At 38.1% G+C, this 143,292-nt stretch overlaps 10 protein-coding genes across 15 annotated transcripts; 6 read left to right on the top strand and 4 right to left on the bottom strand.

The window, feature by feature from the left end:
• The first annotated feature begins 7,455 nt into the window (after positions 1-7,455).
• LOC103447921 (heavy metal-associated isoprenylated plant protein 3) lies at positions 7,456-9,597 on the top strand. Its single transcript, XM_008387148.4, has 5 exons — positions 7,456-7,753; positions 7,849-8,035; positions 8,386-8,597; positions 8,717-8,804; positions 8,902-9,597. The coding sequence occupies exons 1-5, from the start codon at positions 7,745-7,747 to the stop codon at positions 9,309-9,311; spliced, it is 906 nt and encodes a 301-aa protein (XP_008385370.1). The 5' UTR covers positions 7,456-7,744; the 3' UTR covers positions 9,312-9,597.
• Positions 9,598-33,089: 23,492 nt separating this feature from the next.
• Positions 33,090-34,239, bottom strand: LOC139189437 (uncharacterized). The gene is made up of 3 exons (XM_070808391.1): positions 33,875-34,239; positions 33,540-33,786; positions 33,090-33,383 (listed from the first exon to the last, which is right to left on the bottom strand). The coding sequence occupies exons 1-3, from the start codon at positions 34,237-34,239 to the stop codon at positions 33,090-33,092; spliced, it is 906 nt and encodes a 301-aa protein (XP_070664492.1).
• Positions 34,240-37,823: 3,584 nt separating this feature from the next.
• LOC103447919 (uncharacterized) lies at positions 37,824-40,643 on the bottom strand. Of its 4 annotated transcripts, XM_070808278.1 has the most exons (5): positions 40,493-40,630; positions 40,026-40,104; positions 39,403-39,818; positions 38,110-38,486; positions 37,824-37,962 (listed from the first exon to the last, which is right to left on the bottom strand). In XM_070808278.1, the coding sequence occupies exons 4-5, from the start codon at positions 38,483-38,485 to the stop codon at positions 37,943-37,945; spliced, it is 396 nt and encodes a 131-aa protein (XP_070664379.1). In that variant the 5' UTR covers position 38,486; positions 39,403-39,818; positions 40,026-40,104; positions 40,493-40,630; the 3' UTR covers positions 37,824-37,942. The 4 variants fall into 4 exon arrangements, 3 of the variants coding, with proteins under 3 accessions (XP_070664379.1, XP_070664378.1, XP_070664380.1); XM_070808277.1 differs by lacking the exon at positions 39,403-39,818 and having other exon boundaries at positions 38,110-38,500; XM_070808279.1 differs by lacking the exon at positions 39,403-39,818 and having other exon boundaries at positions 38,110-38,497.
• A 9,138-nt stretch (positions 40,644-49,781) lies between these two features.
• LOC139189436 (uncharacterized mitochondrial protein AtMg00810-like) lies at positions 49,782-50,771 on the top strand. The gene has a single exon (XM_070808390.1). It carries the CDS (start codon positions 49,782-49,784, stop codon positions 50,769-50,771), a length of 990 nt encoding a protein of 329 aa, XP_070664491.1.
• Positions 50,772-74,330: 23,559 nt separating this feature from the next.
• On the top strand, positions 74,331-79,572 carry LOC103447918 (ABC transporter F family member 1). The gene is made up of 6 exons (XM_008387142.4): positions 74,331-74,575; positions 74,737-74,969; positions 75,647-75,720; positions 75,825-76,035; positions 76,846-77,080; positions 78,094-79,572. Exons 2-6 carry the CDS (start codon positions 74,754-74,756, stop codon positions 79,149-79,151), a joined length of 1,794 nt encoding a protein of 597 aa, XP_008385364.1. The 5' UTR covers positions 74,331-74,575; positions 74,737-74,753; the 3' UTR covers positions 79,152-79,572.
• Positions 79,573-87,426: 7,854 nt separating this feature from the next.
• LOC139189435 (uncharacterized) lies at positions 87,427-89,249 on the top strand. The gene is made up of 4 exons (XM_070808389.1): positions 87,427-87,765; positions 88,084-88,443; positions 88,500-88,712; positions 88,839-89,249. Exons 1-4 carry the CDS (start codon positions 87,427-87,429, stop codon positions 89,247-89,249), a joined length of 1,323 nt encoding a protein of 440 aa, XP_070664490.1.
• Positions 89,250-101,082: 11,833 nt separating this feature from the next.
• Positions 101,083-101,660, bottom strand: LOC103447917 (auxin-responsive protein SAUR50-like). The gene is made up of 2 exons (XM_070808388.1): positions 101,247-101,660; positions 101,083-101,142 (listed from the first exon to the last, which is right to left on the bottom strand). The coding sequence occupies exons 1-2, from the start codon at positions 101,658-101,660 to the stop codon at positions 101,083-101,085; spliced, it is 474 nt and encodes a 157-aa protein (XP_070664489.1).
• Positions 101,661-109,256: 7,596 nt separating this feature from the next.
• LOC103447915 (dolichol kinase EVAN) lies at positions 109,257-115,889 on the bottom strand. Of its 3 annotated transcripts, none has more exons than XM_070807826.1 (14): positions 115,381-115,889; positions 115,174-115,286; positions 113,933-114,118; positions 113,681-113,785; positions 113,145-113,215; positions 112,980-113,054; positions 112,691-112,905; positions 111,398-111,587; positions 111,229-111,294; positions 110,915-111,003; positions 110,698-110,812; positions 110,564-110,615; positions 110,382-110,482; positions 109,257-109,811 (listed from the first exon to the last, which is right to left on the bottom strand). In XM_070807826.1, the coding sequence occupies exons 1-14, from the start codon at positions 115,578-115,580 to the stop codon at positions 109,698-109,700; spliced, it is 1,692 nt and encodes a 563-aa protein (XP_070663927.1). In that variant the 5' UTR covers positions 115,581-115,889; the 3' UTR covers positions 109,257-109,697. The 3 variants fall into 3 exon arrangements, with proteins under 3 accessions (XP_070663927.1, XP_070663926.1, XP_070663928.1); XM_070807825.1 differs by having other exon boundaries at positions 113,915-114,118; positions 115,381-115,872; XM_070807827.1 differs by lacking the exon at positions 113,933-114,118 and having other exon boundaries at positions 115,381-115,776.
• Positions 115,890-117,936: 2,047 nt separating this feature from the next.
• On the top strand, positions 117,937-132,357 carry LOC103447913 (ABC transporter G family member 3-like). Its single transcript, XM_029098688.2, has 12 exons — positions 117,937-118,060; positions 118,734-119,332; positions 119,442-119,521; positions 120,887-121,173; positions 121,593-121,764; positions 129,646-129,759; positions 130,002-130,130; positions 130,285-130,476; positions 130,728-130,814; positions 131,104-131,376; positions 131,671-131,778; positions 131,985-132,357. Exons 2-12 carry the CDS (start codon positions 118,861-118,863, stop codon positions 132,240-132,242), a joined length of 2,172 nt encoding a protein of 723 aa, XP_028954521.1. The 5' UTR covers positions 117,937-118,060; positions 118,734-118,860; the 3' UTR covers positions 132,243-132,357.
• Positions 132,358-133,417: 1,060 nt separating this feature from the next.
• LOC103447912 (cell division cycle protein 48 homolog) lies at positions 133,418-139,282 on the top strand. The gene is made up of 9 exons (XM_070808825.1): positions 133,418-133,752; positions 133,879-134,038; positions 134,498-134,726; positions 135,140-135,906; positions 136,250-136,471; positions 136,625-136,696; positions 136,802-137,083; positions 137,309-137,668; positions 138,777-139,282. The coding sequence occupies exons 1-9, from the start codon at positions 133,724-133,726 to the stop codon at positions 139,068-139,070; spliced, it is 2,415 nt and encodes an 804-aa protein (XP_070664926.1). The 5' UTR covers positions 133,418-133,723; the 3' UTR covers positions 139,071-139,282.
• Positions 139,283-143,292: the final 4,010 nt, after the last annotated feature.

Raw genomic sequence — 143,292 nt, 5'->3', positions numbered from 1 at the left:
ACGAATGGCTTGATCCCTGTTTAGGGTACGTAGTCAGTCTAACGAGACGTTAGATGCAGCCATACCATAAATGAGACCAAATAATTAAGACAATAGCCTTGTTTGGGAAATTGTGAAATGTGAGGGACATTGGTGGAAAATGTGAGATTTAAGCTTATGATTTAGTGATGGGATGTTGGTCATAAATCATTGTGTGAAGGATCGAGAAATTGAAGTAAAGAATCGTAAGTATTGATAGTTAAATTAGTGTTTAGTTGAGCTTGTCACCGATAATTATTTCCGAAAATAAATAGTTCGGGAGTAGGGCGTTACAGCTTATGCATTTTATGCCATATTATATATATATATATATGTATGTATGTATGTATATAATTGAAAATGCTATGACATGGTTGAGTATTAGATTGCATCATGGTTATGTATATTACATGCTCGTAATTTTTTTGAACGCTTTGAAGTCCAAAGGTGAACACAGGACACCCAGGTAAGTTCAGGTGAGTTTATGGCATTAGTTGAAATGATGGAGTTATGGCATGACTACATGTACGTTTTAGGCAAATCTGACCTTGTTGTACAGGTTGCAATGATAGGCCACTCCGACACTGTCGTACAGGTTGCCCATAAGTCGTACATGTTATAATAGATGCAATTAGAGCTCATAAACCTGCACCCCGATATTAGTGCTCCCGCCCATGGCCAGGGCCTAGCCTTCACATGATCATTCACCTCCCGCACCACAGGCTCACCTTGGATTCAAGGTAGGTGCTAGCATATCGTACATACCACATTAGGTGGTTCCGACTCATAGGTGACTTGCGATACTTTGCACAGCCTTCACATGATTGTAGCACTTGAACGTAATTATTTATACCCAGCCTATCGTACACACCACTAAAGGTGGTTCTGACTCGTGTGCAGGGATATATGATGAGCTATGGGTTCAGTCGTACAGGTCATTATAGGTGACTCCGACTTATGAGTTAGCATTGTTTGATGAGATATGGATAAGTCGTACAAGTCATTACAGGTGACTTCGACTTATGAGCTAGCATTGTTTGATGAGATATGGATAAGTCGTACAGGTCACTATAGGTGACTTCGACTTATAAGCTAGTGACTCCGACTTATGAGCTAGCATTGATTGATGAGATATGGATAAGTCGTACAGGTCACTATAGGTGACTCCAACTTATGAGCTAGCATTGATTGATGAGATATGGATAAGTCGTACAGGTCACTATAGGTGACTCTGATTTACGTGCTAATATAGATTATTGAGCACATGATTATTTATATTATTGATGAGTTGTTATGTCTTGGTATATTTATGGAATTACTGTTGATATATTTTTTATTTCACATTGATACGTGATATGATTTTCTGTAAACTATACAGGTGATGCATCGAGGGGTTATATCGTTTTAGAAGGCTTCTATTAAAAAATTTATTTCTAGGGCTACTCCCTTGTCTTGTTTTCAACCTCCAGGTTTTATTAGCTGAGCTTTCTTATCGTCAAGGATTCGTGGCAAATCTTAGTATTTGAGATTTTTTGCGAGGGTATGATTCTTAATCCACTCTACTGCACTTACTTATGCTCTAACGTCACGTGTGAAGTGGGTTCATTCCGCTCACCAGCACACTCTGGTTTTTAGGCACTCCTAGGTTTAAATTTATTCACATTTTTCCGCATCATCATACTTTATAGCTTCGTCACCTTCCAAGTGTCAGCCAGCACAGCTCGATTCGAAGTCCTAGTGGACATCCCGGGTCGGGGTGTGTCACAAAGACCCAATGTTTCTTGAAGAAAAGCTCCTTGTGTGGGCTGTGAGAATGAATTAAGCTCCTTTGTGTGGGCTGCGTGAACGGAGGAATAGAAGAAGAAAAAAAGGTGTATTGGCCAGGTATATTACAATCTTTTCCAGACTCCTAGTCACTGATTGGGGTAAAAAGAAATGGTGGTGGAATCATTGTTTTGACAATGATAAGTATGGTTAGGAATTTTAAAATCTTATGGCCAACAATAATTATGGTTGGAAATTTTAAATATTTATGGATGATGTGGTAATTTACCGAATGGGAATGAAATTATAAACAGTGGTTGTGGTTTGCCCATTATATTTAGAATGGTGGGTAGACATGAATGAAATTATGAAATGAAATTTTGAGTTCGTTTAATAGATATGATTTCCCAGCTGAGTGTTTTTTTTCGTTGGATGAAAAGAATTGACTAGAAAAGTTTTTAATATAAATTGTTGGTTTAGTTTGCCATTAACGAATTATGGGTGAAATTCTGATATTTTGTTAGCTACGATAGTCATGACTTGGAATTTGACATTGGATTTTGTCAATGTGAGAGAAAACAATTGGACCACTATTAGTTTAAAAGAAGAATATTGGCTATAATCAATATGATTGTGCCTATATGTGCATTGTTTGAATTTTGTTAGAGAAATATTTCGTATTATCTGCACATATGGTTAATAATAAAACGCATGCCATGTGTGTGTGATTATGGATGCCTTAAGTTCAAATACAATAGATGAACATATTCTCAAGTTCAACCAATATCATTGATTGATCGATGCATGTTTAATTTCAAGCCTTGGTTTCTTTATAATTAGGGCGTTTAGTTGTCCTTGAATAGCTTTTGGAGCTCTCTGTCTAGTTCATGCTCTCGTGTGGGTGGCCCTCCTAGAAAGAGTTCAAGAACAAATATATATTTGGTTCCCATGCCATTTATAAAACAACGGGAAGGAAAAGAAAGAAAAGAAAAGATAAGGTTTTAAATTTTGCCTTGAGTAATTAAGTAAATTGCGGAAACAAAGGAAATCAAGAAATGAGATTTTGATTTCATTCCATGGTAACAAAAAATTTCGGATCTTTATTCTAATATAGTGACAATGATTTTTGTTGGAATTTTTGCTAATGTCACATTTAGTGGTTTGGTTTGACATTGTGATAATTCCTTAGCCACTGATGATTATAGCTAGAATTGATGGGGAAGTTTGTAATTATAATTTCGATTGGTTTGGTTACCACAGTTATAAATTTTCATTGTTGAATTGGTTGTTGCGAACCAAATTGATGACGAGCACTTATTCTCGTGGCCATGCAATAAATAAGGTTTAGTTTTGTGGCCAATAAAGTTTAGCATATTTAAATTTTCTCTTTTAATTGATGAAATATGAATGGTATTCTAAAAGTGCGAGTCACACATTTATTATATTTGTGGCTGCACTTTGAAGTAAAATTAAGAAGAAAAACAATTGAAAGAAAGATTTAAAAGGCTTCAAATTTTTACTATGGCCAATTTAGTTAATTGCGGAAATGAAAGGAACCATAGAAGGAGAATTTATGTGAGTGGTGTTGCAAATTTGGTTTTAATCTTCCTTCCATTAACCAGTGAGTGTGATTGAAAATTTCCAATGAATTTGGTTGAAATTTTTTATATTCGGTTTGTCAATTATAAAGTTTTGGCTTGAAATTTTGAGATTCTACTAGGTACTAATGGATGACTTAGAATTTTGATATTTAATTGACCGAAGATGGTTATGGCTGGAATTTATAATAATCATGGTTATTATGCTATTATATAACTAGCCAATGGTTGATGTGGTTTGATGTTTTGGTATATTTAGCCAACGAGAATTATGGTTTAAGGTTGATATTTATTTTGCCAATGAATGTGGCTAGGAATCTAAGAGTGTGGGTGAGAATCTCAATTATTATTCGTTGGATGCTTATTTTGGAGCCTAAATAAAATCGTAGACTGAGATTATGATATCATTCACCATTAAAGGAATGGTGGAAATAATTCTAATTCCTTTTCATTATTCGATGGTTAAAATCTCGGGGACAAGACTTATTTTAACGGGGGTGAATGTAACACCCTAAAATTTTTAAATACATGAATTACATATTCATCATCAGGAATATGTGGAAAGAATCGAGAATTTATATTAATTTATTGAGTTTAGTCTTAAATTAAACTAGTTATGAAGTTTGGAATTTGGGAATTAATTATTTAAAATCTGTAGACCTTTTGAGGTCACAATTTATATCTTTGAATAGAGCCCGATCTTACGAACGCGTAGGCGAAAACCATTCATGAAACAGAGTTATAACGAAAGAGTTATTAACGTTTAAAATCAAGGCTATTTTGGTAATTTTATTTCTATTTAGAAGGCTCCAGAAATCTAGAGCCATAAGTTGTGCCATGTGTGTGGCTGTGATTGAAGAGAAAAATAAATGATGGATGGTTGTGATTAAAAGAAAAGAATAGAAATGAGGAAAAGGAGGAAGGAATTGGAGGAGGGTGACCAATGGGGAGAGAGAACAGGGAGGAGAAATGAGAGAAAAGAGAAACGGAGGATCGGGACCCGGGTCTTGGTGACCCGACCCGATCGGCGCCCATACATAATTTCCGACAGGTTTTCACCCATTTTTTCCAGTGAATTACATCAAACAACCACATGGAAACCCCTCCATGACCTTCCCTCTTCCTATCACATCCCAAAAATATAGGGATTTGGACTTTAAATCGGGAGAAACCACACGGTGGGGTACAAGCGAGTGTGTGTTCGAATCAACTAAATCTGAAGCAAACTACATTCATCTCCACCACCATTAGACTCCCCTTGAGGTTTGGAACAAAGCCCAAACAATGGTAAGGGCGGCGGAGCACCGGAGGTGACGTTTGAGGCCACCCATTTATAAGGTTTCCGGCGGGTTCGAGGCAAATTGGAGTCTTTCCAGACCAAATTGGATTTGACCACAGGTATAAAGTTTGCTCTACTATTTGAGAACTTCATTTCTGTAATTTTTGAAAATTTTTAGGAATAGTTGAATTTCCGGCGAGCCGGGGCGGCCGACTGCCACCCGCGGCGGCGGGTGCGGCGACGCACGACCAGGGAGCCGACATTGAGTTTTTTTGCAAATTTCGTTATTCTAATTATGCTTTTGAGACCTAACTGTTGTGGTTTGAATATTAATACGATTGTGGTTTGGAAATGTGAACTAGGAATGGCTTGATCCCTGTTTAGGGTACATAGGCAGTCTAACGAGACGTTAGATGCAGCCATACAACAAGTGAGATTAAATAATCGAGAATTAATATTTAGATGGAATTTTGATCTAAGAGAAGGAAATGGTTCTAAATTGGAAGTGAAATTGTATGTTTTGGTAAATGATTAATGGTTCTGGATTATGTGGGATGAAGGAAATTATTTGGAGAATGATGACTAATGATAGTGAATTCAAATGTTAATTTAAAGATATGTTTTGACATTTAAGAAAATATGGATAGATTGTAAGAATTCTAATTATCGACTTAGAGGAATGTGATTAATGGAAATAAATTAACTATGTTGGTAAGTTGGGCCTACTATAATTAACTCCTGAAAACATATATTTCAGGGGCGGGGTGTTACACTTTATCTCCCCCTTTCTTCCACCCTTTATTACCTCTATATCTCCCCTTCTCTCCCTCCGTTTTCCCCTACCTTCCCAGCTCCCCCTTTTCCCCCAACTCCACCCCAGTTTTCACTTCTCCAAACCACCATAGTTGGTTATTTGGATTTTCTTTTTATGCATTTAATTTTCAACTTTTTCCTTTTTTAAGCATTTTATGTCTCAGGTTGCTCTGAGCTTGGCCTTAGATGTCCATGATTTTATCTCAGATCTGGCTTTTATGTCTTGTTCCTCTCCAAATATCACTCCTCACTGTGAATTTACAACCATCTACCCTTGTTGCTCGTTTCATTGGGTGTCTCTTCCTAAGATCTCCTCCAGAGGTGCACTTTGGTGGCTCGTAGCATTTAAAGTGCATTTTGCACTAATTGGTAGGATTATAGGAGTGCTCTCAGCGTAGGTAGCTTGCCTACCCTCATTTTTCGTGCATCTATTTAGTTCTTCGACCCTTCTTTCGGGTGATGGCAACGAATTTGCGGTGGCGGTAGTGCTGTTTGGTGGATGTGGCTGCTTTACAGTTTAAGGTCTAGGCTTTTCTGGTTGTTAGTTGCTTTGGGCTGCTCACTTTGGGCTCATTTCATTGTAATTTTCTTTTATAGAGTTGGACTTTTGCTTGGCTATTATGGACTCTCGTTTTGAGTTGTCTTTACTTTGTACTAGCTTTCTCTTTTAATGAAATTTACTTTGATTGACCAAAAAAAGATGTTTGGTAAAAAAAACTAAATTTTAAAATTTTACGGTTAAAATGCCCCTAGAAAATTTGTAGTGTACTAATATCATGAAATGGAATGGGCCTTTTCCTATGTCCCTTGAAACCATACTTATTGGGCTGATATACATAAGTCTAACATAATTGGGTCAAGGGTAGTGTTGTACATTTCACGTCCTTCATAAGAAAAATATCTGTGCATTTCACTACATGCAAAGACATTCCTATGGAGAGTTTTCTTTACATATTTATACGGTCTTTTTCACAGAGAAATTTTTGCTAACATTCACTTTACTCAAACTCCAAGGAAAAAAACGATAATTTCTTACTTTATAACGGAAGAAGAGCACCAATTGATCTTTTGACTGGATGCATGAAGATTTTTATTTTTCAATTAGCCTCTTAAGGAGATTTTATAAAATAATTGATAGTTGTTGGAGTGTTTTATCTAATTTACTCGAACCTTGTGATAAGTCGAATATTTCTAATTCGGCCAAGTTACGGTATATGGCGCGGAACAGATGCATACTTTATGATGTCACACTAGTAAAGGAGAATTGTTAAATTGCGAAAAAAATTGAGGGTGACGGTCACATCGCATCACACGATTTCCGGATTACTAACCGACGTGGTATCCTTAGAGAAGTCATCAGGGTCCACTTTAGAGCAACTCCAGCGGAGGCTGGTTGCTCGGGCGACAGGCGAGGACAAAGGGCCCGAGGGCCGGTGGAGAGAGCTCCAGCCGTGTGGAGGTCGAGCGACGGTGGGAGCCCGAGCGAAGGTGGGGTGGGGAGTCGACGGGCCTGTGGCCCGAGTGCTTTGCAATTTTTTTTTTTTTTTGTGTCAAAGAGAGAGAGAGAGAGAGCTTTTTAATTTTTTATTATTTAAACAAACAAAAAAAACTATTATTTTAATTGTTTATTGCCTGGGGGGGAGGGCTCCAAGGGTGGAGATGCAAATGGCAATTACTATTTATTAATGGCAGTTACTATTCATTTAAGGCAGTTACTGTTCAAAAGGGTGGATTCAATAGTGGATTGCCAGGGGAGAAGGCTCCATGGGTGGAGTTGCTCATATAGACCCAGAGAGAAAAAGCAGCCAAATTTTAAAACCCCACATAAGACCAAGACCAAAATGTATGGGCCTATGGGCATTTTCCACACAATCCTTCGAGGACGACCACCAAACCCCACCTCACGTTCCTCCAAAAATACAAGGAAGTTTCGCTCCTTGTTCGCCACGCGTAAATACGAAGCCCCATTTCACACGCCCACACACGTCCGACGCACAAGACATGTATGTGAAAATGCCTCAATGACATTGACCCATACATACATACATACATACATACACAATCATATCATAGGCAACCGCCATCGTCTCCATCATAAAATTCTACATCCTGCGTTACACTACAACAGTAACTGACCCGCAACTCTCTCGGCCTTTAAATGCCCACTACCCTCCCACCTTCTCACACTACAACGTCTCTCCCACTCTCCAATTTCTGAAAAACCAGAGGGAAGAGAAACCCGACTAATTTCTCAGAGAAAAACCAACCCTCCATGGCCAAGGTCACACTCCATTCCTCTCTCTCCCTCTCCCTCTCTATGCTTTTGGGTTTTGTGTTTCGATTAATGGGTTGGTGTTTGTTTTTGGTTTAATGCAGAAGAAGAAGGGCGGCGGCGGCGGCGACAATAACGCCGGCAACACCGCCAGCAACGACGGGGGTGAGAAGAAGAAGGGCGACGGAGGTGAGAAGAAGGAGGAAACCCCCATCACTGTAATCCTGAAGATTGACATGCACTGTGAGGGCTGCGCTACCAAGATTGTCAAACGCGTCAAAGGTTTTGCAGGTACGATAATAAATCCTTCAAAACTCATCACATTTACTTCACGAATTCTAAATTTCCCTTCATTTTCCACACGATTTTCCTCAAAATTTTCACAGCAATGTTCATTTACTGCTTTCTGCATCTGGGTTTTTACCCAAAAATATTCATTTACTTATTTTTGCATCTGGGTTTTTACTTTTTATTTCCCACAGACGTCAGACTCACTCGTCAAACCCCAGATTTTTTTTTTTTTCAAAACAAATTCAAAGAAATTTGATTCCGAATATGCTATGTTTCCTACATTAAGGTTCGTCCAAAATTTAGATTCGAACAATTTTTTGATTTTTTGCGGCGGCGTCGTTTGGTTACAGGGGTGGAGACAGTGAAGTCAGAGAGCCAGGCGAACAAGCTGACGGTGGTCGGGAAAGTGGACCCCACCACGCTCCGGGACAAGCTCGCCGCCAAGACCAATAAGAAGGTCGACCTCGTCTCCCCCCAGCCCAAAAAGGACAACAAAGACGACGGCGGCGACGCCAAGAAAAAGCCGCCGGAGAAATCCAACGACGACAAAAAAACCAAAGAGGTGCGTACTTCCAACGGCGCACTGGTGCACTGGTTCCCCCTTTCGCTAACGTGCGCCAGCCTCAATATTTTCAATTATTTAATTTTTAATTAAATGGGTTTGTATATTTGTGTGTGCAGCCTCCGGTGACGACCGCGGTTCTGAAGCTGAACCTCCACTGCCAGGGATGCATCCAGAAGATCCACAAGACCGTCACCAAGACGAAAGGTGGGCTTATCATCTCCCACTAATTGGCAACTTTTCGCGGTAAAACGCCGCCGTTTTTGTGATTTTGGTTTGGTTTTTAACGTGGGTGACGTGGCAGGGTTCACCGAGATGAGCATCGACAAGGAGAAGGAGCTGCTGACGGTGAAGGGCTCGATGGACATGAAGGTTCTGGCCGAGAGCTTGAAGGAGAAGCTGAAGAGGTCCGTCGACATTGTCCCGCCGAAGAAAGAGAAGGAGAAGGGCGAAAATAACGGCGGAGGCGGAGGTGGCGGCGGGGATAAGAAGAAAAAGGAAGGGGAGGAGGGAAAGGAGGGTGGGAAACTTGAGGGGAACAGGATGGATTTTCCTCCGGGTCCGACCGGGTACGGGCAGCAGATTCCATACGTGATGCCATACGGGCCTGGATACGGAGCACCCGGATACCCGATTCCGCCCCCACCGATGTACATTGGCAACCCGCCGGAGATGTTCAGCGATGAGAACCCTAATGCCTGCTCAATTATGTGAAGAAATTGCTGAATTAAGAAGGGATTAGAGTTAATAAGAAGTTGATATGAAGAAGACCAAGAGAAGAAAAAACAAGAACTGTAAATAAGAGAATAGACAGGGGTAGATGTGAGATAAATTTTGGTGGGGCGGGTTCGTCTCTGAACCGGTTTGGTTAGTAGAAATTAGAATATGCTGTTTTTGGATTCCCTTCTGATGTTAGTTTTGGAACACTACGATTTGTTTTTGTTGTTAATCCTACGGTTGTGATCTGGTTTAATGATGCTATTGTTGGTTACAATTTCAAGTTTCTACTCTTCGGAAATGTTACTTTTGCTCCTTTGAATTATCAAATGGAAGACTATTTAGATATAATTCTAAAAATCTTTAAACTGCCCACAAAAAATACTCCGCCTTTCAAAAAAGAAAGACACAAAGAACGGGAATTTCCAAAAGACGTTTGACAAAGTTACGAAATATCTACTCAACCCAGCCATCCTAGTGCCGCCAACGGCATAACGGGACTAAAAGTCTTGCTTACCAATTGTATACTTCTAAAAAAAAATTGCATATTTTGGGGGCAATTTTATTCCAACTACACTTTCAGATAATCGTAAGTAAATCGTAGATAGCGAAAACTTGTATAATATTAACATGGGATACAATCTTTCAGATTATAAATACAGCTGTATTTTGGCTGCTTTTTTTTTATGTGGCCAACGGCGCGTGGCTAGACTTGTAAACCGGTCAGGTTTATTGGGTTTGAATCGGGTTGAATCCGACCGGTTAAGTTAACGGGTCATCCGAACTCGACCCGTTAACTTTTTTTTTTTTCATAAAGTTTATATTTTGTTGTTAAGACTTTATTGAAATTACTAAAACATCCTCAACTAACGGGTGTTAACGGGTTGTTAATGGGTTCATCCGTTAGGAACCTGACCCGTTAAGCATTCATCCAAATACTAAAATTAACGGGTCGAGTTGGATCAGGTTAACGGGTCAGATCCAAAATGACAGGTCTGGCTAGGTGCAAATGCGATCAGGTGCCGTTCAGTTATAATTAAGGTGGTATTAGCAGTTAATCACTCTGCATCTGGTGAGAGCGAAGGAAGCACTAAAAACAGAAGAAAATTGTTGTTAAGTGTGCGGTTTGGCTTTAGTGGTATACAAATACAACCACTTGGACAATGACATGTCATTAATGTCATTCTCAACACTTACCCTACATTTGAATTTGATTACAAATATATAAATAAAATAAACAAATATAATCATCAAGAGGATTCTTAATTTCGAAATCTTAATATAAAATTAGTTTAATCTTGTCACTTAGTACGGTCTAGTAGTATTCTTCTTCATTTATAAGTGACTAGTTTTAAGTTCGATTATCGTCAAAATCGAATTTAAACCACATTATTAATAGCCATTTATCAGGTTTAACCCACTCATATACCCCTTTGATAGAGATAATATTATTTGTTCGATAAAATTAGTTTAATCTTAATTATAATATTTAGTATTTTTGGGTTGTTGAATATTCTAGTCTATAGTTGGAGGTCACAGATGGGAACACATTGGCTTAGCATTATTTATCAATTTAATAAGTTATTCTATGGTTACGATTCTTTTGATTATAATTAACAATCAATTTGGTCCTATGTGACATCCCCAGCACAATTTTAGGAGAGGGCAAAGCTTGAGGAGTACAAGTGTACAACTTTCTTTTGTTTATATATCCACGTGTACCTAACTCACTCGTTCTAATTATTTTTAAGCGCCATGTGTTACGTGTTTTGAATCAAAACTAAACAAATGCAGGTCAATCTTAAGCTAATTTTCCGAGAATTTATAAAATTTCTCTTAAACTACATACTCAATAGATGAGAATAACCCCTTAATGAAGTTTTCATCTTATTATAAAATTTAAATGATTGATGTTACTACACAAATTGGCTCAAATGATGAATTTTATAAATTTCAATTGATGAATTGATTAACTTAAAAAAAGAGTGACCATTGTTCTAAAAATGCCCGCTTAGGCCCAACCTAGATGCTTAGCAGCTGGTCACCGCCCCGATTAGTTCCTAGGAATAAGAAAATTAAGAAAGTACATCTAGAACCGCTTAGAAGTCAGCCTAGGCCCCGCCTAGGTCGCGACTCTCACTTGGATAAAAAATTGATAACTTTCATTTTGCACTTTAATTTTTCAATAAAATGTCAAAAACTTGTTGAATACTTGGATGAACGGTCATTATATGCTTGTTTTCATGTTTTAAATATGTTCTAATACTTTATAACCCATATTTCATTTTATTTTGCAATTTATATATTCTAATACAATTATGTGTGCGTTTAAGTATAAACATACACTTATTTATACAATATATAATAAATTTACTTAAATTCACCTAAGCTCCCGTCTAGCTGCTAGGCCTCAGCTCTCCGCCTAACTAGCGTTTAGAGTCTTTTAGAACCTTGATAGTGACATATAAATCAAACGTTAACAAAATATCTATGAAACCAAGTGCAATATCAATCAAACGTTAACGAAACATTTATCAAACATAGTGACACATCAATTAAAAATCGACGGACCAGCTAAAAGTCTCTTTAAATTGCCACTTTAATAGTACGTAGATATTATAAACAAATGTCTTAACAAGAAGACAAATAATATCTCCAATGCGAATGCTATAAAAACTTAAGGGAATTTTAACGAAAAGCTCTTGGTATTGTTCACTTTAACGAAAAATCACATTTTTACATTAAAAAGTCAATCCAGGTACTATTCACTTTACCCTTTAATTTGTCCTTATCGTTAAAACTCAAAGTTTTCAAGCCATTTTCATTAGTTTTTCTTAATCTAATCCCTGAGATTGTAACCGTGGAGCACAAGCAGTCCATTTTCCTTGAGGACACTTTTGAATGGATAGGCCATTGGCTGAGGTGTTGTCGTGCACGTTTCAGTGAGCGTACGACGCGACCGTCTAAACGTTCCTGCGTCCAATTCATGTCGACCAATTTTGCCTATTTTCAAAGCAGTAGTGCGACTGTTTGAGTGGGACTGACTCTTCGATACCATGGACAGTCAATACTGTGGGAGGGAGGCCGCACGACACAATAATTGTTCGTCGATTTCCTATTTGAAATTTGAGAGGGTGACGACTCAATTATTCCTTTCCTCTATGAAAGTCTTTATTTTTTTTGCTCAAGAAGAAATAGTTTATATTGATCAGGTTAGAGTTTGGTTTTGTTCGGTTTGGTCTCAAATCGCAACCAAACTAATGTTAACGTTACAGTCCGATTTGGTTTGATTTTAAGCAAATCAACTCAATTAATTAGTGACCGATTTAGTTTGGTGATTTCTCTATAACAAATCAAATTTTATATTGCAAATTGATGATTAGTGGAGGAAACTTATTTTTCTTGAAAATTGAGATATTTTCAAAGAGGAATTTGATGTCAAATTAGAATTGTTATGAGATTTTGTACTTGGCAACAACTAGTGAGTATCTACGTATAAGATGGAACATACTAGTACAAAAGTGACGACCAATAAGAAGATATCAAGTATTACAAAATATATGCGATTTAGTTGTTTAGCCCGCTTTTAAATAATTTAAGCCAAACCAAACTAATTATAATTATGCTAAATTCATTTGAATACTATATTGTTATATCGTGACAACTAAATCAACGCATTTTACGAAAATCAAAGAGCTCGTTTGGATGTGCTTTTAAAATGACTGAAAGCGCTTTTGATGAAAATGATTTTAGAACCAATATTTAGAAAAGATACAAGTAATCCAAAAACATTTTCTCTAAAAACATTTTTAGTTATTTTAAAAGCACATCCAAACGATTACAAAATCGCATCTGATTGCGTCTATTAAAAATGTCAAATAAGCGATTTTTAAAACATATTCAAAAAGCATTTGAGGTAAGTTTTTGATAAACCGTTAAACTTGTGTATTGAATAGTAAAAACGCTTTTAACGTAAACATGTATGAGCATTAAAATGAGACCTACAAAATCAATGCATGATCATCGTCATAAATGACCATGAGAGTCAATTTCTTGACCTTGATTTTCCAACAATGAATCTGGCCGGAAACGAATTAAAACATACCTTAGTGCAAATTCAATTGATGTCCACATCAATAGTAACAATAACAAGACAATTTGGGTATTTTTCAACCGAAATGTCAATTCTTACTTGACATATAAGCCTTTAAGTTTAATTTTTATGTTTAAAATTTGACATCTTATTAGAGACGTCAATGGGTGTTGTTTACGTGTCCCATTAGGTGTCCTTTGCCTACGGCTGAGCTGGCCTGGGCTTTTTTTTTTTTTGGAGGCAGATTGTTCGTCCTCCGGTTATCGTGCCCTTCCCATCCCTTCTTATTTGTACGGTCACGGTTAAGCCATGTCAATATTTTATATTCCTATTACTTTTTATCTTATTATCTTTATTAAAAAATCAATATAAAATATTGACGTGATTTAACCGTAACCATACGAATAGGAAAGGATGAGAAAGGCACGGTAACAGGAGGGCAGACAATCTTCCACTTTTTTTTTTCTCTGCTGGCTGGATTTTTGTGCGGAAATAACAAAAGTCTGAGGAAATTCCCTTCACCCTCCCTCCTCTCCTGCTATGCTGTCCTATATAGTACCGCCGTATAGGACCAGGCCATACGCCATACGCCATACGCCATGAGCCATGGGACAAACGACATTTCCTGGAAGGTACCTACGACATTAGCGCGTAGGGTACCCTTTAAATCCAGTGGGGTACTACAAACACAATCAGACGGCCACATACAGAACAAAATCAAATTGGTTTTGTTTTTTACTGATTTAGTTACTATTACAAACCGAAGTTACCCACAAAGCATCCCCTCTTTTTGCCCAAAAGAGGTAGGCCACTAGCCACGCTTTTTCTTTTTCCTTTTTTTTTTCACTCCTTTCCCTCTCGCTTCAAAGTTATAAAGTTCCAACTTACAACTACGGTTGAAGCTAGGCTTGGCATTTTGGACCTAACCCGTTAATCCGACCCGACTCAACCCGTTAATATTTGTATTTGGGTGGATGCTTAACGGGTCGGGTCGCTAATGGGTGAACCCGTTAACAACCCGTTAAATAACGGGTTACTTTGGGTCAACCCGTTAGACCCGTTAGCACCCGTTAGTTGAGGATATTTTAGTAATTTTAGTAAAGTCTTGATAACAAAAAATAAACTTTATGCAAAAAAAAATAATAATAATTGTTAACGGGTGATAACGGATGAAACGGGTGACCCGTTAGCTTAATGGGTCGGATTCGGGTGACCCGTTAGCTTAACGGGTTGGGTTCGGGTGACCCGTTAACTTAACGGGTCGGATTCAACCCGACCCAAACCCAATAAACCCGACCCGTTTACAGGTCTAGTTGAAGCTATACACCAAGCACTTATCCAATAGGAAAAAGGTTGAGTTCTCTAGTACATGCACCAATAAAAATAATACTTCTTTTTAAAGAAAATTGTTTGAATTTTAGCCAAAATTGATTACGTAACCGAGTGATCATCTGATAACTGATGATTAAGGTGATTATACTACTCAACTAAGAATGGTGTAGTATCAAGTTTTGGTCAGAATTCTCAACTCTTTGTACGAAGCCTTTTTTTTTTCTGTTTTTTTAGGACACAACAATTTTTGCTTTTAGTTTCCTACATCTTGTTTTGGATTGAGTTTCCTACATCTACATGCTTGACTCCCGTGAATGAAAAACACGATACAAAATATTATGGCCGAGCCTAACCTATTTATAAATTAAATCAAATCTCTCACCCCTTTGTCAAATATATTAATTCCGTATTCAAAATATAAATTACATACTACTTTAAATAGGATTTCTTGATTAAATTATACTCAGAAGAAATAAAATCATAAATTGAGTTCAAGGCACACTCTAAAAAAATCAAGTAAAGAAACTTTAAAAAAAAATATTATTACTAAAGAAAGAGGAGGATCAGAAACTATTACAATAATTTGACCAGAGATTCAAATCAAAGAACATGAATAAAAATTCAACACTTTCAACAACAACAACAACAACAAAGCCTTTTCCCACTAAGTGGGGTCGGCTATATGAATCCTAGAACGCCATTGCGCTCGGTTTTGTGTCATGTCCTCCGTTAGATCCAAGTACTCTAAGTCTTTTCTTAGAGTCTCTTCCAAAGTTTTCCTAGGTCTTCCTCTACCCCTTTGGCCCTGAACCTCTGTCCCGTAGTCACATCTTCGAACCGGAGCGTCAGTCGGCCTTCTTTGCACATGTCCAAATCATCGGAGCCGATTTTCTCTCATCTTTCCTACAATTTCGGCTACTCCTACTTTACCTCGGATATCCTCATTCCCAATCTTATCATTTCTCGTGTGCCCACACATCCCACGAAGCATCCTCATCTCCGCTACACCCATTTTGTGTACGTGTTGATGCTTCACCGCCCAACATTCTGTGCCATACAACATCGCTGGCCTTATTGCCGTCCTATAAAATTTTCCCTTGAGCTTCAGTGGCCTACGACGGTCACACAACACGCCGGATGCACTCTTACACTTCATCCATCCAGCTCGTATTCTATGGTTGAGATCTCCATCTAATTCTCCGTTCTCTTGCAAGATAGATCCTAGGTAGCGAAAACGGTCGCTTTTTGTGATCTTCGCTAGATTGCTCCGGTCATTAGTGTGGATAAGTATATAAATGGATAGAGATAGGAAAGCAAACACAAGATGTACGTGGTTCACCCAGATTGGCTACGTCCACGGAATAGAAGAGTTCTCATTAATTGTGAAGGGTTTACACAAGTACATAGGTTCAAGCTCTCCTTTAGTGAGTACAAGTGAATGATTTAGTACAAATGACATTAGGAAATATTGTGGGAGAATGATCTCGTAATCACGAAACTTCTAAGTATCGGAGTGTGGTGTCGTCTTGACTTGCCTTATCTGTCTCATAGGTAGATGTGGCATCTTCTCTGGAAGTACTCTTCCTCCATCCAGGGGTGGTATCTTTAACTGGTGGAGATGCACAAGGTAATGTATCAATTTCACTTGAAGCTTACTTGTAGTCTCAGGCTTGGTCAAGCGCGATACAAACCATGTAGTAGGAGTCCCCCAAGTCGCCGAGCTAGGGGGTCTGCTGAAAGAGGTGACAGACAAGGTAAGCAATCAGAGCTCCGACTGATTGTTCACCTTCTCCCCATCTTGCAGCAGCATGAAGGATAAAGAGAAGAAAAATGAGAAGAGATGATATGAGATACTTTTGCTTTTGAAGAAGTAACTTTCCACAGGCTTATTCTTGAACTGAGCTGGAGGGTTTTCTGGTTTCCTCCAGAGTATAAGGCCGACTGAAGAATTTGAAGGTCAAAACAAGTCCATCAAATCTAGAGTACGTTCCACCCTGCTGATATGGGATACTTTTGCTTTTGACAGAGTAATGGGTGTATCGGCACGTGTGCTGTTACGCTTGTCTCCACATGCTTCCTTGTATCCTTCGCACTTGCCCTATCTGTTCCTCAAGCAGATGCGGAATCTTCCCTGGAAACATAAGATGTTGAAGATGAGTACTCGAGAGCAATGCCAGGTAAGTAATCAGGTAAGGGGTTCCAGGCAGTCAGTTCCTGGCTGGAAGCTTGATCCAAGTGCTGACTGATTGCTCTCTTTCTCCTTGTCTTGCAGGTAAAAACAAGGCCAAAGGAAAAGACAGGGAAAAAGCATGATATGGGATACTCTTGCTTTTAACCCTGATGATATGAGATATTCTTGCTCTAGTATAGCTTGTTTGCAGAGGTATTATCGGGGGGAAAGAAAGCTGAATATTTCGAAAGGCTTCGTTGGGAGTGCCCTCTCAGATATGATGAAAGGTTGAGCATTTTTGCAGGTCTGCCTGTCCGTTGGGGATGGAGGTCGACATATATAGGAGTCTCCCTAACAACAAGTAGTAATGCTATTCCTTTACCCTGCTTGGTCATAGCACGGTAGTGGGAGCTGCCAGTTTCACATGTTTTAACTCTGTCAGAGCACTTTGAAAAAGTGGTCTGTGGTATCTGGCTCTCGAGATTCGGAGAACGATGCCTTTTCGATTTTTGAGAAAGCAATCATGCTGGGGGTCTGGCTCTCGAGATTCGTAGAGCAGTGTCTCTTCGATTTTTGAGGAAGTAATCATGTTGGGAGTCTGGCTCTCGAGATTCGGAGGGCGGTGCCTCTTCGATTTTGGAGCAAGCAATCCTGTTGGGAGTGTTGTCTCGAATGTGAGTAAAGGTTGGGCATGTTTGCTAGTCTACCTTGCCACGAAGCACAAAGGTTGACACACAGAGACTTTCCAATTATCCAGCAATGGTACTGTTCCTTTACCCTCTCTTCGCTTTTGAGAAAGTAGTCATGTTGGGAGTCTGGCTCTCGAGATTCGGAGGACGGTGCCTCTTCGATTTTGGAGCAAGCAATCTTGTTGGGAGTGTTTTCTCGAAAGTGAGTAAAGGTTGGGCATGTTTGCTAGTCTACCTTGCCACGAAGCACAGAGGTTGACACACAGGGACTTTCCAATTATCCAGCAGTGGTACTGTTCCTTTACCCTTGTGGGTAATAATATGGTAGCTAGACCTTCAAAATTTATGTGTCTAAACTTTGTTAGTGCTGTTTCTTTGCTATTCTTTTACCTTTCTTGGTCAGAGCGATGTAGTGGGAGCTGCAAGCTTCACGTGCTCAACTTTGGCAGAGAACTTTGGCAAAGTTATCTGTGGTACCCATGAGCTATTGTTGCGTGTGGGAAGTGGGTGATTGAACAGTAAGATTCATGTGCTTTCTACTTCACCAGAAGTCTTCGACAGAATGCCCATAATTTCTGCAAAGCTGAGTGTGCGTGTGACAGGTGCTGACAAGGCTAGAAAAGTAGGTGCCTCTTCGATTTCTGAGATCGGCCCTCGTGGTCTCTGAGCAGCCCAGCTTTTGAGAAAGCGAGCGCCTCTTCGATTGATTCGGAGAACGATGCCTCATCGATTTTTGAGAAAGCAATCATGCTGGGGGTCTGGCTCTCGAGGATTCGGGGAGCAGTGTCTCTTCGATTTTTGAGAAAGTAATCACGTTGGGAGTCTGGCTCTCGAGATTCGGAGGGCGGTGCCTCTTCGATTTTGGAGCAAGCAATCTTGTTGGAAGTGTTTTCTCGAATGTGAGTAAAGGTTGGGCATGTTTGCTAGTCTACCTTGCCACGAAGCACAGAGGTTGACACACAGGGACTTTCCAATTATCCAGCAATGGTACTGTTCCTTTACCCTCTCTTCGATTTTTAAGAAAGTAGTCATGTTGGGAGTCTGGCTCTCGAGATTCGGAGGACGGTGCCTCTTCGATTTTGGAGCAAGCAATCTTATTGGGAGTGTTTTCTCGAATGTGAGTAAAGGTTGGGCATGTTTGCTAGTCTACCTTGCCACGAAGCACAGAGGTTGACACACAGGGACTTTCCAATTATCCAGCAATAGTACTGTTCCTTTACCCTTGTGGGTAATAATATGGTAGCTAGACCTTCAAAATTTATGGGTCTAAACTTTGTTAGTGCTGTTTCTTTGCTATTCTTTTACCCTTCTTGGTCAGAGCGATGTAGTGGGAGCTGCAAGCTTCACGTGCTCAACTTTGGCAGAGAACTTTGGCAAAGTTATCTGTGGTACCCATGAGCTATTGTTGCGTGTGGGAAGTGGGTGATTGAACAGTAAGATTCATGTGTTTTCTACTTCCCCAGAAGTCTTCGACAGAATGCCCATAATTTCTGCAAAGCTGAGTGTGCGTGTGACGGGTGCTGACAAGGCTGGAAAAGTAGGTGCCTCTTCGATTTCTGAGATCGGCCCTCGTGGTCTCTGGGGAGCCCAGCTTTTGAGAAAGCGAGCGCCTCTTCGATTTCTGAGATCGGCCTTCGTGGTCTTTGAGAAGCCCAACTTTTGAGAAAGCAAACGCCTCTTCGATTTCTGAGATCAACCCTCGTGATCTCTAAGCAGCCCAGCTTTTGAGAAAGCAAACGCCTCTTCGATTTCTGAGCAGGCGCCTCTTCGATTTCCGAAGCTCCGTCGAGTGCAGATTTTTATAGAGGCTGACATTAAGTTCCAAAGCACACTTGAATCTCCACCAGTAGAAGCTTCATTCTTGCACTTCTAAGATCTTGATTTGTCCGACCTCTTCTCTCTTCAACACCTTTGAAAATGTCTGGCCCCTCCGACCGTCGTTTTGACTTGAACCTTGTTGAAGAGGCAGCCCCGCCTTCTCCAGACAACATATGGCGCCCATCCTTCGTCTCCCCTACTGGTCCTCTTACCGTTGGGGATTCCGTGATGAAGAATGATATGACCGCTGCGGTGGTGGCCAGGAACCTTCTCACTCCCAAAGATAACAGACTACTTTCCAAACGGTCTGATGAGTTAGCTGTTAAGGATTCGTTGGCTCTCAGTGTTCAGTGTGCAGGTTCTGTGTCTAATATGGCCCAACGCCTATTTGCTCGAACCCGCCAAGTTGAATCCTTGGCGGCTGAAGTGATGAGTCTCAAACAGGAGATTAGAGGGCTCAAGCATGAGAATAAACAGTTGCACCGGCTCGCACATGACTATGCTACAAACATGAAGAGGAAGCTTGACCAGATGAAGGAAACTGATGGTCAGGTTTTACTTGATCATCAGAGATTTGTGGGTTTGTTCCAAAGGCATTTATTGCCTTCGTCTTCTGGGGCTGTACCGCGTAATGAAGCTCCGAATGATCAACCTCTGATGCCTCCTCCTTCTAGGGTTCTGTCCAGTACTGAGGCTCCAAATGATCCCCCTCCGGTGCCTTCTCTTTCTGGGGCTCTACCGACTGCTGAGACTTCTCCTAAGCAACCTTTGTGAAGGCTCCGTCTTGTGTGTTTATTTTGACTCATGTATATGTACATATTTGTAGCTGATCGGGGATATCAATAAATAAGCTTTCCTTCATTTCAACGTATTGTGTTAAATACACCAAAGCCTTCTTCGCTAAGTTCTTTGAATTTTCTTTTGTTGAAGCTTGTATGTTGAAGCTTTCTGAGTGGAGCATGTAGGTTGGGGTAGTGTTCCCTTAATTTCCCGAGTGAGGAAAACTTCTCGATTGGAGACTTGGAAAATCCAAGTCACTGAGTGGGATCGGCTATATGAATCTTAGAACGCCATTGTGCTCGATCCTGTGTCATGTCCTCCGTTAGATCCAAGTACTCTAAGTCTTTTCTTAGAGTCTCTTCCAAAGTTTTCCTAGGTCTTCCTCTACCCCTTCGGCCCTGAACCTCTGTCCCATAGTCGCATCTTCTAATCGGAGCGTCAGTAGGCCTTCTTTGCACATGTCCAAACCACCGTAACCGATTTTCTCTCATCTTTCCTTCAATTTCGGCTACTCCTACTTTACCCCGGATATCCTCATTCCTAATCTTATCCTTTCTCGTGTGCCCACACATCCAACGAAGCATCCTCATCTCCGCTACACCCATTTTGTGTACGTGTTGATGTTTCACCGCCCAACATTCTGTGCCATACAGCATCGCCGGCCTTATTGCCGTCCTATAAAATTTTCCCTTGAGCTTCAATGGCATACGGCGGTCACACAACACACCGGATGCACTCTTCCACTTCATCCATCCAGCTTGTATTCTATGGTTGAGATCTCCATCTAATTCTCCGTTCTTTTGCAAGATAGATCCTAGGTAACGAAAACGGTCGCTTTTTGGTATTTCTTGATCTCCGATCCTCACCCCTAACTCGTTTTGGCCTCCATTTGCACTGAACTTGCACTCCATATATTCTGTCTTTGATCGGCTTAGGCGAAGACCTTTAGATTCCAACACTTCTCTCCAAAGGTTAAGCTTTGCATTTACCCCTTCCTGAGTTTCATCTATCAACACTATATCGTCTGCGAAAAGCATACACCAAGGAATATCATCTTGAATATGTCCTGTTAACTCATCCATTACCAACGCAAAAAGGTAAGGACTTAAGGATGAGCCTTGATGTAATCCTACAGTTATGGGGAAGCTTTCGGTTTGTCCTTCATGAGTTCTTACGGCAGTCTTTGCTCCTTCATACATATCCTTTATAGCTTGGATATATGCTACTCGTACTCCTTTCTTCTCTAAAATCCTCCAAAGAATGTCTCTTGGGACCCTATCATACGCTTTTTCCAAATCTATAAAGACCATGTGTAAATCCTTTTTCCCATCTCTATATCTTTCCATCAATCTTCGTAAAAGATAGATTGCCTCCATGGTTGAGCGCCCTGGCATGAACCCGAATTGGTTGTCCGAAACCCGTGTCTCTTGCCTCAATCTATGCTCAATGACTCTCTCCCAGAGCTTCATTGTATGACTCATTAGCTTAATACCCCTATAGTTCATGCAATTTTGTACGTCGCCCTTGTTCTTGTAGATAGGCACCAAAGTGCTCGTTCGCCACTCATTTGGCATCTTCTTCGTTTTCAAAATCCTATTGAAAAGGTCAGTGAGCCATGTTATACCTGTCTCTCCCAAAAGTTTCCACACTTCGATTGGTATATTGTCTGGGCCTATTGCTTTTTTATGCTTCATCTTCTTCAAAGCTACAACCACTTCTTCCTTCCGGATTCGACGATAAAAAGAGTAGTTTCTACACTCTTCTGAGTTACTCAACTCCCCTAAAGAATCGCTCATTTCATGTCCTTCATTGAAAAGATTATGAAAATAACCTCTCCATCTGTCTTTAACCGCGTTCTCTGTAGCAAGAACCTTTCCATCCTCATCCTTGATGCACCTCACTTGGTTTAGATCCCTTGTCTTCTTTTCCCTTGCTCTAGATAGTTTATAGATATCCAACTCTCCTTCTTTGGTATCTAGTCGTTTATACATATCGTCGTAGGCCGCTAACTTAGCTTCTCTGACAGCTTTTTTCGCCTCTTGCTTCGCTTTTCTATACTTTTCACCATTTTCATCGGTCCTCTCCTTGTATAAGGCTTTACAACATTCCTTCTTAGCCTTCACCTTTGTTTGTACCTCCTCATTCCACCACCAAGATTCCTTTTGGTGTGGGGCAAAGCCCTTGGACTCTCCTAATACCTCTTTTGCTACTTTTCGGATACAACTAGCCATGGAATCCCACATTTGGCTAGCTTCCCCCTCTCTATCCCACACACATTGGGTGATTACCTTCTCTTTGAAAATGACTTGTTTTTCTTCTTTTAGATTCCACCATCTAGTCCTTGGGCACTTCCAAGTCTTGTTCTTTTGTCTTACTCTTTTGATATGTACATCCATCACCAACAAGCGATGTTGATTAGCCACGCTCTCTCCTGGTATAACTTTGCAATCCTTACAAGTTATACGATCCCCTTTCCTCATTAGAAGAAAATCTATTTGTGTTTTTGACGACCCACTCTTGTAGGTGATCACATGTTCTTCTCTCTTCTTAAAGAAGGTGTTGGCTAAGAAGAGATCATATGCCATTGCAAAATCCAAGATAGCTTCCCCATCCTCGTTTCTCTCCCCAAAACCATGGCCACCATGAAAACCTCCATAGTTGCCTGTCTCCCTGCCCACGTGTCCATTTAAATCTCCTCCTATAAATAACTTCTCCGTCTGAGCAATTCCTTGCACCAAGTCTCCAAGATCTTCCCAAAATTTCTCCTTCGAACTCGTATCCAACCCTACTTGAGGTGCGTACGCACTAATCACATTGATAAGTTCTTGTCCTATTACAATCTTGATTGCCATGATTCTATCTCCTACCCTCTTGACATCTACAACATCTTGTACCAAGGTCTTGTCCACGATGATGCCAACACCGTTTCTCGTTCTATTTGTGCCCGAATACCAAAGTTTAAACCCTGAGTTTTCTAGATCCTTTGCCTTACTACCAACCCACTTAGTTTCTTGTAGGCACATAATATTTATCCTTCTCCTCACCATAACTTCCACTATTTCCATAGATTTTCCCGTTAAGGTTCCTATATTCCACGTTCCTAAACGCATTTTGCTCTCTTGAACTCTACCCTTCTGTCCTAGCTTCTTCACCCTCCCCCGTCTAATAGGATCAAAGTACTTCTTTTGTGTGTCCCGGGTAAAATTGATAGGAGCATATGCTCCCAAACAACTTTGAGTGGAGTCGTTCGAAAAGAAGTTTCTATGGCCCCCTTGCTCATTTAACACTGCATCCGGGTGCCGATGGAGATGCAGCGACCCTTGCTCACTTATCACTGTGCTCAGGCCACACAGCGCGCCACTTACGGGTGACGCCCTAGCTTTAGCGCGATTTTGTTCTGGATTCATTTTCATAAGGATTCGACGTGATCATGGAGTGCCGGCTGTCGACTACCTGACGCCCTCCCCCTCCTCCTTTATCCGGGCTTGGGACCGGCCATGTAAGACATAGGCGGAGTTAAAAATTCAACACTTTATCTACTAAAATATTAAATTACATGCAAGTGAAGAAACTGCTCTTTGCCACTAATAAATTTGCTTTCGGTAATTAAATAAAATAGAAAGCAACAGTAGGAAGTAATACTTTTAGGGCATAAAAAAAAACACTTTTAATTGCATACCACTCTTTGCAGGTGTACATTGAGGAGACACGAGCTTGCATTAGAAGGTCGTGTAAGGTGCGTGTGTGGTCCATCATGAGTCATGACCCTGTAAATATTTTGATAAGGACAATGTCATGTCATGCTACATATACATCTTGAATGGATGGTGATGCCACATACCATGCCATGTCAAGTGACAACGATGCCCTCGGTTTAGTCTGCCTATGAGAAAAAGACATCAACTTTCCCGAAAGCGTGGGTGGGCAAAAGGGGAAACCAGGACAAAAAGAACCCAAAACGCTTATTGGCATCGAAATTAATTTTGTCAACAATGTGATTGCAACCAAATTCCAAAATTTCTTTCATGTATTAACTATACAAAATTATCCAAACTCCTAGTGTCACATCCCGGCCCGGACCTGGGCCCTCATCATATCCCGGGTTCGACTCCGCCGTAACACGATATTGTCCGTTTTGAGCTCCGACCAGGCCCTCACGGTTTTGTTTCTGGAAACTCACACGATAACTTCCTAGTAGGTCACCTATCATGGGATTGCTCTCGCGCAAACTCGCTTACACCTAGGTTACATTTGTAGGTTAATTACTCAAAACCCACACATATTTTCTTCCCTACTAATTTTTATTTTTGAAATTAAAATTTTTATTGGTAACTATTTTAAAATTTTCAATTTATAAAGAATTAAAACTTCAACCGGAATCTAAAACGTATAACAGTAAAATTTAAAAGTAGTTACCTAACTATTTTTCAGTTTTCAAAAAAAAAATGAAAAAAAAAACTAAAATTTAAAGACAAGCCTCATGTATGAGTTAACGGACTAAAGTAACAAAGTCGTTTATGTATTGTACATTTTATGCGAAGTATTATACGATTTTAAAAGTTTTAGGCTAAAAATGACCCAAGATTTTGAGTAAATTCATGTAGTTTATCATTTGACATCAAAGAGTAGTATCGGCTAGGGAGCCAAATATATAGTTGAAGGAATTAAATACAAGAAAAGAGTATGAATATTCTACCTACGCAACAACCTCACAATTAAGTAGTCAACTTCTTGAGAAAATATTTTCTTGTATGTACGCTCAATAGTATTTGAAAAATAAAAATAAAGTTAAAGAAATGCATGTGATCAAAGGGTTTGCTTGGAATCTTCTTTTCTTAGACGTGATCATTGCATGGCATGACCTCAAACCCATGTGAGAGTGAGTATTTTGTAGGCTGTGTCAAAAGGTTAAAGGTCGACGAAATAAAAGATGAACAATTGCGATACTTTCGTCGTCGTGGGTGTGTGTTTGGACATATGGCTCGTAATAATCTGTCTTTCAGTGGCTTCGTTGTCTCTTTTGTTGCCTGAGGTGTTAATTTGCCAAGTCAAAATTTTCGCTTTTGGAGAAATCCTATGGTTTGCAGACCGATATATATATATATAGTTTGGTAAAATTTGATCAATGTAAATTCGATGCATTGCGAGATACATGATCGATATGTGAAGCACATAGTTTATTGGTTTCATCAATTTGTGATCGAGAATACCTAAAAACAAGTTGAAATTATGCACACGTTTGGTCATGATGAAGGGTAGAGGGCAAAGAACAAACTCCTTGGCCTGTCAAAACCATTGAGCATGGAGATATATGATGAGAGTGTTTTAAGAGTTTAAACTCTCTAAAAGTTAGCCACATGCTTGCAAAAAGCAAAGCAAAATGACCTTCATCATTTCATCACTATCAAAACTTTATTAATGTGGTTAATTTGTAGTTACATAATTAGTGCTCAAATCTTGACCTCCTTTTTTTCTCAAAAATACCAACAACTAAAAATAAAAATCTTGACCTCCTTTCTTTTTCCAAAAGAACACACTATCCTCAAATTTTGTACGTGTTCCCTTAATCAATGAATATCATACCGTTTCTTTTTAAAAAAAAAATTAATTGTTTTTTAGATTATAAATTTTTTCAATACAATGACATTAAAAGTGGAATAAGTTAAGTCACTCTATAAATTAGTTATGGACTTATAATAATTTGATATTAAACTCGTTATCTATATGAGTCTTTTTATGTAAAGTCGACCCACCATAAAAGAGTTAACTTTTCTCTCTTGAAGGGGTTTTATTAGTTCTTCTCCAAAGGTGTCATCCGCTGAGAATTGGCGAGGTGTGACGTCTTCAACCGAAGCTGAATGGTTTGAGTGAGACAGAACAATATATCTCTCATCCATCAAGAATCGAACCTAAACTTATCGCTTAAGAGTAATGAAATATACTACTAAATTCTTGAAAATATGGCCTTGACTTTTGATTCAAAAATTCTAAGAGCTTAATAAAACAAGAAAAGAAAAATAAAAACAAAGATGAAGAAAGAATGAAGTCATTTAAGTCAAGAAGATAAAGTCTTCTTTATGATGAAAAACCATTTCAAAAGCGTATGCAAAGGTCTTAAAAGGTGGATAAAGAAAGAAAAAGTTTATCCCTTTGCCATATTTTTGTCTTAATAATTAAAATCTTTTAGGAACTAAAGAGTTATTCGTAATGAGAATATTCACCTCTCTTAACACGAATATACTAAGTTAGTGTTCAAGGATCAAACATGGGTTAACTTTTTTTGGGAGAATATAATCAACAACATTATGCCTCTTCGACTTTCCTTCTCATTCTACAATGTTACACAATGACTTGAACGATCTATTTTGTACGCAACCTTATGAACATAATGTCGTCTTGGTGAAGAATTAATTAATTCTGAAATCGTTTAGTTATTTAACAATTATCTAATAAACAGATAAATTGTGTTTCTCACTCCAACCTTAAAATTTTGACAACATTGCTCGCGCACTACAATTTTTCATATACGTATTTTTTAGAATTGATTTTTAAAAAATGACATAAAAAGTAAAGAGTTCCTATCATCAAATAACATTGCAGGAAAATCAGAAAAGCAAGAAAGCTCGAGTAAGAATGTTGCTTAGCATCCCTTTTTGTAAGCTGGATCATCACATCATTTTAATGACAGAATGTAGGCTTAAAGAAATCCGAGCTCTTTGTACATAATCTCTGGTATATGGATATACGCATAATATAACTTCTTGTGGGGGCTGTGAACGAAATGCTTTGAAATAGTAAAGACCATGAAAAAGAAAGCCTTTTGTTGTCAAATTCCAAAGTTCTCATTCACCTTTATTTTTCCTTTTCCATAGCTGCATGGGCAGAAAAAGTGGAGCCCTAATTGATAATGTTAATTAGATTGGTTTTTTTTTTTTGAACAACAATATTATTTACACTAAAGAAAATTGGGTGAGCTTAACCTCAGTAATAATGTGGTTCAACTTCGCATTTGACAAGAATCAAATCTAAAACCTTCTACTTACAAGTGAAGAGAACTACCACTACACCGATATTAATTAGATTGATTTGAAGTTTTTCTTATATTTTATTTTGCTATACTAGTGATTTTGAGAGATGCAATCTTTAATACTGAGAAGCGGGAATGTTTATACTAATCACGGTGCAAGTGTAAATGCTTTTAAACACTAGAGGTACAAATATATTGTCAAAAGTTCTTTATTTCATAGAGCCTCAAATTAAACCAAAATAATGTGGACTTTATGTAATGTATGATCTTCATAAATAGGAGGTAATTACTAGAATTAGCGATCTTTTAAAGAAATTCCTCGTGTTGCATCCAAATTTATTTCCTTTATATATATATATAACATGATCTTGATTAACATGTAACGGAGGAATATTACCGAACAGAACAAATGAGCAATGTTCTTCAACATGTGAAAATTTGACTCACAAATGATTAACTAATCAAGTGTTGAATTTTGTCGATGATTAATTTAATAAAATTTAACGCTTCGATAAAAAAAAAAAAAAAAGTTTTGATATCCATCAGAATTCAGGATTGAGAGAGCCGACAGTCAAAACTTTTTAAATTTGGCAGTTTGGTGAAAGTCCTCCCACGAACCCCCACCGACTCACTATCAATACAACTTCATGAGAAGGAATGCATGACACCAACTCCCTGACAAAGCATAACATTCAATTCTGAGCCAATTTATCCCATTTGAAGATGCTGCAAGATTTGCTGGTAAAGGTTGTTGCAAATAAAACCTCAAACATCACCCTGAGTCACTTTGTTCCTGTTATTAAGAATAAACTTTTAGATCTAGCACGGTCCACCGCCAACATAACCAATGTTGACAAATATCAAACACCACCACCGAAGACTCAAGTACCGCTGAGCATCTAAACATGAATGGTAGAAAAGTTTATATTTTTATTTTGACAAACGATAGTATTAATAAGTTAAATTGTTAGTTGTTGGTAAAATTTGATCAATGTAAATTCGATGCATTGCGAGATACATGATCGATCTGTGAAGCACATAGTTTATTGGTTTCATCAATTTGTGATCAAGAATACCTAAAAACAAGTTGAAATTATGCACACGTTTGGTCATGATGAAGGGTTGAGGGCAAAGAACAAACTCCTTGGCCTGTCAAAACCATTGAGCATGGAGATATATGATGAGAGTGTTTTAAGAGTTTAAACTCTCTAAAAGTTAGCCACATGCTTGCAAAAAGCAAAGCAAAATGACCTTCATCATATCATCACTATCAAAACTTTATTACTGTGGTTAATTTATAGTTACATAATTAGTGCTCAAATCTTGACCTCCTTTTTTTCTCAAAAATACCAACAACAAAAAATAAAAATCTTGACCTCCTTTCTTTTTCCAAAAGAACACACTATCCTCAAATTTTGTACGTGTTCCCTTAATCAATGAATATCATACCGTTTCTTTTATAAAAAAAATTAATTGTTTTTTAGATTATAAATTTTTTCAATACAATGACATTAAAAGTGGAATAAGTTAAGTCACTCTATAAATTAGTTATGGACTTATAATAATTTGATATTAAACTCGTTATCTATAGGAGTCTTTTTATGTAAAGTCGACCCACCATAAATGAGTTAACTTTTCTCTCTTGAAGGGGTTTTATTAGTTCTTCTCCAAAGGTGTCATCCACTGAGAATTGGCGAGGTGTGACGTCTTCAACCGGAGCTGAATGGTTTGAGTGAGACAGAACAATCTATCTCTCATCCATCAAGAATTGAACCTAAACTTATCGCTTAAGAGTAATGAAATATACTACTAAATTGCTTGCAAATATGGCCTTGACTTTTGATTCAAAAATTCTAAGAGCTTAATAAACCAAGAAAAGAAAAATAAAAACAAAGATGAAGAAAGAATGAAGTCATTTAAGTCAAGAAGATAAGGTCTTCTTTATGATGAAAAACCATTTCAAAAGCGTATGCAAAGGTCTTAAAAGGTGGATAAAGAAAGAAAAAGTTTATCCCTTTGCCATATTTTTGTCTTAATAATTAAAATCTTTTAGGAACTAAAGAGTTATTCGTAATGAGAATATTCACCTCTCTTAACACGAATATACTAAGTTAGTGTTCAAGGATCAAACATGGGTTAACTTTTGTTGGGAGAATATAATCAACAACATTATGCCTCTTCGACTTTCCTTCTCATTCTACAATGTTACACAATGCATTGAACGATCTATTTTGTACGCAATCTTATGAACATCATGTCGTCTTGGTGAAGAATTAATTAATTCTGAAATCGTTTAGTCATTTAACAATTATCTAATAAATAGATAAATTGTGTTTCACACTCCAACCTTAAAATTTTGACAACATTACTCGCACACTACAATTTCTAGTATACATATTTTTTAGAATTGATTTTTAAAAAATGACATAAAAAGTAAAGAGTTCCTATCATCAAATAACATTGCAGGAAAATCAGAAAAGCGAGAAAGCTCGAGTAAGAAGGTTGCTTAGCATCCCTTTTTGTAAGCTAGATCATCACATCATTTTAATGACAGAATGTAGGCTTAAAGAAATCCGAGCTCTTTGTACATAATCTACGGTATATGGATATACGCATAATATAACTTCTTGTGGGGGCTGTGAACGAAATGCTTTGAGATAGTAAAGACCATGAAAAAGAAAGCCTTTTGTTGTCAAATTCCAAAGTTCTCATTGACCTTTATTTTTCCCTTTCCATAGCTGCTTGGGCAGAAAAAGCGGAGCCCTAATTGATATTGTTAATTAGATTGGTTTTTTTTTTTTTGAACAACAATATTATTATTATTATTATTTTTTGAACAACCCAAGGCTAAGAAGCCAACCAGAAGCAAGAGAGCCTACGACGAGGCAAACACAAAGAAGCTAACCACAGAGCAAAGCAGTGAGCGGGGATACAAACCACAGACACTTGCACTAAGTAAAAGTGTCACCCCAAACCCACCACAAACGGCTAATGAGGACATGGAAGACCATCACTACATAAAACATGAACTAACGAAGATGGGGGTCTGTCAACCCAAACAAAATCACACATCTCCGTAAGACCAGCAGATGCAAGAACATCCACTGCCATATTGGCTGATCTTGGCACCCAAGACCAGCGACAGTTCTAGAAAGCCGAACCCAACCTTTGAGCCCTAGCCAAAATGGGGAAAGCCTCCCAGCTGCCATTTTCAAGAGAACCGTTTAAACAGGAAATAGCCTGAAGAGAGTCAGATTCAATGATAACAGAGCTGAAACCCATCGAGGCACCCAATTCACATCCTCGAAGAATCGCAATAAACTCAACCACTAAAGAAGAAGGAGCCAATAAAGAGGACCTTACCGCAGCCTGAAAAAGCCCACCTTCTTGTCTAGCCACCACCCCCGCAAAACCCATCCGAGAGTATTTAGACCAGCTAGCGTCCACATTGATCTTAACAAAAGGAGAAGAAGGAGGACACCACCTGACACAAGCAGCCTCCCGAGAACCCAACACCGGCCGAGCATCACCCACATTAGGCACATCAAGCAAAAAATTCCCGAAAGCAGTCAACAACGAAAAAAGAACCTTAGAATGGTTGATAGAAACCTGATTAAACAGAGAATCACAGCGAGTTTTCCAAATGAACCAGCAAGTAAACGCAACGTAAACCTGGAACCACTTCCTATCAGCCAATGATCCCATATTAGAAGACAACACAGCCTGCAACCACGTAGCCCACGAATCGATACCGGCAGCGTCAACTTTATAATTCAAAGCACCACCAAACCAAACAACCGCCACCCAAGGACATCGAAGAAAGACATGCTCCACAGTTTCATCCGCACTCCGACATAGAGGACAGGAGGGAGAGGGGGATAACCTCTTTTTAAAAAGAGCCATACAAGTAGGTAGGCCAAGCTGCAACGAAACCCATAAGAAGTGCCGAATTTTGGGAGGCACGTCCAGCTTCCAAATACAAGTCCACAAATTTTTAGAAATCGAACGAACTACAGGCAGGCGGTGATCCCTGACATCTAAAGATCGAAGTTGAAGCCACCTGTAACCCGATTTCACAGAATATTTACCATTCCGGTTAGCAGCCCAAACAAGCCGGTCCTTCCTCCCCGAGTCTCCAATAAACGTTTCCTGAATAGCCCTTTGATCTGCCATAGAGAGAAACGGTCTTAGAAATTCAAAATCCCATTGCCGGGAAGAGGAGTCAATGAGGGAGCTAACCCGTAAATTTTTCGTAACTTCAACCTCACCAAGCGGCATAGGGTGCCCCGAAGGAAGTGAGGGTAGCCACCTATCCACCCAAACCCTCACATCTTCCCCACCCATAATTTGCCAATGAGATCCGCTGGCAAGAAGCTCCCTGCCCGAGAGAAGACTGGACCAAGCCCACGACGCCCTAGCCCCTTTTTTAGCCTCCCAAAAAGAGCAATGTGGGAAGTACCGGGCCTTAATAACCCGAGCCCACAACGAATTCGGCTCCGTAATTAACCTCCAGCACTGTTTAGCAAGTAACACCTCATTAAATTCTTGAAAGTTTCTGAAACCCAGACCACCCTTTTCCTTAGAAAGGCCTAAAACCTCCTTAGACACCCAGTGAATCTTTCGTCTTCCCCATAGCTTCCCCACCAAAACCTCGCCACCAAGGCATCCAATTCCAGACAAACAACAGCAGGAAATTTAAAAAGGCTCATAGGATAAGCAGGGATAGCCTGGACCACAGCCTTAATCAAGACTTCTCTTCCCGCCCGCGACAAAGCACACTGCTTCCATCCTTGGAGCTTCCCCAAAATTCTGCCCTTCACATAAGCAAGGCCATGCTTTTTGGAACGACCCCAGATGGCAGGGACACCCAAATAAGTGCCAGGTTGATCCACCACTGTCATACCAAGAATGCCACCCAAATTAGCAGTCACCCCCTTCGGAACATTCGCCCCAAAATAAATACTAGATTTCTGCAGATTAACTTTTTGCCCCGAAGCTTCACAATACCTTTCGAGAATAGAGAGTAAATTCCAGCAATAATTTACCTCCGCTTTCAGAAAAAGAAGAGTATCGTCCACAAAAAACATGTGAGAAATGATTGGCCCCGAGACACCAATCCTCACTCCATCCAGCCTTTTCTCGTCAACTGCCTCTTGAATCATGCACGATAGAACCTCCCCCAGTAAAATAAACAGGTATGGAGATAACGAGTCTCCTTGCCTGAGACCCCTAGAAGGAGCAAACTTGTCACCTGGTTGCCCATTAAGAATGACTGCAAAGTTAACAGAAGAAACACATCCCATGACCAGCTTTCTCCACAAACGATAGAACCCCATTCTCTCCATAACCGCATCAAGGAAGTCCCATTCAACTCGATCATAAGCTTTCTGCAGATCCAGTTTAATACCCATTTCAAACTTCCGTTTCGCTGTCCTCCCTTTCAAAAAGTGGAACATTTCATAAGCAATCCCAATATTATCTTGAATTGGCGCCCCGCCACAAAGGCATTTTGGGAGGGAGATATGATATGTGGTAGAATAACCTTTAACCGGTTCGCCCAAACCTTGGACAACACTTTGTAGGAATAATTACAAAGACTAATAGGCCGGAACTGCAAGACCGACTCTGGGTGTGGAACCTTTGGGATCAGAACAATATGAGTAGCATTAAGAGTAGACGGACTGTTCGATCCCTGCATCAACTCCCTCACCAAAGCACAAACATCCGCATAAACATGATCCCAAAAAGATTGATAGAATATACCTTGAAAGCCATCCGGTCCCGGAGCTTTTAGACCACCCATTTTAAAAACCGCTGCCTTAATTTCATCCTCGGAAACCGGCTTTAATAGCGCCTGATTCATATCCTAAGTCACCATCGAACTAATACAGTCCAACAAAGATCCCCAATTCCGGGCTCCCCCAGATGTAAATGTCTGCATAAAATGATCCTCCACCAACTTCCTAACACGACAAGGTTGCTTCACCCAATTCCCAAGCTCATCCTTAATTTTGATAATCTGGTTTCGTCGTCTTCGTTGCAAAGTAGAATGATGAAAGAATCTGGTATTTGCATCCCCATCACGAAGCCATTTAACTCTTGATTGCTGCATCCAATAACTTTCCTCATGAGCCCTCAATTCATCAACAAGCTGAGTTTTCTGCTTAATGACGCCAATATTAGATCACCAATCCCGTTGAAGCTCCTGCAACTGATTAAAAAGTTCCTGAATCAAATGACCCCTCTTCTTGAATTTATTATGGCTCCACCGTAAGAGACTGGATTTGCAATCATTTATTTTCTTCACCCACCTCACCAAGATCTCACCAGAATCCGGCCTATTCCAGCAAGAGCTCACCAACTGATTACATTCATCCTCCTTAGCCCAGAACGCCTCAAACTTAAATGCATTGCGCCCCTGCACACTCTCCGAATCAGATTGAATAATGAGAGGACAATGATCAGACCCCAAGACCGTCCCATGCGTAACCAAAGAATTAGGCCACCGATCCTGCCATAGCCCGTTGATCAAAGCCCTATCAATCCTTTCCTCCACCAGATTACTATAGCGCAATACCACGCCAGGTGAAAGCATGACCATTAAAATCTAAATCCCACAAATTCGTAGCCTGCATGAAAACCTCCAGATACCTAGGTCTATTGTAGAGGACTTCCACACCCCCAGACTTCTCATGATCCCAAAGAAATTCATTAAAGTCCCTGGCACACATCCACAGAATATCATATAGTGTAAAGTAATTCGACATCCAATCCCAAAACGCAGCCTTTTCCTCCCTGTAAGAAGTTCCATAAACTCCAGTAATCCGGACCCAATTACTGTCTTCAACCTTCCGTAAGATAGCATCAATAATATGCTGAGAAGAAAACAGAATTTGCACCTCCACAGAATCATCCCACCACAAACTTAGCCCACCTGCCCTTCCAATCGAAGAAACATTAAAACCATTCAAAAAACCCATACGTCGCCTAACACCATCTAATCTATGATCTTTCATTTTAGTTTTCGATAAAAAGATCATAGAGGGTCGTTTGTTTCTAATAAGGCCATGAAGGGCCCGCACTGCCGTGTCCGACCCTAACCACGGCAGTTCCAAAACACCAGAATCATGGTGATCGTGCGGCTGTTGAGGGCCAGCCGCCACCACCCCGAGCCAGATTGCCCGCACACTCAGCCAAGACACTGCTCTCGTTCTCTACGGAGACTGCCTCCACATGATCCCACAAATCATGGACTTCCATATTGTCTTCACGTAACTCTACTTCATCATAGATAACCCTATCAACCAAGAGACAACTTTCCTTAAAGCTCCTGCCCCACACCAATTCCACCATCTTACCTTTTCTATCAGCTTCCGTGTTAGGCCCTCGAGTTTTCTTTTGCAGGGATGGTATGAAATCCATACTCGAAGACTCTACTCCTTTCTTGATACCACCAACCTCATGACGCAGAAGGCTCGAACTCGTCTTAGAATTACAAACCTCTTTCCCCATGAACCCCTCTAAAACAACATCTGGTAGAGTAGCAGGTATTCCTCGCTGATATCACGAATCCGAACTGAATGTCCTCATTCTCCACCCTGAAAAACCACTTGGTTAAAAACTGGCGGGAAACTCCCACCTGAGCTGACGACTGAGCTGAGGCACAACCACCTGAATCTGACGAGAAGAAGATTGTTGTCGCTGTAATCTACGCCATTTCTTCTTGTCACGGGTTTGAGAACTGTGCGCCCCTGCATTAGCCTCAGTTTTTTCTTTCCCACTTGGAGCCTCACTGTGGATCGGACTCTGTAACCTCGACTCGGGACGATCACTATCCCTTACCATTCCAACTTTCCTCTGTTCACCTACTCCCAAACGCGTCAGATGCACGGGCTCCACAAAATCACGCACTGGGGGAGCCTTCAACCAATCTCCATAGCCCTCCACCCCTCCCAAGTTCGCCGCATAGGAACACTCCGTATTAACATGATCAATACGTTCACAGCGATAGCAAAAGTCTTGGAGCCTCTCGTACCTGAACTCAACCCAAGTCTCACGGTCTACCTCTCTTTTCAACCAACATCTAAGAACAAGCGGGTTCTCCGAATTAACTAAAACTTTAACCCTTAAGAAACCACGAGCTTTGGCAGGATCCTCCACCTCCAAAACAGCGCCAGCATTCCTAGTGAGTCGAGTAACATTCTCCTTGGTAACCAAACTTAAAGGGACACCACGGATTTGAACCCAAAACAGAACTGTCTTCATGTCTACTTCCTCTAGAGCGAGGTCCGGGGGCCAAATCTTCACCATAAAATTCTTCTTCATGACTGCCCACAGCACATGCGCCAGGATTTTATTAGCCATACTCTGATCCTGAACCGAAATAATGAACAAGTTCTCTCGGACCCATTTAATTCCCACTTCACCCAGTTCCTTCCAAGCCGAGTTGAGAGTGTTTCTAATACCCCACCTATTCAACGTTCTCTGCGCCAAATCCATACCAACCAGTTTGACACCAATCTCCATTGTTGACAGATCTAGCGAACGATCCAGATGAACAACAAGCTCATCCACACCTTGATTCTCCATAGATATCAGACTCCTCGCCTTCGAAAGCCTCGGTGATGCCGCAGAGTACTTGAAATACTTAGAAAAAACCTTAGGAACACCCGCAGGTAACAGTCGCATATCTTTAATCTGTCGCAAATCACCTTTAAAAACCAATGGAAGCACAATAAAATCGGCATTAAAAGCATAAACCTGAACATACCTACCATTTGGGGGCAAAAAGGACTGAACTCCTTTAAAGCAGCCAACCAAAGTCTCAATAGACCCATAAATGCAAATCCAACATTCAATTCTATGAGATCTAATTAAACCCATATTTACTCCATCCTCATAGAGCCCACGATTTTTCCGGACTACCATTCCCCTATCGATAACTGGAGTACAGAGGAATAAAACCCAAACCCTTAATCTGAACGACCAGTACAACCCTAACCCCCAAATAAAAGAATGGAAGGGATAAATGCCCTGCCCACTCTCCTCCATACTAACCCCACCACAACCAAAAGAAAAACGAACCCCAAGCGAGGAAAATCGAAGAATAAATTAAAGCTCCACCTACCCCACTCAGACACACCCCCAACTGGAGATCCGGAACCACAGGAGGCGAATATAGACACGGACAGTAAAGCCCCACCACAAAGGAGGAAGCACAAACCCCAACGAAGAAAATCAGAGAAGGAGAAATAGCTCCACCTACCCCTCTCAGAAATCGCCCAAAATGGAGATCCACAACCACCGAAGACGAACACAGAAACGAAAAGAAGAGCACAAATCCACGCCCACACAAAGACACGCACAACGGCGGATTCTCACTGAGGAGAAAAGACTCTCACTACGGAGAGAATTTCAGAGATCCCTCCAACAATATTATTTACACTAAAGAAAATTGGGTGGGCTTAACCTCAGTAATAATGTGGTTCAACTTCGCATTTGACAAAAATCAAATCTAAAACCTTCTACTTACAAGTGAAGAGAACTACCACTACACCGATATTAATTAGATTGATTTGAAGTTTTTCTTATATTTTATTTTGCTATACTAGTGATTTTGAGAGATGCAATCTTTAATACTGAGAAGCGGGAATGTTTATACTAATCACGGTGCAAGTGTAAATGCATTTAAACACTAGAGGTACAAATGTATTGTCAAAAGTTCTTTATTTCATAGAGCCTCAAATTAAACCAAAATAATGTGGACTTTATGTAATGTATGATCTTCATAAATAGGAGGTAATTACTAGAATTAGCGATCTTTTAAAGAAATTCCTCGTGTTGCATCCAAATTTATTTGCTTTATATATATATATATATATATATATATATAACATGATCTTGATTAACATGTAACGGAGGAATATTACTGAACAGAACAAATGAGCAATGTTCTTCAACATGTGAAAATTTGACTCACAAATGATTAACTAATCAAGTGTTGAATTTTGTCGATGATTAATTTAACAAAATTTAACGCTTCGATAAAAAAAAATAAAAAAAAGTTTTGATATCCATCAGAATTCAGGATTGAGAGAGCCGACGGTCAAAACTTTTTAAATTTGGCAGTTTGGTGAAAGTCCTCCCACGAACCCCCACCGACTCACTATCAATACAACTTCATGAGAAGGAATGCATGACACCAACTCCCTGACAAAGCATAACATTCAATTCTGAGCCAATTTATCCCATTTGAAGATGCTGCAAGATTTGCTGGTAAAGGTTGTTGCAAATAAAACCTCAAACATCACCCTGAGTCACTTTGTTCCTGTTATTAAGAATAAACTTTTAGATCTAGCACAGTCCACCGCCAACATAACCAATGTTGACAAATATCAAACACCACCACCGAAGACTCAAGTACCGCTGAGCATCTAAACATGAATGGTAGAAAAGTTTATATTTTTATTTTGACAAACGATAGTATTAATAAGTTAAATTGTTAGTTGTTGGAGGGAAATTGATAGGAATCGAACCCGCACCAGATTGCATAATCATGATTGTTTTTCGCCATGTACTAAAGCAACATCGGCACAAGTGGTGGAAAAGTTCAAACGAACAAAGATTCAATAATTGTAATGAAAAATCAGTTCGCAAACATGAAAAGTGACAGCAATTTGTGACATTAGTCTTTCAAGGAGCTCCGTCACTCCCCTTGTCCTAATCATAGCTACTCTGCACTGTAGAAAACCAAACATACATATTCCGGTAATTGCGGATTCTGTAAAATCAGCGTAAATCCGTCCATTTCGCTACTAACAATCACACATATATTCAGCATATGGACACATAGAAGGAATGAAACAAAGAGAGCTCTTAATACTAACCCGACCGAGAAGTATTTTCATCGTTATCATCAAGAATGAGTTTGACTCCGTTGTTCTTAAGAGCATTGACGATAGCCCAAATCTTGGTGCGGTTCCTAAAACCCTTCTTCTCGACTTCGTTATTTACATTGACGTGAATCCCTCGTCCCTGTCCCTCATCAAGACCTTCCACCTTGAGTCTCCTAGCCAACACCTCTCCAACAACTGCCCCTGCCTTTGCGTTGCAAGACCTTCCACATTCAAGTGAGCCCTTGATTGAATGTTCAACTGTAGATGCTGATACAACAATCCTGCCATTATTTCTGTCCACTACGTTTGCTGTTATGTACTTCAATGATATGAACATTCGTAGCACATACCGCTTCACAACCGTCATTCTGAGGCAGTCCTGCTGTTTTTCGTTTAATAAAAGCATATTGGATATGAAAACATTTATCAACCAAACAAAGATACTAAACTCTGGTAGTTAATTCTCCTCAAGGGGTGTACAGGGACACTTTTAGTTATCGTAACCCACTGCCACAGGGTAAGTTCTAACCCAATTCATTTAAGCACTAACAGAACGGTGATAACACACACTTGAATCAAACTGGTTGCACCTTCCACCCAACTTTTATCAAACACGTAGAACCAAATACTAATTGCTTCGACATGGTAAATAAAGATTTAATTAAAAAAAATTCCTTCAAATACAACATGCTAACTAATGCATTATTGTAGGCCTGATTGCCAAGATATACAGGACTGAATAAATCCAGGGTCCCAAAATTGTAAGTTCAAATACATCTTAATAGACATTCCGAAACAATTTGAGTCCAACTTTGGTACACAAATTTAATCTGACTCCCACTCCCACCTAGAAAACCATCTGATAAACTGAAATCCTGAAAGTGAAAGGAACGTGCATTCTTTGTTGCTCCGCTACCTCAAAAGTTTCACACAGACACTGATTTGTTAGTCCTTAGTGGTTGTAAGACTAGTTGTAGGGCTGATGATTGAAGACAGGGAAATCCAACAATATCAATTTACCTTAGAGTTCCCTTTCTCCGCAGAGGGAAGGAGAAAAAATAAACATGCTCGTCAAAACAAATTTCCATGTTACTAGCAAAGAAGTTGCATATTTGGAAGTTCCACAAAGTAGAAAGGTTATCCAAGTGCCAGAGGTATATTATAATGCTTAACCTTAATTTTCACCCAAGTACATGCTATTAACAGCAATGCCACCATATATCGGTCTTAGAGATAAATACCAAAACATATTTGATTCTACTCAAAAGCAACTGACAGAAATACCTCTGATTACCCTAGCCGTAAGTAGAACCAGAAGCAAGTAACACATAACATAAGATTTAGCTTCTGTAACTCTACTTGTCACATCCCGGCCCGGGCCCCCACCACATTCTGGGCTCGACTCCACCGTAGCATGATATTGTCCACTTTGAGCCCTAACCACACCCTCACGGTTTTGTTTCTGGGAACTCACACGAGAACTTTCCAGTGGGTCACCCATCCTAGGAATGCTCTTGCCTGAACTCGCTTAACTTCGGAGTTCCGATGGAACCCGAAGCCAGTGAGCTTCCAAAAAGCCTCGTGCTAGGTAGAGATGGGAATATACGCTTACAGGATCCACTCCCTGGGCGATGTGGGATGTTACACTACTACTAAGGGTAAGAAACACCAAACCCAGACTAGCGCACGGTACAAGTTTTCTGTACAAGTTATAGCATTATGAAGTCAGTGCAACGCTTTGTAAATTCACTAAATTCATATACTGAGACAATCGTATTTTGATTTACTAGATCAAAGGGCAAACTACAACCTCAAAGCATGAACAAATAACATGAAGTAAACAATGATAGTCAATCAACCTTCAATGAACTCGATACGAAAGAACACAAAAAGTAGTAAGATTGTACCTCAAACGAAACAAATACGAAACTCCTCGACCAAGTTCAACCTTTTTAGCTCTCTTGCAGGATCTCAAACTACATTAAGCTGTTAGAATAAGAAGAAAACTAAACCATCAGAAATCTTTATCCAAAAGTAGAGGGAAACACAAACACTGAGGAAAAAATGGAAGAAACCAGGAAAATAAAAAGTAAAGGACTGTGATGCTCAAATCCAAAACAAAAAAGCAAACCAGGACACCTCAAAAATTCAAATAACGCAAACCCTTTCGTATGCTTAAAAAAAAAACCCATAATTTCCTAATCCTGGATTATTACTTGCTTGTGAAGTGGAGGGGGCAATCGACCAAAAATTCACAGCATAAAATAATTAATCATAAAAATACATTTTTGAAAAATGATTAAACACGTCTATTTATTCTGAAGGAAGAAAACATGAACGGACGAGAGAGAGAGAGAGAGAGCAATTGACGTACCTGTCGGGAACAAGGCTGAAAGCTTGGTGGGGTGGAACCGTGGAAGCGTGGGAGTGTGACTGAGTGCCGAACGGGGAAAGGGGGAGAAGGAGAAGGAAAGCTAACGGGTGGGCTGGCTTGGGTAACGGGCTGTTGGAGGGTTGTGGTGGCTATTGGGCTACTGGGTTCAATTTTGACAAGTTAATGGACACCCAAATATTGTCTTTAGACCCCAAGTTCTCCTTGGTCTAAATTTCAAAATTGCACAAGACGATATTTTATAAACTCTCTAATCAGCAAGGTATAAAATATCGATGATATCAGAAATATTGGTAGTCCAAAAACACAAAAATATCAGGATATTATCGATATCGATAAAAATAATATGAAAACCACAGAAATTGTAAGAAAAACTTGGAAATTTTTATTGAAACTTTACATGATGTTTATTTAGTCAATTATCTATTAGTTTATTACAAAAAATTGGAAGGAAATGCATTGCATGATAGATTTAACTGATTTAAGTTGATTATATAGCGAGCTGGCAAACATTGTGAGTATAGAAAATATGTAGTAATTAATGAAAGAAGTTTAAACACACCATAATCATTTATATATAATGAATTAGTAAAAAAAGAATTCAAAACAAAACCATATATATATATATATATTTGAGCATATTTTCACAAAAACATAAGTGATATTTTAGCATATTTTCATAATAAAAGAATGATAAAATGCAAAAAAAGTATCCAACAAACAAGTCCAAAATTTAAAAACACATATTTTTGAGATAATTGATTTTACATCATACTTTAATAAAAACGAACGACTAAGACAAAGAAACTAAAAGAAAGGAAAAACATAAAAGAAACAAATAAATTAAAATAAACAAATAATAAAACAAAAAGAAAAAAAAAAGGAAAAGGAAAGGGCTCACCTGGATTCGAAATCAAGACCTAGAGCCATGGGAAAAGCGCATCAAAAAGAAAGAAAAATTTGATGGGCGCAAGGGTTCAAACTGGAGAACTTGGGGATTGTGAGGACATGTTGACCAACACGTCCAAGTCCATACTGGTGTCAATCTTTAGCAACAACTATAATATATGCGAATTTAGCAGCTTATGTTCATTTCAGAAGAAAAAAAAACCCTAGCACTTTCTGTCTTGCCTCGAGCCCAGAGCCCCAAACGGCTATTTGTCTTTCCATGTCAGACTTTTCCCATTCAATAGACATGGCATGCACACATGTCATGCATCCATGTGGTGAACTTCTTAGGATTCCAAAATAAAGGCTAAGATGTGCCCTATTTTTCCCAGTTCTGATTATCTTTTAGAAATCCTAGGCCTCTCTCAGAGATATCTCTCAATAATTCAAGGACCTCCTTTCATTTTACTCGGCCTTCTCTTCCCCTTTCTCTCAGACCTCTCTTTAAGATAAAAAAACAAAAAAAAAGCTCTCGTTGGCGTCGTATCTCTCTCGAAACTCTCATCTCTCTCATTTCTCTCTGCACCGAGACCCACATACACACACGCACACCATCGCACCTGCTTGAGGAAGACACCCATCGTCATCAGCAACCTTGTCTTTCTCCCTCTCCTTCTCGTCTCTGCAACTCGGCGACGCATGAACCCTCCGACGCAGAAATAACAGACAGGGCGCGAGCGAGCGGAGGGGAGACACACCACACCCACCCCACCGTGACCTCCACCACAGTGGCGCACACTCCGGCGAGCACCATCACCACCTGTGAGAGGCGCAGATCTTGGCAGATAGAGGCGCAGATCTTGGCAGAGAGAGGCGCAGATCTTGGCAGCTGCGACGACGGAGCTCGGCTGCCGTTCCGACAACGGAGAGAGAACGATATTTTAACGAAAACTAATTGGATACCTATTAAAATATCGGTAACGCGAAAAACCGATAATATCGGCGATATTCCGCCGATATTATCGGCATTTAAGACCTTGCTAATCAGAGAGATGATTAAATAAATAAATAAATCTTCACATATGGCAAACTAAGAGGGTGTTTTCAATTCGGATTTTGAGGGATTTTAATTATTTTAATGAATTTAGGGGTATTCAATCAGGATTTTAAGTGATTATCTGAAATTCAATATGTATTTAATCAGAATTTTAAGATAGTATATTAAATCCGTATAAACTGGATGTATTCAATTAGGATTTTAAAGAAGTTTATAACATTCCATGTGTATTCAATTAGAATTTGATTTTAAAGAATTTCAAAAAGTTGAGGAATTAGAGGGAATTAGAGAGATTTTGTAGTGTATTTTAAGCATCCACAAATCTCACCTCTTCCTATGAGATTTCAAGGGAATTGAATCAAAATTTTACATGGAATCTCTACAAACCAATTAAACTCCATAAGAATCAATGTATTTATAAATCCATTAAAATCTCTCTAATTCTCAATTGAATACACCCCTCCTAAATGTGAGCACAAATGGCGGGCACACAATCACCCTAATAAACTAACTTGATCCACACATATCACAAATTGGCAAGGGTGGGGCTATCTCTAGAACAACATGTAGTGTGGTTTGAAGAACCCCCGATATTACTGATCTCTTACTTGAGGATAGTACTATTACGTAGTTTGATGCATGACACTCTTTTTCACTTCGATTGGGTTGAAATCCCCGATAAGGTTTTTATTGAAACCCAATGTGACACCCTATCTTCTAGTTTTGTACGTATTTGCTAAATCTTATCAATGAATATCGTACTTTTCTCAACAAAAAAAAAAACCTTTAAACACGTTACTAAGACTATCTAAAATTCTGTATATACTAAAACCTAGTTTAGTAGCTTCGCTGTTCCTAAGCACAGTGAAAGGACGAAATTGCTCATCTTCAAGTGTTTTTTTCTTCCTTCTTTTCTCATCTTCACAGTAAAATTACGAATTTGCCCATACAGATGCATTTGTTGTGTTGGGGCGCTGTCATTGGCTATACGTGACATCATTCTCCTCTTCTCGACAACAGTGAGTTGTTTCTCCAAATAGTTTACCCAAACCACCACCACCACCACCACCGATTCATCCAAATCAACAGAATTGCGCCGCATAACCAGTCAACAACGCAGAGCTCTCTTCGTCCACAGCAACTCATCAGTCCACCTCAACACCACGTGCGCAACAACTAGCACAATCCCAACCAGCAACGGCACCCAAACATTCACCGTTGCCTAGGAAGAACATCAATAGAACCCATTTTGCTAAAGGTAAGCAATTTATCCTAATTTAGAATTCAAAAGTTCTTTACAAAAGCAGTTTATTTTCTCAAACACAAAGGAAATTGGCAAGTTATATGGTATAAAAAAATTCTGATAAAATTCAAACAAGAAAGTTAGGTCTGGGTATTAAGGATTGTTTTTTGTTGTGAAAATGTTTGATTGAAAGAGTTCCATCAAAAAGAGATGAAACGTTGCTCAATACCCGGTATGTCTATCTATAAGTGATTTTGGGGGTTTTGTGAGAGACTAGGAATTATGGGAGCATTTTGTTTTTATTTATGAGATTTCTGAACAAAATTATAAATGCTTTTGAGATTGGGAGACAAAACCCACAAATTCAAATCAGACCAAAAATAAATAATAAATTTAAAGACTTAAAGATCAAACTAAAGGGTATTAAATACAAGGCTTATTTGATCCATTGAGTGTGAAAGTTTTGAGCTTTGAAGAAGCAGAGGATGAGAGTTTTTAACTATTGGAAGTAGGGTTAAAGCAACTACTCAAGTGTGTCTCCTAAGTGGTTAATCATTTGTTCTCTTTAAGTAGGGTTAAAGCAACTACTCAAGTGTGTAGGGTTAGGGTTAAAGCAACCACTCAAGTGTGTCTCCTAAGTGGTTAATCATTTGTTCTCTTTTCTTAGGAGTCCACCAGTTGTGGCATAACTCAAAATAATACACAATCCTTGAAAAGTCAATATGGTATCAGAGCAGGAAAAATAACCTGCTTCTGCTTTACTACCATCTGAACGTGTCCAATATTCAAAATGGCTGAAGACAATCCTCTTAGGTCTGATGCTGAAAGGTCACTAGTTTTTTCCTCCGTGAATATGCCTGAGGTGGATGTTAACCCAAATCAAAGATTAAGCTCAGTCTTGTTGAATGAGTTTAATTATTTGCCTTGGTCGAGGGCTGTATCGCTTGCCCTAGGTGGAAGGTCCAAGTTAGGATTTATAAATGGAAGCATCGAAGTTCCTGATGCTTGCTCACCAGCTTAAGAATCTTGGCTTAGCAATGATCAGTTGATTATGTCATGGCTCCTGAATTCCATGTAATGTAAACTAGCTAAAATATTCAGTTACTCTGAATCTTCACACCAGCTATGGGCGACTGTCAAGGAAATGTATGGCAGTCAGAACAATGCTGCACGGGATTTCCAATTAAAGAAGGACATCTCCAACCTGCAACAAGAAGGTAAGCCCTTTGTACAACTTTTAGGTAGCATGAAAAGCATGTGGAATGAGTTGGAAATATATCGCCCTCATACCACTGATGCGACTTTGCCACAGAAGAGAGCAGAAGAAGACAAGATATTTCAACTTCTGTCTAGTCTTGACTCAGAATATGAAGACCTACGAAGCCACATACTCATGAACACTGAACTTCATTCCTTCACTAGTATTTGTGTAACAATTCAACGTGAAGAAGTAAGGAGGAATGTCATGAACATTGGTACAAAAGCCAATGTATCTGAAGCAAGGGCCTACCTAATCAACGAGAAGAAGTACAAAGTGAAGCATCCAAACTTGAAGTGCCAACACTGCAACTATACGGGCCATGCTAAGGAGACATGTTGGATTTAACATCTAGAATTAAAACCTGATTTCATGAAGGACAACAAGGTTTCACAAAGAGTGAACCGTAATGTACATCGAGCAAATCATGCATCTACCTCCTCTTCCAATGTGTTTGACACAGTCAAGAACTTCACAGCTAATCCAGCTGCACTCATGAATGAGTTTGCATTGTATCTTCAAAGAAAGAAATGAGGGATTGGAAGTGACCACGTTGAAGATGGAAACCCAACAGCTTTGCTAGGCAAGTTTGCTGGTTTCTTGGTCGACACGAAACACGTACCTCAAGAAGACATGCAAGGTATCATGAAAGCTTTCAAAACTACTCTTAATATAAATATGTTGCATGATTTTTGGGTTGTGGATTCGGGTGCCACAGACCATATGACCAACCATGTGTTTAAGTTTCATAAGTTTGAAAAATTATTAAATCCTTCCCAAGTTTCAATTGCAATGGTGAAAATGCAAAGGTTTTAGGAAAGGGAAAAATCAACTTAATATCTGATGAAATTGAGTCGGTGGCATTATATGTTCATTCCTTTCCATTTCAACTCCTATCTGTGGGAAAATCACAAATACCTTAAATTGCTTAGCCATATTCTCCCCTCATAATGTTGTTTTTCAGGAATGTGCCACCAAGAAGACGATTGGTGAAGGGTTTTATCTAGATGGTCTCTATTACATATCAAAGAGTAATCCTAGAGGGTTTCAAGCCAAGTCCTACTCTATCCAAGAAAACCAATTATGGCATCAACGTTTAGCTCATCCTTCTCCACCCATTTTGTCAACTTTATTTCCAAACTTAGGGAAGGATGTAATTTCATGTGAAACCTGTCACTTGTCTAAGGCCACTAGATTACCTTTTAACTCTTCCTTATCCAGGGCTAGTAAGTGTTTTGAACTTGTCCATTCGGATGTATAGGGACCAACTTTAGAATCTTTTGATGGTTATAAGTATTTTGTGATATTTGTTGATGATTTCTCTAGAGCCACATGGTTGTATCTAGGGCTGGAAAAAATTCCCGAAATTCCCAAACCAAACAGAAAAAATCCCGAACCCAAAACGAAAAATTCCAAACCAAAATCATCCCAAAGTTCGGTATTCCCATCCCGAAAAATACCAAAGTATTCGGTATGGGATTGGTTTCCAAATCCCATACGTTTGGTATTCCCAAAATCCCGAAACGTTTTGTTTCTTTAGCTTTCAATTCACACTTCCCACCTCAAAAGCAAGAGCCTTTTGGCTCCGACTAATAGAAGTCAATTCACATTTCCCAACTCAAAAGCAGGTTAGCTCCCATTAACAGCAGGCACACAAATAATATTAAAAAAAAAGGGAAGGCAGAAAAATAATATTAAAAAAGAAAAGGCACAAAATTGGCTTTTGGCTTTCGGTTCTCCCACTTCCCAACTCAAAAGCAGAGGCTTTTGGCTCCCACTAACAGAAGGCGCAGAGAGCAGCTCTCTTGAGGTTGAGAAGCAGAGAAGGGAAGAGAGAGGAAGGAGCTAGTAGCTACTACTGAAAGCTCTTAAGTTTGGTTTTGACTCCTGAGACAGAGAGCAGCGCTCTTCGTGTTGAGAAGCAGAGAGAGGAAGGAGCTACTGTCGAAAGCTCTCTCAAATCTTCGAAGCTCGACCCATCTTCTCTATCCTCTCTGAAGCTTTTTCTGAATTAGGGTTTGAATTAGGATTTATAAATTAGGGATTTACTATTTAGAGCTTTTAATTGGTTTGATTTGGATTTGGATTTCTTGATTAATTTTATGGGGATTTCTGGATTAATTTTATGTGGATTTGGTAGATTTGGATTTCTGGATTTCCATGGTCGATTTCTGCTTTGCATGTTCGATTTCTTTTCTGCTTTGCATGCTCGATCTGCAGGTTTAAAATGAATTTATCAGCTTCTTCTATTAACAAGAAGCCAAATTTCTATTGAATTGGAATCCTGAAACCATACCAAAATCCCGAAAATATTTCGGGAATATCGAAATTTTGGTTTGGGATCGGGATTCGGATTTTCATCCCAAAAAGGATCGGTTTGAGATTCGGGATCCTATTTTCGGATCGGGATCCCATACCGATCCAGCCCTAGTTGTATCTCCTAAAGTCTAAGAATGAAGTTATGGAAGTTTTTAAGGATTTTCATAATCTTGTTAAAAACCATTTCACTTCTCAAATTCAAACTTTAAGGTCTGACAATGGAACCGAATACACATCTCATATCATGACACAATATTTGAGCACTCATGGCATCATGCATCAAACAAGTTGTGTTAGCGCACCTCAACAAAATGGCATAGCCGAAAGGAAAAATCGTGACTTAATTGAAAAAACTAGAGCACTAATGCTACAAATGAATGTACCAAAGAAATTTTGGTCCCAATGAGTCATGGCAGCTACCTATATCATAAATAGGTTACCTAGCAGAGTCTTGGAGTTTAAATCACCCCTTGAGGTCATGAAAGGTAGGAAAATCGATTTTTCACACCTTAGAGTCTTTGGCTGTATTTGCTTTGTACATATTCAACCTCATCATCGAGGTAAATTGGACCCTCGAGCTATTAAATGCACCTTCCTTGGCTATTCTTCTACACAAAAGGGATATAAGTGTTATAATACCCAATTGAGGAAATTGATTGTGTCTAAAGATGTTCGATTCCATGAGATTGACCTTTTTACAGCAAGTCACTTGAAACTACAAGTCAAGGAGAGTGTATGTTGGAGGTGTTTCCTCTACCAAGAATCGACCTTGATGCTTCAACAAATAGAGTTCTCAGTCATGTTAACACTGAGGCATCCCTCACTGAAAGTGGCAATGAAGGCCCTCACTCTGATGGTACAACGCATGAAGATGGTGACAATCAAGATGATCCTCACAGTATGGCTCAAGATGTGAACAAGTGTGAGACAACTCACACAACAGCCCCACAACGCAATCCAATGGGTGAAAGATAACCTCCCCCAAGGTTTCAAGACCTCGTCACCTACAAACCCAAACATCCAATCTCCAATTATGTGTCTACCAAAAGGTGACTCACTCCCATGCTGCATTCCTAACTAACATTGCAAGTTGTAGTGAGCCTCAGAATTTCCATGAGGCTAACAACAAAGAAGTGTGGAAAGAAGCAATGCAAGAAGAACTTAAAGCTCTAGATCAACACAAAACATGGAGTATAACCATACTTCCAAAAGGAAAAAGGGTTGTGGGTTGTAAATGGATTTATAAGATCAAATTCAATTCAGATGGCTCAATTGAGAGACATAAAGCAAGGTTGGTGGCTAGGGGATTCACTCAAACTTTCGTTGTAGATTACAAAGAAACGTTTGCCCCTGTTGCGAAAATGAACTCAGTTAGGGTTCTATTGTCTGTGGCTATCAATAAGGTACCGTTTGGTACGCAGACGGGACGGAACGGGACGGGACGGGACGGGACGGGACGGGACGGGACGGGACGGAACGGGACGGAACAAAGATTTCGTGTCATGTTTGGTACTAGCAAGATGGAACAAAACGGAACGGGGTTAAATGACTAACTTACCCTTTTTATTTGACTCTCCCTCTCTCTCCCGTTTCTCTGCTTTCTCTTCTTCCATCCGTTTCGTGTTCTTCGCATGCCCAGATTGATCCCAGTAAAAATCAATCTTAGTAAATCAAACCCATACTTTCTCTTCATTTCATTTTCTTTCTCTTCAATTCAAACCCATATTTCTCTTTTTTTTAATTTCTTTCTCTTCAAACCAGACACAGAAAAATCCCAAATTATTATTTTAGGGAAAAACTAATGAAATCTTGAAAGTTCGTATTCAAACAACCATTTTTACTGTAAAACTTACAAAATTAAACTAAAAAAGGTGAAATTGAACAAAATGCCCCGTTCTTAGCCTCCACCGGATGCTCCTCGTCGATGTGGCAGCAAAGCCCAATGACATCAAAATCCTCGGCGCAGAAAGGGTACAAAAACTCGGCCTTTAACTCATCGTCTCCGTCAGTCTCTTCGTGCGAAAACAGATCTGCACGACACCGGAGAAGAAGGTGGAGCGTCAGAGAAGAAGGTGGAGCGTGGAGGTGATGACGCCAGAGAAGAAGGTTGAGCGCGGAGGTGACGGCACCGGAGAAGAAGGTAGAGCGCGAAGGGAGTGAACCGGAAGCCATGGTTTGGGTTCAGATGGATTTGCTGGGATCGAATTCAAAGAGAGGGAGGCTACGGGAGAGAGGAACAAATTCGAAGAGATGAAGGCTACAGGAGAGAGACAGTGGAATTAATGAAAAAGATGAGGGGTATTGTTGTCCAAAAAATTATAAATTTGTGTTCCACGGGATGGAACAACCCGTTCCAGGGGGGGTATGTGGAACCAAAATTTAACCCATTTTTGTTCCGTGGGACAGGCGTTCCACACAATTTAAGCGCACCAAACGTGGGACGGAACGCGTCCGTCCCACTCTGTTCCGTCCCGTCCCACACCCTAAGGGATGGTCCATGTACCAAATGGACGTGAAGAATGCATTCTTACATGGTGATCTCGAAGAAGAAGTCTATATGAAATTGCCACCAGGGCACCCTCAAAGCAATGAGCATGATTTAGTGTGCAAATTGCATAAATTAATTTATGGACAGAAACAATCCCCCCGAGCTTGGAATGGCAAGCTAAGCTCAGTTCTTACAAGTGTTGGTTTCAAAAGAAGCAATGTCGATTCCTCATTATTTGTTCGCACTGGAGCTGTGGGCAAATTGGTTGTGTTGATCTATGTCGATGACTTAATAATTGCAAGAGACAATGCTGAAGAGATCTTCAAACTCAAACAGTCACTCAGACAAAGGTTTGCAATTAAAGACCTTGGGGTATTGAAGTATTTCCTTGGCATAGAGATGGCAACTTCTCACAATGGACTATTTCTAAATCAAAGAAAGTATATCCTGGATTTGCTCAAGGAAGTTAACATGAGAGATGCCAAACCTGTAATTACTCATCTGGATAGCAAGCTCAAACCAAGCTTGGAAGGCACACCACTCACTGATATACGCTATTATCAAAGGCTTGTTGGTAAGTTGATCTACCTAACAATCACCAGACCTGACATCACATATTCTGTAAGTGTCGTAAGCCAATTCATGCACTCTCCCACAATTGAGCATTTGAACCTTGTTAAGAAGATATTACGCTACTTAAAAGGGTTTGTGGGTCGTGGCATCATATTGAAGAAGAATGAAAACACACAACTCATGGGATATTACGACGCTGATTGGGCGGGAAACCCAATCGATCGTAAGTTCACAACAGGTTACTATACATTTGTTGGTGGAAATTTAGTCACATGGAAGAGCAAAAAACAAAATGTCATCACACGCTCAAGTGCTGAAGCCGAGTATCGTGCAATGGCCTCCACTGAGTGTGAGCTGATATGGCTAAAGGGTTTTCTGAGCGACTTAATCGTGTTTACAACTCTCCCCATGCCCTTATTTATGACAATCAGGTAGCAATGCATATAGCATCAAACCCAGTGTTTCACGAGAGGACGAAACATATTGAAGTTGACTGTCATTATGTTCGGGGAACAAGTCCAGTCGAAAGTGATTCAGACCCATTATACCAGAAGCTGTGATCAATTGGCCGACATTTTCACCAAACCCTTGGCCTCTCACCAGTTTCAACAACTTTTATCCAAGCTTGGATCCATAAATCTTCTGGATCCAGCTTGAGGGGGAGTATTGGAAGTAGGGTTAAAGCAACTACTCAAGTGTGTAGGGTTAGGGTTAAAGCAACCACTCAAGTGTGTCTTCTAAGTGCTTAATCATTTGTTCTCTTTAAGTAGGGTTAAAGCAACCACTTAAGTGTGTCTCCTAAGTGGTTAATCATTTGTTCTCTTTTCTTAGGAGTCCACCGGTTGTGGCATAACTCAAGAAGAGTTCATCTCCTTATATACGGCTAAACAATCGTAATGCATTTATGAAAGAAATAATACACAATCCTTGAAAAGTCAATATTAACCAAGCAGAATCATCCATGTATTAGGATGTTAATTCCCTTGTATCGAAAAAGAAATTACTTGGGAAACATTACGCCTCAAGTTTTGTGCTTGGTTTTCAACGTCTGGTTCTGTATCAAAATTGAGTTTATTTTGCTTGTAAGAATCGGGTGAGAGTGGTAATGGATTATAGTGAAATTTGAGAGAGTTAGAGTGGATTATAGTGAAGATATTTTGGGTTTTGAAGTTAAAAGTTATGTTCTTTTTGCAGCCACACTAAAAAACTAGTTCGAGCTTCAATCAACTTTTTGGATTAAAGGAGCTTATCAAGAAACTGCAAGTCATCACTATTTGTTAAGCTTTAGTACTTTCTATGTGTGTATTGGTGTGTTTGCATAAATTTCGTTTTCTTTGGATGATGCTAGAATCTTTATTTTGTCTCACACACCATCAATAACATGTGTTTGTACCATACTTAGGGTCTCCGTATTTAGATCTCGTATAAATACTTGGCGGACTCAAATGTAATTATGTAATAAAGGAAGGGGCAAATATGTAATAAGTAAAGAGCCCTTATTCTATAAAATGGACTCATTACCCTCACAATTGGAGGGCCTCACTCTCACCCTCAGAGGCCATTTCTTAAGCCCCTAATCCTCTCAAAGATCTCACTCTCATATTCAGAGCTCTTTCTCCCTCACAAACAGAGAAATACAATATTAGTGTGGACGTAGCCCAAACCTTGGGGTGAACCACGATACATCTTGTGTTATTTACTTTCTTGCATATTCACGGTCGGATTTACGTTGTTCCAAGACCTCTGGTTTTGTGCATCAATATTTGGCGCCATCTGTGGGAAACAACACAAAAAACTATGTCGGTTCTCTTTCATTTTTTCACCTCCACTGTGAATCTGCAAAATCTGCAAAATTTGCAAAATTTGCAAAAATCCAACAACCCAAAGCTTTCGCAGAAAAACCTACTGAACCAGTTTACGCTCACCGTCTTCCTCGTTTCACTCTTAAGGCAGGCAAAGTGGGCAGTAGCAACCAACAAGTTAAACCAAAAGGACTGATATTCCAACGCAGCCATAATGTTCTATTCTCGGTGAAATTCCATACTCCTCTTTCATCATTTGAAAGTAATTAAACCTTTCATCGACCATCCCGCAATGGCTGAAAGCATACAATACGCCGACAAAAGTGATCTCAGTAGGCACCAATCCCTCTCATTTCAACTCTTTGAAAAGCTCAAGTGCTTCAACACCAAACCCATTAACAGCCAACCTAATAACTAAAACAGTCCAAGAAACCACACACCTTTCGTCCATCGCTTCAAACACCTTCTGTGCCTCTCTAATGCTTCCACACTTTGCCATTCCTTCCTGCTATCAAACCGTCTGGGCCGACGCCTCGCCCTTCCTCGATGCTGTATGTAAAGATCTTCAAAATATGGGTCCTAGTGAAGAGGCTCGGCCGCCTTGTGAAGGAGGGCAAGATCCGCAGCCTGGAGCAGATTTATCTCTACTCTCTCCCTATCAAGGAGCACCAGATCATCGACACTCTTGTCACCCCGGCAGTCTAAAGGATGAGGTCATGCCGGTCCAGAAGAAGACCCGTGCTGGTCAGTGAAATAAACATATGTGGTGGTGCTATCATTTTCGACTTCATCGCTGTCAAGTGCGCCCAGAAGCTGACAGCGGATGACCTCTGGTCAGATCTTGACACCACCTCTGACCTTCTCGAGACGGCGTTGGAACGTGTAGGTGATTAGGATTCAACGGATGAGGAGAAAATGGCAAAGGAGGAGGACCAAAATGCGTTCTCTGTTAGGATAATTGGTGCCTTGAATGCCAAAAAGTCTGCACTCACCACTCATTAATTTTACCAAAATCTCAAGTCCCCATTTGATCCTCAAGTACGACTAATCATATTTGCTGTAATACAATCATATTCTTGAGGTCCAACAAAAGTGGTGCTCAAAAATCATAATCCCACAAACAGATGCCTTCAAGCCCATATGCTTCAGATCAACAAAGGCGGTGCCCCTTATATTTCAGAAGTTTCTGATAGAATCTGGGTTATTGCATATATTTCTCTGAGAGAGAGAATCTGATTGATATCCAAACCCAATTCCCTAGATTCGTTTTTGCACCGTTGCGGATAAGTGCGGTGCCCCTTTTTTGCTCTGCGACATGGCTCACGTTAGCGGCTTTGTTGCTGCTCAGATCCCATCTCCTGCGAATACCATGAGCACTAGTGGAAAATAGGAAGAAGATAAGCTTTCTTACAATATTTATGTTATTATTCTCCTTTGTGTTGTCTGCCATATGCCAAAATGAATAAGATAAAAAGAAAGAAAAACAAAGAAAAAGGACAAGGAGGTCCGTAGCTAATGCCAAAGCAAAAGTAGAAAAGCGGTGAGTCCCATTGGAGCGGGGAGATCAAGAAAAGCAAAAAAGCAGAAAGCAAAAGAAGAAGCAGACATAATTGCGGTGGTGATGATATTATGGGCGTGACCCATTAAGCTGAGAGTCGGATTTATTTTTGAATGATGTAATTTATTTTTTCTTATCTTTCGGAGACATCTGTATAACCCCATCAGAGGGTAATAAAAAAAAGCAAAAATGGCAAAGCCTAAAATAAATGGGCTGGAATGTTGTGTGGAGGGCGAAGGCCCATAAGCCCAAAATAGCACCAACCAGGTGACCAAAAGTACGTCCAGTACTACAAAAAAATATTCAGCACCCTGCCGCTATTATCACCAATCAGGTGACCAAAAGTACGCTCAGTACTACAAAAAATTATTCGGCACCCCGCCGCTATTATCGCGAACCAGGTGATCAAAAGTACGCCTAATACTCCAAATTATTCGGCAACCTGCCACTAACCAGGTGATCAAAAGTACGTCCAGTACTCCAAAATTATTCGGCAACCTGCCGCTATTATCACCAACCAGATGATCAAAAGTACGCCCAATACTTCAAATTATACATGAGCATTACTCATGTTAATCATACATAAACATTCATGAGCATTACTCATATCAATCATACATAAACATTCATGAGCATCACTCATGTCAACATTCATGAGCATCACTCATGTTAACATTCATGAACATCACTCATGTCAATCAACATAAACATTCATAAGCATCACTCATGTCAATCAGCTTCAAAAGCTTCATTTACAGAGATCTAGCTTCAAAAGCTTCATTTACAAAGCTCTAGCTTCGAAAGTTTCATTTACAAAAGCTCTAGCTTTAAAAGCTTCATTTACAGAGCTAGCTTCAAAAGCTTCATTTACAGACTCTAGCTTCAAAAGCTTCATTTACAAAAGCTCTAGCTTCAAAAACTTCATTTACAGAGCTCCAGCTTCAAAGTTTCACTTGCAAAGCTTCACCTACAAAGCTTCAGTGCAGGGTATACAAATACCACATCCGAACAACCGCCACTTTGGCCCATACATGGATTCAATTTGAAGTCTCCAACCAACAGACTCTATTGACCGAAGACTCGGGGGACTACATTATACACCATATATTAGGCCTCAACTGGGCCTCATGAAAAATACTTAGGGGACTTAGCCCATTATTTATGTACTGAAGAGCGAGCCCTTATTCTATAAAAGGGACTTCTTCACTTTCATTAGAGAGCACCCATCACTTATGTATTGAGGAGCGAGTCATTATGCTATAAAAGGGACTCCCTCACCTTCATTAGAGAGCATCGCCACCTACTGAGCAACCGCCTCATCACGAGCATCAACTCTAGCCCATCATTTATGTATTGAGGAGCGATCCCTTATTCTATAAAAGGGACTCCCTCACCTTCAATGCCACAAGCCGAGCCAATCAAGGCAACATAAGCCACAAGCCGAGCAGCCTCGCAACATGTGCTACTTATAGTTGAGCATCATTTCACTTTAAGCACTGCCTCATATCAAGTATCAGTTCAAGACGACATCTAGTTACTTCGGCCCATACATGGACTGAATTTCAAGTCTCTAACCAAAAGACTCTTTTGACTGAAGACTTGGGGGACTACTATTTGTACCTTACTTAGGGCCTCCGTATTTAGATCTCGTATAAATATTCGGGGGACTCAAATGTAATTATGTAATCAAGGAAGAGGCAAATATGTAATAAGTGAAGAACCTTTATTCTATAAAAGGGACTCCTCACCTTCACAATTGGAGGGCCTTGCTCTCACCCTCAGAGGCCATTTCTTAAGCCCCTGATTCTCTCAAAGCTCTCACTCTCATATTTAGAGCTCTCTCTCCCTCACAAACAGAGAAATACAATATCAGTGAGGACGTAGCCCAAACCTTGGGGTGAATCATGATACATCTTGTGTTATTTACTTTCTAGCATATTCACAGTCGGATTTACGTTGTTCCAAGACCTCCGGTTTTGTGCATCAACAACATGTTTCAATGAAAAGTTCAATCTAATTTCTCAGTATAATGTTTGATTTACAAACCTTTTATCAAAGTAATCGCTTCTATATGCTTTTGGGTATAACTGAAGTTTGATGCTTTTATAATATATCTCGGTTATTGAAATTGTATACTGTGTTTGATATTCTGATTATTTTGGCATTTCAGTTTGGATTTGTATTTGATTTTGACTCACAAATTTCTGGTAAAAACCCACTAAGAAATTTAGGAATGTGTATTAGTTTTTTTTTTTTGGGTCTTCTTTTTATTAAGATTTGACAATGGAGAATTCCAAATTCTTTGTGGTGGAGATCATAGTTTCGATTTAGATTCTTTTGGGGGTTATGAAATGAGTTGGAATGTTTGGTCTATTTCTTTGTGCACTATTACAGACCAGATGCACAAAAGGTCGTTGTTTCAAAATTTTAATTCTCTACCACAAATTTCCTAAGAGCTATAAGAAGACAAAATGTAGAAGATGAATATTTTAGGAAAAGAGATGAATTAATTCCTTAATTTAGAAGACAAAACAAAAGGGAAATGTTATTGACACTCCAAAAATCTCATGCTACACTCCTCACAAGTGTATTTTTTTTTCCAAATATAGAAAGTTTGGAGTGTAAAATGAGATTTTTGGAGTGCCAAAAACAATTCCCAAACAAAATACCTAAACTTGGCTGGACTTCTTTGCCCTCCCTAAGCTTAGATTCCTAAAGTTGGCTAGTTGTTTGGTACTCTTGGCTAGAGCTTTGCTCAAAGTCTTATCCATTTCCACTTCAGCCATTGAATCCTTAAGTGGTTCTACTTCTGGATTTTAGCTTTGACTTGTATTTCTTTTTGTTTATTGATCGTTGGGGTGCCTATGTTCTTTCCCCTATCTATGTGTTTGTTGATGAAAGTTTCTCTCCCTTTTATCAAAGAATGGATTTTCGACCAAAAAAGAGAGAGTTGAGGTACCAAATCTAGCATTAATTAAGGAAGCCACAACATAAATTAGAAAAAAAAACCATTTTTTCTATTTCTTATAGTGTGCAAAAAGTAAGCTTTTTACTTCACTTTTACTATATTGCTAAGAATGATTCTCAACTAGCTAGACTTTTAGACTTCTCTTATGATTGCATTTGTGGTTTTTTAAATTTATTTTGGTTCTTGCCTAAATTCTTTTTTTTTTAAAACCTACTTTGGATAGGTGTTGTTATCCAGCTTTTGTGTATCTATTTTTGGAAGTTTTGCATATCTACTGCAATTACAGGTTAGTTTTATACTGTGTTTTAAAATATTAAACACAGTTGTTGTTATAAATTATGATATTTGAAAATTCTCACTTCTATAGTTGTAATATGATTATTGTTTAGTATCTTTATTTTATTTAGTGCGATTGAAAATTGAAAATTTTATTTATTCGTATTTATTTATTGGGTAAATTACATAGTAGCCCCTCATGTTTGAGGTCTATTTGCAATCTTATACAACATCTTTAAAACATTTCACTTTCATACCTAAAGTACTATTTTATTTCAATTTCATACAACCGTTACATTTTCCATCCATGGATCTGTTAAATGCTGACGTGGCTGCCACATATATGCCATGTGGCTGCCAAATGTCTGCCATGTGGTAAATAAAATAATTTTTTAAGTTTTTTTAAAAAAACCTGAAATTGGAAGGAAAAAAAAAGGGACCGAACCCCTGCAACCCAGAAGAAGAAGGAGGAAGAAGAAGAAGAGAAGAAGAAAGAGGAGGAGGAGGAAGAAGAAGAAGAAAAAAAATAAATAAATAAAAAAGAAAGGGACCGAACCCAGAAGAAGGAGGAAGAAGAAGAAGAGAAGAAGAAAGAGGAGGAGGAGGAGGAAGAAGAAGAAGAAGAAGAAAAAAAAAAAAAAAGGGACCGAATGATCGGATCATATTTATATATATTTTTACTTCGAATTCACTCATCTTTTCTTAGTTAGTTCCTTATATTTTTGAGCTATTTACGTTATTTTTGTGTTTATAGGATTTGTTATGCAAAGAAAATAAAAATAGAACTAGCGAAGTTTTATGTAATAAATTCGTCAAAAGCAAATTTAAATTACAATATTGCTAACCCATTGTGACGCTAAATGATAAACCAATATTTAAACTATATATTTCATCCTTTTATATTTCTTTTCTTGTCTAATTTAGTTGGAAGCTTTAAGTATTTATGATACTTTTGATATATTGTGTTTGTAGGAGTAACATGATCGAAAGAACTTATTTTTCTGCTATGTGGGGCTGCTAGAAACTAAATGAAAATAAAAGGTGCGTGGCTTTGCCAGAAAAGTGGGGATTCCACTTAATTTGCGTAAAAAAAAAAAGAAAGAAAACAGAATGGAGAGCATCGGGAGGAGAATATAGAGGAAAGCAAGCTGCCTTTGCAGCTGGAGGAAAGCAGGTCAGCAAGGGACAAACAAAAGGGGGAATAATAGCATAGACGAGGAAAAAAGGCAAAGGAGATAAAGAAGGCAAGCAGAAAACGTGAAAAAGGGAAGAGGTGAGCACGGGGGGGGAGACAGCTACGGAAAGGAAAAGAAAGCTGCTGGGGCAGCTGAAAAAGATGGAATAAAAAAAAAATAACGGGCAGGTCAGAAAAGAAAAACAAAAGAATAGGAGCTGCCTTTGGGCAGCGGGAGAAAGGGCGCAAGTCAGAAAGGAGTGAAGAACCAGCGTGGAAAATAAAAAAAAAGCTGAAGGGAGAGACGGGAAAAGAAAAAGAAAGGCAGAGGGCTGCCCTTTGGGCAGCGTGAAGCTGCGGAGAGAAAAGGGGTGGAGAGAACCAGAAACGAGCAGGAGACAGCACGCAGAAAGATAGGCGCTGCCTTTGGGCAGCGAGAGGGCTGCTCAGTGGAAACGCAGACAGAGATCTTTTTCTCTTTCGGTTTAATCTCTCTAAACTTCTATTTTATTTCTATTTTTAATAATGTGTAATTAAATTTATTTTGGCTAGAGGTTAATTCAAAGCCATGAATATATTTGTAATATGAATTGATTACCTTCAGTTGTGAGTTATAAGTTGTGAATTCAATTTACTTATCCGTTCGTATAAAAACTGATTTGTGTATGTTGGTTGAGAGTGCACGCTTAATTTACATGCATGAATTTGATGCTAGAATATAAGTGAATTTCACCTAATCGTTATGAACTTATTTTCACAAGTAGTAAAGGTTGCTAGTCACAATCACGTTAAGTAAATTCTTGGCAAGAGTATCATGCTTTTCATAGTTACGAATGCCTCGTTAATGCTTATAGTTTTCACAAAGTTTAATGATCTTTGATTGTATCTCTATTGTGCTTTTCACGTAGGGGACTTTTGAAGAATGTTTTGAATTGTTGTATGCGTTTTCCCATCCAATTCAATAACTTAAGGAAAACTTGAAGATTAAAAAAGTGCTGTTCACGGTTAATCTGGAGTATTGAAATTCACAATTTATTAAATGAACAACTGGAAATCATTTTGTATGCAAGTATAACATGTGTGGAGAAGAACCCTCTAGCTAGTCCGTCATTTATCATTTTACCTTAATTTTATGTTTTTGTCAATTCTGTAATTTAATTAAGTTTAATTTACTTTTCATCAAAACCAAACACCCATCCATTATTAAATTATATTATTTAGTTAGTTTTCATTGTTGTTAGTCTTTTAATTCAATTTCCGTCCATTTCAGTTCCTAGTGTCTAATTTGATTGTTTTCATTATTTTGAGTTATCCTAAGTGTGTTTCGAGTTATTAGAGTTTTTAGCCTAGTTTTGTGTCCTTGAGTCTTATTTAATATTTTTAAATTAATTTAGAATAGATTAGCAATCCCTCCTAATCTCCGGCCTAGAACGATACCCTACTTACATACTTTACTACAATTGTCAAAAAGAGGGTTTAATTTGTGTGTTAACTTATTTTACGCATCAAATTTTGGCGCCGTTGCCGGGGATTAGTAACTTTGCTAATCCTTTTATTTTTGTTTTTGTTTATGTTTATATTGGTGTTTGTGTATTTTACTTTTGATATTTGATTTATTTTTCTTTCTTTGATTTTAGGCACAAATGGAGCTGAGGGAAATTTAAAGGAAAGATGCGTCCGGCTAAAGACGTTAAATCAAGCGCTTCTTGGGAGGCAACCCAAGCATTCAACGAAGGGAGACTTTGGAATCGCTAACCCAATCAGATTTGCATTTTTACACCCTTATCTTTACTGCTTTCATTTTGTTTTGTTTAGTTAGTTGTGTTATTTGTTTGATTTCTGTGAGTTTGTGTTATTTAGTTTAAGTATGGGGGAAGGTTAACCAAAGTCTTTCTACTTTAATTTAAATAAAAAAAAAGAAAAAAAAAAGATAAAATTTAAAATTAATGATAAAAAAAAAAAATTACATAAAAAAAAAAATAATAAAAAAAAAAATTTTAAAAAAAAAAAAAAAAAAAAAAAAAATTAAATTAAAAAAAAAAAAAAAGTACAAATATTTTACAATGATGTAAACTAATAGTATTCATTGGTCGGGTGGTGCTTCAGTAGTAGGCGGGGCTTCAGCAGTCGGCGGGGCCACAGAAGGAGGAGGCGGCAGAGGTTGATCAGTTGGAGCTTCACTACGCGGTGCCGCTCCAGAAGACGAAGGCAGATGTTGTTGGAACAAACCCACAAACCTCCGATGATCAAGTAAAATTTGACCATCGGTGTCCTGCATCTGGTCAATCTTCCTCTTCATGCTGGTGGCATAGCTGTGTGCGAGCTTGTGCAATTCCTTATTCTCATGCTTGAGCCCTTTAATCTCTTGCTTGAGACTCTGTATTTCAGCCACCAAGGATTCAACGTGACGGGTTCGGGCATATAGGCGTTGGGCCATGTTGGATACGGAACCCGCACACTGCACACTGAGAGCCAGAGACTCCTTGACCGCCAATTCATCAGACCGCCTTGCGAGCAGTCTGTTATCTCTGGGGGTGACAAGGTTTCGGGCCACCACCGCAGCTGTCATATCATTTTTTATCACCGAATCCCCCACGGTAAGGGGACCGGTAGGGGATATGAAGGATGGCCGCCATATGTTGTCTGGTGAAGGCGGAGCTGCCTCTTCACCAATGTTCAAGTCAAAACGACGATCAGAAGGGCCAGACATTTTTCAGAGGTGGTAAAGAAAGAAGAGAGTCGGAATGATCAAGATTAAACAAGTGCAAGAAGGGAGTGTTTACAGGAGGGTACTCAAGTGTGTTGTGGAACAAAATTAACGCCTCTATAAAAAGAAGAAATCAAAGAGGCGCTCCTCAGAGAGGCGTCCTCTCGCAAATCGAAGAGTCGGGGCTCCTTTCTCAAAAGCCGGAGTTTTTTCTCAAAAGAGGGGCTCCTTTCTCAAAAGTCGGATTCTTTTCTCAAAAGAGGCGTTTCATTTCTTAAAAATTGGGCTTGCTCAGAAACCACGAGCCGAACCCCGGATTTCGCAAGATCAATTCGTCCAGACGTGTTGTCACCCGTCACACGCAAACTCAGCTCTGCGAAAATCACGGGCAGTCTGTCGAAGTGCCGATTCCAACCATCTGTCTCTCTCAGCCTAGTCAGCACTTGTCACATGCAACTGGCAGCTTTGCGGAAATTACGGGCAGCTTTGTCAGAAAGCGCGTAATTTGTATTCTTCACCCATCCACCGGCTGCCGACACTAAGTGAGAGAACAGTTCCGGTTGTGAAGACAAGTCCTATAAGTTTCTACCTTCGCCTTCCACAGCAAAAGCACACTCTCTCAGCACACCCTCTCAACACTTCTTCATCTCCGAAAATGCATTCCCAAAGAATCCTCTCGAGTCACTCTGTGTTCCTCATTCCTTGGGATACTCCTGCGAACAACCCATTCAAAGCAAAAGTATTTCATATCATAAAGGTTGAAAGCAAGAGTATCTCATATCATGCTTTCTCCATGTCCTTCTCCTTGTCTTTGTTTTCCGACAAGGAGAAAGAGAGCAATCAGCCAGCATTTGGTATCAATCTTCCAATCTGGAGCCAACTGCCTGGAACCCCTTCCTGATTGCTTACCTAGCCTTGCTCTCGAGTACTCATCTTCATCATTTTATGCTTTCTCTTCGTCTACCACATCTGCCTGGGGGACAGTAAGGGAAGTGAAAATGATACCTTGAAGCATGTGGAGACAATTCAGCTAGGGACAAGGAGAAAGAAAGCAAGAGGTGGGCACTTGGAAAGATTGAAGAAAGAAATAAGGACCAACACCTTTCCCTCGTGCCTGCCCGTTGTGCAGAAGAAACAAGCAGAGAAGAATGCAGCTTGCACAATCATCCCAGCGGAAGGAGTCCGAACTGAGGAACTAGAGAAGTTGCCACATCTGCTTGGAGAACAAATAAGGAACTGCAACATAACCAAAGAGCAAAGCTTCGCCGTACAATATCATAAAATCATCACTTGCAAGTGAAAAGCTAAGTGTCACCCTGTTCAAGAGGAAAGCTGTGGAAAGTCAACAAGCACGACCAATGATTACTTATTAGTTTTATTCATTATCTTTTATCGTAATTTTCAATTTTTCGTTTGCAATTTTTTTAATTAATTTTCTTGCGTACTTAACTGAATTTTTCCTTTTCTTTGCAGGAACTTTTGGTTATTTCCACCCTTGAAGTTGATTGCAGAATTTTAGCTTGGGGGTCATCGCTTGATTTTACTGCAAATTAGGGAAGTTTTCAGTCCAATTGCGTTATTTTGTTTCTTATTATTTATTTATTTTATTTTATTTTTTTATTTGCATTATAGTGTTTTCTGACATTGGGGACAATGTCAAGTTTAAGTGTGGGGGTAGAAATCTCTAGAATTTCATTTGTTTCTGTGTTGTTAGTTTTTGTTTTCTTAAAAAAAATAATAATAAAATAAAAATAAAAAATAAAAAAATCGGAAAATTTAAAAATCCAAAAATATTGTCTTGTTTCCCTTATTGTTTTGAATTAGATTTTTGTTAGTTTCCCGACCCAATGATATAATTAGATCAAATTTGAATCACGATTATCAAGAACTTAGTTAACATGTGTTTTATGAAATTCCTAATTCTCTTGTTAGTTTTGTACATGTTTGACCATCTTTGAAAAACCAAATGCACATAGCCTTGTTAATGTGAAACTAAAGTATGACTTAAAGCTTCATATGTGAATTTAGTGACCATATACATCCTATGTGAGTTTTTGAGCCTATTGAAAGTGTGCATTTTTCATACACTCCTATTCTTTCATGTGTGATGAACTTATGTGAAATACATCTCTAGAACTTGCGTAACGATCTTTCGAATTGTTTGTCATTGATTGCATGAACTTGGAAATGATAGAGGCATTAGGTTTACCACTATGGCCCAAATAACCATGTTTCCCAAAGAAAAATGATATCATTAGTTTGCCAATTTGAGCCGTGTATGTTGAACCTTTTATTTCTTATCACTAGATATGTCTACCCTTATACCTGAAACATTTTTCATTACCCTTTCCAAGCGAGCAATGCGAGATTGTCTTATGAGAAACGTTTGTGAAGTACTGTGAAGATGTTTGGCAAAAGAATAAGTGTGGGGGTATTTCATGTTTGTGATTATAAAAAAAAAAAAAAAAAAAAAAAAAAAGGAAAAAAAAAGAGAAGAAAAGAAAAAGAAAAAGAAAAATTGTACACAAAGAAAATAAAAAGTTGTTCAAGTTTCAGTTTAAGAGTATGGTTGGAGGTGCTAGAAGAATTGCTGGAGAGCTTGAGTTCTTATAAATCTAAAGAAAAGAATTGCTTGCAATGTAGCTTGGAACTTGTGTTTTCCTATTCTTTCATTTCAATAACCCTATCCCTAAGCCTCATTACATCCAATAAAAGTCCTCTTGATTTAAGTTTTGCAATTATGACTGTGGAGAAGTGATCTTTATGTAAGCTTATGGTAGAAATTTCACATTTGATTCTTTGAGCGAAACACATTAAATCTAAACACATGTGTGATTGAGTGCATATCCCGTGAGAAGGTTACTAGTTTGCATATGATGATTTTAAAAATAAAAACTTGAAATTGCATTAGCATGGCTATCTCACACACTACACTTCAAGGATGATTCAAAGATTACTGCTAATATTTGAATAAGGAAGATGAACTTGGATTAACTTGTTTGGTGCTAGCTATGGTTCTTGACGATTTGTTTTCTCGAATGAAATTCTATGAGGGTCACATAGGGGGAAACTAATGTTTTTCATGTTAGTACTTTTTTCATGTTTTCTTTGTTTTGCTCGAGGACTAGCAAAAGTTAAGTGTGGGGGTATTTGATCGGATCATATTTATATATATTTTTACTTCGAATTCACTCATCTTTTCTTAGTTAGTTCCTTATATTTTTGAGCTATTTACGTTATTTTTGTGTTTATAGGATTTGTTATGCAAAGAAAATAAAAATAGAACTAGCGAAGTTTTATGTAATAAATTCGTCAAAAGCAAATTTAAATTACAATATTGCTAACCCATTGTGACGCTAAATGATAAACCAATATTTAAACTATATATTTCATCCTTTTATATTTCTTTTCTTGTCTAATTTAGTTGGAAGCTTTAAGTATTTATGATACTTTTGATATATTGTGTTTGTAGGAGTAACATGATCGAAAGAACTTATTTTTCTGCTATGTGGGGCTGCTAGAAACTAAATGAAAATAAAAGGTGCGTGGCTTTGCCAGAAAAGTGGGGATTCCACTTAATTTGCGTAAAAAAAAAAAAGAAAGAAAACAGAATGGAGAGCATCGGGAGGAGAATATAGAGGAAAGCAAGCTGCCTTTGCAGCTGGAGGAAAGCAGGTCAGCAAGGGACAAACAAAAGGGGGAATAATAGCATAGACGAGGAAAAAAGGCAAAGGAGATAAAGAAGGCAAGCAGAAAACGTGAAAAAGGGAAGAGGTGAGCACGGGGGGGGAGACAGCTACGGAAAGGAAAAGAAAGCTGCTGGGGCAGCTGAAAAAGATGGAATAAAAAAAAAATAACGGGCAGGTCAGAAAAGAAAAACAAAAGAATAGGAGCTGCCTTTGGGCAGCGGGAGAAAGGGCGCAAGTCAGAAAGGAGTGAAGAACCAGCGTGGAAAATAAAAAAAAAGCTGAAGGGAGAGACGGGAAAAGAAAAAGAAAGGCAGAGGGCTGCCCTTTGGGCAGCGTGAAGCTGCGGAGAGAAAATGGGTGGAGAGAACCAGAAACGAGCAGGAGACAGCACGCAGAAAGATAGGCGCTGCCTTTGGGCAGCGAGAGGGCTGCTCAGTGGAAACGCAGACAGAGATCTTTTTCTCTTTCGGTTTAATCTCTCTAAACTTCTATTTTATTTCTATTTTTAATAATGTGTAATTAAATTTATTTTGGCTAGAGGTTAATTCAAAGCCATGAATATATTTGTAATATGAATTGATTACCTTCAGTTGTGAGTTATAAGTTGTGAATTCAATTTACTTATCCGTTCGTATAAAAACTGATTTGTGTATGTTGGTTGAGAGTGCACGCTTAATTTACATGCATGAATTTGATGCTAGAATATAAGTGAATTTCACCTAATCGTTATGAACTTATTTTCACAAGTAGTAAAGGTTGCTAGTCACAATCACGTTAAGTAAATTCTTGGCAAGAGTATCATGCTTTTCATAGTTACGAATGCCTCGTTAATGCTTATAGTTTTCACAAAGTTTAATGATCTTTGATTGTATCTCTATTGTGCTTTTCACGTAGGGGACTTTTGAAGAATGTTTTGAATTGTTGTATGCGTTTTCCCATCCAATTCAATAACTTAAGGAAAACTTGAAGATTAAAAAAGTGCTGTTCACGGTTAATCTGGAGTATTGAAATTCACAATTTATTAAATGAACAACTGGAAATCATTTTGTATGCAAGTATAACATGTGTGGAGAAGAACCCTCTAGCTAGTCCGTCATTTATCATTTTACCTTAATTTTATGTTTTTGTCAATTCTGTAATTTAATTAAGTTTAATTTACTTTTCATCAAAACCAAACACCCATCCATTATTAAATTATATTATTTAGTTAGTTTTCATTGTTGTTAGTCTTTTAATTCAATTTCCGTCCATTTCAGTTCCTAGTGTCTAATTTGATTGTTTTCATTATTTTGAGTTATCCTAAGTGTGTTTCGAGTTATTAGAGTTTTTAGCCTAGTTTTGTGTCCTTGAGTCTTATTTAATATTTTTAAATTAATTTAGAATAGATTAGCAATCCCTCCTAATCTCCGGCCTAGAACGATACCCTACTTACATACTTTACTACAATTGTCAAAAAGAGGGTTTAATTTGTGTGTTAACTTATTTTACGCATCACCGAACCCAGAAGAGAAGAAGAAAGAGGAGGAAGAGAAGAAGAAAGAGGAAGAAGAAGAAGAGAAGAAGAAAGAGGAGGAGGAGGAAGAAGAAGAAGAAAAAAAATAAATAAATAAAAAAGAAAGGGACCGAACCCAGAAGAAGGAGGAAGAAGAAGAAGAGAAGAAGAAAGAGGAGGAGGAGGAGGAAGAAGAAGAAGAAGAAGAAAAAAAAAAAAAAAGGGACCGAACCCAGAAGAGAAGAAGAAAGAGGAGGAAGAGAAGAAGAAAGAGGAAGAGGAGGAGGAAGAAGAAGAAGAAGAAAAAAAAAAGAAAAAAAGAAAGGGAGGTAACCCAGAAGAGAAGAAGAAAGAGGAGGAAGAGAAAAAGAAAGAGGAGGAGGAGGAGGAAGAAGAAGAAGAAAAAAAACCAAAAAAAGAAGGGACCGAACCAAAAGGAGGAAGAAGAAGAAGAGAAGAAGAAAGAGGAGGAGGAGGAGGAAGAAGAAGTAAAAAAAAAAAAGAATGATCGAACCCGTGCAACCCAGAAGAAGAAGGAGGAAGAAGAAGAAGAGAAGGAGGATGAGGAGGAAGAAGAAGAAGAAAAAAGTGGCAGACATGTTTTAAAAAAAAAATTAAAAAATTATTTTATTTGCCACATGGTAGACATTTGGCAGCCACGTGGCATATATGTGGCCGCCACTTCAGCATTTAACAGATCCATAGATGAAAAATGTAACGGTTGTATGAAATTGAAATAAAATAGTACTTGAAGTATGAAAATGAAATGTTTTAAAGATATTGTATAAGATTGCAATAGACCTCAAACCTGATGGGCTACTATGTAATTTACCCTTATTTATTTGTTCCCAACTATCAGTCTGTTGATTAGGGTTTAAATTTTTTGCACATTATGCCAAAAAGAACAAGGAATAGCAAAAGAAATATGATAAAACAAGAAGTTCATACTTCCGACACCTGAAATGCTATAGAAATGTATAATGAAAATCTTTCTGATGTTGATGAGCATATGTTTCCTGAAAGTTCAAGATTTGACAAACAAAGTTTCATGATGCAACAAGAGTGTAGTTCTAGTCCTGCAGCTATGATTAGCCTTAAAAAGATTCCTAAAGCTCAAAGCAAAAGGGAAAAAAAGGTTGAAAATGTATCATGTTCCGATGTAAATACAATTCAAACAATTGTAGATGAGATAAATTTTGACAGTTCTGATCAAATCAACAAGGGTCAAGCATTCTTTCATAAAAAAATAAAAGAAGGCAAAGTAGGTCTTTTTATTTATTTAATTTGTTTATTCAATTACAATTCTATTGTTTTATTACTAATAAGCTACATTTGTGTTTCTTACCTTTTCTACATTGATTTTCTTTATAGGAACTACTAAAGAATATTTGGATTTAAGAGATAAGAATTATAAATGCAATTACTGTGATGCACTTTTTTGGCTCAAAGAATCGATTAAGCAAAGATCCAAAAACAATAAGCCTGTTTTTACTCTTTGTTCTCAACAAGGAAATATCAAACTTCCAATTTTGAAGCCAACACCCTTTTTTTTTTAGAAAATTTACTTGATCCAAATAAAGGGCAAAAAAGTTTATTGTTTAGAAAACATATCAGGGTATACAACTCTATGTTTGCATTTACTTCTATGGGAGCCAAAGTTGATCATTCAATTAACAATGGATCAAGTTCTTACGTTTTTAAAATTAGTGGCCAACTTCATCATTTAATAGGATCTTTGTTACCCCTTGACGGCCAATGTCCAAAATTTGCTCAGCTTTATATATTTGATACTCATAATGAAGCAATAAATCGCTTTGACATAGTTAATTGTAACCAAAAAAATGAAAAACTAGATCAAAATATTGTGGAAGGTTTGATGTTTGACGAATCAAATGAGTTGGTTAAACTTTTCAGAATAGCTAGAGATAAATTTGAAAACAATTCTCTCACTTCTTTAAAAATGATATTGTTGGGTAGGCAACCAAATGATAATAAACAATATGAACAACCAATATGTGATGAAATTGGTGGTTTGATAGTAGGAGATATAGGAAATTTTTATTTAAACAGAGATATTATTATAGAGTTCAAACATGGAGGATTAAAACATGTTACAAAGTTAAATCCAAAATTCATGTTTTTACAATATCCTATTCTTTTTCCTTACGATGAAGATGGGTATAAACCTGATTTAAAATGGAACAAAGATTATGAAGGTCGTGAATGTAAATTAGGAAGAGTACCGATGCGAGCCTTCATAGCTTATCAGATTCAAGAAAGAATGTCTCAATCCAACACATTGTTAAAAGGAGGAAGGTTGCAACAATTTTTGGTAAATTCTTATGCAACACTTGGAGAAGATCGATTAGATTACATTAGAAAAAATCAAAAGAATTTGTGAAGTGAGGTTTATAAAGGCATTTATAATGCAATTTCAAGAGGTAATAATGATATGAACAATGTAGCACTTTAAATGTTTGGCAGTAATTCTTTTTCATTGCGAACAATCAGGTAAATTTAACACTCAAAGCATTACAGTCTTCACTTATGTATCCGAAGTTGATGTGATGCTGAATACTTTCTTTCCAAAATCAGGTTTTAGTAGCACTTTAAATGCAAGAAAACTGAAAAAAAGGATCTTCAATTGTTCTTTTTGGACTTGGTTTCATTGGCATCGTTGTAAGTGTGGACAAACTTTGTTGATCCGAAATTATTTATTATTTAGAAATATATTTTTTCTTACAATATTATTTCTCTGGTTTTAGCAGAAATTTGGAGTGAATGTTGCCATTTATATCAACATAGATAGTCAACTTTTATACAACATTATAATTTATTAATTTGATATGTGAAATCAACATGTTATTGCTGAGATGACCAATGGCAAAGTTGACAAGAGGATAGCAAATACCAAAGTTTGTGTACATGCAATCCTTTATATCAGGTTCAGTTGTGCCTCAAAAATGCAATCCTCTAAGAGTTACTATATCACTGATAAATTGTATTGTATACTATTATATAAGAATGCATGTTTTGTTTCAGAGTTACTTATACATTTTAGGTTTTTGTCCCCATAGGATTGGAATATTGGTTCACATTCTGAACATGCTACATGTTTTACAGTTAATATGACTATGCAGCATCAATGAGGTTCCAATTCTTAGCTTCACAGTGCATGCGCACATAACAGTTCATGGTGAGTAAATCTTCAACTACCGTACTATTGTATAAAACTATTATGCATGTTAGTAGTTGTCGAAAAAACAGTGACCTATTTTTAATAAATTCTAAAAAATTTTGAAAAATTCTGAGATTACGATTTAAGATTAATGTTTCAAGTAGGTTGTGTTTTCTGCGGAATGAGGATTTACGCAGGGTACTTGCTATTCCTTACGGGGCACCATGCCAGGACTTTACACATCCATCATATAAGCGTGACCAAGTTTATAACATGGTGGAATGAATATTGGATGCCTAGGTACGGCTTCATATTAACAGGGACTCATTATATTAATAGTGATTGATGAATGTGTTTAACTCCTAAATTCTCTAATGAATATTCAATTACAATAAAATGCAGATATATATAGTAAATCAGTTTCCACTTTTTTTGCCACTGAGCTTTATTTAATATTCATTTTGGTAAGAATTTTTTTTTTAACCTTTTAAGCATATTCTTAGACCAGCGGTGGTAACAATGTAGCATACTAAGTTCTTTATGATAAGAATCAATACTTCAAATGCAGCAATTAGGCCAGTTGATAAGAGCAGAGGTTAAAATGCAAGGAGACATGTGCTTCAGTCAATTCTTTAAATCAAGTTCAGTTTTGTCTCAATTATGCATAAAGTTATTGTTGATACCTATAGTAAATTTTGAGTTGAGTTTTGATTCAAGTTACTTTATCACTGACAGATTATGTTGCACCACCTCATTTTCTATTTATGCTACAAGGAATCATGATTGAATTTTTAGTCTGTCATTTTAACCACATCACCACCAAATACTATTGTACCTTAGATACCAAATAAACGGCCATCACTCTCAAATTCATATGAAAAACTCATCACATGAATTGTATATAGCTGGTACTTTGAAATCCGCTCTTGATGAATTATTTAAAAATGAATGTGCTAAATTTTGGTTACGAATTCAAAATCTGCAATGGAACGCGGGCATTTTTACTAGTATTCACTATTATTTCACCTGAAGAAAGACTCAACTAACAACACCAAACACTTTTTGTACTAGAGTCTTCGCATCATTTTTTTTTTCTCTCATTTTAATTAATCATTTCTCCCTCTCCCCCTGTCCCTTTTGTTGCAACAGTAAAGTGACAAATGACATCACCAAAACACATATAAAGATGACTATGAGCATGTTTAAGACTACTTTTAAAACCAATTAAAGTGGCATTCGACAACAAAAAATGCTTATAACTATTTTTGACATAAAAACTTAATATTACTTGTGAGCCATATAAATATATTTTTTTTAAAACACATGCAATTCAAGAAGCATTGTCAAATGCTTTTCCATAAAATAAAATAAAAAAACCGTTGAACTCTAATAAGATTAAAATGTCAAGCACTTATAAGAACAACTCCAGCCCTATCTTTTAGGCCGGTCCAAAGCCTAAAAAAATAGGCTGGCACCCAAAAAAACCCCTCCACTCCTAAAAATAGGCCAGCCCAAAGTCCAAGCCAGTTTGTAGGCCGGCCCAAAATGGGTTGACATAGGAGCCGGCCTATATGGCATCATGCTGACGTCAACGAATGCTTGATAATTTTTTTGCATAAGGCGCGTAGGAAAAACGTGCGCGTGGGCGCCCGTTCTTGACATTTGATAGACGGCAGGCCCCACGCTGCAGATGCACTATAGGGGCTCGGGACATGGGCCACATGACGCGTCTTTGGCCGTTGGATTTCCAACAGCTAGTTTTCTGAACCGTTGGATTTCCAATGGTAAAAAAAAATTGAATTTCAAACCAAAAGGCTAGTGACGTGGCAACATTTGGGCCATCCGATTCCTAGATCAATGGTCTAGGATTTTCGGCCAAAAACATAAAAAAAAATGTTAGAATTCTTATCGTTGGCCACATGTCCAATTTTGGGCTGTTGGATTTCAATCTTTTTCAAATCCAACAGTCCAAATTAATTAACTTAATAAAAATTATTAAAAATTGTTTTAAAATATGGAAAAAAATAAAACGAAGTTTTTTTTTCCTATAAATACCTAACCATCATCTTTGAGTCTAGATCCTTTTTGTGAAGATCCCGAGGATCCGTGAATCATGTCCGTTCATTGTACATCATGTGGTTAAAAATCATTTTAAATATTTTTATTTAAAAATTAAAATAAACAATACTTGACAAAAACTGACTACACGATTTACGGATCCCCAAGATCATTACCAAAAGGATTCGAAGAGGATCCTATTGTATCATCTTCCCCCTTACACCACATTTCAATATTTTCAACACTTTGAACCAAAGCTTTCATATACTTTTGTGTGCAAAAAATGGCTACTTGGAGGGTCATCAAAGATGTTACGTTGTATGAATGTTAGGTTCAAATTACTCATGACCCGATTACGGGTAATGAGATGCAATTGCGAGAACTTTGGAGTAGAATTACTACAACGTTTTGCGATAGGCCTGTAAAAGACGCAAGAAATAGTCAAGGTTTTCAAGGTCATTGGAAAAAACTCAACAAATCGCTTACTTGTTGGAAAAATGCCTTTTCTCATGCTACCACTAATTTGAGTAGTGGCAGAAGTTTAGCGGATTAGGTAACAATATTTTTATTTATTTATTTGTTTTACACCCGCATTTTATGATATTATCTTATCCCACATTTTATAGACACTTCAAGCACAAGCTTGGTACAATGTGAACAACAAAAACAATTCATTCAACAAATGGGAATGTTGGAAGTTGTCAAAGATTGTCCTATATACAAACTTGTGCCAACCGGTCCAGAAGTTGTCATGCACGACATCCCTCTACACATCGCCAGAGGCAAACCAGGACCAATAGGAAGGCGACACATTTGAAAAGTAGGAAAGGACGCTTAAAGCAGTGGTGTAGAGGGTTTCTAATGCGAAGCAAAATCTCATCAGGGACTCTAGAACAATTGATTTTCCCAATTTCGCTATCTCATCCATTTGATCTGCAGATACTCCATATGCAAGCATCTGCAAGGCAATAATAGTTTTTTGCTTAGGAAGAAGACCTAGAACATGAAAAGCATCTTTCTTTTTTTCACAAAGTATTGCAAATAGCAATTATGATTTTGTTGAACAAACTTCGTTGCATTCTAAAATGAAGTCTAAAAAAATGATCAAGGAATACACTGTTGGGGATAAAATAATCATCCAAGAGATTATTACCTCATCTTTCCCTCTTTCTATCCAAGTTTGCGGCACGTCTGGGTTTGGAGATCTAACCCACAACTTACATGACAAGACATGAATGTGAGACTCTTTGCCTTCTATGTTCATCATCTTATTCCTCTTCCATTACGAACGCCTCATCTCCACCATCCTTGAGATTGAACAATTATTCCTATTCTACAATAATTTTTTCTGTTACTCATCGATTTCATACAATCTCCTTGAAGAAGACATTGTAAGAACTCAAGATTTAAAAACGATGAAGAATGATTCTGAGCTAGTTTAAGTTTGGTGTATAAATTAGGATGGATGTAGGGTTTATATGGACAAAAAAAGAAGGGATAAGGTTGTGGATAATGTCACGTGGCACTACGTGATTGGTTGAAAATCTTATCGAAATCTATTCTAAAGAATTCTAAATAGATAGTGACACATGACGTAACGAAATTGGTTCAAAATCTTATCAAAAATCTATCCACAAAAATATTACTTTCGGATAATGACACGTGACATGACAAGATTGGTTCAAAATTATGCGACTGGATTGGTTTAAAATATTATCAGAAATCTATTCACAAAAATAGTACTTTCAAATAATGACATGTGGCGTGGCAAGAGTGATTAAAATTCAAGGTTCTAAAAAACGCTAGGCGCTAGTTGGGCGGCGGGCTGGGGCCTAGCACCTAGACAGACTAGACGGATTTAAGTAATACATCATATAAATTAATTAAATTTACTACATAATATATATAAATAAACATTGATACTATGTTATTTAAAAATAAATAAAGAATATATATCGGTATACATGTTATATATGTAAAGTTCCAAAGTTGTATCATTTTCTAAGCCCATATTGTTGGGCCTCTCGATAAAAAAAAGGTTGGCCTGCATTATTTTTTAACTAATCTTTCAATCGATTCAAACCTAACAAATGCTAGCTAAAGTTACTAATTGCTTAAAACCTTAAAGCAGTCGCACCTCTCTGCAATTACAAACCTTCTACAACTTGCCGCCGCACCCATCTCTGCAATTGCAGACTTACCTTCAACAATCTGTTGCCATCACTCATCCTTGCAATTGCACAAATATCTTCTACCTCTCTCCCCATCTCTTTCTCTCTCTCTCACCATATTCGATTCCTCTTCTAGCAAACAGAGAGGCAGGCGGCCATCACCCATCCCTGTGATTGCACAAATCTCATCTACCTCTCTTTCTCTCTCTCTCACCATATTCGACTCCTCTTTTAGCAAACAGAGAGGCAGACGGCCGCCTTACACCCCTTAATGTCCTTGTCGATTTAATGAACGAATTTCAGGTTAATCGCGGAGGAGCACCGCCGCCTAGCGCCTAGGCGGTCGCCTAAACCGCGTTTTAGAACACTGTTAAAATTTCGTGATGAGATTGGTTCAAAATATGATTGAAAATCTATCTACAAAAATAATACTTTTGGATAATGATACGTAACGTGACAAGATTGATTAAAAATCTTATCCGAAATTAAAAATAATTTTTTTTTTAATTTACGAATTGACTAGACTTTAGACCAACTCATTTTTTTAGGGATGGAGATACATTTAACCATTTACTGTTAATTGAAGCAAATTACTATTCATCTAGGTGGATTAAATGGACTTTGGGCCAGCTCATTTTTATGGGTTGAGTTGAGTTATAACAAAAAAAATTATGAGCAAAAAGCGCCACCATTTTGTTTTGTTAAGAAAAACGGCACCGTTTTGTTTTGTTGGGTTTAGTTATTGGACTAAAATTGAAATCACTGAACTAAGTACATCGAATAGGCCCATCTCCGCAAGCCCAAGCTCTCTCTACCCGAAACGGCACCGTCCATTCACCAGAAAAATCAACGCCGAAGAGGAGTCCCATCCGCATACGCAACCCAACCCACATAGTGTGGATGGAACCGCCTATAACCGACGAACACGTGGAAAGCCACCTCAACCCTAACCTCCCCGCTTCCCAGAGCCTGGAACCGCTTATAAATTCCCAAATCCTCCACCTCCCTTTCTGGAAAACCTCCACAACCCAGTCCAACGGGTTTTTGCTCCTCTTACCTGACATACCACCAAATATCTGTACACCCCCACCACCTGAAACGCAATCCCAGATCTGACCTCCCCCACCGCCCTCCCTCTCTTCTCCGATCGTCTTCTCTTCTCCAAGGTACCTCCCCAATCTCAAATCCCTAATTCCCCATTACATATATCTATACACACAAATATATATATATATATATATATATATATAATATACACACGCATGTATGTGTGTGAATTGGATTGTTGCAATTTTTTATTTTTTGATGATGATTTTGCGATGTGCAGGTTGATCTTTGAAAACGATGGTGTCGGACGCGAGCAAGAAGAAGGCGGCGCAGAAGAAGGCGGCGGCGGCGGCAAAGAGAGGTGGGAAGGCGGCGGCGGCAGCTGCTTCGTCAAAGGCGGCTGCGGCCGACAACGGAGCCGATAAGCTGGCCAACGGAGTCGGGTCGATGCATATCTCGGATCGGAATTGCACCGGCGTGCTCTGCTCGCATCCACTTTCTAGAGATATCCGCGTATGTCTTCCAATACGATTTCGTCTCCATTTATTTTTGTTTTGCATATATATATGGTCTTTGTCTCTTTGACATAGAGTATTTAATATGATATCTTAATATTTTTCTTCCTTTTGAGAAATTTAATTTATTTGTGAATTTTTCTTTACTCAGGTGATAAGGTGTTCAATGTCCCATTTAAGTTTATATTTATTTACTTAATTTTTTATCCGAAAAAGTAATGTACGATGAGACAATGTAATAGGCCCATGGGAGAAATTAGTTAGTTTTCGTAAGCTGCAAATATGGTTGAATGTTGTAGGAGAAGGGTGATAGAGCAAGAAGAATTAGATGCAGTGTTTTTCTTTTATTTGCACAGTAAATTTTATTTATTAAAGTTTAAAGCTTTAAGGTTTTAGTATTTAGTTATGTGCTCAAATCTATATTTGTTGCTCGACTAGGAAGGTTTCGTTTTTGATATTGTGTGTACAAGTGAATACTTGATTTCCTAGTTTTTTAAAGGTTGTAATCTAGTTTTGTTATTAGTTTGGTATCATGGTTTGAAACCTTTTTAGGTATTAAGATTAAATTAATGCGTTTCATTTGCTCTCTGTTTTCTAAACAATGGATTCAGTTGATTTTCCAATTGAAATGGTTGTTAATAGTGATGAAATGACATTTTTTTGTGCCCATTGCAGATTGAGTCTCTGTCAGTTACCTTCCATGGGCATGATCTGATAGTTGATTCTGAACTGGAGCTTAATTACGGAAGGTTAGTTGTACATGTTTTATTCAAGTATAAAAAAAATCATGATTTAAGTAATTTTGTTTTACTTATAGATATGCTAAAGTTGTGTGTTTCATGTTCCTTTTCAGACGCTATGGTTTGCTTGGGTTGAATGGGTGTGGTAAATCCACCCTCCTAACTGCCATAGGGCTCCGAGAGCTTCCAATTCCGGATCACATGGATATCTATCATCTCAGCAGGGAAATTGAAGCTTCAGACATGTCTTCACTTGAGGCTGTCATTAGCTGCGATGAGGAGAGGATAAAGTTGGAGAAAGAAGTTGAAGAACTGGCAGCTCAGGTATGCTGTAGTAAATTAAATGTTAGATTTTGTATTACTTTGCTCTTTGGTAATCAAAGTACATAACCAGAGTTTGGTTAGTCGTTATAAATTAATGTGAATAAATTTAAGGGTAAAAACTAACAAGTTTGCATAATTCGGTATGAAAATCCTCTTTAAATGACCCTACACTATGTTTGGATGAAGGAAATAAACTTGGAATTTGGATAAAGGTCAGAATTTATAAATTGACATGCACCAATTCCTTTGTTTGGATTCATAAACATAGAAATTTAGAATTTCCGCATGGAAAAAAACTTGGAATTTGGAACATCCAATTCCCAAGTTTAAATACCATGTAAATAGGTGTCATTTCCAAATTTCTATGATTGAGAGTTTAAAAATAACAAATTCTGTATTCAATTCCATTATTCTTTTAGGTTAACCAAACAAGAAAATTCACAAATTTTAGAAAATAAAATCTCGTCATTTCAATTACCGTGATTTTAAAATTTCTTAGTAATCTTAAATTTCTTGATACAAACATAGTGTTATAGTTTCTTAGCGTAATGGTACAAGGGTTTTGTAAACTTTCCGGGTTAATAACGTCACTAGTACGCTCCAGTAACCTATTCGCAGAAGTCTAGATGCTTTTATTCATTGTGTATCATAGATCATACAGTCATTGCTTCAACTCGTTAGAGAGGATAGAGTCATCGCTTCAACCCATTAGAGGATAGGATCCAGTAATGGAATTGTAATAGTGCTTTTGTTTTACGCAACTTCCTACCTTTGTAAGCATTTCTTATGACTTGTTTTACCTATTTTTAGGATGATGGCGGTGGAGAGCAGCTTGAACGCATTTATGAGCGCCTTGAAGCATTGGATGCAGCAACTGCAGAGAAGCGTGCTGCTGAAATTCTTTATGGTCTTGGGTTTGACAAGCAGATGCAAGCGAAGAAAACTCGGGATTTTTCTGGTGGGTGGAGAATGAGGATTGCACTTGCACGTGCTCTTTTTATAAACCCAACCATCTTGTTGCTTGATGAGCCCACCAATCATCTTGGTAAGTTTAACTGGTTCGAAATTTTAGTTATTGTGTTAGATTTTTATTTACTCTATTCCGTGGTATTGAATAGTCTGTAGTATGGAAGGAATTTTGTTGTTTATGGGTTATATTTCCTTTCTTTTTAAATTGTTTTTACTCTGCATGCCATCGTGTAAAGAGTCTTTATACTGTTGTGAGAAAACGGGATGGAGAAGGAAAGGAAAGGAGAGACCTAAAACAGAAAGTAGTTGGGCATGGTAGTTGTTGGCTTTAGTTTTTCAAATTTGAGTTTTGTGAGTTGTTTTTTATGTTATAGATTGTCTTTTGTATGGCCTGTGAAATCACGTTACCTAGTTAATTTTCCACTTTACAAGCCTAATCTTTTAGGTTCTTTTTTTTGCTCATTATATGGGCAGGATAGTTCTCATTACAACTAGACTTTCGTTGTAGCATCAGGTTTGTTGGTGTAGTGGGTTTCACCATTTTCTTATCTGGTTATAAAATGTATAGCCAGTGTCCAAGATTGGTTGGATTGGTCCACTTATCAGTGACCAAAAGTCATGTCAGGAATCTGATATAGAACATTTCCCCTCTTTTCTAACTTTTTTTTTTTTTTTTAAAGTTTAGGTTAGTTGGGGGGATCAAATGGTACTTTTTACTGGTGTGGTGTCATTCCTGAACCAGCAAAGGGAGTTATGTGCGGCCATCTCCTTCCCATTGTCTTGTTAATACAGATTTGTCATTTTAGTTTTCTGAGTTATCATGAAAAAGTGGAGAGATTGGATGCATTTTTTTCAAACAGTACAACTTCGCATAAAGAAATTCTGACTCACCCCCATCCCCAACATTTATTTTTCTTGTTTAGGTTGACTTCTGAACGGTATTAGTTTGGCAAACTTATTTCACTGTGGTGATACTCAGTGTCTGTGCAGCTGTTTGACTCCGTTAATATGATTTTGTGTCCGTCTTTTGGTACAACATATTTTTATAGCTTGAGTTGCTCATGGTTAGTTGTCTTACCTTGTTAACAGATCTAGAAGCTTGTGTGTGGTTGGAGGAGATGTTGAAGAATTTTGAGCGAATCCTGGTTGTTATTTCACACTCCCAGGACTTCTTGAATGGTGTCTGCACAAACATCATCCACATGCAGAACAAGAAATTGAAGATCTACACTGGAAACTATGATCAGTATGTTCAGACCCGTTCTGAACTGGAGGAGAACCAGATGAAGCAGTACAAGTGGGAGCAGGAACAGATTTCTAACATGAAGGAATATATTGCTCGGTTTGGGCATGGGTCAGCAAAACTTGCTCGCCAGGCGCAGAGCAAAGAGAAAACCCTAGCAAAAATGGAGCGCGGTGGGCTTACAGAGAAGGTGGCAAGAGACAGGGTTCTGATCTTCCGTTTTGTCGACGTGGGAAAGCTGCCGCCACCAGTTCTTCAGTTTGTTGAAGTCTCATTTGGTTACACTCCAGATAATCTGATCTACAAGAACATCGACTTTGGTGTTGATCTGGACTCGCGTATAGCTCTGGTTGGGCCAAATGGAGCTGGAAAGAGTACTCTCTTGAAGCTGATGACGGGGGAGTTGTTTCCTTCTGATGGCATGGTCCGGCGGCACAATCACCTTAGAATTGCCCAGTTCCATCAGCACTTGGCTGAGAAGCTTGATATGGAACTGTCTGCCCTAGCGTATATGATCAAAGAGTACCCAGGAAATGAGGAAGAGAAGATGAGGGCTGCAATCGGTAGGTTTGGACTCTCGGGCAAGGCACAAGTAATGCCAATGAAGAATTTATCTGACGGGCAGAGGAGCCGTGTGATCTTTGCTTGGTTGGCGTTTAGGCAGCCCCAGTTACTGTTATTGGATGAGCCAACAAATCATTTGGATATCGAGACAATCGACTCGCTGGCGGAGGCATTGAATGAGTGGGATGGGGGTCTGGTTCTTGTTAGCCACGATTTCAGGCTCATAAACCAGGTAGCTCAGGAGATATGGGTGTGCGAAAATCAAGCCGTGACCAAGTGGAATGGCGATATCATGGACTTCAAGCAGCACCTGAAGATAAAAGCCGGTTTAGCCGATTGAGACCGATATAGAAGTTCCGTCTCGAGTTTGTAGTAGTTAATTTGCTGGCCTTGCTTACACTTGTATGAGACAATATAGCGAGGGTGTTTCGTATTTCCGAGCCGTCTTCGGAGACTCTTGACTACGACGGAAGACAAGATCGGAAACGGGCGAAGGCTTGGTTATTGTTTCAAGCCGGCGGCAGTTTCTATTGCCCTTTGCCCGGTTTGTAGGTGGTATTTTTCTCTACATACCCTTTCCGCATATTTTACTTGGTTAGCAGCCAAGTTCGATTAAGATTAGTACTATTATTATGAGATAGTTGTTATTTTAGGTAGACACTGTTTGCCTATGGTATGTTTATGTTATACTATTCCCTCGAACTGAAAGGGTATGTTGTACTTATCTGCATTATTTATTTATAAATACTGGAATTTCTATCTTCTTCTGTGTCGTGGGATGGCATTTGTCATGGAATCTACTATTAAGGTTTTAAAATTGTATTGCTTTTGTATAACGTCTGAAAATTGTGTTCCCTTTTTAATAAATGTGTTGTAATGTGATGTATAGATCGACACAATTACGAGTTTTATGCTCAACGTGTCATCAATTTAGCTAAAATTGGACAAAAAACGTAACTAGCTACAATTTTAAAACATTGGGAGCAATGTGAGAGATTGAAATTTCATGGCTCATTTTAAAAATAACCAAAAAATGGAGTGTGAAATGTAGGTAGCTCTACCCTTTATCTCAAGTCTCATGGAACAGTAAAGATCCTCATCCAAAGGCACCATTAGAGCTAGGGTAATGCAAATGAAACTAAGGGTTAGTTTGGTATTGCTGTGTTTTGAAAAAAAAAACTGTTTTTATTGTGCCGTAAGAATAAGGAGTTGTGAAATATAGTAAAGTGTTTGGTAACAATAATTGTAAAAGTGCTTTTTATAAAAAAAAACAGTGTTATAGTGTTTGATAAATATTTACATAAAACAACTGTGATTGTGTAAAATGACAAAAAAAACAAAAAAAAACAAAACTTATGAGCCTTTCTTCCTTTCTTTTTCTTTTTGCCAAAAAGTTCATGATTGTTTCTTTTTATCCTTTCTTCTTTGTTTCCCTTTCTTTCTAGCTTTTTCATTCTTCTTTCTTTATATTTCGTTCTACCAAAATGTTTCTGGCTTTTCTTCCATTTTTCATCAATGATCCCTCCTGAAATTTCAAAGTCCTCACCCACCTTCGTCCCTTTGCATTTCTCTTTCAGTTATGGCGATCTAGAACTTTTGTCCTCACTCCCATTTCTATTTCCTGCATTTGGATTTCCAAGGCATTACATGTTTTGGAAGGTGCGGTGGTGGATGGGTGAGTGGGATATGGGTTATCATCTAGCAGGGAGTGGGCTAGGATCATGGTCTGCGAGGTGGCGATGGGTGTATTTGGTGGGGATTGGGAGAGAGATGAGGTGGCGAATCTAGGGAGTAAGAAGAGATAGAGGGGATGAAGTGGTGAATCTGGGTAGTATGGCGCCGAAGAGTGACTAGAAAAAGGGGGTGGAGTACAGAACTGGGATGAAGAAAAAAGAGAGGGTAAGGTTGCCGTTTTGAAAAATTCATTTGATGGCATTGTTTACTCATGTATTATGATAAAAAACTGGTTTTCCAAAGCTAGGTTTTGCTACTTTGCCTTTTTAGCTTTTTTTTCACCTAAAACTATGAAAAAAAGCTGATTTTGAAAGTTTACCAAGCACAAACAAACTGGGTGCTTTTTTTCATACCCATATTTTTTTTTACAGTTAAGCAATACCAAATTGGTACTAAACCTTTAAACAAAATTTTATAAACCATATGACATGGTTGTTGATTATTTGATTATTGTTGAAGTGTTGATTAACATGCTTCTTTTTTATTGATGACTCATAATTTGATTTGTAAATTTGGTTCAAAAATTTGGCCTTACTAACACATTATCATTCGAGTTATATCATCTCCTTCAATGCTTTACTTATCTGATATCAGGGAAGTGAATTGAGAAAGTTAAATATCTTTCATGTATTGAATTATTGATTGTGAAATGTTGAAGTCGCATTTTTTATATTATGTATTTAGTATTCGTTAGTAAACACATAGGTAGTAGGAAATGGGAAGGGATAATTTCCGGATCCATTTCTCCTAATCCACCAAATTAGGGAATCTGTGCCATTAAAATATGATCCAACAACTGAAGTTATTAGAACTTTTAAAGTAGCCCCCTGTTTGTAGCCGTTGGATCAAATTTCAATGGTACATATTCAATGATTTGGTGGATTATGAGGAAGGGATCCGGAGATGATCCCTTTCCGTAGGAAATCAGGTATTGAAATAATTTCAATACTTAAACGTGTCCTTTCCAAGTATACTTATGTCATTGTAACACCCTCTGCAATGTTATGTATCTGATGATGTTATCCATCTGTAATAATATATTTTGTTCTATTCACCTTGTCTGTGTTTATAGTCTTCGTTTCTTTTCTGGTCAAATTGTTTATAGTAATTTTCATGCTTCACTTTGCCCCCTATAATCTAATCCATGTATGTCAACGTCATGCTTGGGCTGAATTACATTAGTAATGAAATCTGGCGGTTTCTCAAATCATGAACAGAGAACAAAGAGAACCATTGAAGCGGGCAGTACAAGCTAAAGCGGTGTGCAATACCATTGGCTTTGGCAATGCACATGGATAGGAAAAGCTTCAGTGATCCCACCGATTAATGCTTTGGTGTCCTCTTAACAATAAGCTTGACGTGAGACATATCGCGTGAAAATCCTGCACAGCAGCCACAACTAGGGATGGGCAAATACCCATCGGTTATAGGTAATCACGGTTACCGTCTATTTAAATTTCACGATTACGGTTATGGGTAACCGTTTAGATAAATAAACGGTTATGGGTATAACCGTTTACCCACGAAATTTAAATGGGCGGTTATGGGTATTAATCACGGTTATAAACGAGTAACCATTTACCCATTTATTTTATATATGTAAAATTAACACAAACCATGTTTCCTATCAGACAAAACTTAGATCAATACTATTGACTATAATGCATGATTTCTATAGCTAATATAATATAGTTTTCCTTAACCACTTTAAATTTCATGGTCCATTATATATATTATGTTAATATTTTACATTTCGAGTCAAATAACCCAAGAATACTATCTTTTAACAGTTTTCGTAACCCAAGAATACTTAGCAAATTTTATATTACCTTCATTGCTAACAGTTAAAAATATTGTCTGTTAACTATTATTTCAATTATTGGAATGATATACGGACTTAAAAAATTAAAATGCGGAAATGTATGATGAATGTACCTATAACGGTGTTTAATTGTTAGAAAAATAAAATTATGACAAATTTTTCTTTTTTAATTTTCAAGTTGTTAAAAAAGACACGTGGACGGGTGAAAAAGAAGTAAATGGTTAAAAAGAAAGGATAAACGGGTTTAAAAATGATAAATGAGTAAACGGGTACTAAACGGTTACGGTTATAGGTATGGTTAACCGTTTATAAACGGTTATGGGTACACGGTTAAATGGGTACACGGTTATAGGTATGGTTAACCGTTTATAAACGGTTATGGGTATGGGTATAACTGTTTAGACAATTACCTAACAGGTAAACAGTTATGCGGATATGAGAATAAACGGTTATGGATAAATAACTGCGGTTATCCACCCACCATAACCGTTGTCCATCCCTAGTCACAACTTAAAGTGAATCACTCTCAATGACAAGATTTTGAAAATCCCTCCTAAACATACGTTCAAATCTGCACGTTTGGGCTGCAACAATTCTCCCTAATCGTCATGAACCACCATGCCCACACAACCAAGTTTTCTCTCCGAACACCAAGTTCCGTCCACGTTAACTTTAAGGAAGCCTTTATGAGGTCTCTCCCACATAATTAGCCAGTGACCATCAGAAATAGGGATAAAATTACTTAATAATACTTGCAAACGAATAAAGTAATCATAGTATAGTCAGCTCTAGTAAGGTCGTCTTCCACATGGATTATTTAAAACAATTTTTGTCAAAGCCAAATCTTAATTAATTATTTAAAACAAGAGAAAAAGACTGTTTACTACCCTCATGTTTCGTGGTTTTCAACATTTAGTACATCAATTTTTTTTCGTCCCAGAGTCATACCTAAAGTGTAAATTTTGGGACAGTCTCATACATCCGTTAGTCAAACTGTTAAGTGTTCCGTTAACTGTGACGTTACGTCCATGTAGACAATGACTGGGCGCCACGTGGGTCACCATGTGGATTTTTTTTTTTTTTTTAAAAGAGGGGTTTTCACTTTTTTTTTTAGGGGTTCAAAAAAAATTTCTTTTTTTTTCCTTCTTCTTCCTCCTCTTCCTCCTCCTCCTTCTTCTTTTAGGCAGATTCTTTTTTCTTTTTTTTTTCCTTCTTCTTCCTCCTCCTCATCCTCCTTTTCTTCCTCCTGGGCAGATTTTTTTTTTCTTCTTCTTCCTTCTTCTTCCTTCTTCTTCCTTCTTCTTCTTCTTCTTCTTCTGGGCAGATTTGTCCTCCTCATTCCTCAGGGTAGATTCATTTTTTTTTCTTCTTCTTCCTCCTCATCCTCCTCCTTCTTCTGGGCAGATTTGTTTTTTTTTCTTCTTCTTCTTCCTCCTTCTTCTTCTTCTAGGCAGATTCTCTTTTTTTTTCCTTCCTCCTCCTTCTTCTTCTTCTTCTTCTTCTTCTTCTTCTTCTTCTTCTTCTTCTTCTTCTTCTTCTTCTTCTTCTTCTTCTTCTTCTTCTTCTTCTTCTTCTTCTTCTTCTTCTTCTTCTTCTTCTTCTTCTTCTTCTTCTTCTTCTTCTTCTTCTTCTGGGCAGATTCGTTTTTTTTTTCTTCTTCTTCTTCTTCTGGTTTTTTTGTTTGTTTTTCCTTCTTCTTCTTCTTCCTGAGCATGGAGTCGAAGATGGTGATGGGAGGGTGAACACGGGTGGGATTGAAGATGAAGGTTTTGTTTGTTTTTTTTTAATAAATAAATATATTTTTAATTTAATTTAATTTTTTAATTTTCACGTGGATGACATGTGGCGCCCAGTCATTGTCCACATGGGCGCCATGTCACGGTTAATGGGAGACTTAACAGTTTGACTAACGGATGTACGAGATTGTCCTAAAATTTACACTTTTGGTATGATTCTGGGATGAAAAAAACTTGATGTACTAAATGTTGAAAACCACGAAACATAAGGGTAGTAAACAGTCTTTTGCCCTTAAAACAAAGTTTAAAAATGATTGATTTTGGAATTTAAAATAATAGCAACGAATTTTAATAAAAACAATTAAAGAAATCAGCAAAAGGAAATTAAACTAAAAGAAAACAGGTTTTGAAAATCAAGTTCTAAAAGCATTAGGGATCCACCATCACCTTCACGATATATAGTTTTACCAATTACTTAAAAATTACACATGCAGCTTTGAATATTAGGTTTTCCTTATGCATATTCTCCTCGTGATATTTAATCAAGAACATATATCTAACATGCAATCTGTATGTGATATTCAGAGCAAATATGAATAGGGGTGTGATATTCGTACACCCCTTTTTACTTTTCACACACTTCTTATTAATATATATCATTTGATCTTCTTCAATTCATTTGATTCGACGGTCGAAAAATAAGAAGGTGTGAGAAGTAAAAAGGGGTGTGTGGATAACACACCCCATAGGAATATGCAAGGCTCATTAAGCTTTGTGAAAATCTTTTGAAAAACCATGCAACCCTTAAATGCGTTATACTTGCTTTAGTGGAATTACAATTATCAATCACAAGAAGCCCTCTCAATCCTCTGGTGATATTTTGACTGAATTGCATCCAATTACTTATCTAAACATCCTAATGGTCGCAAAGCACTATGACATAAGGACAGTTTAAATACAGTAATTAATAATTCAAAGTATGCATGCATAATATCATAAGCAACTAAATAAAGACTACATATTCATGCTAAGTCTCATGGCCTCGCCCTATCAAAAGAAAGTTGGTTACACATGATCATAATAAAAATCAAAGGAAATATTATTAAGAAAAAGATAGAAAACACCTTGAAAGAAGAATATAAATTGTCCAAACCTAGCCAAATTCTCCAAATGAAGCGTAGAGAACCCTAATGGCCGAATAAGCCTTATTCATACTAATATAAATCCTTCATAAGAAATATCTTCTAAGAACTAGGAAACAAAATAAGTTAAGATAAACTAGGAAATATAATCTTGCACTAATGTGGATAACCTGCCCGTTCAAATATCTGCCACATCCAGAGCCTTAGACACCCCAAAAACAAGCCCAAAAGAACTCTTTATAAAGCTTCAAATGTCCTGAACATATTTACAAAAGCACCCATTGCCAAAAAACACTAACTTGGACGTCAAACTGGCAGCATTGCGTCATTCGTCACAATTGAATTAAATTCTGAAATTTTGACACGATCATCTTGAAAGACTCAAAAACCTACTATAAATGGAATTACTCCAAAATCCATTCGTTTGTTTGCATTTTCCCAAAATAGATTTGCATGTGTAAAGTCTAGTGTTTGGCTTTCCTTGTCAAATATTGTAATTTAACCATCACACATGCCCAATCTAGCTTTAGAATATACTTAGATTATAGGTTGTTGCTGCTGGAGGAAATGTTCATGAAGTAGCTCATTTCACATCAAGAGGTTTGTTCATGCATGTGCATTTCATATCTCATTTTGTGTTGCATTCTGTATAGTTTGATTGTCTAGTTAGTTTTGTGCACTAACTTCTAGCTGTCTAGGCACACAAATTAAGACAGTCCACATGGGTTAACTGACAACTTTCTGATGGTTGTTAGTTTCTGGCCATTGATCTGCCTAGATCTCTTGTGCAATCAACAAGTGTCATGGGGACAAGTTGGCTAATGGAAAGTCAGATTTCCTTGGGTATATCTGCTCCTAGGGTCTCATTTTGTTCTTGGGGGTTTAGAATTTATTTTAGAGAGAGAAAGTGCTTTCAAATCTTTGAGCTTACCTCTTCTTCATTTATGGAACCCTAGCTGCAAAACTAACTTCATGCATTAAACACTCAATCATTGTATATTAGGATGGCAGTGTTTTAAGATTTTGCATTAAGTTCATGGTCTGGTTTTAAGCTTTAAATCCATTTTTAGACCAAACTTTTGGATTCAAGTTAGATTCTTCCTTCAACTGTTTGACTGGATAATCTGACTAGTCATTTGAATCCAGATTTTATATGCAACATCATATCATTTCGTGATTGGAGTTGATATCAGTATCGCAAGGTGTAAAGCTTAGGAGGAGCTGCCACTTAGTAAAGACCGAAGGCGTTCATCTCGTGTAAGGCAAGGTTGCACAAAGGTAAAGTTGCACCGTAAATAGGAATCTAGGAATTGAGCTTGTGTGATCTTTGTATGAAGCTTTGTTTACACTAGTGGATTGGACTCAATGGAGAGTCCCCAGTTTTTTAACCCAGACGTGAATTTTTCTGGCAAAAAATATCTTGTGTTCAAGTTACATTTATTGAGTTCAAGTTATGTTTATTGTGTCACACATCCCACACACACATACATGGTACATATATCTGTTGAACATCTAAATGGCATGTGTTCCCTGTTATGCTCACTTGACACATTGATAACTTGCAACGAACTACAGCTTTGCTGACAAGGATAGTTTTTGGAAATTGAAATTGGTATTTGAATATTAGATTTATTGACTAACAAATCCATCTTAGTTGACTAGCGGGCTTGACTAGTCAGTCTAGCAGATTATAATTTTTATATACAGGTTATTCCACCTGGTACCAATTTCAATTGGTATAAGAGCCTTACTCTAGATATACATAGAGTGATCTCTAGGATTTACTGGTATTGGGTGGAATCTCACCATAAACCGTATTGTGTCGATAGCTCGTGTAATACACCTTAATTCTTTGATGGTACAAATTATGCTGCTTGGAACGAGAAATTTCAAATCTTTCTAGAATCACAAGATCTTATTGTTGTTGATTATCTCACTCTTGAGTGGAAAGCTCAATCGAGGCTAGTCAATGGAGAGTCTGTGATTAAGCTAAAAGGTGAATGGACTCAAGGAGAAATTGCTTCGGCTATGTCAAATAGGAAAGCAAAGAATGCAATTGTTTCTGCCATTTCATCTAATCAATTTGTTCATGTTCGATATTGCATTACTACCAAGCAAGCTTGGGAAAAACTTTGAATTCTTCATGAGCGTGATAAGCAAGTGAGAGATCTAAAGCTCCAAATGACCCTTTCAAATTTTGAGAATTTGAAAATGCTCGAGTCTGAGACTTTCTCGATCTTCTATGAGAAAGTTGAAATGTTAACAAATGAAGCCTTGGGGTTAGGGAAACCTATTGAAGAAACAACCATTGTTCAAAAGATTTTGAGATGCTTGCCTAAGAGATTTCAAGTAGAGAATGCTACCATTCAAGAGTTTCAGGACCTAAATGAGATCAAGCTTGAAAAATTGGTTGGGAAACTCATTACCTATGAGATGGATCTTAACATGGATGAAAGTGACTCCAAGAAGAGAAAAGAAGTGGCCCTTCATGGTGTTCAGAACTGTGAGGCTGTTGGTGATGTGTGTAGACATGCCTCAGAAGATAATCTTACTCTATTCGTCAAACAAATTCAAAAGAATTCTAAAAAACAAAGGAAGGATTCTAAATGGTTTAGTGAGCCATCAAACAGTCGAGAAAAACAACCCACTGGAGTGAAGAATAAAGGGTTCACTAGAAAATGAGACAAATGTTTATTAAAGGTACCTGGTCCTTGCTTTGCATATGGTGGAATTGGGCACTGTGCAACTGATTGTGCTAACACCAAACTCTTTGGTTAAAAGCGAGAAAAGGCAATGATGGTTGCTTGGAGTGATGACAATGAACAAGGTTTTGTGTAGTCTGATGAGTCGTCATATGATGAAGAAAAGGTTGTTGCTTTCGTTGCTCAAATTGAGGAGGTGTCTCTAAGTGATGATGATTCTGTTCTGAATGTGAAAGAGGAGATGACTTATAATGAATTGTGCATTAAGTATGAAACACTTTTTGATGAGACTTGCTTTACAAAAGTGAAGAAGATTGAACTAGCTAAGAAAGTTACTGAGTTACAAAAGGAAAACAAGTCTTTTCGTTTAGTCAGAATTGAACTGGATAAAAAGATTGGTTATCTTGAGGCTCATGTTGAAGAGCTAAATGAGAAAGCTCATAATTGCAATGACAAAGTTGAAGATAAAGATGTCATCTCTATTCTTGAAGCTCAGGTCCAGAACTGCTAAAATCTCAAGAAAACTTGACAAATCAAATTCATGTGTTGAAGGCAAACAATGTGATGTATCATGAGGCTGACAAAAAACAGCTACTTGAGCTGAATGAGGCAAATGATAAAGTTATTTGCCTTACTATTGGAGCTGAAAAATTTGACAAGTTGCTTAGTTTTGGGAAACTACACGGTGAAAAAAGTGGTATTGGTTTTGTAAAAAGTGGCTCAAATTCTATTCCCACCAAAATAATTGTGAGAGAATCTAGGCTTGTATGTCAGAATGTCAAACCATGTCCAAAGACAATATTTGTTCCTATGTGTCATCATTGTTGTGAAGTTGGGCACATTCGTCCAAAATGAAGAAAATTGTACTCTAAAAAGACCAACTTGCTGAAGGACCAGGTGGACCGTCTGGTCATCGAAGTCAACAGAATTGCTCAGCTTGTTCATTCTTCTTCATCAAGAAATATTAATCAAAGTTCGAATTGGGTTCAAAATGACTCAAACAGGTGCCTTGTTGTTTTAAATGCTATATCGGTTACCAAGCCAAATGTATGGTATCTTGATAATGGATGCTCTTGTCACATGATTGGAGACAATGATGCTTTCTCATCTCTTACTCCCTTTATTGGCGGTGGTGTTGTGTTTGGTGGTGGAGATAAGTCTCAGATCACAGGGAAATGTGATGTCAAGATCCCTGGATTACTTAAGCTTAAAAATGTTAGCTATGTTGATAGGTTGAAGTCAAATCTCATTATCATTAGCCAGTTATGTGATGATATGGCTGAAGGAAAATTTTTGTCCTAGTTAAGAACATTTGAACACATATGCAAACTAATAACACTTTAAAGTAGGCATGCATTCAAAAACAATTCTAAAATCCATGACTTTCAAAGCCTAGTGAATGGCCTCAAGACTCTTTAACAACATTAAAGAGAAAAAAAGATTTTAAGATTCATTACCCTTGAAGCTCATCCTTGTTTACACAAGGAATTCACCCAAGTGGAGGGCTTTCAAGTCACCTCCTAGCTCCTTAGATCTTCCATGTGATTTTCTTTCTTTTAACCTTTGCTCCTTGAGGACATGAGGAAAGGATCTCCAAGAACACCAAAGATTTAGTGTCTCTAAGTCTCCACACCAAGGATAAGGTGTGAAGATGAAATGGATGACTTAGAGGAAGAAAGATTGCTAGCTATCCTTCCCCTAAATGGCCAGCCTCTATGGAGAAAAAAAGAGAAAAAGTTTCTCTTCTTTTCCTCAAGAAAACCCCTAGTGAGATAATGGCTATAAAGCTGCCTTTATACCACCTCACATGTGAGTGGCAAACTTGCAATTAAGCCAAGTTTGCATCCACTCACCCTAGGCCGGTTTTGACTTTGTTTTTGGGTTAATTTCCATTTAGTTTTAGTTGTCACACAACCTAAACGCAATAGGCCTTGTGGACCAAAAACCCTTGTAGGCCCCGAAACCCAAAACCAACTTAAAAGCCCAATACGAACCTTTCGTAAGATTAATTAACTAATTAATAAATTTTGACCATTCGCAATTAAACTATTTAATTGTTTATCCATCTCATATATATTTCTTCACTTTCATCCTTACTCATTGTACGATCCATTAGGTTCTAATTAGCGAGGCAGTGGGCGATTGTTACTCTTAACGATCGATTGTGAATTGAAACTACATTTCAATTCTCCATTTGATGAAGATTAGTGTTTGATAATCCTCACGGCTTCCACAAACCATGAGTGACATATAGCAGTATGTCATGGCTACCCAAGCTAAGTAAAAGTGGTTGGAGAACCTATCCAATTACAATTACAATGCAATACGGTCCTTCACAATACTCTTAATCACATTATTTGAGTGATAGTTTGTTTCATGTCTACTATCTAATGTGATACTTCTCTATGTGATTCAACTTAATATGATTTGAACCAAACTTCCTAAGTCATATTCGTATGGTTTGGCCAAAGACTCCCGAATCATATCTCAGAGTATTTTCCCTCCACCATGGAATGTTAGAGATCCCTTGTTGTGCATTCATATGCCTACATGACTAGATAGCTTGACCCCAACAATGCTGTGGACACTCTCAATGGAATGTCTTTAACATGATCAAAGATCAAAGATCCAACCATTAGATCTATGATGCCATAGGTCAAAGGATTACTTTGCATATTGCAACTTAAGAGTTCTTACATGACATGTATGTTCGAACTCCTTTTGATCGTTGTTCAGTGTACTCAATTACCTTTTGAGCACCTATGTGTTTGTCCCAGTGTCCAACACTGAATGACTTGAGACTAGTCATACTCACGCTTGAGTTAACATAGCAATACTAACATTAGCGGATTGTCAATGCCCAATTGGCAATCCTATGGCTAGGTACGTTTTAGGAATGAACATAGGAGAAAGGTCTCGTTAATCTAACTTACTTAGATCACTTCTATCTTAGATTAAATACATTCCTTGGATTCCTTTATTGCTTAAACACACAATACAATAAATAGTGATTAACAATAAGATTTTCCCTTCATTAAACATATTATAGTTTAACACAATAAGTATTCCAAAAGCTATTACATCAAACGAGTGGCTTTGTGGGCATACTTCCAACAATGGCTGATGAAGTGTGCTTCTCAAAAAGAGGGTGTTGGATTGTAGATGGACATGGAAAGAACTTGCTTGTACTCTAGAGATTTGGAGACAATTGCTACATTCTTGATATCTCTAAAGTTGCTTAATACTCCAAGTGCCATAAAGTTATTGATGAAGCTAGTGTGCCGTGGCATAAGAGACTTGGGCATGTGAACTTCAAAGACCTCAAGAAGTTGTCCAAACATGAAGTTGTGAGAGAGCTAACACATCTTTCTGTTTCTAACTCATATGTTTGCAGACCATGTCAGCTGGGAAAGCAATCTAGAGTGGCACACAAGAAAGTGACTGACAACTGAACAACTAAGCCTTTTCAATTGATTCATATGGATCTTGTTGGACCAATTCAGACATTATCTCTTGATGGCAAAAAGTTCATCTTAGTAATTATGGATGACTACTCTAGATTCACTTGGGTATGCTTTTTAAGAGAAAAATCTGATACCTTTTAATAGTTCCTCACTGTGTACAAAGTAATGTTGAATGAATCTCTGTCTAGCCATTCTGTTCTAGTCAGAATCAGAACTAATCATGGAACCGAATTTGAGAATGCTGACTTTGATGATTTATGTTCAACCAACAGCATCAAGCATGAGTTTTCTGCTCCAATCACCCATTGACAAAATGGTGTAGTGGAAAGGAAAATTTGTGTTTTGATTGAGATTACTAGGGTGCTAATTTACAGCAAAAACTTGGCAAATCACTTTTAGGCCGAGGCAATGAACATTTCTTGCTACATCTCAAATCGTGTGTTCTTCAGACCTAGCATTAATGTGACTCTTTATGAAATCTAGAAGGGCAAGAAGCCAATGGTAAAATATTTCAAAATGTTTGGAAGTGTGTCTTACATTCTATGTGATCGAGAACATCTTGCAAAGTTTGACATTTAGAGTGATGAAGGAATCTTCCTGGGGTAGTCAAACACAAGATGGGCCTATAGAGTTTATAATTTAAGGACAAAGACCATCATGGAGTCCATAAATGTCAAGATTGATGACACTGATGTCCCACCCTCTTTGGTAACTAAAAATGACAATGTGTTATTTCCCTCTTCTAAGGATAATGGTGATGCTTCTGGTGAGTCAAGTGTGGTGTCAGAAAGTGACTATGAGAGTGAATCAAGCACTGATCAAGACTGTCGTGTCCTATTCAAAGACAAACCAAAGTGGGCCAGAGGTCATCGTGATGAGGAAATTGTGGGTCCGATTAACAAATGCATTAGAACTCGAAGATAAATAGCTGATGAAGTTGCAAATGTTTGCTATGTCTCCCAGATTGAGCCTAAGAATATCAAAGATGCTCTAATTGATGATGAATGGATCTTAGCCATGCAGGAAAAGCTAAATTAGTTTGAGTGGAATGAAGTTTGGTCCCTTGTTAATCGTCTATTGAACACTAATGTTATTAGGACAAAATGGATTTATAAGAACAAGTCTGTTGAGTCAGGAAATGTAATCAGAAATAAGGCCAGACTTGGTTCTCAAGGATACTCTCAACTTGAACGTGTTGATTTTGATGAAACATTCGCTCTTGTTGCTCGTCTTGAATCAGTTAAACTTCTATGTGCTATTGCATGCCGTTTAAAGTTCAAAATTTTTCAAATGGATGTCAAAACTGCATTCCTTAATGGATATCTTAATGAGAAGGTCTATGTGAAACAACCAAAAATCTTTGAGGATCCTCAAAAGTTAGATGGGGTGTACAAACTGAGAAAGGTTCTCTACAGTCTCAAACAAGCCCCAAGTGCTTGGTATGACAGGTTGTCATCTCATCTTCTTACTTATGGCTATACTCGTGATTTTGTTAATAAAACCTTGTTTGTTAAGAAGGTTAAATCTCATGTTATGATTTCTTAAGTATATGTGGATGACATAGTTGTTGGATCTACTTCTGATTCTTTTGTGAAATAATTTATCGATATGATGACAAGTGAATTTGAGATGAGTTTGGTTGGTGAATTAAACTACTTCCTTGTACATCAAGTGAAACAAGAAAAGGATGGCATCTTCATCTCTCAAACAATGTATGCCAAGAATTTGGTGAAAAAGTTTGGTCTAGAGGGGTCAAAAGCTGCTAGATCTCCCATGAGCACTTGTGCCAAAATTCACAAAGACTCAAGTCGCAAGGATGTTGATTAGACTTTGTATGGAAGCATGATTGGAAGCTTATTCTACTTGACTGACCAGACATCACATTTGTTGTTGGGGTGTGTGCACGATTTCAAAGTTGTCCCAATGAGTCTCACTTACAAGCAATCAAAAGGGTCATCAAGTATGTGAGTGGAACCATTGAGTATGGACTTCAATATGCTCATGACACCAACACAAACCTGGTTAGGTACATTGATGTTGATTGGGTTGGGTGAATTGACGATCGAAATAGTACCTCAAGAGGAGCTTTCTATGTTGGGAAAAATTTGGTTGCTTGGCACAACAAGAAGCAAATTTTTGTTTCTTTATCTACTACCAAGGCAAAATATGTGGCTATCGGGAGTTATTGCACTCAATTTATGTGGATGAAACAAATGCTTAGTGACTAGGGTATATCTCCATCCACCTTTTTTGTTTATTGTGATAACATGAGTGCAATTGATATCTCTAAGAACCCTGTCCAACATTCGAGAACCAAACACATTGACATTAGGCATCACTTCATTAAAGATCTAGTGGAAGCTAAGATTCTTACACTAAACTTTGTGCCAATTGAAAAACAACTAGCTGACATATTCACTAAAGCCTTAGATAATCGATGGTACGAAGATCTTCAACGGTCTATTGGTCTTTCTGTAATGAACTGAATTGTTTGAATAGCTACACTTCCAGGTAGTGTCTGTCTTGTCAGCATGCTCATCAGATACCTACGGTTTGTTTTTCTATATGCTTATCTTAACTATCATATATTCATGACATTTTTTGGATTATCCTTGGTTAATTATTTACTGTGATGTCAAATGTTCTCCCTATTATCTTGATGGTCTCTGAAAAATCACTTTTTCAATCATCCAAATCTAGTGATGTTCTTGAATTTAATGTTGCTTTGGCTCTAATTGAGTGGTAGTAACTTTTCTTAATCTATAATCTGGACCATGTGCCAATTTTCTTCTTTTTGTCCTCTCCCCAGATCCAAAAAAGAAAAAAAAAAAAAGGAAGAATGTTTTCTCAAAGGGGTATCTTCAAAAGAAAGAATGTATGATCAAAAGGGAAAATCCATTCATTTAGCTTTCCATGCAATGTCATTAGTAGTGCCTTAAGATCCCCCTCTGTAGGTCATGTATCAAATTCTCTTAAATATCAATGATGATTCATCAATATTTCACCTTCATTCAAATGACCTTGGCATTTCTAAAATTGGTGCCTCACTCAAAGTTCCCTATAAAAATTGGCTTTTCCTTCAAGGCTTATGCCTTGCTTTTTGCGAGTCTTGTCCATTGTCCATTGTTCATATTATGTAGGAAGTGTTGTCTCTTAAGGTCAATGGATTATTAAACGCTTGATTAACTTTGAAAATTCTTTTGAGATTAAATGTTTGGTTCTATGATTTTAAGATGGCTACCCAAAGTCATTTTTCCCATACCTTGACACATCACTACAAGATTATGAGCTTGTGTTAATCTCATTATTAATGTTTGTGTATGCCCTTGAAGATTTGTCTATTGAGAACTGCATTGCATGTCTACTTTTTGTGTTCTTCAAATTACATATGTCTTGGAAGCATAGACATTCAAGCTACATTGTAGTTTGTTCTCATCTAGTTATTATGTTGTTGGTTGTTTTTTAGTGCAAAGTTTCAACTGTTATCTTGATCTCTATCATCTTAATGAGTTGCCTTTGGTTGTTTGGGGTGCTTTGGCTATGCCTTTTCTCAAATTCATGTTTCAATGGTCATTTCTTCTTTCTCTTGAGTCATTGTCTCTCATCAGATAAATGAAGTTATAATTTAGAATTATGGGGGAGTGTGTTTACATGAAGCGAGTTAATTTTGGGGGAGTCAATTCACAATGCATGCATCTCTTTGTGCTTACTTGTTGCTAGTCTATTTGTTGCTACACTTTGCTTGGGCATATCCATATGATCTATTGCAATTTCTTTATCCGTTGCACTCTTGTGGTTATTCTCATGTGTTTGTGCAACAAATTTGACTTTTATATGTCATTTCCATCATTTCTTTGTCTTACCATGACAAAATGGGGAACAAAAAAATTTCGTTATGCCTCATATCTTGCAAGCCTTTACCCATGATAAATTTCACTTGTTCTTGTCAAGAGTTGTTCTTTTGCAGGAGTTGTTACTTGGTCTTCTTTTGTTGATTGATGTTCTCTTGAGTGTGGGTTTTGGGTGAATTTAGGTATAGGCTTGGGATATTTTGTCAAGAAAAGCCAAAGGGGGAGATTGTAAAGTCTAGTTTTAAGTGTTTTGCTTTCCTTGTCAAATATTGTAATTGAACCATCATACATGCTCAATCTAGCTTTAGAATATACTCAGATTATAGGTTGTTGCTGCTGGAGGATATATTCATGAAATGGCTCATTTCACATCAAGATGTTTGTTCAAGCATGTGCATTTCATATCTCATTTTGTGTTGCATTCTGTCTAGTTTGATTGTCTAGTTAATTTTGCGCGCTGACTTCCAGCTGTCTAGGCACACAGATTAAGACAGCTCACACGGGTTGACTGACACCTTTCTGATGGTAGTCAGTTTCTGGCTATTGATCTGCCTAAATCTCTTGTGCAGTCAACAAGTGTCATTGGGATAAGTTGGCTGATGGAAAGTCAAATTTCCTTGGGTATATTTGCTCCTAGGGTTTCATTTTGTTCTTGGGGGTTCAGAATTTATTTTAGAAAGATAGTGCTTTCAAAGCTTTGAGCTTGTCTTTTCTTCATTTATGGAACCCTAGCTACAAAACTAATTTCATGCATTAAACACCTAATCATTGTATATTAGGGTTGGATTGTTTTAAGGCTTTGCATTAAGTTCTTGGTTTGGTTTATAAGCTTTAAATCCATTTTTACACCAAACTTTTGGATTCAAGTTAGATTCTTCCTTCAACTGTTTGATTGGAGAATCTGATTAGTCATTTGAATCCAGATTTTAAATGCATATCATAATATCATATCATTTTGTGATTTAAGTTGATATCGATGCGACAAGGTGAAGAGCTTAGGATGAGCTGCTACTTAGTGAAGACTGAAGGAGTTCATCTAGTGTAAGATAAGGTTGCACAAAGGTATAGCTGCTCTGTAGATAGGGATCTAGGAATTGAGCTTGTGTGATCTTTGTATGAAACTTTATTTACACTAGTGGATTGGACTCAGTGGAGAGTCCTCGGTTTTTTAACCCAGAGGTGGGTTTTTCCGGCCAAAAATATCTTGTGTTCAACTTACATTTATTGAGTTCAAGTTATGTTTATTGTGTCACACATCCCACACATACATACATGGTACATATATCTGTTCAACATCTAAATGGCATGTGTTCACTATTATGCTCACATGACACATTGATAACTTGCAACGAACTATAGCCTTGCTGACTAGGATAGTTTTTGGAAACTGAAATTGGTATTTAAATCTTAGATTTATTGACTAACAAATCTATCTTAGTTGACTAGCGAGCTTGACTAATTAGTCTAGCGAATTATAATTTTTATATAGAGATTATTCCACTTGGTACCAATTTCAGCATGTTCTACAATTGAATTATCAAACAAAGTATCAAAATTCTCACAAAATAACAAATAAATTATAACTAAAATTAGGATAACAATACAGAATAATATCGATTCATCACTGGATGTCAATGAGGAAGATGACACTCGGAGAAGTTTTGAGAGATGGATCAAATGACCCACTAATAAACAAACATCGATATGTCTCTGAGGCCCAGCCCAACATTCATTTGCAAATCCTGATTGTTGCCACCAAGCGATGGCCTTTGCAGGTAAAACATTAAGACCTTCCATTTTTCCATTCCAAAGGAGATTGTTTCTAACCCCCCATATCAGACACATAATTATCAACCCTAGTTCAAAATCATGTTGCTTTAGAGTTGAGGCAAGCATAGCCATCAAATGGGGAAGCTTAATAGGGGCAAGGAGGGGCGGCCGCAACTCCTCTCGCTGGAATGAAGCCCTGATTTCTGCGCAGTCGCCGAGTCATTAACATATGGAAGACCACTCGTCCAGATTGCCCCCATTAGCGGCTTCGCCTTTCTCTTCAAAGTTGTAGTCTTCAAGCCAAGCCACTGCCCAACTTCAAAGCCGCTTACATAACTTACCTGAATTCTTCCAAAACTTGACATCAACAATATATGAGCACATAACTTACCTGAATTCCTCAAAGCTGCTCCTTAATCTCATTTGAACCTCCAAATGACACAATTGAAATCAAGAACACTTGAAACATGAGATTACAGACTAGTTTCTAAAAAATCCCAAATTAAAAAATAAAATTTGAAACCTGATTACATGCCCAATTTAGCGCTTTGCAGAGAAGAATAGATTGAAGAGAATATGAAGAAACATATTTCATTTTGGTTTAAAAACCCACATGGCTGACTACACTCTGTATTTTTGGACTTTGTCATGTGGTGCAACTAGATTGCGCCATGTGTATTCCTCTACTCTCATCTATCTCAAGTCTAGTGAAACATGAATATCCTTTTCTAGGGTATTTTGGTGGATAAAGAAACACAGCAAACTGTTTCACATAGGGTAGTCTGATTTGATTATTTTTGCTCTCAAACTATACACTGAATCAAACGTAATATAAATGTCTCAACTGGTTAGATTTAGGCCTTAAACTAGTAGTCACTAAACTACATTTCATGACTAGTTTGGTTTTAGCATTTCCCCTCAAAAGCATTTGTGAAGATGCATGGTAATTTTTCATCATTAAAAGAAATTAGTGATCTTTTAAAGGAATTGGTGAATACTAAGAGGTGTGAAAGCTGTAAGTTAGTGTATAAGCTTCTTACATGCTTTTAGTGTTACCAGTTGCAACCACTTCCGGGAATAAAGCGTTTTCTACTATAACTATTGTGAAAACACCACTACATAACAAAATGAGAGATCAATGGTTGATGGATATCATGGTTGTTTACATTGAGAGAATTTTTTTGGCATTTCTTAATAATGAGCCTATTTTGCGATGTTTATATAACATAAAACCTCGTCAACAACAATTATAATTTGTTTGTATTGATAAATTATGAGCAACATTAATATTTTCTAATATATATATCTAAAAAAATTTAGTTGTCTACATTTTTTATGACCTTTTGTCTTTTTCTATTTCACTCCTCCCCTCAACGATTCATGGCTTTGCCACTGTAGCCATCCACTCCTTAATCGACATCCCATCGCAGCTCCATGGTGGAGGGCCTAGCGGCGACGAAACCCAAGCACAAGCTGCAAAGTGACAGTCCCCCATCAGGTGGATAGAAGACTGGCCTTGAGCACCGCACAGAACACACGTTGCGTGAGACCCAATATATCTCGTCGCCAAGTTCACTCTGTCTGGGATTTATATCGTTGCAGACTCACCACATTCCAACCGTCACTTTTGGAGGCACACGAGCCCTCCAAATCTTCGTCCACAAGTTAGCAAAAGAATCAGACATAGCAGATGTGCATGGATGCATGGGTTGAGCTAAAACTATTGTTTAACATGAGAATACATCAAATCCAGCAATGTTTCACTCATGTACTTTTTGTTATTCATTTTTTATTGGCTAAATAGCCAAAATGGTCCCTGAGATTTGCATAACTCATCACTTTGGTCCCTAACATTTTAAATCAATAAAAGTGGTCCCTGAGATTGTCCACCATCCATCATTTTGGTCATTCCGTTAAAAACTCCGTTAAGTATCCCAGAGCTCTTGGCCGGAAATTTGGGCAATTTTCAAAGCTTCGTAACTCAATCGTTTCTTAACCAAATTCGACCTATAATATATCAAAATGAAGATAGAAAAGTATAGAATAAGATTATACCTATTTGGAAGCCCAATGGCTGCCAGAGATGGCAGGAAAATAGCCTCAAAGTTGACTGGTCCGAGGGAAAACTGGGTAAACTTTAAACGTTCATAGCTTCTTAAATACTCAACTAAATCAAGTGATTCAAAAACAAAAATAATACTTCTTGACGAGATGAAGAGAATGGTACCTTTTTCGATGGCTAACTAGCTGTGGTTTAGCCGGAAAATGGCTCGAAAGTGGCTAACTTGAGACCAAGAGAGCCACTTTCGAGTAGTTTTCCGGAAAAAAAACATGGCGATTTAACTATAAAAAAAGATACCATTATCTTCCTCTCGCCTAGAGGTAAGATTTTCGTTTTTGAATCACTTGATTTCATTGAGTATTGAAGAAGTTATGAACATTTAAAGTTTACTCAGTTTCCGGCGAGTTTTCCAGTTTTCCCTCGGACCAATTAACTTTGAGGCTATTTTCCGGCCATCTCGGGCATCCATTGGGCTTCTAAATAGGTATAATCTTATTTTACACTTTCCTATCTTCATTTTGATATATTATGGGTCGAATTTAGTTAAGAAACGATTGAGTTATGAAGCTTTGAAAATTCCCTAAACTTCTGGCCAAGAGCTCCGGAACACTTTACGGAGTTTTTAATGGAATGACCAAAATGATAGATGGTGGACAATCTCAGGGACAACTTTTATTGATTTGAAATGTTAGGGACCAAAGTGATGAGTTATGCAAATCTCATGGACCATTTTGGCTATTTAGCCTTTTTTATTTGTTGTATGCAGTCAAGTCTTTAATGCTGCAGCAGGAAACGGAGTTAATTTGCATTCAAAACTCAACTCATTAGAAGCTCTGGATTGTTAAGAACAACCAATGATTGCAATAGATTGATGCAACATTGTAATTAAAACTCGTAAATAATCCTAAAGCACTTATGTCTAACAAATTATGAAGAAGAAAAATTCTCTTATTTGGATGTTGTATAGACATCAAGAGCATCTCGAATAGTAGAGATGTAAATTTGGGACCTCATTTATTTGTCTCTTTTTTTACTCGCGGAGTTTGCTTTCTAAAGATGTAAAACAAAGATGCAAATATATATTTTTATTTACATCTTTCAGCGAAGATAAACAATTTACATTATGTCGTTGGAGAGTTTTCCGGCCAAGAAAAAAATATATAAAATGCATCTAGCATTGAAGATGAGTCAGGCTGTGAGTTTTTCATGTGTTTCTTTTTTCTTTTCTCCAGTCCTATTAGACAGATGCTTCGACTTTCGATCGCCTTTTGCTTTTTAATTATAATGCCACATTGTGAGGTTTTATTATATGTAGTTTTGTTCACTTATAATATTGTAACATGTGAATTATTTTTAGAGCACATATTTCTGTTTTTCAAAGTCACTTTGTATATATTTAGAGAACCTAAATTTACCACCATTATGGCCTTTAGCCTTCCTTCAATGGGGAATTGCAAATTTGAGGTATACAAGTTATATTTACATCTCATTTTAGTTTTCAGGTAGATTTAAATGCTTTATGTCAATAGGAGAGACGTAAATTTGAGATCTCATTTAATTTTCTCTCTTTAATCAGTACGATACGTCATCAAAAGATGTAAAAGAGAATATAAATTTAGGTTTTTATTTACATTTTCTAGAGAAGATAATTAATTTACATTTCGTCATTGAAGAATATTCCTGCAAAAAAAAAAGATATAAAATGTCTATTTCAAAGCATTTTGCATCTCTCCTTGTCATTGGAGATGCTCAGGCATAGACTTGAAACTTCATAATTTCGAAGGAGGAGAGAATAGGAAACAACAAGGACACAATTTATGATCAACCTAACCCACCCATAGGTGAATGACATGTCGCCAAATCAACATCATGATAACTATGATCCAAACCTAATTATTCCTTAAGAGCTTTCATATTAATAAACTAATTATTGGCATAATGGTGTCACATAAGCACTTTTTGCAAGCTAGAGAATATTAACAAGTCCACTACATTAATGTAAACAATGTCAAAACTCCTCTGGCTCTGCCGGTGGATAAATTTACTCTCTATATATTGAGAAACAAAAACAATTTACTCAAACAAAATGTAAAATATGGCAGAGAGACTAACTTATACAGCCTCAATAAAATTAAAAAAACCAATTCCGTACCATAGATTTACAATAACCCCAGTTAACATCACTAGATGAGCCTCTTTCTTCCTCCTGCCATTGCCGATCGTCTAATATCTTCTCGAGCTCGCTTGACTGGCAAGGAATGGTTAGGGCACCTTCGTGAACAAAACCATACTCCTCAGCTGCTTGCTCCAATAGCTTCAAGAAAGTTGAGTGTGTCAAGTAACTCAATGCCACCACAAATCTCTTTGGTTCATCTCCTTCCACCGCAATCACAGCAAAGTGGCCCTCCTTAACATCTTCCGGCACAGTCGTTGAGTCGCCATTGGAATAATTTGACGATTTTGATCTTCCCAAAGATAGACTTCTTTGTAGCTTTTCCACTACAATTTTGAGCTTCACAATGCTCTTATTCTTCGTACAAGTACTTGTGGTTCTAGACTTAGCCATAATAGTTTCTTCTGGTTAATGTGTTGGACTGATGGTATATTTGGTACGTTAGCTCACTTTGTTATATAGAGGGTTAAGGGGGAAAAATTGTACATAATGTACAATTTGTCACATAGCAAGAAGCTAGAAATAACACGTTGTTGCTGAGGATATCAATCCGGGGGGAGAGGAGGGGGGGGGGAGAGGTTTTGGGGAGACCATCCCATGTGATTGTGGCTGACTTATGTCTTCTAACTTACCTACCATGATACGTCCCTTTTGAATTGTCATGTCAACCACTTCCTCTACCAAAATCATTAAACGGCACTTCTACTTCTACCCTACTACCTCTGATTTTTTTTTCATGCCTTCTTAGCTTTCTAGTTATATATCCCGTCCCCCGTCCCCCGTCCCCCGCACCCGTCCCCTCCCCACCCCATCCGTCCTCCCCTGACCCCTTCCCACCCCCATCCGTACTCCCCGCCAACCCGTCCCCCCCCCCCCCCCCCTAAACAACATATATTCCTCCCCTACCATTTTTATGCCTCCGCTAATGATCATTATCCCATTCAAAAATGCACTATGTGTTGTGGCTTGCAATTCATATGACTATTTTTAATCATTTCGACAGCATCTCCCTAGGGTTCTCCAAATGCACAACATAGATATTGTAAACAAATATCTAGTATGCAATCGAAGAACATTAGGGGATATAACCAAATTTTCCACGATTGAAACTTAGCCATGTTAAGGACATACTAGTGCACTTTCGAACTGTCTAAACTGGACAATTCAAGAATCAGTTAGATTGTAGAGACGCATACTACGTATACACGCACACCCAGCAGACTCTCTAACGAATCTAAGGTTTTTCTAAATTTATTATACGAATTTAATCAACATAATTAACTTCGTATAAACGGTTGGGGAGATATGGGTATGAGTGTGTGAGAGAGAAAGATAATGAAATTTTTCTACAAGAGGAGAGAGCAGCAACGAGGGAGAAAGAAGAAGGCACGAATCTTTTTAATGAATAGGGTTTTTCCCGACGAACTATTTCGTCGAACAAATATAAAAAACCGTCGAGCAAAATATCGGTGGTTCTTTTGTAGGTTATTGTGGATCTTTGCCCAATGTTGTACACCCTTGACCCGATGAAATGTGTCGCCGGGCAAACCTCTACATATTATGCGTCATTTTTCTTCCTTGGCGCCAAAGTATATCGGATGAATATAATCTTACCCTCAATGTTGACTAGCGTTGCTTAACTACTGTAAATTTTCGTTGGGCAAACTCCATTGACCTAACGAAATATGGTTCGTCGGGTCAAACTAGTAGGACAAATACTGTTTTTTTGGTAATGCGTGTAAATATTTGGAGCACTGTTTCTAAAAATCTCCGCCTAGCGTTGCCTAGGCCCCCACCTATGTGCTAGGCGGTTGGTCAGCACCACGATTAGTGCCTAGACGTTTAAAAATTAAGAAAATGCACCTAGATCCGCTTAGGCATCCGCCTAACTTGCCTAGGTGCCTAGATAAACTCACTTAGGCATCTGCGTAGGTTGCGACTCTCACTTGGAGAGAAAATCGATAACTTTCATTTTGCATTTTATTTTTTTAATAAAATGTAAGAAACTTGTTGAATACTAGGATGAACACTCATTATATTCTTGTGTGTCTCATGTTTTCAACAGTTCTAATATAATCTATATGTCATTTGATTTTACAATTTATGTATCCCAATACAATTATGTGTGTTTTTAAGTATAAATAGGCACTTATTTGTCCAATATATAATAATTTACTTAAATCCGCCTAGTCCGCTAAGGCCCCGCCCATCTGCTTAGGCACTAGGCCCAGCCAGCCGCCCGACTAGCGCCTAGCATCTTTTAGAACCTTGATTTGGATTGTTGTTTCACATCATAAAGCAAAAGGACTTTGCATGATCTTATAAAGAGTTGATTACTCTGCAACCACGTTTTCTGCCTAGGACTGGGATGGATTAGATTGGATTTATTGGCTCACTAAACTCCAAGTATGTTAATGGGATAACGGGGTAAACTTTTAAATTTTATCCAAGTTGAAGTTAGACATAAATGATGTTTCACTTGATAGACCTGGAGGGCATGCGCATGCTTAGAACAAATTGAGCACATGGAGTACCCACATTTTAACACGGATTCAGCCTCCATCACACAAATTTTTTGACGAGCGAAATGCATGTCTAAATATATAGTACTGCAGTAAACCTGGGTTCTGTGGTTCTTGTTGAGTTTTTTCGACTTTTTCGACTTTTTCTTCATGCATGCATTCCACAAATTCATCGTACGTGTTAACTTCTACATTAAATAAATATTTTATTTTTCAACATGGAGAAGTTTTTCCATGTCCTTGCACGCGGCGATGAAAGGCGTCCGCAGTTGAGTTTAAGTAGTTAACAGTTCAGGATTTGGCTTTTACGTCCATCTATGATTGTTCTTACGTTTTTTTTTTTTTCATTATATTTTATAGTGTCCCATTGCTTTTAAAGTTTTAAATGATATTTTCTCAACTTGGTTCCCCCCTATATATTTTTTTTTTCTTTCTAAAAATTTTAATTAAAACATCACAGATAATATCTAGAGTTATTATGTTCAAAACATAAGACAAACTTGGCTAATCAATTCGCCGCGGAATTAGATGTCCATCTTGGTTTCTCCATTAAAGTTTTGTTCTCTTGATCTATAAAATTTGTTTAAACTTCTTCATGTTATGGATTTTATTTTCCACTGTTGATAAGGTAAAAATTGAGTTGTGCCCTAGAAAAATTAGACTGGATATATGTGGTGATGCAGCTGTAGTTATCACATGGACATATATATTCGTCCCATGTGGTGTGCATAATACAGTCCCTACGGACGTGAAGTTTTACTCTAACCACCGTCCTTTTTGTCCTTCCCCACCCCTGGTCCCCTCAAACTACATATACAAGTGTGGCCTGTTCTAACTTTCGGAGAAGATTCTCTTTTCTCATAATCTCTCTCCATCTCTCTCCTCTTACTTGAATTACGATTAAGCCACATTAACATTTTATATTAATTTTTTTATAGGAACAAAACAAAAACAAAAACAAAAAGTGTGAGAGGAGGGGAGAGAATCCTACTTCCTAAATTTTCTAATGCTAAAAGGTGGGAGCCATACAAAAAGGAACCAGAGCTTTCTACACGCGTATCAAAACTCAGAGCTCTATCAATAGATATAAAAGGGCGTTGACGTCATGCTGATGTCAGCTTGTCGAAGGTAGTAGGCCGGGCTTGTGAAGGCTAGTTGAATATCAGAATGCGCAACGAATAAGACTAACAAAATAATAGGAATTTTATTAGATAAACGAGAATGCCGAAACGGCTACAAAATCCTAAGAGGCTATATTGTGACTAATTTATACTCAACTGAATAACAAGCATGCTATTTATAATAAACTAACCCTAATCCTAAAAGGTAAAAAACCAAAACCCTAATGTTAACGGGCTAAGCCCAGAAAACCAAACATTCAAATAAACCAAAATACAAATATTTTCCAACACCCCCCGTCAAACTCATGGGGGTACACGATATGAGTTTGCCAACAAACAGATGTGGATGCAAGCCTCCAAATTCCGATGTCGATGCCGATGCCAATGCAGATACTGATGCCAATACCGATGCCGATGCCGATGCCAATGCCGATGCCGATGCAACTTCCAAACAAACAATAAAAAAAACAAATTTTTTCTTTGCCCGTATGGGCCTCAAACAAGCAAGCAACCAATTTTATCTTTTTCTTCTTTTTTTTTTTTTTTTCCTTCTCCTAAATCCAATGATCTCAAACTCACAGATGCCGTCGCTGATAAATCCTTCATCTTCGTCAAGTATCCTCTTCCTGTTCCCACTCATGATGGTACACACGCCATCTGCGGTTGCTTTTCCAAAACGAACGATCTATCCAAGTCTCTGCTCCTCTTCTCTTCTCTTCAAGAGACTTCCCCACATCAGACTCTTTCCTTGCAAACAATCAATACCAACTAACAAATCTAAAACGATAACACAAACAGCGGAAGATGACGAAAACAAAACTGATACAAACAAATTGATACCAACGAGAACGGATTGAACCCTAAGGATCGAACCCGCTCTAATACCAAGTTGAATATCAGAGTACACAACGAACAAGACTAACAAAATAATAGGAATATTATTAAATAAACGAGAATGCCGAAACGGCTACAAAATCCTAAAAGGCTACATTGTGACTAACTTATACTCAACTGAATAACAAGCATGCTATTTATAATAAACTAACCCTAATTCTACAAGGTAAGAAACCGAAACCCTAATGCTAACGGGTTAAGCCCAGAAAACCAAACATTCAAATAAACCAAAATACAAATATTTTCCAACAGGCTGGGCATTTGGGTTGGCAGTGGTTGGCCCACCACTTGCCCTTGATTTTATGGACTACTCAACATTGTTGCCCTTGCTCTTACCTTCCACCAACTGGTTGAGATGCTCTCATATTAGAATATAAGGTAACAATTGAAATGTGTCTCAACTTTTTTTAGCACAATAAACCTAGCATAATGTCACTTCTTATTTATTGATCTAGTATGGTGAGTATTTTTCTTCACTTATAAGTAAAATGTCCTCAATTTTAATGTCATGAATAATAAATTTGTAATCAATTTGTTTCTCCCACGCTTTAGTGTAAAATATATCAATGGAAAAACCCTAGCATAAAATTTTTCAGATTTGTGGTCTTATTTAGTTGTGAAAAGTAATTCCATAAAGATCTTTAAGATTTTAGGACCATGACATATATTCATGGTATGAATTCCCAACTGACTCTACAATCATCAGCTTCATTTTTCACAAATACAAACTTCATCCATGGAAATATGTTTAAGAAATATCTATGCAAATCATAAATACTTCGAATTCGAGACTTGATATTTTGCTTTTGTGGGATCAAATCTAGCTGTCCAGGTAGATATTTTGCTAGAGAAAGACCAACGATGTGGGTTCGATGATAAGTGACATATCATCTCATCATTTAATTAAAGATTGACTAATTATTGGAAAAGATGTCGACATAGGCTTCATGTGTTTTCTAGGAACTGAACTAAGCTAAACTAATTAGGGTTGCCACACAAGGGACCGGAGAAACAAAAGGCAGCACTGTTTAGGTTCTTCTTCGAATTATTGTCTTCTGTTGAATGAGAGGGCTCTATAGTTTTGATCAGTTTGAATGCTATGTTTTAAGGGAGATACTGCTAATTGAGGGAGTAAAGGCCAATCAATCAAGAGACAAAACACATAACTTGCGTGCTTGCTGGCACATTCATTTCCAATAAGTTCTGATATTATTAAAGTGAAGTTATTGGCTGGTATCTTCGTCCAATTTATAATATTTTGTACATTGCCGATATTTTTGCAATCATGTATATTAGCTGGTACGATTGGTACTCGATGCCAAACGATATTTTCCCTTGTAAAATATTTCAGTCCAATTTTAGGAGTAGGAAAAGGTTAATTAGGAAATAAGAAACTTTCATATTAAGAGTACGTAAACTTATAAATAAAGTTGGAAATTGAAATATTTAAAACATATCTAGAATGCTTGTAGAATTTTCAAATACAAAGTAGAGCAATTAGATTGTCTGATTAAACAAGAAGGTTCCATTAAATTAAAAGAAACAATGAGGTCCTGCATACATATCCATGGAAAAGTTTTTTTTTTTTTTTGTCAAACGAAATAAATTTCATTAATTTTATTTTTAATACTTGAATAGAAAGTCCAAAAGCAATTCAAATACAAGCATAGTCTAACCGCAAATACAACAGAAAAGCCCAAAAAGAGCAAGTCCACAATAATAAAACCCTAGATCTAGAAGACTGTAGACTTCACCACACTAGCTGGCCCGCCATCGTCGATCCACCACCACCACCAAGAGGAAGAACTCACGAAAAAAATTGGATGAACGGAAAATGGGGGTGAGCAAGCCACCCGTGCAAAAAGCGCTCCCGTAATCCTAACAAATAGTGCTAATAAAAGCACATTAACAACCATCAAATACCAAAGTGCGCCACCAAGGAGAGACACGTGGTGGGCCAAGTGGTAGAAGTCGGCGGTGAAGGACTAACGATGGAGAGAAACATTAGAGCAAAAAAAGGAACATAAAAACTTAAATCTTACACTATGTTTGGACGAGGGAAATAAACTTGGAATTTGGATAAAAGTCAGAATTTATAAATTGACATGCACCAATTCATTTGTTTAGATTCATAAATTTAGAATTTTCAAGTGGAAAAAAAACTTGGAATTTGAGATCTCCAATTCCCAAGTTTAAATTCCATGTAAATAGGTGTCATTTCCCAATTTCTATGATTGAGAGTTTAAAAATAACAAATTCAGTATTCAATTTCATTGTTTTTTTAGGTTAACCAAACTAAAAAATTCACAAATTCTAGAAAATAAAATCTCGTCATTTCAATTACCATCATTTTAAAATTTCTTAGTAATCTTAAATTTCTTCATCCAAACATAGTGTTAGACAAGCTCGGAGATGTCAAGACAAAAGCTCAAGAAAAGTAAAACTTGAAGGTCCAGAAAAGGATATTCAAATGCCAAAGAAGATGAGGAAGGATTAGCTTGGATTGGCAAGCAAGGGGAGCCGCCGCGGACCCCCACCCAAAAGTAGGAGTCGGCGGCAAGAAGGGCAGAAAAGTTGTATGATTCAATTCTGTCATGCTATTAGAACCCAATGCTAAAATGCTAATTAAGGTCATACGTAGTTGCAACAACAGGCAGATTGGACCTCCGCATGAATTTTTTGACTAAGTATATTATTGGCATTGCTCAACGAGCTGATGTTTATATTTCAGATTTTCCCACCATGAGACTGATAAAAAGTTGAAATAATGATTGGTCAATAAACAGATTTAAATTTTGGGTTTGGAAACAAAACATGTCAATAGTGATGGATCGCCCTGGTGATCAGGGCCTTCTTTTTCATTTGCTGCATCATACTCATTCTCTTTTTTATTCGGAAGTCCTCGCACTCACTCTCTCATAGCATTTTAGTTATATCCTTTAACTCCATTTTCTTTTCTACAACTCCCTCTACTATAATGTAGCTTTAGGGGCACATTTGAAATTCATCCCACAACCTCAAAATGTATAAATGAAATAATGAAATAATGAAATAATCAAATAAAAATTGAACAAAAATATAGGGGAGGAGATATCTTAATCCACCCTATTGTAATTAAGAAGTTGAAATTTTTGTTTGATTAAATTCTTTGGACTCGTCTTATTTGCCCTTAAATTTTCCAAAAAAAAGGAAGAAATTAGCGGAAAGAACACCACATCACACGAGAGTGAGTTTCAAAACCACTAAAAACAAAAGAATAAAGTTCAAGGACGAGAATAAAACATGACCTCGTTTAACCAAAAGAACAATGGACGAACTCTTGGTCTAGTGGAGAAATTTTCATTTTCCAGGAACATCACGTGGCGGGCGTTTTAGGCACACTATTATGGTTGTCTTACAATGGTAGGCACTATCACAATTCACAAGGTAACTGATGATCCATGTACTCCAAATGGATGAAAAGGAACCTCTTACAATCATAAAACAAGATTTTATTTGTATCAATACAACAAAGTGTATGAATCTCCCAACAAAATCTGCATCTCTTGTATCTACAATCTGTTTATCTACCTAACCAACCTCAGAACCCCCTTCCTCTCAGGGAAAAATAAAGAATAAAAATTTCAAAACTAAATTTCTCATATGCTATTTCGACACGGTAGGGAAGATGAACTGAACCGCCCCTTATATGTACCTCTAAATCCTAAAACAAAAATCATTTCAACCTATGGCGGAATATAGTACAACAAGCTGTATGTATCCTCGGTCAGCAGATTAGTTGTATATATACAAAAGAAAGTGCTCATGGGAAGCCCATGAACGAAAAAGAAGATGATTCTGGGCAGCTTTTTCGCTGCTGTACATATTTTTCGTCCAGGAGGTTGGAGCGCCATTCACAAACACAGAAGGCTGTAGAATATGAGCGGTATGAATGCATTATCAAGTTGTGCTGTGTAAGCCTCCAACATACCACTTACGGTCACGGCTAGGAGAAGAGAGCACCAATGCTGACAAAGTTTGGCATCAAAAGCATAAGCACATGCATTAACAAGTTTAGCATCAAACGCATAAGCACATGCATGAACAAACTCGTTGACGGGAATAGAGAGACAACTCCAGTTACTTGATGACCTCCTATGTGCATCTTTTTTTAATGGGGTGGGGTTAGAGGAGAGGGTGCTCCATCAAATTATGCACACGCAAACATCGACAAAACTCATACTTAAATCACATGCATTATCAACCATGGTGACAAAAACCTGCAGCACAAACAGATTATCCTAATTCTGCAACAACTATATGCATGTGCACTTTGTTTCCAATTAGGAAACACTGATGAACATGAATTGCTTGCACATGCATGATTCATCTGATTCACAGAGTGCAACTCAACTCATCTAGGTGGCTTAACACCGCGTATGTGAGACCAATTAGATATCTTATTCTTATGTAGGAATTCCTTTTCTACATAACTTTAAAAAATAAATAACCAGTTCAGTTATTCACGTAGTAGGTTCCGTGAACTACAACAGTCATATACTAATTTGGCAGAAGGAGAGAGAGACAGATATACACACCTCTGTAAGAATATATCCAGTGGATGCTAGAAGGGGAAGCAGAACTGAGCAAGCAGCCAGGACCGATGTTATACCAGCCGCAGTCCCTTCAATGGTTTTCTCTGCAAAGAAAAGTTCCACATGCATTAAGAAAATTAATGGAAATCCCATTTTTGGTGAAATTAATTAATACAGATACTTACTGCCAGTTTTACTCCACCTGAGGACACCATACTTATACCCAACAACTGATGCCTGAACATAAAAACACAACCATTAAACTAAAATTACGCAACAGTTGTTTCGTGTCCAGTTCATTCAGTGCAATCACACTCACCATTGTGTCTCCAATTCCGAGGCTCAAAATTCCAGAAAAAGGAGCAAGGGGTCGATCATTATACCCCGAAGATATCCAGATAGGAAGAGCGCATCCCAACAAGAGTGAAAAGTGGCTGAACAAAGCATATAATATAAAAGACAAAACTTGTGAGACTTTTTTGCATCAAATTTATGAGTTTTAAGGGTTTGATCTAGGGGGAGAAGGAATTCCATACCTGACAATAAGAAGATCTGAGTCACGATGATCAGTGAAAGCATTCATAAATTTATCTACAGATTGTCCTAATGGCGAAATTCTCCATACCTTGTCACAAAGGCAGTCAAGCAAATGAAATAAGATCGACTTCAAAACCACTTTAACACACAGGCCCAGCACGCGTGCACACAGAAACTCTCTCTCTCTTCCAAAATATTCAAACACAGTTTTTTGACTAGGCAATATTGTATCCTCAACATGTGGATTTTATTTATTGCATCAGAAATTAAATTTATAGACCAATCAACCTCAGGTGCTAGTTTGAAAACTTACTCGAATAATTTCCAATGCCAAGAAAACTGCCAATGCTGCACCGAATGAAAGATCAAGAAACTCTGGCTGGAAAAGAAACATACAGGGAGCATATAAACACACACACACAACTAGAATGATGAATCCAAAATTTTACTGAGATGACAATCAATTCTTAGTCCTAAATCACCTGGAAGATAAGAGCAGGCACAAACATTGACACAGCCATCAGATGGTAGTACTTTCGGAGTAGAATCCTCTCAATCTTGCTATTTTTTGAAATATTGTAGAACCTCAAAACAGACACAAAAATCACACAGATCCAGTACGCACACAAAGATAATCTCTTAAGTGGTTCTGAAAAAATAAATGAAAGTACCCTGCCAAAAGAAAAAAAAGAGATTTGATGCGGATATAAGAAAGCCATCAGACAGAAAGACAAATCTTTTGTAAACAGAATCAAAATTATAATCATGCACAGCAAAGAGCCAAGTTATGAAACAAAAGGAAACTTAAGGAACCTTATATAAGTCATTGCCCATGCAAATTTTGCCGAAAATTTACCGAATTGCACAACCCCTCAGAACCACAATCCAGATCAATTGCCACAATTCATGGCACTCTGGCAGTCCAGTTCCTTGAAACTGGAATTCAAGTGTACCATGATATATGGGAAATAAAAAGTAGATAAAATGTCAAAATTACAGAAAACTTAAAAACAGAAAATGCTGGTGTACCATGAATGACAAATGCAATTTATTGATTTTACAAACTCTGATTTAAGTATTTATGCATTTTTGAACACATGGATGGATGTACTTCAAGTTGTATGCAAGGAACCAAACTGATATGTGTAACATTGCAAACTTACAACTCGAAATTAGCTAACCTAGTATACCATGCACGCCATGCACCAGGCTTAAGAGCACACCAAATCTCATACAGTACTGCAAACCCAAACATAAAAAAGATCCTAGTAACTATGGTTTTGGTAGAACCTACCATTCAAACTATTTGAAAAGGAAGTTGCAAACACAAAAAGAGTAGCATAAAGAAAGTCCCGGTAACTGCAATTCTGGGCCTACATCACAACCAATGGAAAGCTGCTTCGCTATTATCACTAATTTCATATTCTTGAATAAGTCATACTTTGCAATTGTGCACACCAATACGAAGTGAGACTTAATTCAGAGTTTGTTTGTTATCTAGTTTTTTACATTCAGATGAAATCGGTGCCAATGCATGGTATCAACCAGCATGCCGACCCTTTGATGTTTTGTTCAGACTGCAGCATTGACTTTTTATTAAATACCATTCAAAGCTTGCATTCCACACATCTAATAACTTCAGCACCAGTTACGAGAAATATCAGCCACCTAACTATAGTGAAACTAACGGTAACCTAATAACCAGTCGTATAGAAGATAATAAAAAATCCAGTTGAAGTAACAAGTATCATACAAATCGTTGAAAAAGGTTATACCATAACAAGGGATGCATATGAAAATCCTGAACCAACTGCATCCATGATGGAATGATCACAATCATGATGAATCCAAGGGAAGAAAAGAAGATAATAGATCTCCAAATCTCGTTGTTTGTCCTCACTTCAGAGCGGGCTGTACTTAATGAGAATTCCCACATTCGGAGAACAAATTTAAAGGCCATTGGGAAAAGAAGAAGGCCAAGCAGCAACCCCTGCATAAAATAAAACACTGTTGGTTTTCCAGCCAGACCACTTACAATAAATTTCATCTCCTAAGGAAACATACCTGTATAATAATACTAATCTCACTTCGTTTGCTTCCATACTGTACCACCTCTGATTTCATAAAAAACCCAGACACCTGTGCAAGAAATGTCATAACCAATATAATGAGTATATAAGCAGTTTGAATAGAGAAAGAAATAACTAAATAGAGCAGAAAAGCAATAACCTTTTCAATGGTATATGCCAACATGTCACCAAAATAGAGAACAAGACCTGAAGTCACTAGACATGCTTCCCCTAGAGTGAAACCAAAAACATGCGACATCAACAACTATTGAGAAAGAATCAGAGAAATACCTCAAAACAATAATTATCAGAAAGAGAGGTATGAATAGAAAGAAAAATAAAGAGAAAGAGAGAGAGAGAGAGATCTGCTCACTGGCTGACTAATGATATGGCAATTCAACTTGAAGTACTCAATATGAATTCATTAATGTATTACTATTATGTATAAAGAACTTAATTTCTGGAAGAACAGATTGACTGGGCAAATGCATATTCATGTTTTTATTTTAGTTGTGTAACCACTGAAAGCCACTAAACATCATGGGACCATCCGTGAATAGTAAATTTATTCCTAAGAAGCTAAAGCAGCCATTTGAATTAGGAAGTTACGTTTTTCCCCTTCAATCCATAAGAAAAATTCAATTGAATTTTGCAAGAACGAGCAAGTAAAATAGAAAAAAGTAGCAAGGCATATACCAATGGAAGCACAAGACGGGAAAGTTCTAAGGACATGCTGAATTAAGTTTACAGCTGCCAATCCGTGACAGAGCATCCATAATAACTTCAATGCAGTGTCAAAGCCTGTACGGAATGAGTTAATAAAGTTTCAGTTTTCCAATTACTATTGACTTAACCACAAGTAGAGAACACTTTCCATGCTCCTTAATCAATTCAGAAGAAAAGGACTTGGAAGATGTGCAGGAAACATACTAGTAAGAGATAATGTACCAAGAGTCACGCAGCACACCGCTGTGTGCAATACTATGCAACTTAAGCTAAACTTTGCATGCCAAATACTACGTGAAGGTGGAGGCATATTCTCGGATGAACGCCTTATAGTTATGCAGAGGAAAATCAGCACACACAAGCAACTGGCAGAAGCAGCCCAGTATTGCATTGTCAAAGATTCGAGTTCTGGATGGTAATATTGAACATATCAGCAAAATATTACAGAGGAATGATATCAGACAAAGGTGCGATGTAAACAGTTGGAAGCATGAAGCCCTACAAAATCAGCTTATAAAACCAACTAAAAGTAATAGATGAAAAGAGTTGCCAGTTAACATAAACCGTTGCAAAGTTTTACAGCCAGAGAGAAAGAGAGAGGAGGGTTACGATCTCCAAGAGAGGAAACATTATGCTATAAGGACCTATGCACCAAGTTAACAAAATGTCTCTACCAGAACAACTTTTCCCGTATCCCATGTGACTTGGCAGCTAGGACAAATGCTGTCTCTTCATGAGCACCATAAAACCGAGAGAAGGAGTGCTAACGATTTATTTCTATCACTTCATCTTAATAAGATCACAGGAAAATACCACTTTCATCCAAATTCTTTTCTCTTACTAAGTACTAGGAGCAAATTCTGCAGAATTAAGAATCATCTTAAATATTTGGTTGAAAAAGGAATTGCTTCAAAACACACATAATTATCCACATGTGCAAATGGAAGTTTTCTTTTGATCTTCAGACCCATGCACTCCATTTTCCCTTCTCATCGATTCTTTATGCTTTTTCCCACTAACCAAATTTCAAATCTATTCAAACATCACCTATTGCCGTAACTATCTAAAGTAGACTAAGAATTTACTATGGCAATATGTCATACTTAGTGTAACAACATTAGCTTATTAAACCCAGTACTCCGATGAATATCACGAGCTTCCGAAACCCCAAATGGCACAGTGAATAGCCCACAGAATTTAAAATCGGAGCATGTTTATGATCAGCAGAATCCTGTCACATTCAATCGTCGACTTCCCACCAGTACCGATAAGTTCACGTCATCATGGAACTCAAATTTCTTTTACATAATCGTCAAGGTTTAAACTTTTTCGGCTCATCAGTACAGTGATGAAACAAAAGACAATACTTTCAATAGTTTGATGTTAATTATGTTTATTTTATGGTAATTATGTTTAGGCGCCACGGATAACGGTGAGCTGAAGTCGAAAGCTAGACAAAGTACCTTCAATGGCAGCTTGGTGCAATGAAACCGCCCGGGTAAGCTGTATCATCTTGGATATGAAAACAGCGGGCAACGTGACAGCCCCTAACAATATACCCGACGAAGCACCCGGCCTGAAAAATTGAAATTACAATAATGCCCACATCCACCACCGCAAGAGCCCCAACAAAATCAATTTCAAAAATCGAAAGCGAAGAGTGCGCGTACCTGGTGCTGAATTGGGAAAGGGAGGTGGAAGAATCGGCGAGGATGTCGAGGGAGAGGGCGGAGAGGGCGAGGAGAGAGAGAGCGACGCCGTGGGAGATGAGAGAGAAGGGGAGGGAGAAGAGGACGCGAGTAATGAACAGAAACACCACGGCTCTCTCTCCGTTCATCATTCCGGCCATCGCCATCACCATGGCCGCCATTGGAATTGGCGATCCTAAGCCTGTTCCGGCTTCGAGACGACGGAATTGGGATTGATCGAAGGATCAGGGAGGGGATTGAGAGGGAGGAGTCGTTGGGCTTTTTCGCGGGAATTGGGAATTTGGGAGGCGAATCTCCATTTTTTTGTGATGATAATTCCAATGGGGTGTGTGGAACGCTTGACCCAACTTGGAACAATGCGATTGGATGCGGTTGGAGACTTTGGCAGACGGGGACCAAACCAAACTCCACCAACGCGTTGAGAATCTTGACATTTACTAAACCCAGTCACCAACTACGACTTTGGAACATAAATAAATTACACTAGAAAAAACGCCACATTACATTTTAAACAAGAAAAACGCTTCTTCAACGAAATTTGCAATTTAAGTAACAAATTAAATAAGTAGTAGTTGAACTTTTTCGGTTTAGCTAATACTTTATAAAAATAATTCATGAGATGCAATTTGAAAAATATACAAGTCAGATCGTTACAGTTCGATGTAGTATGAACTCTTTTAATTTATTGAAACTTAATCCTAGTTGATTAGATAGAACTTTTGTGTTCAAAGAAACTTCATCTTTTGAAGGAATTTTTGGAATGTCTGAGAGGTGTGGATGTTTAGAAAATTATCTCTTGAGATGTCGGAATTTTTTTATTGATGTGTTAGAATAGGCATAAAATAACCGAACCAGTCAATTACTAATGTTTTGGTTTGGTTTGATTTGGTTACGGTAGAGGTATTGGTCAAAACCAAATCGAACTGCTGAAATCAATATAATTATTTTTTTGAGTCAAATCGGATCATGCTCACCTTTGAAAAGTAGCCATAAAAAAAATCAACAATGCTAAGAAAAGCAAAATAAAATCACATGAAAATAAATCTTCTTTTTCATTTTATTTGTATTGAAATAAGAGAACTTTAACGAAAATCTTCTGGTACTGTTTACTTTAACAAAAAACCACATTTTTACACTAAAAAATCAATCATGAGACTATTCACTCTACTATTTATTTTGTCATTATCGTTAAAACTCAAAATTTTCAAACTATTTTCATTAGTTTTCATTTAAATCAATTGCAGGCAAACAAAATCTTGTGGCCCAAACTGTTAAAAAATCATAACTAAGGAGGAGAGTGGGGGTGGGCTCGACGAAGAAGAGAGAAAGACGGTGATCTAATCTGCCATGGCATAAGGCAAAAGAGAAGAAGAAAGGTTTGAGAAAATATTAAATGGACGGGCATTCTATTGTTATTGGACCATGTTGTTGGTGAGTAATTTGCATACTAACTAATTAGCACCCAAATACTTCTACTAAGAGAACCCTCCTTGTTATATATAAGAAAACGAGAGTGAGTTGAGTTGGTAATGATTGTTCTTCTCTATATCAAGACTTAGGTTTGAGTGCAGGTAATTGTTTTTGGTGAGCAATTCGTAAAATTTGAAAAATACTAAGAGCTCATAAGTTAGTCATAAAAAAAGGTTTGTGATATCATGACCCTGAAATCGGATAGCCTAACCTCCCCTAATCTTTTCCTCACCAAACACAAAAGAGCATCTCCCAAATGCCTTCAATTGTGTATTTATTGTTGGCCAAAAAAATCTCTAATGGAGAGACATCTTCGCAAATGAATGAAAATAAAAACCTAAATTCACATCTTGTGGTGGTTATTCCTGCCAATAAAAAAATGAAAAATAAAATCTTAAATTTATATCTGTCTTATTAAAGTAATATTTCTATTTATATTTTTTTTAAATATAAAATAAGATATAAATGTAACTATGTGTCTCAAATTTGATGGGACCTTTCACCAAATCCACGAAGTTTGATGATCTGGACCATTGAAATTTAATCAAACTGCTATAAACAGGAGGTCCATTTAAAATTTATAATAATGGTAGCTGCTTAATCAAATATTAAAGACTCGGTTCCCGAATTTTATGAATTTGGTAGAAATGATCCGGAAATGATTCTTTTCCAATTTGATGTATAAGTATAGAAGGAGTGGGACCACAATTATTGGAATGTAGCTGCGGATCGAGCATTGGATGCCAAATTTGCCCCTTAAGAAAAAAAACATAAATCATCAGTGGAAAATTTCTTTTGCCAACATTACAATTTTTTTTGTCAAATGATATATTTTATTAAATTAAATGTTAAATTAGTCATTGATGAAATTTAAATCTACGTCGTTATGCAAAAACTTAACAACTTTCTACCATTGTGGTACAATGCTGCTCTTTACCAACGTTACACTTTGGATTATGCAAAATAGGACAAAAAAAAAAAAAAAAAAAAAAAAAAAAAAAGTGGAGAAGCAAAGCATACATGTACAGGAAAAAGCGCGTCAAATAACCCGCTGAATAAATTAATTTGCTTCTCTTTGTCACTGCCACACTCCAAACCCTTCACACACACACTCAGTCTCTCTCTCTCTCTGTCTCTCTCTCTCTCTCTGTGAGCTCCTACTCAGATCCAGGTATGTCTCTGCTTCAATCTCTCAAGCTTCTACTTCATCTGTTTGAAGCAGCTTAGGGTTTGGATATGAAGCTTTTACTTGTGTTTGGTCTCTCAGAAATGAAGAGAAAAGCTTTAAAATATGAAACAATATTTACATATTTAATGGCTTTACTTGTGGTTGCTGTCTTAGTTTTTAGCTAATGATTCTATGTTTAAGGCTTAAGCTGGAGAGCAGAATTTGGTTAGTGAGAACACTAAAGAAAGAAGGAAACAGGTTGTAGTTTTCTGATTGGTTTCGAACTTGACGTGTATGTTTGTGTTTCCATTTCCGATTACTCATAGAATAAATGAATATAATCGAGAAAAATAATTTACCAAGATTAACTTTTGATGACAAAATGGCTATTTGGGCAGTTTTTTTATGAACAGCAGTTAAAATGTTCCACTAAGGCAGTTACCTGTGTAGTTTTCCAATATTTCAGTTCCATTATTCTGCAAGGGGTGAGGGACGGATGAGGTAATGTGGTAATGCGTTAGGATTAGGATAGGTCCAGGGTTCAATTCCCTCCAATGAAACCGGTAAAAAAAATCCATTTCAGCCTCAAGTATAAATGACAACTGATTGGGGTGACTTTATTTTCTGACGGTTTGGATGTAACAGACAGTGATTATGGTGGTGGTTCTTGATGCAGGATTCCGCATATGAAGGGTGTTTTTGATAAGTATTGAATTGTGTCGTCGATGAATATGTAGTATGTCAAGTTTGTTGCTGATCATAAGTTATTGTAGAATGAGTTGAAGTTTGTAATCTTGAAGAAGATGGAAGAAATACAATCACAATCGGATAATTATAGGTCTTCCTCATCTTCAGCAAGTAGTCCAGCAAGTCGGGTGCCCTCAAGTAACTTTTTCTACTTGCGTAAACCTGGCTCACTGAGACAACCCATCTCATTTGAAGATTCACCTGAATGGGAGGATACAGATGTTGATGTTAGGTTGGAGGAAGGAGGTGACTCCATCAACATCGCTGTCACACCGGTCTCCCCATCTCTTTCGAAGCTCAATAGTGGGTCCCTGCCATCCCCAGGGTTACCAGAGGGTGCAACTGTTGTAAGAAAGATTGCAGGGGCATCCCTTGTATGGAAAGATTTGACTGTTACAATCAAAGGGAAAAGAAAGTACTCTGAGAAGGTTGTGAAGAGTTCGAATGGTTATGCATTGCCGGGAACTATAACAGTAATTATGGGTCCTGATAAATCAGGGAAGTCGACGCTACTAAGGGCACTTGCAGGTCCTTAAGCTTCCCTCTCACTTTTAAATTTCTAATTGTGCATAGAACTGTGCTTCCTCTTATTTTTGCATACTTGAGTTTTAAGCATTGTTTGTTTCCCTTGCTTTAGGAAGATTGCCTCACTCAGCCAGAATGTACGGTGAGGTGTTTGTGAATGGTGCCAAGTCGCACATGCCGTATGGTTCATATGTAAGTTCCACGTACCATCACTATTCTGCTCAGTTTTTACTTTTTATGTGGTTTGCAAGTTGCAACTCATACATTGTTTTATTTGCTTTCCTGCTATTACCCGACTAGTCTTGGGCTCTACTTACAATTTTACTCTCTTATCATTTTGTTTGTCAAGAGTCTTTGTCGTGACATTTCCTCTTGTCATTTTTCTGTTATTTCTGTTACATTCGGACACACATTTGGTGATTTTTTTTTAAGAAAAAGTTACTCAAGTGACTGTTAGGATATGCTCTCAAATTAGTTTCAGTGTGCATCGCTTTTCTTCAAAACATTTTAGTACGAGTTCAATCAAATTTGAAACATAATAATTCTGATATACTTTTTCATGGTTATTAAAAGTTTTTTTTCTTATAGGTTATCATAAACAGCTATGTTTTTTTGTTAGAGATGTCATTCGTCTATCATTAGGATATTCTGAACCATGCAAAAAGTGATTAATAACCTGAAGTTTAGATATGAAAAAAAGAAAAAGAAAATTAGAGCAATGTCTAACCAGTCTTGGTTCCATGCCAAGCCTGTTTTAGTGTGGTAAAGCCAGGATGTTCTCATTTCCCATTGAGCCTCAAGTCTTTCAGGAGAAGCCATTTTATCTGCTTATCCCCACATTGGTGCAGTTTGTGCAAAGCTAACGAGGAGAGTGTAAACCACATTTTTCTCCATTGTTCTTACACGATTCAACTGTGGTGGAAATTGTTTCAGGAGGTTAGAGCTAGTTGGGTCATTCCAAAGGGTTGCTTCGAGCTTCTAAGCACCAAGTTTCAGGCCCTAGGAATTGGGAGGAAAGCTAAAGCTTTGTGGGGTTGTCTGGTCTCGGCAGTTTTTTGGAACATATGGCTGGAGCGTAACAAAAGAATTTTTGAGGATTATACGGGTGTGGGGGTAGAAGTACTTTGGGGAAGAGTAAAATATTGGGCAGCCCTATGGGCTTCAGTCTCAAATGATTTTAATAATTACTCTCTTTCTCAATTACTGTGGGATTTGTTAGCAGCAGTAAAGTGAGTTAGGTCTAGCTATTGTTGCTGTAGCCAAATCCTATTGAGAGTTTTTCTTGTATCTTGTAAATGGTGGATTTCTTATCCACTTCAGTGTATTTCTCTTTTCTTTTATAAAATGTTTGTTTCTTCTCAAAAAAATAAAATTTGCCCCATTAAAGTTTTACAACCTTTTCCTGATTGGCGTGATCATGTCCCCTAGGTGGAGCACTTGATAGATTTTTCTCAGGGCAAATTACATGGAGGGGGTGTGTAAAAGGTCACATTGTTTTTCTATGGCTAACTCTATGTCTGTGGACTCTGGCTACATTTTTGTTAATCCAACTCGCAGGGCTTTGTTGAGAGGGAAATCACTCTAATTGGATCCCTCACTGTTCGAGAGTTTCTATATTACTCTGCGCTGCTCCAGCTTCCTGGTTTCGTTTGTCAGAAAAGGAGCGTAGTAGAGGATGCCATCCATGCCATGTCACTGGGTGATTGTGCAAACAAATTGATAGGTGGTTACTGTCTTATGAAGGGCCTTCCAAATGGTGATAGAAGGCGTGTTAGCATCGCTCGAGAGCTTGTGATGAGGCCTCATATTTTATTCATAGATGAGCCCCTTTATCATCTTGATAGGTAAAATTTATTCTGTTTGCCATGCACTCTACATTATTCCATTCCATGGTGTGGTAAATTGTCAGTGCAGCACTATTTTGTGTATAACTAAATTATGAGTTTCTATAATTGTCTTTGAAGTCTCTTAGTTGCATTTTATGTTTTCGAAGAAATCGTAAGATATATAAATATTAGTGCGCTAAGTTGTCAACTTGATGATTTCCAATAATAATTTAGCTAACCTTAGAACTGATACAATATAGGATTGTTGCTGCATTGTTTCCTGAGGGATCTTGCAGCATCATTGAATTGTATCGATTAGGTCTCCTTTATCCATATGTAGTTTATCGCATGGACTCCATGCTCATGACCATTTGCCTTTCTATTGATATATATTTGATTCCTTAAAGTACCATAACCGAAGTGGTTTTTTTTTTCAGTGTCTCCGCACTGCTGATGATGGTAACGCTGAAGAAACTTGCAAGTACGGGTTGCACCATTGTATTTACCATTTACCAAAGCAGCACAGAAGTATTTGGCCTTTTTGATCGGATATGTCTTCTTTCAAATGGAAATACCCTGTTTTTTGGAGAAACCTTGGCTTGTTTGCAGGTAAATGACATTTAAATAAGTCTGTTTTGTCATTTACTTTTTAATTCTGGACTCGCTGACCGTAAAATTAATCTGGTTTGTCATTAATATTTTAAACAAGGTACTATTTACTTATTAGTGTTGTGTGTTTCATATGGTTGAGATTATTGTGTAAGAGAAGAAATTCAAGAAACCAATTATGTTATAAAAATTAAAATTCTAAAATTTCGTGTTTTTATTTTTATTTATTTATTGTTCTTTTATGTTTTTAACTCCGCCTATGTATCTTACATTGCCGGTCCCAAGCCCGGATAAAGGAGGAGGGGGAGGGCGTCAGGTAGTCGACAGCCGGCACTCCATGATCACGTCGAATCCTTATGAAAATGAATCCAGAACAAAATCGCGCTAAAGCTAGGGCGTCACCCGTAAGTGGCGCGCTGTGTGGCCCGAGCACAGTGATAAATGAGCAAGGGTCGCTGTATCTCCATCGGCACCCGGATGCAGTGTTAAATGAGCAAGGGGGCCATAGAAACTTCTTTTCGAACGACTCCACTCAAAGTTGTTTGGGAGCATATGCTCCTATCAACTTTACACGGGACACACAAAAGAAGTACTTTGATCCTATTAGACGGGGGAGGGTGAAGAAGCTAGGACAGAAGGGTAGAGTTCAAGAGAGCAAAATGCGTTTAGGAACGTGGAATATAGGAACCTTAACGGGAAAATCTATGGAAGTAGTGGAAGTTATGGTGAGGAGAAGGATAAATATTATGTGCCTACAAGAAACTAAGTGGGTTGGTAGTAAGGCAAAGGATCTAGAAAACTCAGGGTTTAAACTTTGGTATTCGGGCACAAATAGAACGAGAAACGGTGTTGGCATCATCGTGGACAAGACCTTGACACAAGATGTTGTAGATGTCAAGAGGGTAGGAGATAGAATCATGGCAATCAAGATTGTAATAGGACAAGAACTTATCAATGTGATTAGTGCGTACGCACCTCAAGTAGGGTTGGATAAGAGTTCGAAGGAGAAATTTTGGGAAGACCTTGGAGACTTGGTGCAAGGAATTGCTCAGACGGAGAAGTTATTTATAGGAGGAGATTTAAATGGACACGTGGGCAGGGAGACAGGCAACTATGGAGGTTTCCATGGTGGCCATGGTTTTGGGGAGAGAAACGAGGATGGGGAAGCTATCTTGGATTTTGCAATGGCATATGATCTCTTCTTAGCCAACACCTTCTTTAAGAAGAGAGAAGAACATGTGATCACCTACAAGAGTGGGTCGTCAAAAACACAAATAGATTTTCTCCTAATGAGGAAAGGAGATCGTATAACTTGTAAGGATTGCAAAGTTATACCAGGAGAGAGCGTGGCTAATCAACATCGCTTGTTGGTGATGGATATACATATCAAAAGAGTGAGACAAAAGAACAAGACTTGGAAGTGCCCAAGGACTAGATGGTGGAATCTAAAAGAAGAAAAACAAGTCATTTTCAAAGAGAAAGTAATCACCCAGTGTGTGTGGGATAGAGAGAGGGAAGCTAGCCAAATGTGGGATTCCATGGCTAGTTGTATTCGAAAAGTAGCAAAAGAGGTATTAGGAGAGTCCAAAGGTTTTGCCCCACACCAAAAGGAATCTTGGTGGTGGAATGAGGAGGTACAAACAAAGGTGAAGGCTAAGAAGGAATGTTGTAAAGCCTTATACAAGGATAGGACCGATGAAAATGGTGAAAGGTATAGAAAAGCGAAGCAAGAAGCGAAGAAAGCTGTGAGAGAAGCTAAGTTAGCGGCTTATGACGATATGTATAAGCGACTAGATACCAAAGAAGGAGAGTTGGATATCTATAAATTAGCTAGAGCAAGGGAAAAGAAGACAAAGGACCTAAACCAAGTGAGGTGCATCAAGGATGAGGATGGAAAGGTTCTTGCTACAGAGAACGCGGTTAAAGACAGATGGAAAGGTTATTTTCATAATCTTTTCAATGAAGGACATGAAAGGAGTGCTTCTTTAGGGGAGTTGAGTAACTCAGAAGAGTGTAGAAACTACTCTTTTTATCGTAGAATCCGGAAGGAAGAAGTGGTTGTAGCTTTGAAGAAGATGAAGCATAGAAAAGCAGTAGGCCCAGACGATATACCAATCGAAGTGTGGAAAGTTTTGGGAGAGACAGGTATAACATGGCTCACTGACCTTTTCAATAGGATTTTGAAAACGAAGAAGATGCCAAATGAGTGGCGAACGAGCACTTTGGTGCCTATCTACAAGAATAAGGGTGACGTACAAAATTGCATGAACTATAGGGGTATTAAGCTAATGAGTCATACAATGAAGCTCTGGGAGAGAGTCATTGAGCATAGATTGAGGCAAGAGACACGGGTTTCGGACAACCAATTCGGGTTCATGCCAGGGCGCTCAACCATGGAGGCAATCTATCTCTTACGAAGATTGATGGAAAGATATAGAGATGGGAAAAAGGATTTACACATGGTCTTTATAGATTTGGAAAAAGCGTATGATAGGGTCCCAAGAGACATTCTTTGGAGGATTTTAGAGAAGAAAGGAGTACGAGTAGCATATATCCAAGCTATAAAGGATATGTATGAAGGAGCAAAGACTGCCGTAAGAACTCATGAAGGACAAACCGAAAGCTTTCCCATAACTGTAGGATTACATCAAGGCTCATCCTTAAGTCCTTACCTTTTTGCGTTGGTAATGGATGAGTTAACAGGACATATTCAAGATGATATTCCTTGGTGTATGCTTTTCGCAGACGATATAGTGTTGATAGATGAAACTCAGGAAGGGGTAAATGCAAAGCTTAACCTTTGGAGAGAAGTGTTGGAATCTAAAGGTCTTCGCCTAAGCCGATCAAAGACAGAATATATGGAGTGCAAGTTCAGTGCAAATGGAGGCCAAAACGAGTTAGGGGTGAGGATCGGAGATCAAGAAATACCAAAGAGCGACCGTTTTCGTTACCTAGGATCTATCTTGCAAAAGAACGGAGAATTAGATGGAGATCTCAACCATAGAATACAAGCTGGATGGATGAAGTGGAAGAGTGCATCCGGCGTGTTGTGTGACCGCCGTATGCCACTGAAGCTCAAGGGAAAATTTTATAGGACGGCAATAAGGCCAGCGATGCTGTATGGCACAGAATGTTGGGCGGTGAAGCATCAACACATACACAAAATGGGTGTAGCGGAGATGAGGATGCTTCGTTGGATGTGTGGGCACACGAGAAAGGATAAGATTAAGAATGAGGATATCCGGGGTAAAGTAGGATTAGCCGAAATTGAAGGCAAGATGAGAGAAAATCGGTTACGGTGGTTTGGACATGGGCAACGAAGGCCTACTGACGCTCCGATTAGAAGATGCGACTATGGGACAGAGGTTCAGGGCCGAAGGGATAGAGGAAGACCTAGGAAAACTTTGGAAGAGACTCTAAGAAAAGACTTAGAGTACTTGGATCTAACGAATGACATGACACAGGACCGAGCACAATGGCGTTCTAAGATTCATATAGCCGATCCCACTCAGTGACTTGGATTTTCCAAGTCTCCAATCGAGAAGTTTTCCTCACTCGGGAAATTAAGGGAACACTACCCCAACCTACATGCTCCATTCAGAAAGTTTCAACATACAAGCTTCAACAAAAGAAAATTCAAAGAACTTAGCGAAGAAGGTTTTGGTGTATTTAACACAACACGTTGAAATGAAGGAAAACTTATTTATTGATATCCCCGATAAGCTATAAATGTGTACATATACATGAGTCAAAATAAACAAACAAGAGGGAGCCTTCACAAGGGTTGCTTAGGAGAAGTCTCAGCAGTCGGTAGAGCCCCAGAAAGAGAAGGCACCGGAGGGGGATCATTCGGAACCTCAGTACTGGACAGAACCCTAGAAGGAGGAGGCATCAGAGGTTGATTATTTGGAGCTTCATTACGCGGTACAGCCCCAGAAGACGAAGGCAATAAATGCCTTTGGAACAAACCCACAAATCTCTGATGATCAAGTAAAACCTGACCATCAGTTTCCTTCATCTGGTCAAGCTTCCTCTTCATGTTTGTAGCATAGTCATGTGCGAGTCGGTGCAACTGTTTATTCTCATGCTTGAGCCCTCTAATCTCCTGTTTGAGACTCATCACCTCAGCCGCCAATGATTCAACTTGGCGGGTTCGAGCAAATAGGCGTTGGGCCATATTAGACACAGAACCTGCACACTGAACACTGAGAGCCAGCGAATCCTTAACAGCTAACTCATCAGACCGTTTGGAAAGTAGTCTGTTATCTTTGGGAGTGAGAAGGTTCCTGGCCACCACCGCAGCAGTCATATCATTCTTCATCACGGAATCCCCAACGGTAAGAGGACCAGTAGGGGAGACGAAGGATGGGCGCCATATGTTGTCTGGAGAAGGCGGGGCTGCCTCTTCAACAAGGTTCAAGTCAAAACGACGGTCGGAGGGGCCAGACATTTTCAAAGGTGTTGAAGAGAGAAGAGGTTGGACAAATCAAGATCTTAGAAGTGCAAGAATGGAGCTTCTACTGGTGGAGATTCAAGTGTGCTTTGGAACTTAATGCCAGCCCCTATAAAAATCTGCACTCGACGGATCTTCAGAAATCGAAGAGGCGCCTGCTCAGAAATCGAAGAGGCGTTTGCTTTCTCAAAAGCTGGGCTGCTTAGAGACCACGAGGGTTGATCTCAGAAATCGAAGAGGCGTTTGCTTTCTCAAAAGTTAGGCTGCTCAAAGACCACGAAGGCCGATCTCAGAAATCGAAGAGGCGCTCGCTTTCTCAAAAGCTGGGCTCCTCAGAGACCACGAGGGCCGATCTCAGAAATCGAAGAGGCACCTACTTTTCCAGCCTTGTCAGCACCTGTCACACGCACACTCAGCTTTGCGGAAATTATGGGCATTCTGTCGAAGACTTCTGAGGAAGTAGAAAACACATGAATCTTACTGTTCAATCACCCACTTCCCACACGCAACACTAGCTCATGGGTAGCACAGATAACTTTACCAAAGTTCTCTGCCAAAATTGAGCACGTAAAGCTTGCAGCTCCCACTACATCGCTCTGACCAAGAAAGGTAAAAGAATAGCAAAGAAACAGCACTAACAAAGTTTAGACCCATAAATTTTGAAGGTCTAGCTACCATATTATTACCCACAAGGGTAAAGGAACAATACCACTGCTGGATAATTGGAAAGTCCCTGTGTGTCAACCTCTGTGCTTCGTGGCAAGGTAGACTAGTAAACATGCCCAACCTTTACTCACACTCGAGAAAACACTACCAATAAGATTGCTTGCTCCAAAATCGAAGAGGCACCGTCCTCCGAATCTCGAGAGCCAGACTCCCAACATGACTACTTTCTCAAAAATCGAAGAGAGGGTAAAGGAACAGTACCATTGCTGGATAATTGGAAAATCCCTGTGTGTCAACCTCTGTGCTTCGTGGCAAGGTAGACTAGCAAACATGCCCAACCTTTACTCACATTCGAGAAAACACTCCCAACAAGATTGCTTGCTCCAAAATCGAAGAGAGAGCCAGACTCCCAACATGATTACTTTCTCAAAAATCGAAGTGACACTGCTCCCCGAATCTCGAGAGCCAGACCCCCATCATGATTGCTTTCTTAAAAATCGAAGATGCATCGTTCTCCGAATCAATCGAAGAGACGCTCGCTTTCTCAAAAGCTGGGCTGCTCAGAGACCACGAGGGCCGATCTCAGAAATCGAAGAGGCACCTACTTTTCTAGCCTTGTCAGCACCTGTCACACGCACACTCAGCTTTGCGGAAATTATGGGCATTCTGTCGAAGACTTCTCGAGAGCACAGACCACTTTTTCAAAGTGCTCTGACAGAGTTAAAACATGTGAAGCTGGCAGCTCCCACTACCGTGCTATGACCAAGCAGGGTAAAGGAATAGCATTACTACTTGTTGTTAGGGAGACTCCTATATATGTCGACCTCCATCCCCAACGGACAGGCAGACCTGCAAAAATGTTCAACCCTTCCTCATATTTGAGAGGGCACTCCCAACGAAGCCTTTCGAAATATTCAGCTTTCTTTCCCCCCGATAATACCTTTGCAAACAAGCTATACTAGAGCAAGAATATCTCATATCATCAGGGTTAAAAGCAAGAGTATCCCATATCATGCTTTTTCCCTGTCTTTTCCTTTGGCCTTGTTGTTACCTGCAAGACAAGGAGAAAGAGAGCAATCAGTCAGCACTTGGAATCAAGCTTCCAGCCAGGAACTGACTGCCTGGAACCCCTTACCTGATTACTTACCTGGCATTGCTCTCGAGTACTCATCTTCAACATCTTATGTTTCCAGGGAAGATACCGCATCTGCTTGAGGAACAGATAGGGCAAGTGCGAAGGATACAAGGAAGCATGTGGAGACAAGCGTAACAGCACACGTGCCGATACATCCATTACTCTGTCAAAAGCAAAAGTATCCCATATCAGCAGGGTCGAACGTACTCTAGATTTGATGGACTTGTTTTGACCCTCAAATTCTTCAGTCGGCTCTGGAGGAAACCAGAAAACCCTCCAGCTCAGTTCAAGAATAAGCCTGTGGAAAGTTACTTCTTCAAAAGCAAAAGTATCCCATATCACCTCTTCTCATCTTTCTTCTCTTTATCCTTCATGCTGCTGCAAGATGGGGAGAAGGTGAACAATCAGCCGGAGCTCTGATTGCTTACCTTGTCTGTCACCTCTTTCAGCAGATCCCCTAGCTCGGCGACTTGGGAGACTCCTACTACATGGTTTGTATCGCGCTTGACCAAGCCTGAAACTACAAGTAAGCTTCAAGTGAAATTGATACATTACCTTGTGCATCTCCACCAGTTAAAGATACCACCCCTGGATGGAGGAAGAGTACTTCCAGAGAAGATGCCACATCTACCTATGAGACAGATAAGGCAAGTCAAGACGATACCACACTCCGATACTTAGAAGTTTCGTGATTACGAGATCATTCTCTCACAATATTTCCTAATGTCATTTGTACTAAATCATTCACTTGTATTCACTAAAGGAGAGCTTGAACCTATGTACTTGTGTAAACCCTTCACAATTAATGAGAACTCTTCTATTCCGTGGACGTAGCCAATCTGGGTGAACCACGTACATCTTGTGTTTGCTTTCCTATCTCTATTCATTTATATACTTATCCACACTAATGACCGGAGCAATCTAGCGAAGATCACAAAAAGCGACCGTTTTTGCTGCCTAGGATCTATCTTGCAAGAGAACGGAGAATTAGATGGAGATCTCAACCATAGAATACGACCTGGACGGATGAAGTGTAAGAGTGCATCCGGCATGTTATGTGACCGTCGTAGGCCACTGAAGCTGAAGGGAAAATTTTATAGGACGACAATAAGGCCAACGATGTTGTATGGCACAGAATGTTGGACGGTGAAGCATCAACACGTACACAAAATGGGTGTAGCGGAGATGAGGATGCTTCGTGGGATGTGTGGGCACACGAGAAAGGATAAGATTGGGCATGAGGATATCCGAGGTAAAGTAGGAGTAGCCGAAATTGAAGGAAAGATGAGAGAAAATCGGTTCCGGTGATTTGGACATGGGCAAAGAAGGCCGACTGACGCTCCGGTTCGAAGATGTGACTACGGGACAGAGGTTCAGGGCCGAAGGGGTAGAGGAAGACCTAGGAAAACTTTAGAAGAGACTCTAAGAAAAGACTTAGAGTACTTGGATCGAACGGAGGACATGACACAAAACCGAGCGCAATGGCGTTCTAGGATTCATATAGCCGACCCCACTTAGTGGGAAAAGGCTTTGTTGTTGTTGTTGTTGTTGTATTGTTCTTTTATGTTTTTGGGAGCTAATTGGAGAATTGTAGATAATTGCTAACATACACTTTATGTTGATTCAGCACTTCTCAAATGCTGGATTTCCTTGTCCGATTATGCAAAGTCCGTCAGATCACTTTTTACGGGCAATAAATACAGATTTCGACAAGATCATTTCAATGTGCAAAAATTGGCAGGTAAGTACAGGATGCTGCAGTTTTCCTTATTCTACACCTTAAATTCGTATATTATAATTTTCCTTTTGAGAAGTTTCAAAATTGTTGGACTGTATGTTTTTATTTTGACTTAAAAGTGGAAGGATGGCTGACAATAGTTTGTTATGAATTCACCGTAATAACCGTGGTCCAATATGTCTTAAGACTTTAGTGGGATATTCACTGTGTTTATATGCTTTGCATGAACTACAACGTGATAACAGGATGACAACGGAGATTTTTCATCTGTGAACATGGATACTGCTGTGGCAATACGCACCCTTGAAGCAACTTATAAAACATCAGCAGATGCTGCTGCAGTTGAAACTATGATACTGAGACTCACAGATAAGGTAAAAATTTGATATGCAGCTGTGGTTTTCTGTGTTATATTGGAAGTTTCCTGTTTTCCATATTGTGTTCCATAATTTGGTGATGTTTACATGTTGGCATATATATTAGGTTCTGTAATCTTTGTTAACTTGTGATGTGCATATGCTTCTATAGGAAGGTATGGTACTTAAAAGCAAGGGAAAGGCTGGAGCTACTACGCGGATAGCAGTTTTAACTTGGAGATCTTTATTAATAATGTCAAGGGATTGGAAATACTACTGGCTTCGTCTTATTCTTTATATGATTTTTACACTCTCCGTTGGAACAGTATTTTCTGGCTCAGGGCATTCTTTGTCCTCAGTTATGGTGAGCTACTGAACATCACTTTTTTCAATCACTGAGAAAATAAAATAAAAGTCCATTGCATATTTCGGAAATTGTTTTCAGTTCTCCTTTATGAATGCCACTTTCTTAATTTAACACTTCTTTCAAAATTTTTACTCTCGCATGCAGTCAAGTCGAGTTGAAGCAATGTTTATTTTTGTTCTGTACTGCACTAGCAAACGCTGCTGGAGCATGTGCTATATTCTAGATAATGTTAAACCTTTTATATGCAGACAAAAGTTGCAGCGATATTTGTATTTATTTCGTTTACCGCACTGCTAAGCATTTCTGGAGTACCTGCAGTTATCAAAGAAATCAAGGTAATCCTGATTGATTCATGTATTACATTTTGACTTAAAGTAGTGTGAAAGTTTGCCTAGTTATGATTAATATCGTGGCAACATTGGCAGATTAATCAAATGAGTTATGCTGGTATTAAGTTTCTTCTTGAAAGAACCCAAGATTTAGAGATCCAAAATTGATCTCTCAGTTTAAAACTTCGGCAGTGTTAAAGACATTTCATTTATTTGCGATGATGATGGATACTGTAATTAGTTAGGTTCATTGTTTTCTTGATTCTTCTAATCAAACTGATTATGGATACTGTAGATATATGCCAGTGAAGAATCGAACCACCATTTGGGGGCACTAGTCTTTTTATGTGGACAACTTCTCTCTAGCATCCCGTTCCTGTTTCTCATCTCCATCCCATCAAGTGTCGTCTTCTATTTCCTTATAGGATTGCATGATGAGTTTAGCTTGTTGATGTACTTCATGCTGAATTTCTTCATGTGCCTCTTAGTAAATGATGGGATAATGCTGGTGGTTGTTTCTTTATGGCAAGATGTTTTCTGGAGCACCCTCACTCTGATATGCATACAAGTAAGTTCCTCTATCTCAATGAAATAATGTACTTGACAAGAACTTTTACATTTTTCCGCATGGTAAATTTGGTATGGGCTTGGATAAACTAAACTGTGAAACCAAATCATAAAATACGTCGCAGTTGTGTTTTATGGCATGGTGTGCAATAAAACTGTCTCAGGTATCATATCAATGAATGTCCATGATATAAATTATAATTTTGCTTTTCTGACCAAGATTGGCGGTGTTATAACGTTATAATCAGTTTCCTATCCTTCCCTAATCTTACATTGAATACATATGGAATTTCAGGTGGTAATGATGCTATCCGCGGGATATTTCAGAATTCGAAATGCTTTGCCTGGACCAGTGTGGACATATCCAGTATCCTATTTAGCTTTCCATACATACTCTATACAGGCAAGAGGATTTACTTAGTCCCATGTATTTTCTTCCTTGCTGCATAACAACGCTGAAAAACAATTGTTGAGCAACCTGGTTTAGTTTCAAATTTCTCGAATTTGGGAAGGGAAAACAAAGCATTCCAGAGTGATAATTTGGAACTAGTTGGTTAATTTTAATGTTTTTCTAACTGAACATTCGTAACTATTATCTTCCTGTTATAGGGGCTGTTGGAGAATGAGTACATAGGGACATCCTTTCCAGTTGGGCAGGTAAGGACCATATCCGGGTATCAAGCACTTAGTAACGCATATGACATCTCCCCGGACAGCAATTCCAAGTGGGAAAATTTACTGATCTTGTTTCTAATGGCTGTCGGGTATCGTGTTCTTGTCTTTGTTTCATTGTACTTTCGTGTAGGCGAAAAAAAGTATATACGTAAGATTTTGAAGTGTAATCAGGATACAAACAGTGCAAGATGAATGAAGTTGCTACTGGCCATTAGTGTTGTATTTCAGCCATCGCATTTTTGTGACTTCATGCAGTCTTTGGCATGTACCTTTATCGTCTATGAATGAGAAAGTCTTTTGTTGCCAACTCCTTGTTATTTTGAATGCTTACAGACCTGAGATCTGCATTTCATGCCTGATTTTCATTTCAATTAGGGCGATGCTATACACACCTATTTTTACCTCTTACACACTCTTCTCGATTTCTGGCCGTCAAATCGAGTGAATTGAAGAAGACCAGTGGTCAAAATTTAACGAGTGTGAGAGGTAAAAAAGGGTTTGTGAATAGTACTATTCTTCAATTAATGAGGACTAGATTATTACAGTCGAAAAAGTTCGGTACGTATGAGTGAGAGGAGTAATCTCGTTGTTTGCAGAGTTGGGACTGGTAGTAGTCAAGTTATCTAGAGCAATGTACTTCCTCCCATCTACGCTAAAATTCGAATAACTCTTCTTGTAGTTTAAATTAGGTTAATATCGCCTGAATCAAAGTAGGAGAGGCAAGTAACCCTAATGACTACTAATCAAAACTTCTGGTATTTTTGTCCAATTGAATCATCATTCCACGCCATGGTGATTGGTGACAACACTTCATGGTACAATAAAACTTTTCTAAAGTAATACTCTATAACGGAATGATCTGTATGTGAGATTCATCATTACTTTGTAATTTTCTTAATACTAAAACCAAAAGAAAATTAAAAATTTAATTGCGTTTCTTTTTAAGGTAAGGTTGCCACAAATAAGGATCAAGATGAATTTGGTTTATTCTGTGGTACACATGAGGCGACAATACACTTTTAGCTGCCGAGTCAAATTTAGTAACTCTAAAATGCATTCGTGAAAATTCAGACTCGATTTGAAAATTTCAAACTTTTGCTCGTTTTCCAATAAACCAACTCTTTGAGATTAAATTTTGGGATTTAGATCCTATCCGGATCCAAATTGTGGGGATCTTAGAGATTCTCACATCTTAGTCATTCATCATGCATAATGCGATTTGAAATCATTTGATTTACTTTATTTAAAATTAAACAAAAATAATACATGACGAAAACAGACCACACCATGTATGATGTACGATGAACGCTAGGATATGGAGATCCATAGGATCCCCACAAAATGGATCAGGAGAAAATCCTCTTCCTAAATTTTGAACTTTAAGCCTTAAATAACTCTATTTTTCTTTTCTTTTGAAATCATTGGAGATGAGCTAAGTTTGGATCAGTTTCTAATTATTCTGTTCCTATTTCCAATTCCAATTCCGGTTACTGCCTCTCCATATAACCAAACAGTCCGACTAGTGAGAAATATTTCTCCGAATTTCCTGCCAAACAAGCCATCCCCCATAAAAACTCAGACCCTGAAAGATAATCCTCCTACACACTCCATCTCTCTCTCTCTATCTCTCCCCTCCGTTTACCATAGTTCCTGATCTCTGAAATTCTCCAACCATGGCTCACCCGGCCGAATCGTCCGACTCGTGAGTCAACCCGCTGCCATTAATTTTGTTTTCATTTTCCACAATTTTCATACATCGAAGTTTTTCTTTTCCGTTTTATTTGCGTAGATTTTTCAAATTCTGATTGGGCATTTCATCGTTTTGCAGGAAGAAGAAGGACTTCTCGACGGCGATTTTGGAGCGGAAGAAGTCGCCGAACCGTCTCGTCGTTGATGAAGCTCTAAACGACGATAACTCCGTCGTTTCAATGCATCCCGAAACCATGGAAAAGCTCCAGCTTTTCCGCGGTGACACTATCCTCATCAAGGCACTGCTTTATTTCAATCTAATCAGAAAAATAAGATTTACGGTAGCTTGTAAAAAAAATTTGAAATTTAAAATTTACGCTAGGTTTTGTTGGGATGAGGTTTTAGGGCATTTTTTGTTTCATAATTTGTATTTCTATGAAGCAAGTTACTTCAGATTGTGAATTGTGGTTGAAATTGCAATTTTAGTTCAAACCCAGAATTCGGTTGTTTTGTATTCATTGGTTTGGAAGTTTAAGTTAGAATTAACAAAAGAAGGAAAGTTTTCACTTTTACTTGTTCGGGACCTGTTAGGTAGCATCCTGATGCGAATAAATATTCGTTACTTGGATTTTATCAACGGAGCAAGACCCAAGTGTTTTACTGTCTTACTTTATTTTTATGACGCTGTTTTTTTAATTTTCGGAGGTTCTGATTTACGTCATATGTGTTTTTTTAATTATTTGCAATTGGGTTTTCAGGGGAAGAAACGAAAAGACACAATCTGCATTGCACTTGCTGATGACACCTGTGAAGAGCCAAGAATCAGGATGAACAAGGTTGTCAGGTCAAATTTAAGGGTTCGACTTGGAGATGTTGTGTCTGTACATCAATGCCCTGATGTTAAGTATGGGAAGCGTGTTCACATTTTGCCTATTGATGACTCTATCGAAGGAGTTACAGGAAATCTCTTTGATGCCTTCTTGAAACGTGAGTTGTTGACCTCTTTGGTGGTCATTTGTTTTACTTTTAAAATATTTATCTCTGTGTATTACTTGTTTATTCAGGCCCATCCAAGACCACCTACATTTTACTTTCCCAGGGTCATTGTGGTGATTGTTGCTCTAGGAACAGATTAGTCTCGTTTGTTTTTGTTCCTCTTGGTAGCCTTTTATAAGCGTTTATGTTACATCTACATTAATGATTAGTGTTTATTAGGATTGCTTCCTACTCCATTTAACTGTTCATGCCATTTCGTAGAAAAATTGTAAGTTTGATGCCAAATGATTTGCACTACCTCAGCTTGCTGTCTGCCATTTTGTATTGGATTGAAGTTCTTTAGATTTTTTCTTGAGACTTGACACTAAAACTTGGCTTGCGCTATCCCCTTGTTTGGTTTGCAGCTTACTTCTTGGAAGCTTATCGCCCTGTGAGGAAAGGAGATCTGTTCCTTGTCAGAGGAGGAATGAGAAGTGTAGAGTTCAAGGTCATTGAAACTGACCCAGGAGAATATTGTGTGGTTGCCCCTGACACGGAGATCTTCTGTGAGGGGGAACCCGTGAAAAGGGAGGATGAGGAAAGGTTGGATGAAGTTGGTTATGATGACGTGGGTGGTGTTCGGAAGCAGATGGCTCAAATCCGTGAACTAGTAGAGCTTCCACTAAGGCATCCCCAACTCTTCAAATCAATTGGTGTTAAACCTCCGAAAGGAATTCTACTTTATGGACCCCCGGGATCAGGAAAGACATTAATAGCCAGAGCTGTTGCCAATGAAACTGGTGCTTTTTTCTTTTGCATTAATGGACCAGAGATTATGTCAAAATTGGCTGGAGAGAGTGAGAGCAATCTCAGAAAGGCATTTGAAGAAGCAGAGAAGAATGCTCCATCCATCATCTTTATCGATGAGATTGACTCAATTGCTCCTAAGCGGGAGAAGACACATGGTGAAGTTGAAAGGAGGATTGTCTCTCAGCTTTTGACTTTGATGGATGGACTGAAATCTCGAGCCCATGTTATCGTTATTGGTGCTACAAATCGTCCAAACAGTATTGACGCGGCTTTGAGAAGGTTTGGTAGGTTTGATAGGGAGATAGACATTGGTGTTCCTGATGAAGTGGGGCGCCTTGAAGTTCTCCGCATACACACAAAGAACATGAAACTCTCTGATGATGTAAGTTGAACCTCTCCTTTATTCACCTAATTTTTATTAAGGTAAAACATTTGCTGTATCTGGAATACATTATGACTGCTTTGGTTCCCAAGTATAAACAGATCTGGTTATTCAAGGTGGTGAAACCTTAAGTTAAAATTATTAAAACTTAAAGTTAGACACATTATCTGAGCTTACTTAAGCTTAGGTTTGATAGCCCATCCTATAAGTATGAAGCATCTGGATATTTTTTCAGAGCTGGCACTACAGTTTGTCAAAGTTTCTCACTTAAATGCCAATTTGGTTTCCATTTTCATTATTTATCTCTATTTAGGTGTTCTAAATGATGCTTCCTGCTGTACAGGTTGATCTAGAGAGGATTTCCAAGGATACTCATGGGTATGTTGGTGCCGACCTTGCTGCTCTCTGTACTGAAGCTGCTCTGCAATGCATTAGGGAGAAGATGGATGTGATAGACTTGGAAGACGAATCCATTGATGCAGAGATACTTAATTCAATGGCTGTTACAAACGAGCACTTCCAGACTGCTCTTGGAACAAGCAATCCATCTGCTTTGCGTGAAACAGTGAGTGATTCTTTCACTTGGATCCCTTCTAATGTATAGAATTGTTGATTTATATCTTTGAGATATTAAAGAGTCCTCTCTTTATACATATGAAAATTTTATTTTTCAAAATATTTTTTTTGAAATCTTTGTTTCAACTTTGATGTGGTGCAGGTTGTCGAAGTTCCTAATGTCAGTTGGGAGGATATTGGAGGCCTTGAGAATGTTAAGCGGGAGTTACAAGAGGTAATAATCTTTATTTATTGGTATTATGTTCATATCTTGTAATTTTTTTATCTCCTCAGTGCTTACAACTAACTCTTTCTAATTCCTGCCTTGTTTGCTTAAAAGACCGTTCAATATCCTGTTGAGCACCCGGAGAAGTTTGAGAAATTTGGCATGTCACCTTCTAAAGGAGTACTTTTCTACGGGCCCCCAGGATGTGGGAAAACTCTTTTGGCCAAGGCGATTGCAAATGAATGTCAAGCTAACTTCATCAGTATTAAAGGCCCCGAACTGCTAACCATGTGGTTTGGTGAGAGTGAAGCCAATGTGCGAGAAATCTTTGACAAGGCTCGATCATCTGCACCGTGTGTCCTTTTCTTTGATGAGCTTGATTCCATTGCTACGCAGGTCTGTTTCCTGATCAGATTAACTTTTATTTACTATTATCTATCCACATAAAATTTTGTATAAATTAAAGTTACCTGAAGTATGAAATTTGGTTATAATTGCCTTTTAATTTGAGTTGCTTGAAGTTAATTAGCCAAGTGAATTGATTTAATTCTTGTCATTATATGCACAACAGTTTCCTTTTGGTATGTTGGTCTTCATTTTACTTTCCACTGATTGTTGCAGAGGGGAAGCAGTTCTGGGGATGCAGGTGGTGCTGCTGATCGTGTTCTTAACCAACTCCTGACTGAAATGGATGGCATGTCAGCAAAAAAGACTGTTTTCATTATTGGGGCCACAAACCGACCTGACATCATTGACCCAGCACTCCTACGCCCTGGCCGGCTTGACCAATTGATTTACATTCCTCTTCCAGATGAAGAATCACGTTTCCAAATATTTAAATCCTGCTTGAGAAAATCACCTGTTTCAAAGGATGTTGATCTGAGAGCACTGGCCAGATATACACAGGGCTTTAGTGGGGCCGATATCACAGAGATCTGCCAGCGGTCATGCAAGTATGCCATAAGAGAGAATATAGAAAAGGTATGTCTTCATTTGTCATTCTAGTTCTTCAAATGTTTAGTAACTTTAGCTTCCCATTGATGCACATTTAGACTAGTAGTGAATTTTGATAACTTAAATTTGCATGATCTCACCAACAATAGAGGAAGAAAAATAAAAGGATCGCATGTAGTCTTGGTTGGGCTTTTAAGATTTAGTTGGTGTAAAATTGATCAATTATGAAGTGCAAACTTCAGTGTCGTGAGTCCTGGAAATTACAAACTCTGCTTATCCAAGTGAGTTCTGGAAATTGCAAGCTCTGCTTGTTCAAAGCTGTTAATTTGGTTTGGATCCCAATTTGATTTTCAAACCTTTGCATGTCGGATTTTGTTCTGTTCCTCTCTTTGGGTTGTAGCTGGTGGGGACTTTACACGGCAATATTTTCTTTATGCAGACAGGGAAAGACTGGTACATCGTTTCATTTGCTGAAACATGCAAGAACCTTTCTTGTTTGCATACCGAAAGTTTGGACCTCGTACACTTGGCTTGATATTTACTGCATGTAGACATTCTAAAATTAGGACCCGTTTGATTTAAATTTTTTAACTACTCAAACTTCTAAAAAATTCTATCATATCATCTCTTCTGAGTCCCTGATAACCGCCTCCCTCCACTTCTGTGCCGCCCAGTTCGGTGGCCGTTCCCTTGACTCCATAAACCCTGACCTGTCACCCCTGACTCCGCAAGGGATGCCTGTTTGGTCGCCAATTTCAGATCTGAAGTCCGGCAACCTCTAATCCAGTGCGCCACCATTGCCAGTGGCCGTTTGCCGCCGGCGATTAATCTTGCCCATGGGAGGGAGGGGTGGAGGTGATGGCTTTGGGGGATTCAAGTGAGGGAGAGAGAGAGAGAGAGATCTCTAAAAAGTTTCAAAAAGTTTTAAAACAAACTTTTTGTGTGTTTAACAACAAAGCTTTTCAGTTATTTTTTGAGTTCAGTTTTTGAGAAGTGGACTATCAAACAAGAATCTTGAACTTGTGACTCAAAACTTGTTTTTGAGTTGAAAAAAGTGGAACTCAAATAGAATACCAAACGGGCCATCAAATTCTGCACTAGATCTATATATCATTAAGATTTGGTGTGTTTGCAGGATATTGAGCGGGAGAGAAGGAGAGCAGAGAATCCAGATTCTATGGATGAGGACATTGACGATGAAGTGGCGGAGATTAAAGCTGCTCATTTTGAGGAGTCGATGAAATATGCTCGTAGGAGTGTCAGCGATGCTGATATACGCAAATACCAGGCCTTTGCTCAGACCTTGCAGCAGTCCAGGGGTTTCGGAACTGAGTTTAAGTTTACTGAAAATACACAAACTGGGACAACTGGTTCTGATGCATTCGCAACTTCTGCTGGTGCGGCTGATGAAGACGATTTGTATGGTTAGTAATTATATATGCATGGTTCCCAAGGCATTTCTGTCTAACGATACGCCCTTGGGAAGGCTTTTCTTTCCACAGTTATGACTCTCAAGTCTTTTTTGTACTAAAGAGTTTGTGGGGTTTTGTAGGATAACATGATGTTTTTAAGTTTATTACGCTGTTAATCGTATTTTTATCGATCGATGGATGGATTGTAAAAGGCTAACTACTTTGTTCATGGGATTTGTTATCTTTAAGTAGCTACGTTGTCTGTATTGGATGAACGCTAGTTAAAGGTTTCTGTTTATGCTTCCCAGTTCCTCTACGGAGTTCGATTTCCATGTCGTTTCTTATGGAAGATTCATTTCTCATGTAGGATGATGTTGGGAAAGAAACTAGAAAACGTTATTTTATTGCTTTTCCATCTTTGTCTCGTGAAGGAATTAGAAACAAAATTTACCCTCGTCTATGACGAGGGATGTAAACTTGAAATTTGGATAAAAGTGAGGATTTATAAATTAACACGCACTAATTTCTTTATGGGGCTTTTAGATCCGGGTTAAAAAACATAGAATGTTTTTAGGAGTGAGTCCAGTTATCTAATTATATATTTTTATTTCTTTTATACTTATTTTATATTTTCTAAAAATATTAAAAATCAATTAAAATCTTCTAATATTATGCATTTTCCAACTCCAAAAAATATAAATAATATCTTATAACAAAAAAACTAATATACTAACATAAATTTGTCTGCAAAACATTTTACCCTAACACAAGTAACAAATATATAAATGTATATTATACCTATACGTTAGATATGAAATCTAATTAAAAGGTAGAAAAAACATAACATACCTACAAGTAAGACGCATTAATCTGTGACAGGATGATTATTAAGAAAAAAAAAATCTGTCATATAGGTAGATAAGTATAATTAACCTATGATATAGGTTGATTATAAAAATTAAAAATAAAATCTATAAATAGGGTTTAAAGCAGATGGAAGAATGAGAAATAACAAAAAGATAAATAAAAAGAAATAAGCAAAGAGATAATTGGGAGGAAATTTGATTTTAACAATAAATCTTATCATTGAACAGATAACTATTGATAATTAAATATAACAAATTGGACTTATTTTAATAAACTAGACTATTCCTACTATTGGCTCAAAAAATTGGATCTATATCAAGTTTCCCCTTTCTTTATTCTTTTTTTTTGGATTTTGTAAGTACAGAAATTTAAAATTTTTACGTAGGAAAAAAAATAGAAAGTGGAACCTCCAATTATTAAGTTTAAATTGCACGTAAATAGTTGTTATTTTGAATTTTCATGAGTGCTTAAAATACAATGAAAAAACTCAACTATGGGTAGCCATCATTATCTCCCAGCACTACCACTATAACCACCACCACCACTATTTACCATCTTCACCACTCCCACCACAACCAACCACCACCATCATCGACTCTGCCACCACCACTCACCATCATCGACTCTGCCACCACCACTCACCATCATTGTTGCCGTTGCCGACCACACACCATCATCACCGTCACTGTCACCACTACTTAACATCGCCAATGCCGCCACCGCCTACAATCATCATCTCCATCGGTGCCACCACCTCCCCCACCATCACTGCCTCTATATCCACCACCAACTATACCATCATCACCGTCACCACCACTTACCATCATCACTGTTGGCGCCGCCGCCGCCGCCACCACCACCACCATCATATACTGCCATCTCCCTTGTCATCGCCGTCAGCTCCACCTGCACTAGTACATTTCCTAACTATTATTTATCACATATATATATATATAAATATATATATATATATAAATGACTCTAGATACACATTAAACCTCGTATTTGTATTTCTTTATTCTTTTAGGTTACCTTAAAAAAAAAGTTCATGAATTTTAGAAAATAAATTTCTAACATTTCAAATTCCATCATTTTAGAATTTCTTGGAAATCTTAAATTCCTCATCCAAACATTACTTTAGATCAAGGGGCCTTTCTCTAAATAGTTAGATATTTGGACTGTGATTTTAATTTTCAGCATGGGTCAATGTAAACAATCATTTTGCTTTTGATTTTTTACCTTAACAATTTATGCTTGAGATAGGAAAAAAGAGTAAATTGTAGTAATGGTCCCTCAACTTTAACTCAATTGGAGCAATGATCCCTCAACTAAAAATTCATTACTAATGGTCCATCAACTCATCAAAATGTGCATCTATGGTTCTTCAACTAAAAATTCATTACCATTGGGCCCTCAACTTTAATCCGAATGGAGAAATAGTCTTTCAACTTTAATCCAATTGTAGCAATGGTCCTTTCAACATAACTTATTTTGACAAAATTCTAACGAAGTTGACGAAAATGACCATAACTACATGCTTTGATAAGTTGAGGGACCCCAATTGTAGCAATGGTCATTCCAACAAAACTCGTTTTGACAAAATTTTAACGAAATTGACGAAAAGAACCATAGCTACATATTTTGATAAGTTGAGGGACCAATGGTAATAGATTTTTAGTTGAGGAATCATTGCTCTAATTTGATTAAAGTTAAGGGACTCTTGCTACAATTTCATAATGAGATGAAGTATTGTGAGGGAGATGGAAAAATGAAAACAAAATATTGAAAATTTAAAATGGGTTTTGGTTTTTGTTTATCTGTTTTTATTTGTGTCTTTTGTTTTGCATTTTCGTTATTCATTTCTTCAATTGCCCTACTTGTATTATGGATTCTATCTCCACTAGACAGATAATTTAGATGTTATCTATAAAGTGATTGCCGGACAGACCCTTAGCTTTTCAATTATATCTCTAAATTAGATCTAGTTATTGGCTTGATTTCTCATGACATTCTGAAGACTGAATTGTTAGTGGGGACATATTTGTATGATTTTCACGGGAAAAGAAAGCAACACCCAAACTGGATGGAGGGTTTCGTTTTTTCATCTCATTTTTTCAAGAGAAATGCTAAAAGAATTCTTCCATAGTGTGATTCTCTACATGGATTCTTTTCTACCTCTCTAATTAATGGCAATTTTTATGCTGATATTATAACAAATTGTGCCAAATACCTAATATGGTAGAGAGTCTATGAAGAGTCCCACTTTTGAGAGTCTCCTTAGCATTTCTCTTTTTTCAAAGGCAAGAAACGTTTTTTCAAACATCGGAATGAAAGTGAATTTTCTATTCCCAACCCCTTTCCTGCCAACCAAACTCCTGGATTAGTTGCAAAATGGATAAATGAGTAAATGGACAAATGAAAACTTGATGAAACTCATACGTCGCGATCGCAGGAGTGTAGTTATTTTGGTTGGTGAATTGCTCAGCAATTGTTAAGCTAGGCCAGGTTTTTACTGCCCTCAACTTCCAATTTAAATTGGCCTCTATCTTCCTTTACACTTCATATGAAATAAATTACGGGAATTTAATAGCCAAAATAATTAATTACTATTTCTTCAAATTTCATTTGGCATTCCATGATTATATTAGTCATATAGGAGACTAATGAGAGATGTATTCAAAAGCAAAAGCAAAAGAAAGAATCACACATTGGAGAAGCTTTGGTTCAAAAACTTCATACATATATATAAGATAAATACAACCATCACCCACCTAGGTGAAGAAAAACGTAACAAATTAAACTCACACAAATGAATTTTTGAGAAATAAATAAATAAATCAACACTTCTCACATTTTGTCATCGCGACCCAAAACTATGTTTTAAATTCATAACTTTCTCGGTCCATCTCCTTTTAAGAGTTATTGTATGTGCCGATTATATTCTCACAACATACAATGTTTGATCCACTATAAAATAGTGAGACTCACATGCATACTATGAGCGACAATGTTACGTATAACCGGCATATACAATAATACTTATTCCCCATTCAAATCCACCACGCATAAATGCCAAATCCATATACAAAGCACCCATTGAATACCTTTCCGGCATCAAGGTTTCTTGGAACCCTGAGCAGAAGAACACCCCGAGCCAAGTGCGTGATAGTTCACAAACCGGCTAGGAGCCGATGCATGCGTAAACCCTTTTGGCAAGCAACCCTTCACTTCCCTCCCGTGAAAAACTTCTTGTTTGGGATTCAAGTCCCGAGGCATCATGCTCACGTAGCGATCTCGTCCTTCGGTAACCAGAGGCCTCACCATCGTGCTCGGAGCGCTAGATGGGATGTTTCTTGCAGCCATAGAGATGTC

Source organism: Malus domestica, chromosome 11 (assembly GCF_042453785.1).
Source record: "Malus domestica chromosome 11, GDT2T_hap1".
In the NCBI taxonomy this organism is placed as follows: Eukaryota; Viridiplantae; Streptophyta; class Magnoliopsida; order Rosales; family Rosaceae; genus Malus; species Malus domestica.
This window is presented reverse-complemented; position numbering and strand designations above follow the sequence as displayed.

Excerpts from the sequence above, each read along its gene's own strand:
- LOC103447921 (XM_008387148.4), top strand. Across the intron at positions 8,036-8,385 it reads ACGCGTCAAAGGTTTTGCAG|GGGTGGAGACAGTGAAGTCA; the intron begins GTACGATAATAA and ends GTTTGGTTACAG. Across the intron at positions 8,805-8,901 it reads GACCGTCACCAAGACGAAAG|GGTTCACCGAGATGAGCATC; the intron begins GTGGGCTTATCA and ends GTGACGTGGCAG.
- LOC139189437 (XM_070808391.1), bottom strand. The coding sequence starts at position 34,239 with ATGAAAGATCATAGATTAGATGGTGTTAGGCGACGTATGGGTTTTTTG. Across the intron at positions 33,787-33,874 it reads GTCCTCTACAATAGACCTAG|TAATCTGGTGGAGGAAAGGA; the intron begins GTATCTGGAGGT and ends ATTGCGCTATAG. Across the intron at positions 33,384-33,539 it reads CGGATTCTGGTGAGATCTTG|AAAACTCAGCTTGTTGATGA; the intron begins GTGAGGTGGGTG and ends GTCATTAAGCAG.
- LOC103447919 (XM_070808278.1), bottom strand. The coding sequence starts at position 38,485 with ATGACGGTTGTGAAGCGGTATGTGCTACGAATGTTCATATCATTGAAG. Across the intron at positions 37,963-38,109 it reads TGAAAATACTTCTCGGTCGG|TGCAGAGTAGCTATGATTAG; the intron begins GTTAGTATTAAG and ends GGTTTTCTACAG.
- LOC139189436 (XM_070808390.1), top strand. The coding sequence starts at position 49,782 with ATGGACGTGAAGAATGCATTCTTACATGGTGATCTCGAAGAAGAAGTC.
- LOC103447918 (XM_008387142.4), top strand. The coding sequence starts at position 74,754 with ATGGTGTCGGACGCGAGCAAGAAGAAGGCGGCGCAGAAGAAGGCGGCG. Across the intron at positions 75,721-75,824 it reads CTGGAGCTTAATTACGGAAG|ACGCTATGGTTTGCTTGGGT; the intron begins GTTAGTTGTACA and ends GTTCCTTTTCAG. Across the intron at positions 77,081-78,093 it reads TGAGCCCACCAATCATCTTG|ATCTAGAAGCTTGTGTGTGG; the intron begins GTAAGTTTAACT and ends CCTTGTTAACAG.
- LOC139189435 (XM_070808389.1), top strand. The coding sequence starts at position 87,427 with ATGACCCTTTCAAATTTTGAGAATTTGAAAATGCTCGAGTCTGAGACT. Across the intron at positions 87,766-88,083 it reads ACTGTGAGGCTGTTGGTGAT|TCTGATGAGTCGTCATATGA; the intron begins GTGTGTAGACAT and ends GGTTTTGTGTAG. Across the intron at positions 88,444-88,499 it reads TCTCTATTCTTGAAGCTCAG|GCAAACAATGTGATGTATCA; the intron begins GTCCAGAACTGC and ends CATGTGTTGAAG.
- LOC103447917 (XM_070808388.1), bottom strand. The coding sequence starts at position 101,660 with ATGGCTAAGTCTAGAACCACAAGTACTTGTACGAAGAATAAGAGCATT. Across the intron at positions 101,143-101,246 it reads GGGGTTATTGTAAATCTATG|AGAGTAAATTTATCCACCGG; the intron begins GTACGGAATTGG and ends CTCAATATATAG.
- LOC103447915 (XM_070807825.1), bottom strand. The coding sequence starts at position 115,580 with ATGGCGGCCATGGTGATGGCGATGGCCGGAATGATGAACGGAGAGAGA. Across the intron at positions 115,287-115,380 it reads CTTTCCCAATTCAGCACCAG|GCCGGGTGCTTCGTCGGGTA; the intron begins GTACGCGCACTC and ends TCAATTTTTCAG. Across the intron at positions 113,786-113,914 it reads TGGTACATTATCTCTTACTA|GCTTTGACACTGCATTGAAG; the intron begins GTATGTTTCCTG and ends CATTCCGTACAG.
- LOC103447913 (XM_029098688.2), top strand. The coding sequence starts at position 118,861 with ATGGAAGAAATACAATCACAATCGGATAATTATAGGTCTTCCTCATCT. Across the intron at positions 130,477-130,727 it reads ATTCTTTGTCCTCAGTTATG|ACAAAAGTTGCAGCGATATT; the intron begins GTGAGCTACTGA and ends TTTTATATGCAG. Across the intron at positions 130,815-131,103 it reads CAGTTATCAAAGAAATCAAG|ATATATGCCAGTGAAGAATC; the intron begins GTAATCCTGATT and ends TGGATACTGTAG.
- LOC103447912 (XM_070808825.1), top strand. The coding sequence starts at position 133,724 with ATGGCTCACCCGGCCGAATCGTCCGACTC. Across the intron at positions 134,727-135,139 it reads CTTTGATGCCTTCTTGAAAC|CTTACTTCTTGGAAGCTTAT; the intron begins GTGAGTTGTTGA and ends TTTGGTTTGCAG. Across the intron at positions 137,669-138,776 it reads TAAGAGAGAATATAGAAAAG|GATATTGAGCGGGAGAGAAG; the intron begins GTATGTCTTCAT and ends GTGTGTTTGCAG.